The 134,813-nt window shown below is 37.3% G+C and overlaps 2 protein-coding genes across 5 annotated transcripts; both read left to right on the forward strand.

Annotated features, from left to right (window-relative positions):
• Positions 1–362: 362 nt before the first annotated feature.
• TNFRSF17 (TNF receptor superfamily member 17) lies at positions 363–8,899 on the forward strand. Its single transcript, XM_041462836.1, has 6 exons — positions 363–646; positions 762–3,091; positions 5,118–5,184; positions 6,927–7,310; positions 7,453–7,584; positions 8,357–8,899. The coding sequence occupies exons 4-6, from the start codon at positions 7,196–7,198 to the stop codon at positions 8,611–8,613; spliced, it is 504 nt and encodes a 167-aa protein (XP_041318770.1). The 5' UTR covers positions 363–646; positions 762–3,091; positions 5,118–5,184; positions 6,927–7,195; the 3' UTR covers positions 8,614–8,899.
• A 668-nt stretch (positions 8,900–9,567) lies between these two features.
• Positions 9,568–113,928, forward strand: SNX29 (sorting nexin 29). Of its 4 annotated transcripts, none has more exons than XM_041462833.1 (21): positions 9,570–10,098; positions 15,605–15,669; positions 16,474–16,526; positions 16,961–17,085; positions 18,195–18,375; positions 20,129–20,199; positions 21,045–21,293; positions 23,307–23,676; positions 24,425–24,543; positions 27,553–27,634; positions 28,125–28,207; positions 35,256–35,319; positions 36,535–36,663; positions 43,604–43,686; positions 46,586–46,692; positions 51,589–51,705; positions 52,514–52,569; positions 53,535–53,616; positions 66,940–67,080; positions 81,581–81,720; positions 113,376–113,928. In XM_041462833.1, the coding sequence occupies exons 1-21, from the start codon at positions 10,092–10,094 to the stop codon at positions 113,380–113,382; spliced, it is 2,331 nt and encodes a 776-aa protein (XP_041318767.1). In that variant the 5' UTR covers positions 9,570–10,091; the 3' UTR covers positions 113,383–113,928. The 4 variants fall into 4 exon arrangements, 3 of the variants coding, with proteins under 3 accessions (XP_041318767.1, XP_041318766.1, XP_041318768.1); XM_041462832.1 differs by lacking the exon at positions 113,376–113,928 and adding an exon at positions 107,077–108,502; XM_041462834.1 differs by lacking the exons at positions 28,125–28,207; positions 35,256–35,319; positions 113,376–113,928 and adding an exon at positions 107,077–108,502.
• The last annotated feature ends 20,885 nt before the right edge of the window (positions 113,929–134,813 follow it).

Genomic DNA, 134,813 nt, shown 5'->3' on the forward strand with positions numbered 1-134,813 from the left:
ACAGAATTTCTTCTGTGGTTTCCATACCGTGAGACTCCAGACTGAAAAAGAGGAGGGGGAGAATAGTTTAGTTAAGTTGTTTTTCTGTCAAAACTGTTGTATGTGTGGGTTTCTTGCTATCAAAGCTCAAAAGAATCAAAGGTGTGCACATTGTGAAGAACCTGTGTGTAGTTTATAAACCTATGACAGTTAAAATGTTGTAAATAGCAGAGAGATTGCTTAATGTGGAAGGAATGTGCTGAGCAAAGAACGCGCATCCAAGGAAGGGAAGAGTGAGATCACTTAAATGATGTAAACAGTGACTGAGCTAGGACTAGGAAGGTTAGAGACAGGAGGGAATCTATTTTGAAGAAAGGCAGAGATTGTGTGGTTTCAGAGATCTGAAAGCCAGGTGTAGGATTAGTGGGAGGAGGCATCATGTCAATCAAAATACTGAAAAAAAATCTTGTGAAGCACAATCCAGATCTCTGCTTTTCTGTTCTTATGCTTTCTTTTAGATCAGCAATATTTTTATTAGAAAATTAACCATTTACTTCCTTAGAAGCAGCATGGCCAGCAGGACCAGTGCAGTCACCGCCACTGCTGAGGCCACACCTCGAGTGCTGTGTCCAGTTCTGGGCCCCTCATGACAAGAAGGGACATTGAGGTGCTGAACCATGTCCAGAGAAAGGGACAGAGCTGGGGAAGGGGCTGGAGCACAAGTGTGCTGAGGAATGGCTGAGTATTAACACACTGTCTATTCACTGCCTTTCTGGTTGCAGGGACTCCCTGACATGGAGAAGCTGCTGGATACTGTAATAACTCCAGGCCAGATCTCCTGCTTTATAAATATGGTAAGAGTTTTATAACATTTGTTTTATATGGAAAGTTTTACATGCTGTCTGTCTCAAGGGAGGGGGAAATAGAAAACTGGTTCCATGTGGAATTTTCTTGTGCTTTCTTTTCACCTTCTTAATTCTCCGGAATTCCAGTTGAGGGAGCATGTTGTCCATTAGAGATCCCTTAAGATTTTAGTTTCAGTAATGACTAAAGCAGAATGGCATTATTCTTATGAAGGAAGAATAACACCATCATGGGATTTTTAAAGCTGCTCTTCTATGGCTAGTTAACATGTTAACATTGTTGTAGAAAATAATTACTTCATTATGGAATTGTGAGACTGAAAAAGTGAGCTTGCTTCTAAATAGGCTTAATTACTCTAGAAGTATTCTGTGCCAGTATTCTTATTCCAGAGACAACAATTTGCATGGGGAATTATTCTGGAGTAGTGGTGGCTAAATCAATTACAATTTCCCTCCTGTCTTGAGAGAGAGCACATATTGACACTGTGATGCTATACATGAGAATTTGAAAAAAGTGAATGTGCCTTACTCAAACTTCTGATTAGATAGAGAATTTGGCTAAGATTGCCAGAACAAAAATTTACAAAACATGTTTGCATTAAGAAATAAATTATATTTCCATTCTGTAAAAACTATTGTACCAACATAAAAATGTCACTGGCATTCCAACAAGCATCGGCTTAATCCAAACTTGCTTGCACAATTCCTTTTTTACGCGTTGTCCTCAGTAGTTACATAACTATTCTGGCACATGTGGAATGTCAGAAAAATGAAAAGGTATCTTCTTTGCCCCAAGGGTTTGCAGTCTATTAGGACTGCTTTCCTGGGCTGTGCACTTCCTCTGTTCCATAAGCTGGTTCCTAGCTCAGTCAGCTTTGAACACAGTGGGGGATACAGAAACTGTCTGTGATTTAATTGACTGTGTTTATACTATTGTTATTTTAATCACTATTTTAAGGGAACATTTTCTCTTCTGTTGTTTTGCTCTTTAATCCATTTTGGAAATACTCAATGTCGCACCAGCAACATCACTCTTTTCAAAGCTGTGGTCTAATTAAAATGTGCTGAACCAAACAGGCAAAATCCACATTGTTCTTGTTTTTGCTCTGTGTGCAAATGACATTAAACAATATTTTGTCTAAGAGCAGCATTGTTCTGTGCAGCTTGTAAAAGTTAATGAACATGATGAACCCTTTAATAGCTCCATTCTTTTATTTACTAGCAGTGTGTGCCCCATTCCTAGAACAGCTTATCTCCTCCCAGCCATACAGTCAAAGCATGCACTTCACACAACATGGATTTCTGAAAATAATTGTTTCAGAAAGTTTTAATACTGCTTTAGGAGATGACTGTCTGTAAGACTGCTGTTCCTTGAAGTTCAATAACTTTTGAGAAGAAAAAGTGGTGTTTTTGGGTATGTGCATTGTTCTTGCAGATTTTTAGGATTGTTGAGGTGAGGTGATTTATAAGAGACTTTTTTGGGGGGGATTTATTCTGTAAATAGCTTTAGAGAATTGGAGAGGATCAGAGCAAGCCTGTAGTATAAGATTTGACAGTGTAGGTCAGTTGCCTTAGTGAGTGGGAAAAAAAGAGCTGTGCCAGCACAAAACCATCAATGTAGAAGCAACTATACAACCAGAAGAATTCCTTTGTCAGCCTAGCTAGTGTTGTTTGTGAAGGGAATGTTATAGTCCTAGCAGAAAACCCTCTTTCTCTTGGTAAGTGCTATGTAATTATGCCAGCAGAATTTCTGAAGTACAGTCAGGCAAAAAAGTTGGCACAAGCTTCAACAGAGAAACCCTGAAGCAGTGCCAGAAAAAAACTTTGTTGTTTATGTTATGTGTGGTAAACAGATCTCAAGTTATTGTTCTGTGACAGATGAATTTCAATCCTTAATCATTGACATGATGATATTACTTTGATTTTCCATCCAGAATCCTCATTTTATTATTTTGGCTTAGACACTCACAACAGCTTTTTTCAAATTAAATAGTGAAAGATAAAATTTTTCATACCTTTTCCAGGTTACTGATTTCTGTCATGTAATATCAATTTAACATGTCACAAGTAAGAACTGATGAGGATTTCTGGAAGTCTTCAGTTTCTCCAGATGTTTAATGGAACCAACAGTCAAATTTGGGTTCATGGCAGGAAATGCTCTGGCTGGATGTTCGGTGCTTGGTGTGCCCGTTTTCTGCCAGAGCAACGTGGAACTGGAGGTGTTCTGCTCCCGTGGGAGAAGGCTGTAGGTCTGAAACATTTGTGTGTCTGTGTACAACTCGAAAGCACCAGCTCCTGCTCTGTGCTGGGCTCTGTCCCCTTCACCTGTACTCCCTTCACCTGTAAAAATTATTTGATTTCTTGAAATCCTGTTCAGCAATTTGGTACCCTACTAGAACTGTCAGTGCTAAAACTATTCTTCTAAACAACAAACAGAAAATATAGTTCATACTGGTCTTTATAAATTGTCTCCAGGTGTCACTCCTGAGTCAGACAGATACATTTTAGAAACAAATCTGAGAATTGGTTTTCCTTTTCTCTTTTTTCTTCCTGTTGTTTCTGCAGGTGATACTTCTCTTCTTGCATTTTTTCCCATTGCTGTCTCTAAGGATGCCAACTCCAGCAGGCCAGCTTAACTTGTCTGAATTATTCTTAGAGGATATCTTGGGGAGTTTTTGAATTTCAGTTACAGTAATGTAACTGCAGAAATACTTCCCTGGCAATACTTTGTGATTTATGGTTAAATGGTTATTGTAGTTAATAAATCCTTTCTTATTTTGTCCAACTCTGCTAATTTCTGCCATCCTTTTGAAGCAAAATTAAAAGAAGTGAGCATTTATTAGCATCAACATGTAATTGTTTGGAAAGCCAGTGCAAGCTCTGTAAATCCCATAATTGAACAAGAGCTGAAAGGTAACTTTACTGGTAAGTAAGGTATATATTTATTATTCCCTAAAGGTAAATAACACTGTAGGAGAACCATCATTCTGTACCATCATCCCATTTTTTTGTGTGTTTGCATAGTCTACATATAACAAATCGGTGTTCTGCTTAGAGGATTTAATGTGTATTATAGAAGGCAATGGAACAATTATTAACATAACATAACTACAGTTTCTAGGTAACAATAGCCTTAATGTCACTTAATGAATTTATTCTTAATGCTTCTAGTTTTTGTTTCATTAGTTGGCTGAATCCAATATTTTACTTTATAAACAGCTTCTCAATTCAGGTGTAAAGCATCTCATATTAAAGCCAGTTGGTATAGCACACTTCTCCCAAAAAAGTGCTTAAAGGGTTGTTTGTTTGGGCTTTTTTTTTTAATATTAACTCCTTGCTATCAAAATTACTCAAAAGTGAAGGTTGCACAAGAACCTTGTTAAGCTAGAAAATGTCTTTCTTACTCCTGGACATGGATTTTGTAATAATGTGTGCTTTAGATGTGTAGTGAGATCTGTCAGTGGGATCTATTGCTTATCAAGATTGATTCATTACATGCTTGCTTTCATGCCCTTGAGGAGAGGAACTTCTGAATGTTAGGATGTGCAGAAAACAAAGGCAGCAGGCCATGGCAACCATAATTCCTCATCATTTTTTGAACCATTTGTTGCCTGTGTTTTGTCATTGCATACATCACTGGCACTGTGTACAGCCAAGGGAAAAAGGCTGGGACTTGAATGGTGGCTGCTTAAAGGAATGACACAGAAGAGACCCTTTGCTGTCATTGCTCCCCCGTTTCCAATGTGTGAAAAATGTATTGCTTAATTATCAAGGATTTGTGGTTTGGGGCACATCTGTCAAAAAATTAGCTTATCCTTAAAGGCTGTATACTTTGGGAAATAGTAGTCCAACTGTAGAGGGAGAATTATTGCTGTAAGAGACAGCATCATTCTCCAGAGCTCTGATGAATGAGCTGTATTATGTCTTTTACTTGGGGGGAAGTTTCCTAGAGTTTGACTGAAAAGATGAGACTACTTTGTATTTACATTGTGTATTATGAGAAATATGTTTGAACTCTAACCAGCCATATAGGAAAAATTTCTGGCCAACTGAGAAAGCATTTCTGCCACAATATCTTATATACAATCTCAAATAATTAGGCATAAATTAATTTCTACTGTACTTAGAGTTTGACAGGACTTTTCAAATTAAGACATTGGTGCATTAGTTTACCAAATGGATTTCTCTGGTGGACTTAGTTGCATGTCACCAGTAGGTGATCAGCTGTTTATATACATTTTTTTTCCCCTGTGTTGTTTCTGGCCTTTTTTCCAGGGCCTAGGATGTAAAACTCCATGAACTGACTGGATTAATGAATTAAAGCTGTTTGCCATGTGGTCAGGTAAGCCCTCCAGCCCTTCCTCAGCTTTCAGAGTACATAGAATGAAGAGCAGGACTATCCCTTTCACTAACACCAAAACATTTAATCAGCTTATCTGTATATAATCTAACCACATCTTTGGTGGCCTCCAGACATAGACATGTTTTGTTATTTCTTTCCTTGCTTTGAGATCAACATTTCTCTTGCAAAGTCCCTTTACAGTTTTTATGAATAATACCAATATCATACTGAGTAGGTATCAGGGTACATCACAACAACACAGGAGTAGAGCAGGAGTGCATAACCAAGTCCAACAAAGACACGTGTAAGGTTTTGCACCCCTGGAAAAGCAATCCAGGAGTGCAGCAAAGGCTGGGATCTTTCACTGAAGTCAGTGGATAAAAGCTTAAAGAATTGGATCAGCTTATCTGTTCTGAAATTCACTTACTGTACCTATGGATACCATGAAGATACTTTCAGGAGTATCTGCTTTCTTGAGATCACTGTTGAGAATGTGATTGTCCCCTCCATGGCTGAAAAGGCTAAACAGCATCTTAAAAGCAAAACCTGAAATTACTCTGTGCATAAAGTACCAAATGGTTCTTCATCAGAAACAAGGATGATATTGCAGTCATAACTGAGGTTTCTTCCCTCAGAGTGTGATTCTGCAAGGCAGAACCAGTTTTATGACTTCAGCACTAGCACTGACTTCCTAGAGAAAGTTTTGGCATAACCCACAGTCTCTACCCTTATTTTCTTCTGTCACACCTAAATCAGATTTCATCAATTCCTATTTATCCACTAATCTTGAAGAGGGAGGAGAGCCTGTGATAGAAAGCCTTGAGCTGTGCACCTGGCCCATAGAAACAAGTGCAGAAGCCACAATAACCATTTCCATCTGCTAGAGACTAGAATACAGATCTGTTAGACTGCTCCACTAAAAACAGTTTGTGTATTCCCACATGGTGCATTTTGTGGGAAAATAAGGCTCATAGTAATGTGGTTTGAAATTACAACTCCTTATACAATGTTTTCCTTTTATATTTCTGTAGTCAAAAAGACAACTTAAATATGATACAGAGAGAGAGCCTGTAATTCTGATCTGTCTGTGGCAGTGATACTGGATAGAGGCAGTTATTGCTACTTGCTAGAAATTATTAGTTAACTTTGTATTTAAAATAAATTCTATTAGAATAAAACATCAAGATACACATTAGCTGTGTAAACTACTTTGATTGTGACAGTCTGTAGTCAAAGCTTTTTATTTTTCCTGTGAGGAGACCAAATACATTTCCAGAAATGTTACATTCACTGTATATACATCTACCTGGGAAGAAGACATCCTATAAACTTACTTTACCATGCTGGGTACTGCAGTATTAGCCCAATGCTAGTTCTGTATTGTGGAAAAATAAGTGAAAAATGCAGATAATGTTTTGAATCAAAATTGTAAAATAATAATATAGCACTTATTTAATGATTAGAATGTAATCTTATTAAATTTTTCATAGAAATATGGTTGTAAGCAAAAAAAAAGTAGCTATAACTCCCAAACGTAGCAAAAATGTCAACCAAGCCCTAATAGATGATAAGTGAGGCTAATTCGGAATTGAGAAGCAATCACCATGAAATAAAAAACCCCAGTGTTAGAGAAAAGAACAATTATGATGAACTCCTGTTTGGAGATCTTTCTTCTCTACAGTTTGTAGTACTTAGCACCTGCTCTAGAAACGTCTTCTATAAATAACCATTTTCTGTTTCAGACAAAATTTACATGAAAACTATCTTGGTGCAGCTGTTCAGTTTTTCTAAAATTGTGAATTGCCAGAAAAGGAACAGTAATTCCTTGGGGACCTCAGAGTTAAATCCTTTTCTGTAACACGATCCCATGTAGTGGAGCTGTGATGGAAGTCCATTATTACTGCTAGCTGTTCTTAGAGTTGCTCAAACTGAGAACTGAGAAGCCTTCTGTAGATGATCCTTGCTCTTTTACAACTTCTGTGGCTTTGTAGTTCCATAATAACTGCCCCTGATGGCACAGTGCCCCAAAAATGAATACTTTGATAATTTGCTGCTCTCTTGCACTCCTTGTCACCTCCGGTGTTCCAGTGCACCACCGCCCTCCTGTGAAAGCTACTGTGAGAAGAGTAAGTGGATTTCTGCAATACTCTGTGGCTGTGCTGGGCATCTTCATGTTGTCTCTTACATTCAGGTTTGATGTGTTGGACATTTTACTGTACATGAGTTATTGTTTATGATTAATGTAATGCATCTCTTTTATTTCATAAGGTACCGATTCAAGTGGAATTCTTTGGATTTGTTTGGGCATAGGGTTGATTTTAATATTCACTCTGTTTACCTTAATGGTCCTGTTTAAATGGAAGCACCTAAAGCAACTAAAAGAAAAACTGGAAAACACAGGTGAATAAATTCTTCATCAAATAATTTTAGATCATTGTACATTTTAAATACTCTTAACATGTAAAAACATTGTATATATTCCAGATTCTCATGACTGCCTTTGTTGGATTGTTTGGTCTTTGTTGGATTGTTTGGTATTCCTCAAATAGTCTCCATGAAATTATCATAGTTACTAAGGAATAAATATCCAGATGTGGACTTGCAAAAGCAGCATTTTCTCTTTGTTGGTTCTGGATCCCGTGAGGATTGTGTTGTTGTATATTCATACCTGGCTTACTTGCTTCTGTTTGAGAAATCATTTATGAAAACTTAAAAGGAAAAGACTTTATAAGGGTTTCACCCTCACTGAATGCAAAAGGAATTGTTCCCAGGCAGAGGATACACATTCAATACTATCTTTTAGTTTTATAAGACTTTAAATAATTTTATTTAATATTGTAGTCTGTGAGAAGCATATGTGGCATATTTTGTGAAGGTGAGAAAAGGTTTTTTTTTCCATTTTACAAATACTATATTTGTGAGTTTTCAGACAATAAATAATAACTGATTAAAAAACGTGTTGAATTACTTCAATGCTTATTCTGAAGTAGAGGGTTGTATTTCATACAACAAAAGATGATCATATGTAGCTACATTTTAAAACTTTCACTATACCTTAACATTTTCACTGAGGTTAGAACATAGTTGTACCATAATGAGATTTGGATCTTTAATAGCTCTTTGTTTAGTATAGCATGATGTATGTACTAAATTAACTTCTGTATATTTACAGACTCCTCTGTGGAGCCGAATAATATTCTCAAGGCTAATACTGAAAGCAGTGTGAATACAGAAGAAATTAGACACACACTTCCAAGTGAAACATTAATGTATTCAGTGGAAGAATGCACTTGCAGTGACTGTGGCTTGGTAAAACCTCAGACTGGCTGTGAAACTTCATTTCCATTACCAGCTACTGAAGAACGAGCTGCTGTTCTAGTTACCACCAAATCTTTTGATTATTATAACTATGTTCTGGGTGTTGGATGACTGGGAGAGAAGTGTATTTGTACTGAGTAATAATAAATGAGTTATTCCAGTATAGCTGTAAACCTTAATACTTGCAGTCAGTGGAGAAGGTAGTACATCATCCTTAGAAATTTCCTAGTGTGCTTGCATTAATATTGTCATATTATTTCTAATTCTAGTATTTAATTAGTCAAGTACTTCTACAGTATTCTCAAGCACTCAACTAGTTATTGGATTTTTTATTTCAGAAAGTCCTTACATAGGACAGCTTTCTCTGCCTTTACAGATTGTACCTACTTACAGCAGATATATACAAAATAAACAAGTTTGCAAATATGTATGTTCATGTTAGACTCGGATCTTGTGCCAAAAATTACTTAATGGTTCACAAGGACTGTTCCAAGAGGCAGAAATTAAGACCTACAGTACATCCCCAGTCTTGAAAAGAGTAATTTCAACACTTGAAATAGAAATGTTCTAAAGACGGATACCCTGTAGAGTGTGGAGGCCCCTGGGTTCAGAAGGTGTCACTGGGTCACCCTAACGGAGGTTGTGGTGCTGGGGAGCACAGATCACAGAGTGTCCTAGACACAATCACACAATGTCCTGAGTCAGAAGTGACCCACATGGGTCACTGAAGTCCAGCTCATGGTCTTTACTGCAATCCCTGCAATCCCATGTATTTCCTGGCAGTACAGGCTTTCCTTTCAGAGCCAAGTGTTTTCAGACTGAGATTTATTTCTTTTTTACTCATTATTTTACTTACCCTTGTTACATTTACAAGGATGGGTAATTAGTCATGCTAGACTACTCTGTGGCCTAAAATTACGAATATATTTCTGTCACCTTGCCTTCCAAGCATTAATGTTACTTTCCTAATATTAGGCCAGTTTTATTCCCAGAAAACTGCAACAACAGAAGCAACAACCACACCAGCAACCACAACAACAATCATCTTTATTTGTAGCTAACATTCTACTTCAAGTTCCTGCACGGATGACTACGAATTGAAGTATTTCATTGCATGAAATCTACAACTGACCTGCTACAGCATCTTTAGGAGGCTGACACAAAGTTTGGGGCAAGTTGGGAGTCAGGCGTTCTGTGTGGCTTTGGCCACACAGGACCAAAACCTCTCAAATAGGCCTAGAGACTTATGACATTTATTATTACCATTTTTTTATTTAACGAGCCTTTCCGAGCTTCCACCCTGCACAGCACATGCGGCAGCAGAGACACCTTATCTCCACTTTTCTCACCCTTCCTTTCGCGGTGTCGCGCTGCTGCCCCGCAGGGGTCGGGCGGCTCCGGAGCCGGGGCGCGCTGAGGGCGCGGGGCCGCGCTGAGGAGCCCCGAGCCGGGAAGCGCTCCGCGGCGCTCCCGAGGCCGTGTTTACCTTCCGGGGCGCCGGGCGGGTTCCGGGGCGGGCGGTGGCTGCCGGCCCGGCCGTGGCTGTGCGGGAGAGCGGCGGCTCCGGCGGACGGAGCCCCGCGGGCACCATGAGCGGTGAGTGCGGCCTGGCCGGCCCCTCCGCCCCGGGCCCGCCGGGCGCTGTGGGGGCTGGCGCGGGCAGAGTGTGCCGGGGGGCCCGGGCGGGAGCGGTGCTGCCTTCGCTCCCCTCCGCTGCTCCCTCGTGCCTTGCTTAGGAACGGAACACTTGGGTCTCTTATCTCCACACCCCGTTCCTCGTTCCGGCTCCCCGAGCTCCCCCGAAGTGGTGTCTTACCCCGTTTTAAATCCAAAGTCCTTGCCCTTGAGCGTGACACTGGCTCACAGCAAAACTGATGCTGGGCTCGGGCATCTGTGTTGCCTCAGCTGTTGCAAACTCATAGGAAATACTCCTGAGGAAATAAATGACCAAGAGAAAATAGGAGTTTAAGAAAACTAAAAATACGAGCTCAGGAGCATGCCGTCGGTGGGAGAGGTGAGAAGCACGGCTTGTGGAGAAAGGGCCTGTTGCTGTGTCCCTGTCTGAGTCCCGGTGAGGGTGACTCTGGATGTGGTAATTTCTGTGGTAGAGGGGAGTGGTGCGGGGGTGTGATGAATCTTGAGGGTTAATGTGTGCTAAATCCTGAGCTTTCTGAGGTGTTTGTCAAGGAAATACTTGAAGCTTTGCATGAGAATTATGACCCATAAACTACAGGACTGGAGAAAGCAGATCCACTTGAACAGGCCAGCATGGAGAGTTATTTATTAGGATAGAGGTGAAAATTCTAATAGACTTTTCTTGTAGAAGTAAAGGATAAGTGGTATTATTTAATACATATTAAACACATTGGCAAGGATTTGTTTGGGGCTTTTTGAGAAGGGAGGTGCTTTAGTGAAAACTGACGGGTCTCTTTGTACATCTTCAGCAATGGAAATTGCAGACAACACTCTGCACCTGAGGATTGGATCACGCATTGATCTCCACCCTGATCTAACACATGGTGATCTTTGTTGCCAAAGGCAGTAAGAAAAAAACTGAGGAGTTAACTGGAGTCACTAAATGCTACATGTTTTGTGGGGAGCAGATATTTCTGAAAGTGAACTGAAAATTAAAACCGCTTCGCTTGTATTTTTCTCTGTTTTGTTCTCACCTTTATGGTAGGAAGAAAATAGAAGATTTTTGTGGAAGGGATGAGGCAAAAAAAAGATTATAAGGGGGAACCCGCTTGTGAAAAATGCGAGTAGCAGTGAAATCTTTCAAGGCGTGGGAAAAGAAGTTTCTCAAATGTTTCAGATATTGACACAATATAGACTAAATCCTAATGACAAAATTTGTGAGAGTCATCATTTTCATATGGAAAACCTCAGCCCTTCAAATTTAAACTGGGAATAGTCTTGTTTAAATTTATGCAAATTAGAGCCTAAATCTTCCTAGGAGACTAATCTTTGAGAGCTCTACTTGGATTCTGTGACTCAAAAGGCAAGGTAACACCTCATGTGGCCTAAAGCTTCATCGTGTAGTTATTTTTGTTACCTTTAATATATTTTTTAAGACAGTGAAGAGATACATGTTTATGAGAAAAGAAACATTTAACTACTTCAAACAGAGTAATGCCTAGGGTGAAATTAACGGTAGTGGTTCAGTTGCATAGTAACCACTCATGTATAGCCCCTGCCAAGAATTACAGGGTTTTCCCAACAATTTCACTTAGACAGCCAGATAACAAAAAACCCCCTAATGTTGCACTTTGACAAATGTTACTGTTACACAATGCTGTACAGTATTTTTCTAGAATAATATAAGTCAAACTGATCAGAACAGAGAAATATCTGTCATTATCATGCTTGTTTCAGGTAAAGGAGATGGCTGATGTTAACATCTCATCAGTTTTAACCATATCCTTCTTTTAGTGCCTGTAACAGCACTGCCTGTACTATTTCTATGCACAGTTTTAGCCCTTTTAACTAACAGAGGTGTTCCTAAAATATAGATAGAAGAACTTCTTAATGGCTATAATTATGGTTAATGTTTATTTTCTTTAGCTACAGTGTATTTCTAGTGGATGTGAAGGTAAATTACTGTTGATGTAAGCCTCACCTTAATATTACTAATACTGCTTACTAATTACATACTTGTATTTTATTCTACAGTGCTGAGTAGGCTAAACTTTAAAGGCAAATAATACAAGGATACAAGATTTATGTGCTTGTCAAGAGTTGGGGGTGTTGTCATTTGTTTAATGACAGTTTCAAAAAACTTAAAAATACAACTCGTGATGGGGGGAGTAGAGCAGTAGAATCATAATAATGTAGGATAAGGTAGCATTTAAATTAGGTCTGTGTTTGTTTTATTTTAAATTAACAATAAAATAAATTCAATTAATTAATTTATTTTCTTGTGCTATCAGAACCTGCGTTAGCGTGAAAAAAAGGGATTGCAGTCTGAAATGTTGCATTAAGGACATAAATGGAAGTTATATAAGAGCAATATGAGATTTATTTATTTTACTTCTATGCTGCATATGGTGCTGGAGAGGGCTTGACCTAGGAAGAACTGGATGTAAATCTTGCTTTCCTTTACTTATACACCAGTTTGCTGCTGCTGTAGGTGTGGATGTTTGTGTCAGAGCATGGAGAGAAGTTGGTTTTAAAAATCGGAAAGCATGACCTTGAACAACAGAAAATGAAGAGGGTCAGTACCTGAGGGTGCAGAGAGTCAGAAGAGGGTGCAGTACCTGAGCCTATTTTAAACCCTTTTTGACTGAGAAGATGTTGGTGGGAGTAGTCTCCTTAAGTTTCTTAGTTTTTCAACCTTATACTTACGTTTTCACAATTATTTTTAGAGTCCTGTATGAACTTCCTTTTTTATTGCAATTGTCTAAATACAGCCTTTTTCTGAGTAAGGCTGTTTTTATGCATTCTGTGTTTTGTATTTGTGTAGCTGCAGTTTTTACTGCTATTCTGAATCAGGAGACGGGTATTTTAGTCAGTTTGTAATATACTGTTAGTCTTTAAACCAGCTGGAGTTGATCACACTTAATTGGTGCTCTTGTCTGAAAATATGCTTTTTTTTTTCTGAAGACTTAGTTTAGAAAATGAAAATGTGGAAGAATAAATCTTCAATAGAGTTAGCTGAGATGTATTTTTACCTTCCACCTACTGAAAACAAAACCATCACTAAATACTACCATATTTTCTAGGCTTGTTACAAAGAAAAATATACTCTCAGTATGAAAAGAGATACAACTTAATCTTTCAGTTTTTAAAAAAAAAATAGACTTAGTGAGTATTCTTTTTCTTCTACCTGTAAAATTTCTGTTAAGCAAAGGAATTTAGGATGTGCATTGAAGAGAAACCTCAGCTAAGCCCTCAGCAGACACATTACATGGCTTTATAGCCCTGTTGATGGTGAGGGTGATCTGAGCTGCTTCAGGAATTATTGGTTGTCATCTCCTGCAGTCATGATTGCTAGTAGTGCAAATTTACAAGTAAAATAAAGAGAAAATACACATTGCACTCAGTCTGTGTAAAGTTAAGGTTGTTTGGTATCACATGCTTTAGTAGTTTAGAACATTAATTAGCATAGTGAACATCTGTAGGTATTCTGTATGTATGCATTTTTTATATTGATCACAGTTTGTAATCTAGTTGCAAACCATTTCTGTTACCAAATAGATACAAAGAGTCCAAAGCGAGGGGAATTTAAAAACTAACATGCATTTGGAAGAAAAGCTTGGCGCACCTCCTAATAGTTTCATTTGATAGATGTTTTTCTGGTCATGAAATTACTAATTACATGCATTTGTTCTGATGTTGTCTCAAGCTATTAATATAAAGAGAAATATTGTGTTATGCCTTTTCTTGCAGATATGTGGGTAGTGTAAGACTAAGAGTAATGAGTTCTGAAACAACAGAGGAAATCTGCAGACCTGTGTATATTCAGTGTTACTGAACATGAGAGGTTGCTCTGAAAGTTGAGATTGTTTTCCATTTATTTATTATAAAACAAATGGATATATAGGCATGTATATATTTCCATTTTGGCAATGTATGCCAAAAGTAAGAACATTGAATATTGTTTAATAAATTGTAATCTCTGAAGGAGCACAAAGTGGAATGGTAGGGATGATATGAATTTAGCTTTATCTTTACACTGGCATAGCTGTTAGGAAGTTAAAACCCATTTGTTGTGGGGTTTGAACATGGAGTCCTGGACTGGCACTGAACATTGTTTGTGTTCTGGAGTGCTTGACTAACAGCCCCAGACCTCACACATCACATGTCTGCACAGTTTGAGTCAGAGTTCAAAACGGGAAGCACAACTTCTTGAAAATGCCCTGTAATCAGCAAAATCAGCTTTGAGAAGCTTGCTTAGCAGCTATGTTTGCATGTTTGTCCTGTTGTTTTCATTATTCTGGCATACTGTGGGGGGGGGGGGGTTTTCTTCTGTTTAGTGACTATATGAAATATGAATTCTATTAATATACTTATAGATTAAGATGAATATATACAATACATTATATCAGTATAATGTATATTTATATGTTATATGAGTATACATATTTAAAGGCAGAATCATTTCAACAAATTCTGTTGTGTCCTGCTGGTTTAAAAGCTTTTTGAATGGGATTATGAAGTTAGGAAATTCTGGGTTTTGGACCTCACACTGTTGGAGAGCAAGAGGAAGCACACATCTTTGGTGTCATCTCTGTTTGCTAGTGTGTGCTGTTTGATTTTCAGTGTTGGGTGGAATTTGCTCCTGCAGAGTTTGGATAATTGGCTTTCAGTCTATATGTATATTGGTTGTCTGTTCTTTGAGAGAGAAAGGAGAATAGAATGACTTAAACTCCAGAGAGGTCACAGAGGTTTCTGATGGATGTTTTGAACTTAAGCTGAGAATAAAGAAATTACAGAGGAAATGAAAGTTATCTTAAAGAATAAATTTTACCATATTCATGGGAGTTTATAAAGGATTTTCCAACAACCAAAGTATTGTATTATTGTTAAAATAGCTTGAGAAGTTAAAGATTGTCTTGCATAGTTCCTTTTATAGTAACAAAATAGATTTTACAGGTGTTAATCAGAAGAACTATGGTAGTTAAATTTTCAGGGATTTACTGTAGCAGTTGCTCTCTGTTCACCTGACTTAAAGCTCTTTCTGCAGTAAGGTTTGACAGTAAGAAGATACTCCTGATGTCTCATTCTTGTTTTCCACTCTTTTCTACTGCTGTGATGCTGTACTACACTGGTAGTTGTGCTAGGAAGCTCAGGACAAGCTGTGCATCAGCTTGAATAATTATTCTGTATTTGGTACTGGTGAAATATATTTTCAAAATGTTACTAAAATAAGAATCAAGATGATATTTGAAACAGTATTGCTGTCTGATAGAGAAAGGCTGCTTGAAACCTCAGAGCATAGTTTATACTGCATCATTTTACTTAGAGAAAATACATTAGTTAATTTAGTGGAATAATTGGCATGGGAAGAAAGTTTTCAGGGCCCAAAAGAAAGACCTTTCTGTTGGCCCAAATGTATTTTAAAAAACAGTTTCTTTTAAAATGATATGATTTTGTTGGATTTCAGGTTCACAGACCAACGACACTAAAAGACAATTTCTTCTAGAACGGCTATTGGATGCAGTTAAACAGGTGAGAAGTCCAACAGACATTTCTGCAGTGGCTTACTCAGAGTTACTAGCAGGGACTGTCTTTGGTTTCTCTTTAACAAAGAGAAGGAAAAAAGAAGAAAAGGAAATGAAGAAGTTGTGGCTTTCATAGTAAAAGAGTTTTTGTCTGCTAGCAATATATACTATACAGTATATATGAGGAATATATGTTCTTGTAATCCTGATAGGACTGAACTAAACTGCAGTGTACTGCAAAGTCTAACTTAGTTAACATTTTAGAGTAGCAGCTTGTTTTCTTTGCACTGGATTTTTAGTGAATGGTTAAAGTATATGTAAAGATGTGATTTATATATGTATGTCTATATTTGTGTCAACGTGAAGTTCAACAAGTAGGATTTCATAGACTGGAGTCAATTTGGGAGAGCTTGGGAGGCAAAAGAATTCCTCAGAAGTAAGCCAGTGAAATGCTTTTTAAAGAGTGGTTCTGTAATTGTAGCACTGAACTGGGTAGGAGCAGTGTTTGGTTTTGTGGGTGCACATTTAAAACTCAAAAGTAGTAATTTCCACTCAGTTTTCAATTTACTGAAGGACCTGCAGGTGTGTTGCTCTGGCTAGCAAGGATCTATTTGACCTGCAAGAGCAGCTCATTAGTGTAACATGATGCTCTAGAGCACTTTTTGGATGCAGGCTGTATTTTGCAATGCTCTATTTTGTGCTGCTTCATTTTTGATATGACTTTGTTTCATATGTAGAAATAGTTCAGAAAACTGAATTTATTTAGTGTAACAAAAAGTTCTTAAAATTTCTTAAAATCTGTTTATTGCAGTGTCAAATACGATTTGGAGGAAGAAAAGAAATTGCTTCAGACTCAGATAGCAGGTAAAATAGTCTAAGAATAACATGCTTAGATTTTGCATCATAATGACATAAAACATATGGCACAAAATATTTAACATGCTCAAAAAATTACATTGCATGAAAAGTAGGTGATCTGAAGCTGAAATAACATGATTAACACCCCCTCTAGCAGGTGAGGGTGATTTCTCAAATTGATTGCCAGTTCTTCTGCGTGTAACCTGAGCCTCAACTTTCAATTGCTATGATGAGACTGTGCGTATAAGTAGATTATACTGCTTGGCAAATAATGAGATTACTGCATAGGAGGGATCTTCCACTGCTTAAAAGATAATGGTTCACTTTACATTTCCTATTCTGAGATCCTATTCTGAGTTGCTGTATAGAAACACAGTTGATTTTCACTATGATTTTTTAATAGTTCCTTTTACATGAGTTCATTAAAAATTTTGTTGCAGAGTGACCTGTTTGTGTGCTCAGTTTGAAGCTGTGTTCCAGCATGGCCTGAGGAGGAGCCGGGGATTGGCACTGACAGCAGCAGCAATCAAACAGGCAGCAGGTTTCTCCAGCAAAACTGAAACAGGTAGGTTGCTGATTGTGGCTACCCTGTTTTAATTAGTTCTTATGTTCAGTCTAGTGATATAATTTCTAAAAGAAGTTTGAAGCATTGCACCAAACTGCAGATTGTTGGTAGGATACTTTATACTTGATGTGTTGTAGAAGTAGCAGTGAAAATGACTGTTGCTTCTTAGTCTAGTTTAACTTGCATTCCCAGTTTCTCTAGAAATGTTGCTGTTTGGAAATTTGCACTTCCTACTGTTGCATCATGTATAGTGGCAAATTTATTTTGAATTCTGGCAGGGATCAGGGTTGTGTAATTGTGCTGTTAAGTTTTTAAAACATTTTCATTCTTTACATTGTCTACTCAGTTCTTAAATGCCGTATTCTGTATAGGTTAGATATGTTTAACTTCTAATTATTGATGCAATTTTAGAAAGAAAAATTATATTGCTTATATTGGTTGGGTTGGTTTTTATTACTTTCTCTACATTCAAAGAAAAGATTCCTTTATTTTTCTCTTCACCATGATGTTTCTCTTTTCTTTAATCAGAACTATATTAAGATACTGATCAGTTTTTATCAATATTTGGGAAAAGTACACAGAAAGTGGTTTTAATGGAAAGAGATATTTTTGCTGTTTAAATGCAACATTTCTGTTTTCTAAAGTAACATAAATTTGTAATTTACATGTCTACAAATTCTGGAGCTACCTGTTCCTTTGGACCTGCCTTCCAACATTTCACATCAGCACTAACATAGCGTTCTAAAGAAATCTTTTCCCTTCCATAATATGTTTCTAGTTGAACATATGAACTTGTGGATAAAATACTAGCTTAAATCTGCTTTAAAATGTGAATTCTATGTAAAAGTGTCAGATCAAATCCTTTCATTTGTGTGGCTTTTTCAATGAAGTGAAAAGTTCTAAGTGCTTCAATAGCTCGAGTTCTGTAGAAATAAATAACTTATTTAACTGGTGGGTTGCAGGAGGAGAGTAAATGATTCACATTTGTTCAAAGTTCTATTGTTACCTGTTTGTTTATGAATCACATGTAAGTGTATTCAGGTATGAGCTTAGTGGTTTTCTTGGTAGGGTGGTTGTCATTATTGTTATTATTAATCATTAAATTCCAGAGCCGGTGTTCTGGTATTATGTGAAAGAAGTGCTGAACAGACACGAGCTGCAGCGCTTCTACTCTCTGAAGGCCATCACTACAGACATTGGCAGAGGCCGGGCTTGGCTGCGCTGTGCTTTGAATGAGCATTCCCTGGAAAGATATGTTCATATGCTGCTTGCAGATAAGAGCCGCCTCAGGTACTGTATCTGATCCCTTTGTAATGCAGGAAGTGTGCTGGCAATGTCTGAAACCCCAGGCAACCAACCAAAAGCAACAGCTGTAGTAGTACCCCATGTCAATTTGGGGTATATATTGAGGTTATGCCTGTCAAGTCACTTAAAATAAATTTTTAAAATTTTTGTCAGCCATTAAAGTAGTGGCTTGTGCCTATATCAACATGTGACCTCTTCCCTAAATCCCTTCCCTGTTCTTTCAGCAGTTTTCCTCACTGAAACCTGGACACCATGCTTTAAGGTGCCTCTCTCATTCCACTAAAATAGTACAAAATTGCAGCCGTGTCTGATCTCAGTTCATGAGTGGTAATTGCCTGTTGCCTTTTGGAGATCCTGTAATTGCAGAGCTCCAGCAGTGGGGAGCTGCAGCTGCACATCACTGGGAAGTGGTTAGGTAGCAGTTAGTGAACCTTTTGTTACAGTTACGGAGAATAACTCACTGCATGTTGTGAAATCCTGAAGTACTTTGGAAGTGCAAAATGCACTTAAGTTCATAAGCTGAGTCTTGCCTTTTTCTCATGGCTTTTACTTCTTTTCTGTATGAAAACTTGAGGCATTTTCCTTTTTTAATCAATAACTGTTGAGCTTGATCAAGTCCAGTGGATTCAGCAGAAAGGCATTTTATTAATTTGCATAGATTAATGGAACTAGTGGATAAGATTATTGCCCAAGCTGAGTTCATTAGTACCTCCTTTTCATTTCTAGTTTGTTCTGGTCATCTGTAGCTTTCTTGCAAAACAGATTTTGGAGAAATGAAATAAAGACAAATGAAATAAAGAAAAAGGTCTGAAAACCATTAGGAAATTAGTGACTTGGATTTCTGTGTCACTAATTATTCTCATCCTTGTAGCAATACTTGCACAGTATCAGGATTATCAGCACACTGCATTGTAATGCTGCTTCTAAAAGGGTTTATTCCAGAATTTTTAAGACTTAAATGTTAGTTGAATTCCAATGGGATTTACAGAATCAGTTTACATCCCCAATTATATGTTTTGGAAACTTTTAAATGAGTCTGTCAGAGTTGTTTAATATATAGATTGAGGGTTTTCTTGCTATCTGTTTTGTTGTTTAATTAACTGAGTGTTGATAGTAAAAATACAGCATTTTGCTACTAGAAAGAACCAGGCTTAGCACAGCTAAATTTATGTGTTCACAGTGAAAAAATGTGGGTTTTTTACATCCAAACTCATAGTTCACCTTAACTATTTAGGGCAATTGGTATGGGTTTGGATACTGAAACAGGTCACAGAACAACAGACTAGTAGGACTTGGATTAGAAAGGACCCTTAAAGATTGTATAATCCACCTCTCCTGCCATGGGGAGGGACCCCTTCCACCAGAGCAGGTTGCTCAAGATAAAAGGAACATTTTTGTTTTGTTTGTGTTCATCTGTTCTAAGCTTATACAAAACATGTTTAGCAATAGGTATAGAGAGATGCTGTGATTGTTAATGCAGCGTAAACCCCCAGACCGTGAGTGGCTTTTTTTCCCCTAAAAAAGTGCAGAGCTAAAACTAAAGAAAAAATACTCTTTAACATGTCTTTCTAGAACCATCTGAACAGTTATCAATTTCAGAACTACAGGGAGTTACTGTGACATAAAATTTCATCCTTTGGGGTGCTCCTACTTATTCTTCAGATTTTTTTTGTCTTTCAGAAGTGAAGTATATATTACTATAGCACTGCATGTCCTTCTTTTCCCCTTTAAATTACAGTGTCTTCTATGAAGACTGGTCTTTTATGATGGATGAAGAACGTTCTAGCATGATCCCTACGATGGCAGCTGGTAAGGCTTTCTCTTCAGTATAATTGCTCTTGGAAAACTACTGCATTTTGGGATGTTGTATCTGTTTCTGCTTGTGAGGAGTTTCTCTAATACACTCTGTTTATGTGGAGAACCTGTGTCGGAGGCACAGCCAGGGTATTATGTCAGTTTATGCTATGAATTGATGGATTGTTAAAATCCTGGATCTGGCCTTCCTACAATTCAAAAATTTTCCACATAAATTTTTCAACTCTTCAACAGTCAAGGCTAACTTAAAACTAGTGCAATTTAGAGAAGCAAAGTGGGTTATTCCTGACTAGAAAAGAGTAATGATAGAATTTTATAGTAAGATCAAAATTGCAGGTAAATACAGATAAGGAAAGTAAGAGTAAGGAATGATAGCAAATAATTTACTTTTCTGGAGTTCATCTACAGAAGTGATGTATTATTACCTTTTATATCCCTTTTTTCAGATACATGGTCACATGCTTCATTTTCAAGACAAGGTTCCTGGGCATTTTTGCTAATAGAATATAGGAACCAACAAATAGTGAAGTTGCAGTGAAATGGGTTTAAATAAAAGGTTATAAATAAATGAGTTCTCAGCACTTTTTGATTATTTACTGTGCAGCTGAACAGCCATCAAGAAGAATTCAGAACTGGTTGCATCAGCTTGAATATAATCTAGAAAAGAATGAATGGTACATGAAAGAATAAGGATTCATGCATTGGGAACTGTGGGAAATTTTTGGGAAAAATGTTTTCCCTGTCACAGTTTGATTAATCCTTAGCTTCTATGTACATAATTTGCATGTGAAGTATATGGTGCATTTCTGATCTCTTTTTCCCCTTTCTTTTTTCTGAAGGTCTGAACTCCATTCTTTTTGCTATCAACATTGATAACAAGGATTTAAATGGGCAGAGCAAATGCACACCCACTGTGTCAGATTTGTTGAAGGAATCCACACAAAATGTAACTTCCTTATTGAAGGAGTCCACTCAGGGTGTCAGCAGCCTCCTGCGGGAGATCACTGCCTCGTCTGCGGTCTCCATTCTCATAAAACCTGACCAGGACTCTGACCCCCTGCCTGTTCTGCCCAGGAATGTAAATGCTGGTAAGTTTTATGAATGTTAGTGCCATTCAGAAACTTAGGAAATATTTGAGTGTGCTTAAATAACTTTTTAATTTACTTTTAATGTACTTTTATTGTAGAGCAGAAGTCTTAAAAATAAGTGCACTATGCATACAAACCAGTTGAGTGTGTAATTAAAAAGCATGGAATTGGAAATATTGGGTGTGAATACTGGATGGTAACTGTGTATTTTGGCATTCTCATATCTCTGTGACAGGGAGGCTAAACTGTTTTTTTGGTAGTGCTTTGCTTGTGACCTGAATTTCTTGTTGATAAAATTGAAAGTTCATAAAATTGAAAGTTAATGGAAACTTTGAAGTTTGTGATGTAATGATTTTTCATTTTTAATGTTGTCTTTTGCCATCTTGCCAGTCAGACATACAGTGACTTATATAATTTGTTATATATCAGATTCAAATCTTAGCTTGTAATCTGCTTTGAGTAGTGACTGTGTTTACAGTCTGAATTCCTATGCAAAGCAGATAATTGCCAAAATGAACATTTACTCATACACTCTTGACCTTTTGAGTTCTTAGTATTACAACCCGCTTTTATGATGTTAGTTACTAGCAAAGAATCAAAGTCTTAATCTCTTATTATTTGAAATCAGTCAAGGAAAATGTGATTTTCGTTATATATTTTTTGTTCCAAAATTAACAAAGTAATACTTTATTATCTTGGTTTCTGGAAGTTGAGCTAAAAGTTTGTTTTGCTTTGTAAAAGTACAAAACAGCAGGAAGATTTTTGTGCTTTTCAATTAAGAAACAAGGTTTGAGTTTAGGCAATAAATTGTTTTGGTTATGAGAAAAAAGCACAAACTTCACATGAGAATCTGGTAGGAACAGAAGTTGAGATAAAATCTGATTTTTATTGGCATTCAAAATAGACTTTGTCTTAAAACACGGTTTTTAGAACAAACTTGGGGTAAAGCTTTTGTTGTATAGCACTTAAATGAGATTAAAATTGTAGGCGATATTTGACCTGGGGTAACTTTGTTAGTATAGAATAGTCTTGCAAGATGAAAGACAGTAATTGACCATATGGTGCATATGACTCCACAACATGATGTACCTGATGTGTACAGCACATGTGTATACAGAACATGAAATGTCACTTAAAAAAAATTGAGTTTGTTCAAATGCAATTATATGTGGAACATTAGAGCAAGTCAGATGTTTCCATTGAAGTCTGTGTTCTTTGTTGTAATTCTATTTGCAACCAGAATGGGTTTTAACATCCTTTTAAAAGTATGTTAGTGTGCTTTGTGGATATATAACAGCTGGACTTGAATTAAACCAAGCAGTTTGGTCCCAGTGTGAGGTGTCTTGGTGAGTGATTTCTGATATTTCTTGGAGTGCTTCAGCTTTGCATTTGGCTTCACGTGCACATCAGATTCAATGAGAACAGGTAAAAGTGTAAAAATAAGTGCTGTCACTGAATACATCTGGTGTATTCAGAGAGAATTTCAGTGTATTTCTAGGCCAAGAGCTAATTAGCTGAAAGCTGACTATTCAATTTTTAGAGTATAGACAAAACTATTTGATTGCAGGTTGTGGATTTTGTTTGTGTTGTGAGTTTGTTCTTTTCAGTTTTTCGTCTGAAAGTTTTCTTCATGTTTTCTCTGTTGTGTAGGCCTGCTCTGCATTATATGCTAGGTGTAGTCCATAGGAGGAAGTGACAGGAAGGCTAACTTATTATTTTAAATTTAATTTCATGGGTTTGTAGAACTTTTTTTCCCAGTTTCAATTGAATCATGTTATGAATGCATCTCCAGAATATCTCTTAAAATCTGAATTATGTAAGACTTATAAAATTAAGCTGGTAATTAGAGATTTAGAAGCTCATGTGTATGGAAAGATAATGAATGCCATGTAGATCTAAGTGATTTTTTTCTTGATTAGAGTAAGTTAGTACATGAGCTCTTTTAAGAAAAAAACAGGTTTCATATATTATTCCTCTTTTCTAAACTGTGTAAAAACTTTGTATTACTACTAGATTTGAAATACAAAAAAGATCGAAAAAAGAAGAAGAGGGTGACTAATATTATCTCATTTGATGAAGAGGAAGATGAGCAAAACTTGGGGGATTGTACAAAGACTCTGATTACAGGAGAAAGTTCAGAGGAGAGTGTAGACAGATCTTCAGTTCTGGCATTGTCTTCATCTGAAAGCACTCTGGGAAAAAATCTGAATGGGAGTGAAAGTAACCATTCGTGGAAGAACAATTCAGTATTCATGAATGGAGAGTATGAATACCAGAAACTGGATGTGAAGAGCATTGATGATGAAGATGCAGATGAGGATGAGCTGTATGGAAAATCATTGGGAAATAAAGGCACAGAAGGTGGAACTGAAGCTTCTGAAAAGTAAGCTTGCAGTATTGGTGCAGGAGATAGTGGTAAAATTTCCCTGCTTCCCCTCCACGACTCCCCTTCTTTTATGGGTACAGCAAATTCTTTTTTTTTCCCTCTGCCTATTCCTCCTCCCCCACCTTTTTTTTTCCTCTTTTTTTTTTCTTTTTTTTTTTTTTTCTTTTTTTTTTTTTTTTTCATTTTTTTTCCTTTTTACTGTTTAAACAATATGGGCCACTGCAGTGATGATATTTTGCTTCTAAGTTTCACTGAAACCCCAAATTTTGAGATATCAGACTTCTTGTTCTCCTTGAAGTTCTCACTTTTTAAAACTGTGGCATGATATAGCCAGGATATAGTTCTGGCCTACTTGATGTGTCCTTATTCTTAGTATGCTAACAATTCTATTTTGGCTTCACAATAAAAATGTGTATTTTAAACAGAGTAAGCTTGTTACATCAGAGTGTAGACAGTTCAACAAGGCAGGACAAAACTGAGAGAGAAAGAATAATTTTAGAAACTGATATGCTTTCTTTATTTCTGACAGAAATTCGTTTAGAGGAAAAGGCAAGCACTGCTTGTCTCATCTGCTTTGGAATGTCTGGTCTTTAATGAATTAATGTATGGCTGACCAAGAAATTGGCAGGCAGATTGAAATAAAGATTTTTCTTGCAATGGTATCTCTGAAAGAAATATCAGCATTATGAACAGTAATACTGGCTGTATAAATAGATTGGTTTGTTTGTTTGTTTGTTCTAAATAGGCCTCGTGAAATAGTCACATGCAATTCTCAGATATGCAGTTGGAGTCCTCTGCAGGTCCTGAATGATGACTCAGATGTTCTATTTCCTGTCAGTGCTGTTGGCTCTTACTCCCAAACAGGTGGGCATTTGAATTCACAGAATTCCAGCAACCTTTATTCTAACATGGGACAATGGTAAGGAATAATAGGATTGTACAGACACAGCAGGTGCTGCACAATTGGGACAAAAAGTTCAAATTTATTCTAGTTCTGAATCAGAGTTCTCCATTTGAGTAGTTACTTAGTTAAGAGGGAGTTATCAATGTCAAAATAAACCAGAGTTTCATTGGGATTAATCTGTGGTCTTTTATTTTATTGAAGTTCAGGATAGTAAATTGTTAGTAACTAGTAGTAACTGTTAATTGTTGAAATACAGGATGAGGAATGATTGACTAGGAAATACTTGCTCAGAAAAGGATATGGGAATTGCAGAATGGTTTGGGTTGGAAGAGATCTGCAGAGATCGTTTATTCTAAGACTGGCTTTCTGAGCTGTGAGCGCCAGTTGCCAGCTCACATCTAATTTTTCACGTGCCAGTATCCTCAAATCATTTTCTGCAGGTTACAAGCTGATAGTGAATTAACAGAGCTGTGCATAAATGAGAATGTCATTTGTAAAGGTAGGCTCCATTGGCTCTGCTGGGGCCTCAGCTGCAGCATTGTATGCAGTGAGGGACACTTCAAGAATGATGTGGACCATTTGAAGCAAGCAATAAAAATTGTTAAAGGAATGGCAAAGAAGGCCTGGTGCTTTTACAGTATCTGTATTAGTACCAAAAACAAACAAAAAAGTCCACCAGCCCTCCCCTTCATCCTGTTGATATTTTTCTAGCTGTTCATAAAATACTGAATTTTGGATATACTAATTTCAGTGATTATTTAAAAACTTGTCAGTGGTATTCAAATAATGTTTTAATTGCAGTATATTTCATATTTTTTGCATACACATTATCTGTCCAAGAGTTTAAATGGATTGTTGATTGAAGGCCTGTGAAAAAGTGTAATTCAGTTGTGTAAGTTCAGTGACAAAAATGTGAATCATAAAATAATGTTGCACTGCCCTCTGCTGTACTTTAAAATATATACCTCATAAGAAGTGCCGGTGGTTAAAAAAAATAATTTTTTTTCTTGCTGCCACATTTTTCAGTTTACAAAGGAGTGGATTTAGAAAATATTTAGAAGTTTGTGGCGTTGTGATCTCTTAAATACAAAACAGAATTGTTGGGGAGTAGCCACAGGTTGAAATCTGGAATACAAGAATCCATTCCTGTCTGTGGGGGGTGGTGTGTGAAATGGGAACTCACAGTTGCTGTTAGTCAATGTCAGGAGGCACCAGAAGCATGAGCTGGGGGTTTTCATCTGAAATAAAAAATCAGGAGTGCAAGCCAAGACTTAGTTCTGGAGGCAGATGACCAAAGAGGATGTCTGTAACTGTCTTACTCTTAGTAAGACACCAAAGCCCCTTGCTTTGTGTTGCTTCATCTCAGGACTGTTTTGAATGCAATGCTCAGCCTACTGGAGATGATCAACACGCCCATTCAGATCCCTTCTGGGCACAGGACAGATATTTTCAGTCCTCCTTCTGTCCCTCTCTGTGATCTGTCATGCAAGTGAGAGTGATACAGCATTGGGCTGGTGAAGGGATTGAGTTCATCAGTGCTAGGAAAGCCCCCCAGACCCCACTGTCTGCTCTCCTGGCCTCACCTCTCTGGACAGGAGGAGCTGATGGAGTGTGCAGGGAGAGCTGCACTAAGTGCCCAATGCACAGCCCAGGTGCCAGCCAGTCAGGGACAGGGATATGCACAGATCCAGGCACCCTCTCCTCAGCCACGCTGATAATTTGCTGAGATTGAAAGCTGCCTTAGGCACTTGTTTGTTTGACTTTGTGAGTTGCACTTGTGCTGGCTGAATGATGTCAGAAGGAACATGCATTAGATTATTCTGAGGGCAGTCCAAGCCCACGAACTGGCAAGCTCATTATTATCCTGGTATTTTTTGTTAAAATGTTCTTAATGAGCTCTTGTAAAATACATAGTTTAACCCAATATTTTGATTTATAGGTTTTAATACCAATAAATAACACATACACACATATATTTATATATTTGAAATAGCATAATCTATAGTGTTGTATGTTAATCAGTGTTTTCAGTATTAATCTGTTGCAGTGCTCCAGGGATGTGTCAGGGCATATCATATCTCTGTGTAGCTAGAAATGAGAAAGCCTCCGTCAAAATGCAGTTGCTCGGAACAAAAATGGAGTATGTATTTTAGGAACTGAGCTTCAGTAAACTCTATGGCTTCAAAAATAATTTTTCTCCTCCATAGAATTTCTGACATAGCTTTATTTCCCATTAGTTTATTTTCTAGAATTTCTGCTTTTTAAATCTGTTCTATTTAGGATTGTCTTATAGTGTCTTTATAGCCCTTACATAGTGAGATGCAGCACACATCAATAAAATATGATTTTTGTTTGCTTTCACCTGAGCTTCCTCCATGACAGGCTCAGTCATGTGGATGTTTTGCTGCTGACAGCTGTGGATCTGTGGACAGATGCACATTATTCATGCTTTTTAAACAATATCTCATCTGTCTGATTCCTGATGGTTGGTACAGGGATGTAAGGAGCCACAGAAAAGCCATGGTGCTCTGTTGGGGATACAGAAAGCACTGATGTCTTTGCAAGGTTTCACGTGCTGGAGACTAACCACAAATTCTTCTCCTGCAAGTCACAACCAGACTTGTAGTGAACATGAGATGCTTCAACTCTGGGGGCTTGCCCAAGTAACTTCAGGAAGAAGTCTCCTCATAGCTGTGTAACTTTGTACATATCAAGTATAATTTAGGAATGGTGCAATACTAATTTCTTTATGATGACTGTGGTCCTAAAAGTCTTGACAGTCCTGCTGACATTCAGGGTCAACTTGCGGAAGCCAGCTTTGGATACAGAATTAAAAGTGTTTAAAAGCCATAGTAAGTTGAGTGTTTCTGTTTAAAAAGGTAACTATCTAACTTCTGGATTGATGTTTTTATTGTATTTTTTGAGTAGTGTAACCCAAAGGAAGCTAATGCTTGTGCATTCTACTTCAGATAACTTGGAGAATGGAGAGGGGCATGAACATGCTGTTCATCCCCCGGTAGAACTGGTTCCAAGATCTGATCTTCCTTACAGGTATGTGCCAAATATGTTTGTCCTAAAAGAAAAAAACCTTCACCCTGTAGCTGCCAAGTTCTTGTTAACTAATGCACTTAGTACTGGAAAACCAGCTACTCATCAGGATACTTCTGCATGTGTTTGGAAAGACAAACGCAAAAAAACTACAATTGCCTTTTTTGCCTAGTTTCATACACTGAACTTCCCTAATTATCTTGAGGAAGTCACTCATGTCAAATAGCAGACTTGGCTTCCTGGTTTTGAAAATAGGTTTTATTTGGTTTTTATGTTATTGTTTTGCTATATTCTCCATGGCCTTTTAATTCAGATTTTTTGTGTGTCTGCTTAAGTCAGACTCCCAGGAGATACATTAAAGGATTGTTCAACATATTTCGATTAAATATGGGTGAATAGGATAACAATTCTAGTTTCTGGAATACTTTTTTCTTAAGTTTTGAATTCAGGATTTTGGTTTCATGTATTGATTTTACTATGCTTTTATGACTAGAGTGGAAGTCAGTCCTCCAGCTCAAGTGAATACTTTAAGCAGTATGTTGCCTTCAGCCACTGTGCCAGAATCCATGACAATTAGTAAGTACTTCCTTGATGTATCTAGACTGATAGAAATAGCTTTGAAAGTCTTGTAACCCCTATTTTTGTTTCACTAAAATCTGCTTAGAGAGTCATGGAGCACTTGATTTCTGATGGGCTGGTCGTGTTAGTAATAGTTGCTCTAAAATGATGCTTGTATTGGCAGGTTGTGCTTCATTGCAGCTGATATATCCTTATATTAAATGTGGCTTCAGTAGTTAAATGAAAAATAATTATTTGATGAACATCTTTAAATTTCTACAAGTTCTGAACACATTGAGGGTTAGTTCAGATGTAGTCTTGCTTATTTGGCCTGTTTTCATTAATGGCTAGTCAGAATCAAACAAACAAACCCCACTCTTTCTGTGGTTTTGATATGAAAATTTGTTCCAAACATAAATGTGGACTTCCACAAAAACTTGAGTTAAGATTAAGGGGGAAGACAGTCATGTTTCAGTGGTATTAAGAGCAGAGCTAGACAGGATAAAATAGTCTTTGCTGCAGAGGTAGATTAATAGAAGCACAGGCAGTTTATCACATATTTGATCTTTTTTCTTTGCATACACTTGTAGAACAAATACTTAGTTCTTAAACGGAATGTCTAAGCTTATAAGCCAGTATGTGTTTATGTTCCTCAGTGTACAGAATGTTCTGTAACTGAACTGGCTTTGTTCCTGAAGCTCTTGGGTGTGTGTTTGTTTCTTCTTATAAATTCAATATGTACAAGTTTTAAATTATGACATTTGGGAAGTTAGAAGTGATGCAGCCAAGATTCTTTTCTGCAGTTGATTCATGCAGTCATCAAAATGAATGAAATCTTAAGATATTCTAGTCTCATTTTCTAAAGTTATGTTTAAATGCTGTATCAAGCTGTGTTAAAGAAGATAAAACAAGTGTTTTCACTGGGTAGTGTTTCAGGCTCTGGCACTGGTCTGCTGACTGAGCTTTACAGAGCTGAAAAATCCTTTCTTGCAAAGTACGAAGTGGCAAACTAGTTTGGGACTTCTAGGAGCCATAATTGAAGTGTGGAATAGACTTACTGTTATTAGCTGCAGTGATACTTTTGCCACTAGATATTCTCTGCTCATGTTATCCCTACAACATCCTTTTGCTCTTATTTACTTCTCAGGGAATTGCACAGGGCAGTTTTCTGGTGCCCCTGCACTCTGTTGATTCTGCTGTTTGTAGGGGTGTCAGGTACCAGCAGGGGCCGCAGTTGGTCTCCTTCAGTTGCTCAGTTATTTCCCAGTGTAGGTAAGAGCTATAAAATAGAAAAAAAATCTGGAGGTTTTCAATTCTCAATACTTAGCAATTTGTAAATGAAATGAAAACACAGGATCAACAGAAGTGTGCACACTATCATTAGTTTCCTAGTTCAGAGAAAGGTTTGGTGAAAGGAAGGGTGGGTAGCATGTCAAACCCATCTATAAAGCCAGTAGAACACGTAGTAAATAATCATAATTATAATTAAAATTCAGCTGACTATACATTTATAGAATTAGTGATTACCTTTATAATAGGTGATCCTGGGTATGTTGAATCAAAATGCTGTTTTCAAGTTTGCTGTTATTGGTTCTAGATTCTCTACAGGAGGAATTCAGTGTTATGACAAAGTCAGGCACGGAAGCTCTTTCTCTCTATTGCAATTAGCAGAAGAATTATTAAATGCTGAGGCTTATAGCTTGGTTGCATAGCAACTGATTCTAACACATCAGGCAAGAAAAATGCAATGCAGTAGTACAGTGAGAAAAGCTGTGAGGTCTCCAGTGACTGGATTTTTGTGTTTCTTACTTTTGAAGACAAATCCTGAAATGGATTTTTAAAAAATTATATTATTTTCCTGATTTTGTTCCAACCTATTAGTATAGTACAAAACTTTTCTTACTTCTTTTGATATGCAGGCTATTAAGTTAGGAGAAGCTGTAATTTCAAATTTCTGCCATTTTAAATTATTTTCCTGAACTATGTCCCATGCATTTGTAAGGTATAGGTTAATTTAGCCACAGATACATCTCAAAAAATACTAATATCACTCAAGAAAAATCCACAGAACTTTGCTATTTATGTCAGGCATAATTTGAAAACTGGCTCTGCTGTGCAGCTTGTTGTGTCATAACCAAGTTTATAAAGAGTTAAGCTGGTCAGAAGTTTTCTATTTATGCATCTACTCTACTATGTAATTTCAGTTTTTAAAAAAATTGTCTTTATCTTATTGTACTTGAATCACAAACAACACTGTTTCAAGAGTTGGTATTGGAAGATTGTATTTTCAGCATTGTTTTTCAGCAGAACAATCTATTCTACTAGCACAAGTCTCTCCATTTTGTTTTTGCAGTGGAAAAAAGAATAAGTTGCAAAACTTTCATTTTTAGAAGGACACTACTTGTGTTCTTCCTTATAAGGTTCTTCTATTATAGTACTATTTTTAGGAAATAATTGGTAATTTAGTTTTTTTGCTATCATTTTTTTCAGTTTTTAAAATTGGGCTTCACCACAAAGGTGAGGAAAGGTTGTAACATTGTACATCATTCCATACTTTTTCATATATTCTTGAGAAATCCCTGAGCTTTTTGTGATCACAGAAGAACTTTACTGAGTAATCAAACCTCCATGTTATATTTTTATCCTGGTTGTGTAAGTGAATAAAGTGTATGTTTTTGTACTTTCTGTGTCCTCTGAATAGCTGCTGACCTGTTCTGTAGCCAAGTTGCCACAGGTCACTGGCAGGTGCTAAATTCTTGTGTTTTCTTTGAAAGCACAGCTGTGAAGGGAGGGTGTTTATATTTCATCAGGGAGGGGAAAGCTGCAGTTTACTTTACAGATTTGGTTTTCACCAGGACTCTTCTTTGCAGTAGAAGGGCAACACAATTTGTTTCCTACTAAAATTTGCCCTGTGAATAGTGACATGACAGGATAATATTTACAAGGTTTTTGAGCACTAAATTAAGCCTTAAAACGCAGTGTTCATGTAGGCAGCTTAGGGAGCATCAAGCTCTTTAAGTCTTTAAAGGTCACACTTCTGATTTAAGATGTAACTAGTCTGCTGGAAGTCTTATTTGTCTCTGAAAATATCTGTGTAAATTTTCACTCATGAAAATAAAAAAAAAAAAAATCCTGTAAACTGCTCCCAGCCCACCCTGATACTCTATCTGCAGGATTGCAGAGGAGGCTGCATGACCTTATGTACTCTGAGGGATGATTTCACTTACAGCTCATTCTTCACAACAGGTGATTGCAAATCATACTGCTCCAATCTTTGGCTAAACAGCACAAGAGTTGTGAAACTTATGAATTTTCTGGAGGTTGCTGGAAACTGGCAGGTGTTTGTCAAAGCATTATATATTTCATGCTCTATGACCCTATGAAAGCTTTCTAGAAGCTAGATTTTGCATGAAGTGTGGAATAGAATTAAAAAATGTTTTAGAGCAAATACTCACTTCATGAGTAATTAGGCACCACAGATTAATTTCAGCAGTAAAAAATATTGCTAGTGTTCGAAAAAATGAGGTTTAATATGAAAAATTCAGTACATTCCTGGATTTTTATATTATGTTTTCTTTTTTTGCTGATAAAGAATGCTTTGGAATTGTTTGTTTGTACACGGGAATTCTTTTTTTAAGAAAATGTTGCAAAACTACCTCTTAGGTAAAACTTCACTAGTTATCTTCTTATCTCTGTCTTTATGGAACTCAGGTTATCACTTCACTTTTAGATATGTTGGTGTTGAATGCTGATCCTTAATAACAGTAATGTATTGCCTTTCATTAATATTACTTTACAGAACATAAGTGTTGTCAAGCACAAAACAGCTCAGAAGTAGGGCATAAAGTCTAATATCAAACACTTTTCTGAAGTAGGAATATTTGGCCATCCTCCCACTGTTGTATTAAAAAAAGAAAAGAAAAAAAAAAAAGAAAAAAAGAAGGGGGGAGAAAGATTGAGGTTGCACAGTTCAGAAGTCAGAAAATGCCAAATTTATGGTTGCTGCTACAACCCTGACATTTTAAAAAATTTATTCCCTTTTCTAACCCACACAATGTATGAGACATAAGACTGCTGGAAAAATTAGGTTATGATCATACGCTCATCTTGGAGGCAAGACAGACAAAAGCTCATGAACTGGGGATGTTCTGGCAGGTTTGAAGGGAACCTGCTGCAGTGTACGATGCTGGATTTCCTTTGCATTCAGCTGACTGCTCTGACATGCTGCTGAAATTTTTCAGGAAGCGTAAGTGAAAATAAGAAATTAAAATTTTTGAAAGTTTTAAATATTATACCTGAATTAAATAGAATGGTTTCCTCTTAGTTCTACTCAGTTCCTTGCTTCAAAAGATCTTGACATTAGGGTTTCTGATTTTTTTTCTTGGTAAATTTTTACTCATTTTATTACACTAATAATGTTTTACTTTTTTGTGTTTACTATGGATAGGCTAAAGAAGTGTTGATTATAAACTGTATATTTCTTGTGTTTGTTTTGAGTAATTTATAGATAATATGACTCCTTAATACTCATCAATTCGAGAAGAAACAGCAGGGCTATAGCCATGGAGCAATCTTGCTGGGCTGGACCAGCCTTCTTGGAATGCTGGTCTCTTATCCCAGACTGGTGGTTTGTGTTGATGCTTTCATCCACACCTCCACTGGTACCTGTAATTGAGCTAAATTAGCTAGAAATACTGAGTATAAAATGTGTTTGCATTTGTGGTCCTAAATTGAGCATCAATTTTTGTCCTATATGTGATAATGAAATTTGGAATTTCTGCTTTATTCTTTCTCTATAGTATTGTCAATTCCATGACTCTTGGAAAAAAGAGGCAAATGGAAATAAATAAGCAATTTAAAGTCTTCTATTTCAAGAGGCTTTTTTTTCTTCCTCTTCTGTGCAAACCATGGTCTTTAGCAGGATCTTGCTTTTGTGCTCTGCTTGTGTGTGTGTGTGGGAGAGGGGAGTGAGAAAAGATGAGATTTCAGGTCTCAATTCATGCAGAAGATTCTGGATGGAATAAGGAAAAGAAGATTAAGTTGTTATGCAAGTTAATACTACAGTTTGAATAGACTGGTAAAATTGAAATAATGAAGCCAATTTATAATAGCTTAGCTGTATAAATGTTAATAAATCAGTACACATTAAAAGATTGAGTACACACAGAGGCAATTGCTGCAGAGTGGGCACCCTGTGCAAGTGCAGAGCCGTGTCTGAGTGGCAACAGCTTTAATTTATTCTGAGTTAGAGACATAACAGCAACTACTTGTTGATCATGCACTATCATACTTTAATGGCACACTTAAAATATTTAAAATGCCATCGGCTTGATGTGTCCTTGAGGAGGATTCTGAATTCAACATTATGGTTCAAGATTGTTATTTTGTTATGGAGTGTTACTGTGCAGAAAGCTTACTGTGGATCCTTTTGCTTGTGTTGTTTATATGTATGATGCTCTAACACTGGATTATTCCATTTTCCTCATCCATAGAGCAGTTGTTTATATCACAGATAGGCTGATGGATTGTGGTCCCTTGTGCTAGTATTTAATACCCAGAAATTTCACTATTTCACTTTTGGTTTTTCTACAAGATTTAGATTATTTTTTTTTAGGGTTGCATAAAATATGCTAAGTTACTGTAGAAAACTAATTATTCTTTCTAAGCTGAATTAATGAAGTGCAAACTCCCTCTAATGACCTACTGAAACGTTTCTTGCTCATGTCATTTAGCTCTTAAAGTGTAATATGGGTATTATGGAATGGGCAGAAAATCATCTACTGATCATCTGCTTTCTCCCTGGCCAAAGACACAGGAATATTTGGTAAAAATTCTGGCTTGTAGAAATTTGGGTTGGCTGATTTCAAATGATATAAGAACTCTGCTGAACCCTGCAGTCCTGCAAGGGTTGGATTTACCTGCAGATTACCAAGGCCAGACTGGAGTCTTGATGTCTGCAGTGCTGACTGTCAACATTTGGTTGACATAATAAAATCTTTTGCATTTTATCCACTACTAGAGTTTGTCAGACTCCATCTGGTCCATAGGAAAATGTTAAATTTTTGTTAAATGGGCAAAAACTTCTGTAACTATAGAAAATATTAAGAAAGTTACAGGTGAAAGATACTGTGTACTGAATGTAAAGGGGAAAAAAATTGTCCAATGGCTTTGCTTGCTTGAAGAAATCAAGTAATACCAATTCTGGTAGTATGTTTTCAGTAAAAGCACACTGAAATTTACTGGCATCTGCACTGAATACTTGCAGAACAGAGTTGGCTGATTTATTACATATAAACATTTCACTTAAATGTTGGGAGGGATGGTTTAGTATAATTGTGTCCTTGTAGCACTCATAAAATTATTGATTAACGTATGTGAAATTGTTAATGAAATTGTTGGAGCTGACACTTTTCTGTATGGTATTTGACTGTTCTGGTATCATGTTAAACCTAACCCAAAGGAAATCTTTAAAAATTCTAAAATTCTGTTGGTTGGTTTTTAAAAAATTTTTATTCTTTATTTAATGACAGAAAGTATTTCTATGGTATTTGTAAAAAAATAGGAAGGATTTTATAGGAAATGATGAGGTTCAGAAGTCTCATAATCTTTAAGGCTGAGCTCGAGAAACAGTGCCATGAGGAAGCAATGACATTATCTCTGCTCCCATCTCCCTGGAGCTGTTATTTCCTGCGTCAGGATTTACAGCCAGGAGAAGCAATTTGGAGAAGCTGAACAAGTAACAGTGTATCTCATTAATAGGCATGTGGTGAAAAGGTGCTTTCTGCCCTACATCTGTGAAAACAAAACAGCTGCAACCACAGGCACACTTGTAAACATTTGTATTAAAGGCAGATGCAGACTAATTTGATTTGATCAATACTTCTGATGTGGTGTTAAATAACAGCGCTTTTGAAAGATTGCTCAAATTAGTGATGAGATTAAGAGCATTTTTATGTGCTTTCCTGAATAGCAAATGGTGTTGGCATCACCTTAAGTGTGCTGCCTGTGTACATGATGAAATGAGCAAAAATGTACACAGACATTAATCCTTTCTGTTTCTTCTTAGATGAACTTCGTCAAGCTATCGTGGCCATGATGAATAGAAAGGATGAACTGGAAGAACAGAATAGGTAGTTTGTGTTTTTTAGTCAAGAGGGACTGTAATTAAAAAAAAAAATCTGTTCTCTAATACAAGCTGTCCTTTCTAAAGCTATGCATAATATTTATGTAACCTTTTTGATGTATGTATTTTTTCTCTGAAAGGTTAACTTAATAATTCACTTTTTACATGTTGGTACTGAAGCATAGTGTTTTGAAGGCAACTTTTTCTTTTCGTTTGAATCAGGTAATTCATTGTACCTTGGGAGCTTTGCAGTTGTAGTTTTTTCAAAACCAAACCTTATAGCCAGGAGATTCTGAAGCTCTGTTAAGATAGCTTTCCAAATGAGCAAAAGTTTCTCCTAATGCAAATATTCAGAAAATGTCTAGTTTTTCCCTTCTGGTGAAGAAGTGATGTAGGATGGCTGACAATGTAAGGCTGAAAGTGACTTTCATTTCTGACTGTCTTGGGGCACAATGATGATGTAAATGTAGAAATGATCAGTTGCTTATATAAAATGCCATCAAACATACTTTGTATTTATTTAGTTTATTGAAACACATAGTTAGATGAATGAAAATACAAATGTATTCAATGCTTTCTTAGGGCTATTATAGTAATTAATATTTTCCTATAGGTATTTTGGGTTTTTTAATGCTGATCTTACCAACGGATCCTATTTTCCTTCTTCCTATTCTTCCCACTCCCATAATTGCAAGTTATGGCCTCATTCAGCTTTGTGGGCTTTTTTTGGCAGAAGGACCAGGATGCTTTGGGTTTTACCATTATGCATCATGCTGACCTTTGCTATCTCATCAAGGGTTTTTACACAGAGGTCTGTGGCAGTGCACTTGGCAGAAACAAGAGCCCTACCTGTCTTGCTATAAGTATATTGCTTATAGATTATTCCCAAGATGTATGGACTTGCACTGAAGTACTGAAAACAGCTTACCAGCTTTTTAGAAAAACAAATTCTTTCTGCATGCTGATACAGTAGATCCCATAATAAGATGTGCTTTGGACTTGTTGACAGAATAATAATACAAATTAATAATAAACATTTGCAACTGCTTTTTCCTTGTAGCTTTTCATATCTTTGTATAATCAAATCAAGTGAATTTATTAAATTCAATAATGAAATTTTTGGATGACATCAGTGGTATCACTCCTCTGTGATTCTTGGAGTGTACTCTAACTAGCAGGTAGTTGCGCAGTGTCATAAAGAGAGGCTGCTGCCTTCTTGCAGGTCCCTGCGAAATCTGCTGGATGCAGAGATGGAGCATTCTGCAGCACTGAGGCAGGAGATGGAGAACTGCAGGAGGAAGGTGGCAGAGCAGGACGAGCGACATGCCACGAAAGTCCAAGCCTTGGCACGGTAAGAAGTACTGAAAATGTCTCAAAAAGGGACTGCAGGGGAACAAAGGAATAACAGTCTGTATAGAAGGGAAATAATTTTCAAGTAGCTAAGTTTGCAGAAGAACAGAAGTGATTTAGGACTAAAAGTCCTATGGTAAGCAATAGCTGTTGCTAAACGTTATCAACAAGCGAGTACCAAGTTCTGCAGTGATGCAGCTGTTTTTCCCACAGCTCCAGGAAGGTCAGCTGGAACAGGTTTCTCAGGACCATTTGCAGTCAGGTTTTGTATATCTGCACAGATGGAGACTCCCCAGTCCCTTTGGGCAGCACTGTTGGCAGTGACTTGTTGGCAGTGCTGTTCCTAGTGGGGTCCAGGCTGCTCCTGGCTTGCTTTGCCATGGGAGGAGGGGTGTTGAAGGCTCGTGCTCAGCTGCCTGTCCCCCAGGGCTCCCAGATCCTCCTCCACAGAGTTGTTTTCCAGCCCTCCAGCATTGCCTGGGTGTCCCAAGCTATTTCTCCCCAAATGCAGGACTCTGCCCTTACCGTTGTTGAACTTCACAGACATTTTCTGAGTCCAGTTCTCCAGCCTGTCCCTGTCCCCCTGGGTGGCAGCACAGCCATGCAGTGTCTCTGCTCCTCAGTTTTGTGTTGTCTGTGACCTTGCTGAGGGTGTGCTCTGGCCCAGCATCCAGGTGATGTCAAGGTGTTAAACAGCATTGGCCCCAGTATTGAGTTGCTTCCAGCTTGACTTTGTGCTACAGTGACATTGAAATAATTTTAACCCTCTCCTTGTCTAAATGGGATTCAGCTGCAGAAAGACTTTTGAAGGCAAATGCTGCTGTAATAGTGTGATTTGCTTCTTACAATTCAAAATAAGCCCTAGAGTAACCACGATGTGTAAGATCTTGGGGGTGATTCATGTGTATAGTAAACAACAAACAATCCAGGAGTTAAATAATTTGCCTTACCCAGAGAGAGGTGTTTGTTTTCTGCATGCACGAGCAGAGTGTGTTTAGTGTCAATCACAGAGTACCACAGCTGAGATTCCTTTAAGCTTTTTATTGCCTATTTAAAAATGATAAATATAAAGCTTTCTTAAAAATAAAGGTATTTAGGACACTACTAATTCTGCTTTTGATGACACATCAAACCAAACTACTTGCTTTGAGGGTGGAGAGATATGAATAAGTGGGTTTGACATTCATGTGCTGTAAGGCAGTAGAGACAATGCAAATACTTCATCATTTAATATTCATGTTTCAGGTTATGGGAGTTGTATATTCATATTTCTTTGACTCACTTCCCCCACAGTTTTAGAATTTGCAATGACATATGGGTGAATCAGATATTTGTCATGCACATACCTCTTTAAAGAATAGATAAGGAGCTTTTATAACCAGACCTGAAGAGATGCTCACTTAGACTAATGAGGTATTTTTAAATAAGTCTGTGTAATTTCTCTTATTGCTATATGGATGTGTTGTGTTGATTGCTCTTCTGAAAGTCAGTTTGCCTTGTCATGTGATAAAAACAGTGTTGGGAGCTGCTGAGGCATGATAAATTCATGTGTCACCAGTTACTTTGGATTTGGGAGGCATTTCTTTAATGATTCATTGCAACTCATTTTCTAACATTCTAACATAAGAAACTTTGCATGTAGTTTCTTTGGAATATAGGTTTTTCTTCTAAATTTTTTGTTGGTTCACTTTGTATGCTGTAGGTGATGCTGCTGCAATAATAAGAGTAGTAAATTTTTAAAATAAATAGTGTTTTAAACAAGAAGTTGAGCAAGCTGAATAATCTAAAGAATTTGAAGTAACAAAAAGTTTGGATTTGCTTTTTGAGTGTTAACATAATACACTAGGTAAGTAAGAGGAAACTAAGTTTCAGATATTTTGAAGTAGTGAAGTCTCACTGTTTCCCTTGAAAACAATTGATCACATGAGCAGAGTAGAAAATTTTCCTCAGTTGTGATGTTCTGAATATTTTAAGGCAAGGGAAATCATTCAGTAACAATCTGACTGTTGTGATTTGATGAATGAATATTTTTCAGATTATGAGAGCTGATATTTATGTGTGTCCCCAAAGCTCTTTTGAAGAATTTGACATAAATAGCTTCCTGAAGGCTTTGAGAACACAAATTTCAGTGACACATCAGTCAGTGCTGAAATGATGGCTTCTGGAAATCTGCAATTATTCAGCTGTTCTCCTGGACCCTCCCAAGAGTCTCTGGCCTCCCAGACAAAATGCTAGTTTACTGTGAGACATTTTCCCGAGTTTCCCATTTTCTCTTTGAAAAATGGAAGAAGTCTTAGGTGAGCTTAGTTTCAAGTAGTGGTAATCTCATTGTTCCATGTGAAATACTTGAATAATTCTTTCATAACAGTTACTATATTGTTCCAAAAGGAGCAGGCTCAGGTTCAATCTATTTGCTAGTCTTCTGATAGAATACAATCAGTAGTCTCTCAGTATAATGTTGTCAGCTGGGTTGTGTTTTGTTTTAGTTTTTTTTGTTCTTGTCAATGAACCTTGCTCAAATTGCATGGACATATTGTGCCACTGGCTTCTTGGCAATACTAAAGTTTTTTAATTGAGATTCTTCTTTTCTGTGTGGAATTCTATTACATCCCCTTGCAAGGCAAAGGAATTTATTGAACTTGACTGTGAAATTGGATAATCTCAGACTGCATATTCTTAGACTGTATTCAGCAATGTTGGAGGAAAGCATATTATAAAGGACAGGCTTTGTAGCAAGAAAAGCAGATAGAGAAGATGAAAATGCACTGTGTGGGGAAATTAGGGATGAGAATTTGTCTCTACTTTGTCTTACACTTCTACATACCTCCTGTTTGCTGTAGATTCTGTAACCTAATATGCCTCCTCTATCTACTGTCCGTATTACTTAAACTACATTGCTTTGGATTTGGCATCTTCTCCTATTCTGTTTTGCAGCAGTTCTTTCACAGCCATAGTCCTTCAGTGATAGGTGAACTGATGTGTAGTACATCTTGAAATGATTCCATCACTTCCCTTAAGCAGCTTCATAAAGAGAGGAAAAATATCTCTTCTTCCTGCTTGTGAAAACTAATTTGAATATTCCTATATTAAATGACTTTTTCTTCCTGCTTGGTGGTGTGTCACAAGTCATCAGTAGCTCCTAGACACAAAAAACCCCACTGGAAATCAGCCCATTTAGTAGGGGACAAAGGAGCTTCCCAGAGGGAGAAGGAGGAAGAAGTGGATGAGGAAGAATATTTGGCAGCAGGGCATCAGTGAGGAGGAAGAGAAGCAGCTGTAGCATGAGGAGGAGGAAGGAGAAGAGCTAAACACGGTGAAAACCACCCAGCCTTCATCTCTGAGTGAGCCCCCAGCCAGGGGAAGGTTTCAGTCATGGCCCTGCTTCAGCTGCAGCCCCAGCCCATGACAAGCAGTTAAAGTTAGCACATTATTCCTCGTTAAAGCTTTTCCTGGAGATTGGTTTTATTATATAATCTCATTATATTGTATACAGATGAACCACTATTTCCATGAGTAACAGTTCTCATTTTCCTTATTTAATTGTATTTGATGACAACTGACTGTGATCTTGCATCTCCTAATTCAGGTTAGAAGGCAACTCTGGAAGTCCTCTAGCTCAGCCTTTGCTTCAGATTCTACATAGTGTTGCAGGACATTGTTTATTTAAATTCATTCTTAATTCCTGCAGGTTCTTTTGTAGATTGGAAATTCGTTTGGCTATTTGGTACCTTTTTAGTATTTCCTAAAAACTGTAGCTTTTTTGTCAAAACATAGACATCTGTTGGATTCCAGTAGTTTGTTTGGTTTTATTTTATTTCATTTTTCCTAGTGCTGGATTTAGGAATGAGACATCTTTCTGGGGTAAGCTTCACAGAAAGCACTTGCTAGAAGCTGATGTTTGTGCCAAAAATTAATTACATTCAGGCTACTATACTTGAGATACGTGAGAAATTACTCTTTTTCAAATTCTTTTCTTACCATGCTCATTTTACAGAAGCCCTAGAGAATTTCTGTATCCTTTTCAAGAAGCAGATGTGTGCTGGAGTTTTGTTTGGGTTTGTTTCTTTTTTTCTGTTAAGGTATAAGAAAATAAATCCTGTAAGGCCTCTTTGTCTGCAACAAAAACTGTATGCTCTATGTTCATTCACTGGATGCAAAACAGGCAAGTACATGCTTCCTAAACACAAGCTTGTTTTTTGCTGCTAAAAAAATGTACCATTCTGGCTGAAGTTTTGATTTTCTTTCAGAGAGGGTTTTCTTAAATGCTAATTTTAAATTAATAAAATAGAGAGGAATTATTTTTGATTCAAAATTAGGCAGGCTTACATTTATTATATAATTGATCATTCCTATATATGTGCTATGAAGCCTAATCAACAACACTCACTAGACCTTTGCTATTTGAGAAAAAAGAGTAACTTGCAGGAATACTACAATGTCATCCTCTGTCATTGTCATTTTCCCTTATATCAGCACATATTACCATCTGTCTTTCAGCTTATTAAAAGAAAGAAGTGAGCAGGCAGGGAAGTTTGGTATAATTGAGGTTTAGGAGAAGGATGTGCTTTTAGTGGTGCAATTCTGCCTTTGTTTCCTGGCTATTTCAGGAATTTTTCTTTTTTTTCTTCTCTGTCCTCTTCAATTTGTACTTACAGTCTCGTTGCTCATTCTTTAGCACTAAATGTGGAACTATTTGGAGCACTTTAGAGATGCTGAAAATATTGTGTTGACCTCTGGGCTCATAACAGGTGAACAGTTCTGCTTCAGGCTGGGTGTTGTAGTTTGGATACATTGCAGAAGTACAGCAGGGCCTGCATTTAGAAGTATTTAGCATCCTTCAGTCTGCAGATCTGACCTGTAACTCCTGGACAGGAATTTATCTTCCTGTGAAATGCTTGTTAGGAATATATCTGATAAAATACCTCTTGAAGTCATTAAAGACTTTTCAATGAGTGCTTACTGAATGTTTTTTAAATATGCTCTGATTTAAAGAACTATATAAATTCCTACACATCAGGATGGGCCCTCTTTGGAATCCAGCTAAATAGTAGTAATGAGTAAGAGATGTCAAAGAATAAGTAATAACCTGATAGAGGCATATTAGAAAATTGTGACTGGGCCATAGTACCCTGCTTTGAATTTCAGTCTTGTATCAAAAACCTTAAATGAATTAAAGTATTTTTCAACTTCATCTGTAGTGTATCAACTTGAAGTCAATTTTAAGACAAAGTAGTAAAAACTGGGTTGTTTAAAATGCTGTCACAATACTGACAGAAAGCAGAGTCTATTCTCATATGTAGAAATGAGGTGATGTAGGGTTATTTCATGAGAATCCTTAATATATTTAAACTGTACATAGTTATTTTCATGCAGACATTTTTACAAGTTTGGTGAGAAACCTTTTTGTTTAGTTGTCATAGAAATTTTTTTTCATGAATGAATTATTTGAGCGTGTTTTTATATAGTATATCGGATTAAACTGTGGTTTTTATGCTTTTTCCCCTTAACCTGAATATCAGAGTCTATCTCTGGTGGAAAAACTGATTTATTCTTTGTAGTCTCAGAAATGAAAAATATCATCAAATGCATAAAATCATCAAGGACTTTTAAAATTCGATTGCAAAGCAATCAATAGCTTCTCAGTTATTTAGCAACCTCCTACTAAAATGCTGAATAAAATTGAGGTTACAAAGTTCAGCAAGCTGACTTGAAATCCATAGGAATGGGAATATTGTGCCAGTCAAGGCTCCTTATAGGAGCAGTGTAGCATTGCTCACAGCAGCAGTTTGTGTGTGTATATATATATAAAATATGTGTATTTTATCTGTGTGTGTATATCTAGTATGATAAGGACCATCAAACATACTTGCATTTTTTTTTAATATTTCTAATTCTTAAATAAATTTCCATGAATAAAATGCCTTTTTTTTGGGTGTATCATCTATTTGCAGCTTTCTGTGCTGTGTTCCATGTCCAGGTTCCATCGTGCCTGGAGCACGGCCTTGCCAGCCCAAATTCCCTCCTCTCTCTAACACTTGTGGAGTTCTTGTGTGTTGTGCTGCATTTGTGGCACCTACATACTTCTACCTCAGTATTTTCTTAAAGAAAAATAAACATTTTTTGAATTCACGGTCTGGCAACACATTTTAGTTAAGCTTCTTTGGTATAAACTTTTCTGTTGTACTCGCTTAACTGAATGGGCTTAGACAGATAATTGAATTTCCAGACATATGATTTGTCAGCTTTGTTTAAAATCAATCAGTTGGAGCCCTTTTTATTTCTCCCCAAATATAAACTAAGGTGCTTAATGTTGTTAAGTGGAGCCATGGTAGTACCTGGTTTGAATGCTTGTACACTCCAAAGAGAAATGAGACAGGCACAGGCACTGAAGTATGACAGCTGAAGGGATTATCTAAATTTCTTGTCTTATGGTTTTCATTTAGGAATGGTTTGTGGAAATTTTTGCCTTGAATATTGTTACTGAAGTGCTGCCATTTTCTTACAAGGATAAAGCCTGCTTCTAAAGCTGAATTATCATTTGCTTGCAATTAGATGCCAATTAGTAAAACAATGATCTCATTTTACATTGGCCATTCTGAATTTCCTTGTGTAGTATCCCATCCTTATGTTTTAGTTGATTGTTGATTTAGATAGACTGTGTGGTTTGTTTGCCATCAGTATAGCATAGTACAGAAAATCTAAATTAAACAATTAATGGAAAAGTTTTGATTATGAGATAATCTGTTTCACTGATGTGTTTATGTGGTCCTGGAAAACTAATTTTCCTGCTACTCTGATGTTGATGTATTATTTAATTTTTTCCTTGCATCATGGTGACACAACTTAGGTAAAGCTCATTATAACAGAGAGTCTGTTTGCTTCCATTGAAAAGGACTTTTTGGGAAAACAATATTTATTTATAGTTTTTTTTTTATCAATAGAGAAAATGAGGTGCTAAAAGTGCAGCTTAAGAAGTATGTAGGAGCTGTCCAGATGCTCAGAAGAGAAGGTCAAACAGTGGAAGGTAAGGATAAAATGAAAGGGGTAAAAGAATCTGTGCATGGTGTTTGTTTTCTGTGTGCTGCCATTCAGGGACTAATATCTTCCAATAGTGAGAATAACAGATTTGATATATTTTCCTTTTGTGAAAAAAATAGATGTAGATTTTTGTACTCATTTTTACAGAGCATTTTCTGGTAGATGAGGTGGTCTTACTTTTTTTCAATGAGAAATTTTCCAGAAAAAGCTGTCTGATGAAAATTTAGCTTAAATAAAAATCTGTGAATTAATGTGATATTGGAATATAAAAATAAATGTAGTATCTCTAGATTATACTGTTGTTTTGGAAATCAGTATTTGCAGACTGTTTGAAATAGATTCTGTACTGAGTAGTAATGAGCAGATTTTATATCTGAAAGAAAATGAGTGCAGTTATCTGCAGTTTTACCTGTTTGTCTTCTGTGGTCTGTGATGGAAACATCCATGAGGGGCTGAATTGATGTCTTGATTCTGAATTTTCTGGTGGGACCTGGATTTCCCCTGGCTACTGAAGGTGTTCAGAGAGCTGAGAGGGGTTTTCAGCAATTGGCACCATCTAATTTTTTAAAATTGTGAATATTTTGGTCGTATAAGTGGCTGTATGAATGAATACTACTGTTCTTCAGGGTTAGCCACTGTACTTATCTGCAGTTTCAAAGCTTCATTCATCCCTAAAAGGATATTTGTTAGTGAGAACACATGTTTTTACTTCCGACTTTGCTGGAGTGTAGTGATTCATATTAAGAATTATTCACGAAAACCATGGCTTAGGCTTCCTATAATAGCAGAAATTATCCTCCATTAGGTAGTGACAGTTTCCATGATGAGTATAATTATAGGAAAAGAAAAAAAAAATTCCTAGGCTAGCTATATTCCACCGTGTTAAAATTATGCAGATTAGTGAGTGATAAGAATAGAAACTGAGTAGGATGGTCAGATTTTATAGATGAAAAAGGAGGATGGAACAGTACCAACATTTCTAAAAATGAACACACGTGTGCTTTATGCTGGAAAGATACTTAATCAATCCACAGTAATTTTCTATAATATTTATCACTAGTGACCAGAATACATTTCAGCTACATACAATATTTGTAATAAATTTTTCTTGTATTGTAACTTCACATGTTGAATTTTTGTAAAACTAAATTCTTTTTCCTTAGCTGCCATTGAAAATTTAGGTGAAATTTTAGTTGTACTGTGGTCTCTGACTCAAAGTACATAAGCATGTAAATAATCCCTGAGAACTAGCTGCAAAAAAGAAGTGAAACAAAAGGAGTTTTTTCTTTTACCAGATTTATAGAAACTATTTCACCTGTGGTTTGTATATGTAATGAGTAATTTTAATTGTAATTTGTCTTCTTAATGGTATGAAAACAAAACTTTTAAATGTGTTGTAGATATTAGAATACAGATTTTCTGTGACTCGGTTTTGAAAGAGTCAGAATAAACTGGGCTTCTGCTGTTATTTTTATCACTATAAGTAATGAAGACTCTACATGTTTGCTACAATAATCAGATCAAATGCTATTGAGTATGGCTTTTAAATAGTTTCCTAAAATAATAAATGAAACTCAGCTTCATACTTTGCCTTGTGGAGACTTAAAAAGGCCAAAAACCCCACTCAGCAAATGTGATTATAAATAAATTACCCAAAATTCAGAACTACCAGCTTTCAAAATGAGTGATCACTGCTGTAGCCTGGGCAGTTGGATATAGGTATTTAAATATTTAATAAATGAGCATCTTGATTTTTCAGTCATCAGCAGGAGTTGGCTCTGTACCATTTTTTAAACCTGCTTAGACAGAATATTTGTATAAAAATGCTGATCTTAGAAGTCTGGCTTAAGAACTTGAAGCAACATTTACAAGAAAAAGATCTTAAAATAGCTTTCAAATTCACTTAAATAATAAATTTCTAAATTCTTCCTCAAAGCAAAAATCAGTTCCCAGGATCAAAAATATTTAGCCAGGTAAATTATGGTGTCCTCTATCTACATGATAGTGGTTATATATATAGTTCAGGTTTTGAAGAATGGTGAAAGCGTTTGTTCAACTCCTCTTCTATTAGGGCTTTGCTTTTCTGTGTTAACTTGTTTTCTTAGAAATTAATGAACTATGACGAAAAGTGGGTTTTGTGTAACTTGGAGGAGATTTACTTAGAATAGGCCTTAAAGTGGTCTTCAAATACTTAAACAATAGCTGGGAACAGGAATAGAATAATTGTAATTTTCATTCATTACAGATAAAAGAAGCAGCAATGAGCTGACATGGCAGGTGAAGGAAGTTTGATTAGTTATCAGGAAAGCCTTTGTGAGAAGAACACTTAAATAGGTTATGCAGGGAAGCGTGATATCTCCCTTCTTGGAAGGTTTTAGGAAGAAATTAGACAATTAACTATCAGGAATGGAATAACTCCAGCTGATTCTGCTTGATGAAAATAATGAAATACTGGGTGAAGTATGAAATGTTCATTCTCAGCCCTGTTTTCTGTAAATTCTCTGATATGTAAGCAGTCTATACAAGTAATACAAAATTATATTGTGGAAGCCCAGTTAAAAAAAAGGCTTAAAAGAGAATGTAAGGTTAGTTTTAGACTACCTGGGGCAGGAACTGCTGGTACTACATATATTAGACAGCTGTAGTTACAGAACAGCCAAGTGCTTTTGGTTTACATTTTTTTCTGTTAAGATTCCAGTCTAAACATTTTTTACCAAAAAGGGTCCCTGCAGAATCTGTATTTTAGTACTTGTAATAGTGTTTAATATTATGGTCTGTTCCAATCTTTTTAATAACCGTTTCTTATAGACCTGTTATTTCTAAACAGGATGTCCTGGATGTTTATGGAATTTTACTTTTTAATTTGAGGTATCTCTTTGTTATAGTTCCGCCAAACATTTGGAGCACTGATGGTGAATTCACAATTCCAGAGCAAAAGCAAGTAGAAAACAATGAGGAACTTGCCAGCTCTTATGAAAGGAAATTGATTGAGGTAAAGTTTGTACTGCACAGATTTTATGGAATCATAATTGTAAAACAAGGTTTGGAGCTTCAATAGGTTTTTTGCTTAGTTGAGATCTTTTTTTCCTCAGGAATGTAAAAGATAAATCTGATTTTTTCTTCAAAAATAAAAAAACTCAGATAATTAAAAGTACTTTTCCTAACAAGGACACACTTTTATACACTGATATTAAAATGAAGCTTTTAATAAATAAGCAAGTTTATTCAGGTTTTAACTGCTGGTGGTGAAGTTGAAATCACCACAGACATTAGATTTGAGGTTTTGTGTAAGGCATGGCTGTGTTGGCAGTTGAGCTTTATTTAAGATCATAGTGAAATCTGTAGCTTTTTCTGTGCTTTCATGCTGGTTTCTGATTGCAAACCATGTTTCATTTTTGTATCGCTTATTGAATACTGCAGTAAGGAAATGGCTGATAGAAACTACTACTTCTGTTGATATGACCATGTTAGAAAAAGTTCCTAAGGCAAGATTTAAAGATTACTGTAAAATTCATTAACGAAAAAAAAAGATAGATTACGGTTTCATCCTAAATTTGAATACAAATTATTTTTAAGAAAAAAGTAATGAAATTTAGTGTCTAATACCCATATCTGCTATTAAATATTAAAAGAACATTTTTATAAAAAGTAAAATAATTCTCTGTGTCTTTCTCTTTCCCAAAATACCCTGAAATTGGATCCCACATTAACTGATTAGCATGAAGATGACTGAAAATGCAGGTCATGGATCAAAGAGCTTCATGCAGTTCTTCTAAAACACGCATACTTGGTTATCCTTTTCTCATAGGGCCATGTGAAACTAATTCTCTACCCTTGGTTGAGTTCTTTTGACTCCTTTCCTCTGTTCTGTACCTATCAAGAGAATATGTTAACTGAGGACACAGGTAAAACCTCCTTCTGCTGTGGAAGCCTCCTTAGTTGTACCACGTCTGTTCTGTGTGCTCAGGCGTTTGTTGCTGACACTTCTGAGTTTGTGGCAGTGTCAGTGGTGACACAGCTCTGGGTGTAACCACAGGAAAAGCTTTTTTGCCAGTGATACTGGGAAGAGGGCGGCTGCATCTGTTTCACTTATTAGTGTCTAACAATATCCTCACATATTCCAAACAGGACATAACCCTTGTGACAACCCTTCTCTAAGGCTCTGAGCATGGCAAGCAGTGTCACTCTCAGTAAACACTGGTAGGACAAAGACTGGGAATTATTGCAAACATGAATAAGAATTTCATTACATGTGCATAGTTCCCAGTTTATTTTGATATGAAAGCTTCAGCTTATTTTCTACTTGTTGGTTTTGAGGAAGCCCAACTTGTGCTTACCTTGTGTAGTGAGTGAAAAACCAGCCAAGCAAAAATCCACACAACAAAACCAAATCAAGCTGTCCTGGTTTAGGGCAAATTTTTGGAGGAAACTTCTGAAGTGGTCTTTTCTAGAAAGCAAATTCAAGCAGCCCCTTCTCCAACCAGTTTGTGAGGTAAACCTCCTTTGAGAAAAGTGGAAAAAAAAATGTTTGTTTAACAAGCAAACTGTTCACAAGCATAAGGAAAGGAATAATATTAAACAATGGAACCTCTTCTTCTCCCCACTTTGCTCTCAGAACCAGTCCTAAAGGTGCAGAACTCAATATCCAGCAAAAACAGAATGGACAATTGGGAATACAGGCATCATAAAGTCACCCTAGGACACAAGCCCAAAACAAAGCAGCCTAATGCCAGCTCTATTCCTAAGTCTTTCAGTCTGTCGTGGACGAAATAACTTGTTTGCAGATGGAAATACTGAGAAGAGAAAATGGAAGTTTTGAAGCAAAAAGCAAAGTTTGAGCATTTTATGACTGTATCAGTTTTTTTGGAACCGTCTTTGCCATTTTCAGTTTTACTGTTTTTCACTTGTAGAAAAATTGACTTGTTAACAGGATGCTTGCTCTATTTTGCAGCCCTTTGGCCTTGTTTCTTTTGAGAAAAAGATGTATAACAACATTGATTTTTGGAAAGGAAATTTAATGGGAAAAATACACCCATGCTTCCACTAAGAGCAAAAAGAAGCAACTTCCAGTCCTAGAGTTTCTTGGGAAACACTTTGTTTTGCATTTTGTGACTATTGGGGAAAAAATGCCTATGCCTGACAAAAATCATTAATTCAGATGTGACTTGTGCAAAAACATCTATGAAGTCTTTGCTACAAACAATATTAAAAAAAAATCTTGGATTCCATTAAAACCCTCTGTAAGAAAATTACTAATTTTTTTATTGTTGCAAGTTTTGATTTTATTTTTGTGGTTGCGTTGTTGTTAAATGTCTCTTTATCTAGAAGCGTATTCTTCCAAGATAGATTGTGTTGTTAGATGCTTAGTGAAACACTCCTAGCCTGTTTTGGTTAACTGCTTGGTCCTTTGCTGTGAAGCATGAAGTGATGCTTTCTTTGTCCTTTCTCTGGAGACTGCTCTCAGCTGTGGCCATGCTGGCCAGTGGAACTGCAGTGCTCTCAGGCTCTTAGGTTTTCTTTTGACAACTCTAAAGAGTTCTGTTAGTGTGGAGCCTCAAGTGTTTACTTTAGCCTCACTTCATCTTCATGAGAAGGGTTTGGGTTCTTTAAATTGTTTTCTCATATAGGAAGGAGCAAATCTAAATGATCCTCTGTCCAAGGGAAACTTAGCTTATTTATACTTTATTTTTTTGCTTCAAGCATATTGTTGTGAAGAAAAACAACTGTGAAGGTGATTGAAGTCCCAGCAGGGAAATTTATTGCTTAAGCTTCAATGTGGATTGAGTAAAGGAAGATGTGACTCTATGAAAATGGAACTGAAAGGATATAATTATAAGGAGACCTCTTTATTATTTTAGCAGACTTTGATGCAGGAAAAATTAAAGGAGCTTAAATTAATATTGTTATTCATTGCTCCTTTTGATTTGCTGTGATGGTAATGCTTTTTTCTTTGACAAGGAAAAGTATTGAAGTCAGTTAATTGCTAATAAGTGATACCTTCCAGTTGTCCTTTTGATAATATCGAACAAGTGATTTGGGATTTTTTTGCTGTTAAAATTCCTTTTTATTATTTAACTTTGCTAGGGATACTTACAAATTTTTGCATTACTTGCTGTGTTTTGAGAGAGTTGTTGAATTTACATATTAATTGAGTCTGCAAGTAGAAAGTTATTTCAAGGACATCCAAATCAGAGAGACAAAATAGTCATATATCAGTCTGGATTTTGTTGTTCTGATAGACAGGCCCTGAAAAACCAAACTTGTTTTCAAATATGCAAACTGTGGAGATCCACTTGTAAATTTTTATATTGGTTTTGATAACCAGCAGTATTATTGCAGCTTTTCTCTGTGAATTTACAACTAGTTGTGTGCTGTATCTCTATACTTGAAATGCAAAGAAGTTCTGCCTTACAGCCCAGGCTCTGTGGAATTAACAGTGACCTGTTAATATTAACCTGGTATTCTTAAATGTTACACCACCCACATTAAATTGGAATTAGTGGTTAAGCTACTACGGAAAATGATTTATCTAGAATTAATAGTATTATATTATTGTTTTCTCTAGTAAATTGTTGGTGTAGTTTAGATCTTTTTTGCAAATATATTTCAGCGATGAATTTCTGGGTTTGAAGGACTCCCTCTAATATAAAAAGAAATGGGAAAAGAATGCTTGAAGTTCACCTCATGAAAATGATTTTTACTTTTTATTTATATTCAATGATATGAGATTCTGGCTTGTCAAATTGAGGATTTTTTTGTTTGCTTTGATTCTGTGAAGGATGCAGTTTTGTGTGGAACAAAGCACAAAATTAAAAGCAGGCACTAAATTAAACTGCTTTATTTTGGGGAACTTCTCACTAAATTAAACTGCTTTATTTTGGGGAACTTCCCTGGGGAAGAGGGAGAAGGCAGAGTAATTCAAGAAAAGGAAATAGTGAAATTCACAGATAGTAATGAACTGCTTCCAGAAGGCAAACTATGAACTCTTAAGAGATTTAGCAGTAGCTCAAGTCTGTGTGCTGTTGTTGAGGTGCCTGGATTGAAATTCATGTTGTTCAGCTGTGCTCTCATGCTGTTACCCTGCTGCCTCTGCTGTTCTCTAGCTCTGGATGAGGAGGAGGAGGCATTCCAAGAGGCGCTGTAACAGGAACAGGTTTAACCATGCTGCTGGGGCAGCCCACGGGGAGGGGCCCAGCAGTGCCCACTGTGCTCATCTGTCTGCTGGAACTTTCCATCCCCTCACTCCCCCAGCCCCTGGCACTCTCAGAACATCCTGAACCACTTGCTGCTCTCTTGACTTAAAATGCAGAGCACAACCACGCTCGGTGTCCAAAGAGGCCACTCTGTTTACCTGTGAGAGCAACCTGTGCCACAGCCTGACTCTGGTATTTAGACTCCTCTGACCTCTCACAGATTTGCCTGGAGTGATTGACTTCTAGGTCCATTCCTATTAAAACTCCAGCTGAGGGTGAAGAGTACATCACTTATGAATTATTGACAAAGTTTAATGCAGTTTGTGCATTTTGCAGTACTCCCTGTTCAAAATATTGTGATTAGTTGGTACCTGTTGAGTGCTGCATTCATCAAAGAATTAAACTGAGAACAGAAGTCAATGGGAGTTTTATTAGAATCAGTTGTCATATGATTTCGAGTGATAGGAATAAAATTTGGCGTGAAGTTGTATTTTGTCCTATTCAATTTAATATCAAAACTACATCATTTCAAATGAGTCAAAATTATAGCAAAGTCTGTTCTTAATGATCAGTTCAAACCACCGCATCAGCAGTACTTGGAGAGTAAAAAGAAATTGATATACATGTAAGAAATTAGGTAGTGGTAGTTTTTTTTCCAGTTCAGATCACAGTTATCCCCTGGCTTTGCTTTTCAGGTGGCTGAAATGCATGGGGAGCTGATTGAATTCAATGAGAGGCTGCACCGTGCTCTGATGGCCAAGGAAGCTCTGGTGTTCCAGATGAGACAAGAACTCATTGATCTGAGAGGGCCGGTGAGTGTTTGTTTATTGCACTGTAGAATATCCCTCTGGAACAGGCTCAAACATGCTACTCATGATGAAATATCCATTAGCTTGTAAGGAATAACAGATCTGTGAAGAATTGGCTTTGAACAATTCCTTTCCTCTTAACTATTCCAGATTATGCTTTACATTTTACAATTTCTTTTTAAAGGAAAGAAGATACCCTTTTATTTATTGTAGCTGTAAAGTAAGGTAAAAAGCTGTATCTGTTTTGTTCTAAATGCTGTTGCAATCTGGTTTTCTAACAACTGCTACTTCCTTTGATTCTACGGGTATTAGTCCATCATTGCATCATTATGAACTTTTGTACTTGTATAATGTTTTGTAAGAGCAGAGCTGAAATAAAATGCTCTTGTGTCCTTCCCTTAATGGAATATTGGTTGTAAAAAAAGTGATCAGTACGTTTTATGTGCTTCATCTTTTCCCATAAGTTGCCTATACACACAAAGTACCTTGTTATAGCATCCTTTGCTCATAAAGCCCTAATAGTGATGCTCTTCCCTGCATTTTCTATAAATTTCAAAATTACATGCTTTTACAAACCCCAATTTGTTTCTTTACAGAACTGTGACAAATTCTAACATAAAGGACTCACAAGGGTGATATGTTCACAATCTTCTTTCAGGATTTTGTTTTTCTTTTATTGCTTGTCAGTAAGAGTTTTTATTGGCATTTATAAAATTGAATGTTGATTTGTAATTTCCTTATAATATTATGCTTTCTTAATTGAAAACATAATAGCCACTGTGTGGAAATTATTTCTGTTTTGTAAATAAAGGTCCCTGGAGATTTAAGTCAAACATCTGAAGATCAGAGTTTATCAGATTTTGAAATGTAAGTTTCATAATTCACAAATTTTTCTCTTCATACCGTCTCTGGGAAAGGAGAATAAGCAGAGAAATTAAATAATTTACTTTTTCTCTATTATTTCCAGTAACTGCATTCTTAGCTGTGGTGTTCCATTGTTAAAAAGCATGGAGAGCTGCACAGTCCACAGTGTAGTTAATAATGCTGAACTCAAAGAGTTTAGATTAAGGAAGAGTCCCTTGGAGTGCTTTTTAAGTGCCCTAGGTCTTGGTATTCTGCCAAAGCACCAAGAAGTTTCTGGTTTTAGTGCTTTGGGTTTGATGGGTGCTGGTTGCTATTCATCCTGTGATGGACTTCCTCATTTTACAGAATAGCTCCTAATCACCTCCTTAAAAATACCCCCAAATAAATAGCTCCTTAAAAAAAACCCCAAAACCCTCACTAAGAACCCACCCCAGATCATTCTGGAGTGTTGTGATCTGAATTTTACCTTTAGTAGTCAAACTAATGAATCTTGCTTTTGTGGATGAGGGGTTGAAAATGTAGCTGGTGTGTTTGAATAATAGGAATTTAGAGATGGATAACAAAGAGCGGATGGAAATGGCTTCTGCATAATTGTGCACTGCTCTTCTGTTATTTAATGAACTTCACCTGAGGTTTATGGCTGAAAATGTTGAATTTGTTGAAGTGAATAATTTTTGCTTCATGTGTATAATCAAATGTTGTCAAATGCATGCTGTGAAAAAAAACCCCAAACCCCAGAAAACCTGCAGAAGGAATTGTTTCAGTTGGGTTAATTTTAGGGAACATTTTTAGATTCAGAACATAAAAAAAGTTCAGGCAGAACTCCAATTTTTCTGTTACTTCATTTGAAATTTTAAGTTGCTTTATTGATCACTTTGATCATTATCTAAATCACTGCATGTAGTTGCTTTGCAATTCTTGTACATAAATATGATTCCCTATTTGAAGTTTTTCTCTCTCCTCCTCAGATCAAATCGTGCTCTTATTAATGTTTGGATTCCCTCAGTCTTCCTGCGTGGAAAAGCTGCCAATGCATTCCATGTTTACCAGGTAAGTGAACCAGCTGAACAGGGATTTTGTGTAGAAGTTTCTGACTGAAGTAGCACATTTTAATAATTTAAAGCTCTGTGTATAATTTCATTAGAGATCAGCTAATGAGCAGCAGCAGTAGCTTCATATATATTCATCCATAGGATTGTGTTGATTATTCAAATAGCATATTTTGGGAGTTGACTTGTAGTAGTTTAATACTTTAAAAGCATGCTAATAAGATGACTCCATTGGTCAGGGAGTGTAACAATTCAATATTAATCAGTAAAGCCTTCTTCAGTATGCATGTACATGTTTTACTTCAATTTTGGGGATAACAATGACCAGAATTGTTGCTTGACAGACAGATGTGGTTTACTGCAGTAGCTCACTTGACAACATCTTGAATAATGAAACAATTCTTCACTGTGTGTTATTGAACATGTTCACATTGTGTTCTGCCTCAGGCAGGTCTGAATTTAGGGGTTTTTGCTCCAGCCTGACTTGTAGCTGAAGCATTGAAATTTTATACTGTTTCTTGATTCCTGGATTCTTGGTTTCAGAGCAGTGACCCCTCCATGGATAGAATGGCAGGGTGAGCTTCAAACACTCTCTCATGTGCTATCCTAGGCTATTTGCATTTATTTGTGGATTGTTAGCAGCTGCAGAATTTCTCCACTTTTGTTTCAGCCACATGTACTTAGTTCTGAACAAGATTGCTGAAGCTTGTTAACATTCCTCTCACTCTGAATGATGTTTTTTTTGTAGAATTTTGAATAATTTATGAAGTGTTGGCAGGTAGTTATAAAATACAGGAAAACACCCACCTTTTGGCCAGTAAAAGACAATGAAAAATAAGACTTGAGGTAATGGAAAAAAAAGCCACCAGGATGGGAACAGTTAGTAATTTGTTCAAAAGCACTGAATAATCAATCAAATTGAGATGCACAGGTGTGTGAAAACCTAACTTGTTGACAAGTGTAATATTTTTGTCTTTCTGTCTTTCACATATTTCTCCACTCTGCTGTCACTGGCTACAGATTCTCAAACCCAGACACAAGTCTGCCAACACAGAGATTCTTAAAAGCATTGAGATCTCACCCCACCTGTTACTCTAATGATGTTGCAGCTCCATGTCCACCAGAAGAGCTCTGGTTTCTGCTGCTTCTTTCCTAAGTTGCTCTGTGTTGTTTTTCATCCTGCTTGAGCGGGGGGGTGGACCAGATGGTCCACTGTGGTCACTTCCAACCTTATCCATTCTGTGAATTCTGTGAAGAATTTAATGATTTTTTAATTTTACTTGTAACTTGGTTTCAAATTAGGTTACTGAAGAGTTTAGTATTTGTCATGCAGTTTGACTGGACATCACTGTACAAGTGGGATTGTGAAAGCCTGCAAAGTGTGCAGAATTCATATCTGCTGTAGGTGTTCTGCACATTCAGAAGGGAAATGTTGAGATAAATCAAGCTTCCCAATTTGAAGGAGGTTCAGAACTTTACCCAAAAATCTTCTGAAGTGAGTAGAGAGTTAGATGTCGCTTGTCTTTCATGGAAAACAAAGAGCTTGTAATTGAGGGCTAAGCCTCTTGAGAACAGGAAAAAAGGAAAGAAAATATAGAAATATTGAAAAGATGGAAAATTCTGAATCTACAAAAAGGCAATTTTGAGAATTTTATTAGTTTTATGTGTCTACAGTATGAACTCGTAATGTTGGGCATTCATAGTATGCAAAATTCTGTTTATTGGTATGTTTGAAAAATGTACAAGTTCTTCTGAATATGTTCCATTCATTGTCTTTTCACACTATCAGTTTACAGATTTTTTTTTTAAAGTGAAAAATTAAATATTGTTGTCTAGAACATAGATTGTAGTCAGACTAGTTTGTCTTCAGTTACAGAACAGCGCAGGATATGATAGAATTTTTCCAGTAAACCATTGTACTTTGTTTTTTAATAGTTAGGAGAATAAGCAAGCAGGAATTATCTGCAGCAATGACTTAAAACTTCTATAATTCTTGTTAAACTTTGGTCATGGCACCTGTTGAGCTCTTTCCTTGTGTAAGAATACATGAATATCATTCCTGCCAGTTTTTGGTCTCAGTAACAGGAGTGTCACTGCCCCTGTGCATGTGAAAAAGAAGTATTTTCCCAAATAGACTTCTACAACTGTGATGAAACATTTGGAATGAGTGCCACCTCTTTGATCGATTATATAGTTGTGTGCTTGCTGAATATATATTTTACATTATATAGTGACCAGCAAAGCACTAATTTAGAAAAATTCAGAGTAGCTTCAATAACAGCACTGTGCATTTGTCTTCTTAAATCTCTGCTAAAATGTGTGCTCCTGATTACAGAGGCTTTGTTTCAGTGTGGAAGTTGTTGAAAAAGATATTTACCAGGCTACCAGTCTGTCCTAAACAGACCCAGACTGGGAGTCCAGTTAGGATAAATGATTGAGCTAATTTCTGAGAGTCGCTTTTTTTATAATAAACATTATTTTTACTGCCTTAAAATTTATTTCTCCAGTGGCAGAAAATTAAAATGCATGTATAACTCTTTGTATCAGCTACATGAGAAAGGACTCAATATAAAGGAAAGTAGCAATATTGCAGAATGTTGGTGTGAGCGAGATTATTACCAATACCTTTTGGAGTTCACATTTCTCTAGGGAACTTGAGTGAACAGATGTGAAAAATGGCTCTTGATTGTGCTTGTAATGCTGAGGAAAAGACATCTAATGAACTTTGGAGAAAGCTAAAGTGTGCCAGCTGGAACAGGCAAAGTTTGAAAATTTGGTTTAGTTAAGCATGATTTTTAGATTTGCTAAATACATATGACTGTACTTAAAGCTAATTAGGAATTAGCCCTCAGGTGCTTAACCCAATTCAAAATCAGATCATACATGTGATACTATCAAGGTAAGATATTGCTACTAGATGAGGGTGCTACAAAAGGGCATGAGCTTTGGCCATTGCTTTTCTAGAGGCAGTGGGAGTGTATTTCTGAGATAGCTTGATCTCTTCTGCATTTGCTACTATTAGAAAGCTGAAGAGATTGTCCTTCTCTCTGATGAGCCACCTTGTTACCCTTTGCTGATTTGCAATTGTGTGTCTCTGGAGCACTTCACTTGGTGGAGAGAGCAGGACTGTGCCAAGGGGAGACTTGCTATGTCACACTTACTGTTGATGCACTTTAGAATTGTTGTGCCTCTTCTGTCCATTTTGCTTATAAATAGGTGTTTTGTAGCAGAAAATACACTACTGTGTACATACCCACCTGCCTTGGAAATGGCCACAAGAGGGTGGAAACAATTGCAGAGCATCTCAAGTGGTTTGGAAAATTATGAACCTATCAGTTCCACAGTGTCTGTTATCTGTTTTCACGGACTTCAAAAAGCTTCTGAAGAATATAAGAATTAGAGAAATAAATATGGGTTGCTGTTCCTCTTCAAAATCAATGCCAATTTTGCACTTGTGCTTCTTAAACCAGGAGAATTAATGACATGTTAATTTGCATATCAAGAGGGCCTGACCTGGACAGGATAAGAATAGACTCCTTCAGGAGTTTTCTTACTGTGCCTCCTTTTTAAAATTTAATTTTATGTTTTTAAATTTAATGTAGATTTGTAATGCTGTTTTGAAGGGCATTTCAAAGCATTTCTTTTTGTGTCATGTTAACATCTGTTTCAGATGTTCAAAATCAGTGCATTTTTCATCCTTAAAAAACTCCAGATGTTGCTCTTCAGTAAATATAGCAGGAAAAGTTTCCAGCACCAGCATACTTGTCACATAGTTTCAACCATCAAAATAGTTTCTTTAATTTCTGTTAAGGATTAAGGATTCTGGACAAGCTCAGAAATAAAACTGTGGACTCTGAAAGCAAGCAGCATTTTATAATTAATCCTATTAGATGTGGAAATTTCAATCAGACCTCTGTATTTGTAGAGTTACACTGCACTCTTGCAGTAATGTTTAACTGGCAGAACTAACTGGTTATGAATCTTAAGGATTTCAAAACAAGCTCTGGAAATGTAGCCAAATTTTATGCTCAGTTTGAATGGATGAGTTCAAGGGGACAGTTGTGAGCAGCAGATAATTCACTGCCCCAGTTTAGCACTATGTGTTACTGTCTTAAAAATTAACAGAGCTGGGGATCTGTATCATTCAACTGTGGATGTTAGAACAATTAGAGGGTGTATAAATTTTAGGGGAAAAGCTATTTAGAATTGGATGTGCACTTCAGTGCAGTTATTGAGTTCAATTAAAAATATTTTTTCACTTGTTTTCTCAGAACATAAAATAGTAACAGAAAAATGCATATTTTATAATCTTTGTTCACCATGGAGTTGTTATAGGTTATTCTCATTCTGGATTGTTCCTTGTGGAGAATAGCAGATTGTCTGTTTTAAATGAAATGCCAGTAGCAGATCTTATTGAATAAATAAAGCATAAATCTCCACACGCAGTGCACCAGGAATTCAAAGGTGAAATAGCTGAAAAGTGACTGATAAATAGCTTCTGGCTTGCATACCACCGATTTTAAAGTAGCTAATCTGACATAATTTTTAAAAGGTTTTAAGGAGGTCTAAAAACCAAGTTGTTACAAATGATTAGGAAAGGGATAGACAAAGGGAAAACACTATTATGCTGTGTATAATCTCAGGTTTATCTGTGTGCAGTTCTACTCCTCTCCAAAGAAATATATCAACTCCAGATAATATGGGTGGAAGAAAAAGGTTTTTCACTGAAGGACCATATTAGAAATTCTCAGCCTGCATGAAAGGCAACTGTGAGGGGAATACAGTAGCAATCTTTCAAATAATGAAGGAAATAGAAACGTTTTTAACTGTTTCAAAATGCAAATTGGATCATCCATTGCAACTATTGCCTTGCAATTTCCAAACAAGTGCATGACAGTGGTCTTCTCCACAATATATAATGTGGGGTAATGTTGGAAGTTTTTGTGGGTCTAGAAAATAATTGAGCTAATTAAATTGAAGAAAAATCAATCCAAACACAAAGATGTGACTTCTTTCTAAGGAAATCCCTAGATAGTGATATTTTGGAATAATAAATACCACTATACCTTGTGTTTATATTTAAAGTCTTCTGGATAAAATACATTTCATAATTCTCCAAGGAATTTTCTGAACCATTGAGATCACTGTGCCTTGCTGTAAGAGTAGGGTGCAAGAAACTTGGAGGTCATTTTAATTAAACATGAGTTGCCTTTGTAATTTTATGCGAATAATGACTAATTTTGTCCTAAAATGGAAATATTAGGTATGATGACAAAATATCTTTCCTTCCAACTAATGCTTATCTTCTGTGCATGGCAAGCTCGTTTTAAATGTTTTCAGAGCACATCCTCTCTGTTTGTACTTGCTCAAGTTTGTTTTGCTTCAAGTTTAGTTCTTGACTCCTGTCTTGCCATTCATTAGCACTGACAGATTACTAGTACAATTAATTTTGCATCTGAGTAGAAAGGATAATTAGATGACCAATTGATGTCTTTATTACCAATCAACAAATCATAAGGATTGTTTGGACTTCAGTGGATGAAATTATCCAGGCTGTGACAGGAGCTCAGACTAGATGCTCATAACCATGTCTTCAGCAAGAACATTAGGCAGTTATCCAAAAGAAGGTTCAGAGGTTTATTCTCTTACAAAGTTTCTGATGGCTGTTACTGAGTGGCAGACTGATTAGTTATAAACGTTACAGGACACAGCCATATATGGAGAAATTAATTTGTTTTGTACAGATTCACACTTATGGAAGCCCAGTCTGTTGAACAGACAATTTAAATGTTAGGCGACTTTTTAAAGCCAGGGTCATGGTGGCAAAAGTCTTCTCTTCCAAACAACCTGTTTTCTCTAGTTAGAGAGAAACAACCTAGTTTCTCTAGGTTGCTTTCTGATGACTGCTGTATGGGAACTCTGCAGGTTGATGCCCATCTCTTTTGTGTGGCAGACACTGCTCACCATTAGAAAATGATTTCTTGTTTAATATATTCATGGGCATACAGACAGACTCCAGATCAGAATTAAAAAAAAAAAAAAAGCATTTTCATTTTACCTCTAGATGGTGATAGTTAGATGCAGTTTCTTTAGTGTGTAAAACAAGTTGATTATTGCAGTAATATTATTTTGTCATATTTCTCAACTGTAGAGTATCTTGTTTTCTGTATACATGTGGATTCCACTTTCCTGTGAAGTGTACAGCAAATGCCATTAGTCATGCCTTTTGTTGCTATAATTATCAATCCCTGACACTTAAGATAATGAAACTGAGATTTTATGATTCCTAAAATGATATCAATATTTAAATGGCTTCTTGCAAATCTGCCTTGTTTGCAGAGAAGTGAACACTTTACATTATAAACCAAATAAGTTTAAAGATTAATATGCTAATCAGACAAGAGTGTTACTATTTGCATATGAATAGGACACCCTAAGACTATAATCAATGAACATTTCTTACAATTTTTTAATTCCTTTGACTATCTTCAGTCTTGCTGTTTAGTATTGGCTGACATATTTGCTTGTAATATTTCTTTCAATTTTACTTTAAATAATGTTTTAAAATCTGGTGTTTTCCTCTGCACTTCCTCTGTGAAGGAAGAGCAGTATACTTTCCTATGAAAGGGCTTTTATCACAGGATTATTTAGGTTGGAAAACACCTCTAAGATCATTGAGCCCAGCTGTTCCCCAGCACTGCCAAGGCCAGCACTAATCCACATCCCCTGAAGCCACATCCTCATGGCTTTTAAATTCCTGCAGATGTGGTGACTGCACTCCTGGTGTGGCAGCCTGTGCTGGACAGCCCTTTCCGTGAAGTTTTCCCTATGGAAACCTCCCCTGGCACAGCCTGAGGCTGGTTCCCCTTGTCCTGTCCGTGTTCCCTGGGGGCAGAGCCTGACCCTGCCTGGCTCCAGGCTCCTGTCAGGGAGTTGTGCAGAGTGAGGAGGTCCCTCCTTTCCTCCAGCTGATCCCCCCCAGCTGCTCCCCACTGGACTTGTGCTCCAGCCCCTTCCCCAGCTCCGTTCCCTGCTCTGGACACGCTCCAGCCTCTCAGCGCCCTTGCAGTGGAGAGGGAAGGATTTTCACAGAAACACAACATAAAAGAGATGGAGGAGAACACTCTCTGATACCCAAAAGTGTTTGAGGAGGACAGTGCCCAGAAAGTACTTTGAGTGAGAGATGAAACAGGGAAAGCACAGTCCAGGATGTGCCAGCTGGGCCTGTTGACCTTGAATTTAATCACAAGGCAGCATGGCCTGGGTATTTCCCCAAAGGTTGAAAACGGAAGACAACGGACTGGCAATTAAGAGTTGAAAGGTAAGCAACAAACTAAATCCAAAAAATTAAACCCAAAGTTGCATTTTATATTCCTGATACTTGATGAATTGGATTACTTCAGCAGCTGCAGTGCTAAGCAGGCAGAAAGGAGAAATAAATAGTCTTCTAATCATATTCCATTTCAGTGCAGCTCAGGGCAAGTAGAGAAGAAAATGAACTGGAATGATTGGGAGAATTTGAAAGAAAGATGTGGCTCATGGCATCTCAGGGTGATTTGAGAGTGCATGAACCAAAAAGGTTGAATATCCCACTTTTTCTGCAGTGGGACCCAAGGATGCATCAAAGAAGCATAAAAGGAAGCATAAAGCAGAAAAATTTTTAACTGGGATGGAGGGGATATAGAAAGATGAGATCAGTCCTTGGAGACTTCTGTAATTATTTCTTTTTCTAAAGGAAACAGAATTACAGCTTACTACATTGATTTGTTTATTAAAGTGCTGGATGCAAAAAATCCTAGGAAAGTAAAAGCAGAATTTCTATTTTCAGATTATTTTGTAACTACTTCAGAAAGAAGCAAATAATTTATATTCAATAAATATCTAAAATAAGTACTAGTTATGTTATGTATTTTAGAAACTGATGAGATAGCCTCCTTTCCCTTGCCTGAACACCTGCAATATTCTGTTTGGAGAAAAGGGCAGCACTATTGTCAATTTACCTGTTTTCTCTTCTGCAGAAACTTCTTTCCCTGCAGTGGTTGTCATGCATTGCAATGACTGTGTGGTTCAAAGTGCATGTTTGTGAAATGACATTAATTACCTTGGGTAATTATAAGTCATATTTCACTATGAAAAGGTGCCTATTATCTATTGAGTGATTTTTTTTGTGCTGATTTGATTTGTATATAAAAAGACAAAAAATACTGATTCCATGTAGCAAAATGGAGGCAGTGCTGCCTTTGTTCTGTAGTGGCCAGTCACTTCAGTGCTGTTGTGGTGAATAGAAGCAGGACTGTGACTGCAGAAGCAGTGATCTCTGCCTGTCTCTAATTGAGTGGATAAGCCTAAAATGTGTGACACTTTTCTCTGTAGTGAAGCAATATTGGCTGTTTTTAAGGTTCATACTTTGATATGTGTTGTGTAATATATTTGACACTGTATTGTTCATTTTTATGAACTGAATAACAGAAACTTGAAGATTTAACATAAATTATATTGAAGTATTTGTAGTCTTTGTACAAGTGGATAAAATGGTCATACTGAAATAAAAGCTTTTTCACTCTAATTCCTGTTATGTCTCTATGGCACACAAAAAGCTGCTCCTATGACAGCTGAAAAGTTTCATTGTTCCATTTGTTTTTTATTAGGCAGAAAATTCTTAAACTGGATCACTTTCAAAAGGGGAACTTAACCATAAATGCAGGCCTGCAGCTGTCTCAAAATATAACTTGCATTTGTATTCATTTCTCACACTTCAGAGGTAACTTTGGAGAATTGAGCTTGAATTTGTATTCTTAACAGAATCTCATTGTCCAGAAGTGAAGTAAAATGAAGCTGGTTCTTACTTTTTTTCATGAATACTTTTTACTTCTGTATGCTTTGAGTGCAGAAATACATAATTTTGATAAAATCTTAGTAGATTGAAATACATTACTCCCATTTCATAGTGTGCTTTTCTAACAGGAAAAAAGATAATTTCAATCCCCTGAGAACAATTATTTATTAAATGGTAAACTTTGATCAAAATCTCTCTTCATGCTCCTGAATAATTGAGATGTGCATTAAAGTTGAACCAGATTTGTAGGAATTAAAAAAAAAACTTTATTATCCAAAGTGTAAAACTATGGACTAATGGTACTCCAAGATTTGTAGTGTTATTTAAAAGCAAATGTAAGGGAAACATTCACCAGTCAAGCTTAGCTGAGTTATCATAAAAAAATAATGCTGCCAATTAGCTTGTTCTGGTTTTGTGTTCATGCTGATTGGGTTGTCCCTACCAAACCACTTGCTAATTTTCCTTTTTGTTATCACATGCTTGGGCATTGATTTGAAAGTATATAACAAACAAGAGGATCTTGTGAGGGAAGGGAAGTCAGAAATACATTAATACAGTAGAATTACAGTAATACAGAAGTAATAGTTTTTCTATCACCCTTTTTTCCCCCTTGTAATGCACACTTAGCTGGTAAATGTCACAGGAGCTTCCTTAGTGTAGATCAGTCTCTTTTGCATTCCTTCTGCTCTCCATCATTTTTTTCCATGCTCAAAACTATGACCTTGTCCAGCCTAGGACTGATTCTTTACAGGCATTCTCAGTATTCTCTCTGTCCTTTGAAGTGTTCTGCTGCTGAAATGTCCTGAGTTCTCTTGTACCTTGTGCTGTTTTTGTATGTGGTTTAGTAGAGTTTTCACTGCTCTCCTTCCCTTAACATTATTCCCTTCCCTCTGAAATGGGACAAGGACTCACAAGGACTTTGACTTCAGCACTTTTGTATTTGTGGAGCTCCCATCAATAGAGTTCTCTGTCTTAGAATTCATTTTTCATTAGGTATTCAGTCCATGCTTCCAGGAAATGGGAGCCACATTTGCAGGCAAGATTCAGGAGTAACTGTGTTTAGGGAATATCCTTCCTGATGTTTCATCTGGAATTCTACAGCATGGATGTCATTGCAACAGGAGAAGGTTCTGTAATATCTCAGTCAGTATCTCTTGCTGCCAGCTGTACTGGAGGGAGACACAAAAGTGTATCCTCAATATGCCAAACTATATTTTACATCAGAAAAGAGAAGCACCCACACGGGACTTCTGCAGATCAGAAGGATGAGTGTTGATTCAGGCATTTGGGTTGTGTATGCTGGAGCTGGAGCAAGTTAGAATTTTGGCTTTTGTCCTTCATTTTCCTCAGGCTTTTATATGTGAGAGGTGATGAACTGTGCCAGTTGGTACCAGTCTGTTACCAGGACCTGCTAACAGCATTTTTGACTCAAAACTGCTGAAAGATTCTTAACCTGTTAAGAAACTTCTGGCTCAAACCCCAGTACTATGGCAGCAGGATTTTTCATTTCAGTATGCAATCATTAAACTCGTGCTTTCACATTGATTCTCTGAAGATTTTTGGCATTTCAGTAATACTATGTGAGCAGGTAGTAGACTGATAAACACGATTAAATTCTTACTATTATCGCTATTGCTCTCCAAATCTCTGACTTCAGACATGTTTGTGATGAGAAAATAACAGGCTAATTCATTAAACATGCTTATTAACTGAAATTTTTCTTAGAGCTGCCATAGCTCATAGCTACAGAAAGGTTACCAGCCAATCTTTACACAGGAGAGCCAAGTGGAAAGTACTCTTAATTTACAAACAGAATCTACTTAATTTTTTTATATTCAAGACAATATTAAAGTGAAATATTTTGTCTACAAGTAAATATTCTAGCCATGGTTTTGATTTAGTCTGCACATTTTCATTACCCTGAAAATTATTTAAGTAGGCTAGGAATTGGGTGATATCAGGAAAACAGGGGAATCAGAAAAGAAATTAATCGATTTAGAATTAAACTTTTAAATTGATCTGAGAATAAACCTGTGAGTAGTCATTTCAAATTTCTATAACATGGCTCTAAGATAACTATATGCCTTCAGTGACTAGACTAGGATAAGTTTATCCAAATAATTTTATATTTAATATTTACTTAGTTTGATTTCCCAACTGAACTTACATTAAGTGTGTAGCAATCCCTTGGCTTGGGAATAGTATTCCCCTCTGAGATTATAAAAGTTTAAATGTGTGCTGCATCATGAGCTTTTATATACCTTTCAGAGTCTATTAGTTGATTGTCAATAAATTCAATATGGCACAGGGTTCCAAATGTTGCATTTTCATTTCTTGCTGTCTAAATGAAATCAATATCTATGTACATAGAAGAACAGTAAGATATTTTCCAATAGTTTTAGCTAAGAAATCAATCTACGTTTTTGCAGTCCTGAAAAATTTCAATTACAGTGTACAGGATTCTTTAGTTAGTTAACTATGAGTTACAGCTTAGCAGGTAATATTAAACTGCATGATTCACCAAATCACATGTGCAAAGATAAATGCTTAGTTAAATTAGGATTTCCATACTAAATAACTTAGTTAAAAATAATTTAACTTTTTTTTTTTTGGTCATCCCTGCCCCCCACAGGGAAATTGAAACATGAATCTTGGCAATGTATACAGAATTCCAAACAATATACTGGTTGAAGTGAGAATAGGCAGGGGGAAGGCTCAGAGCTGGGTGAATAAAGATTTTAATATAGTTTTTACTGCATTAAATAAATTTGATTAGAATTATGCAAAATAGTTGCATTTCATGTATTCCTTCATTTGTCTTCAAAGATGTACTCAATTGTTAAAACAGATGGTGATGTAGGTGTTTAATTATCCTGGCTTTGTTTTCAAAGTGAAAAAGAAATCTGAATACTTCTTTCAGACTTACTATTGTGGTTCCATCATTACAGTATCTGAATTCTTGTTACCAAAACTAGTTGAATTTTTGTTTACATATGCATTTGTAATTCACAATACTCTGAATCTTTTAAATTTAGATGTGCTAATTTTGGAATTATAGCATTCCTTTTTGGAATGATAGTCTTCCTGTAGAAAATGTATTAGTGTTTTCTATGCTGAAATATTCTAATTTGACAAAATTTGCATGGTATCTGCATAATATATTGTATTTTGTTGCAAAGAAGCCTCCTATAAATTTGAGAAACTAGTTGTCTGAAAAGAGAACTTCAGAAAGACCAAAGGATGGGCAGTGTTTGTGTAAGAGGACATTCGCTTAACGTCTGAAATACCACCAGTATTTTTTCCTTAGAAAAATGGAATTTTTTCTCTGAAGGACTTGGAATATCTCAGAGAGAAGGACCATACTTCAGTCACAAGGAAAAAAATACAGTTCAGTGTTGAAATTGGCCATATCAAAATCCAAATTTAATTTTTATCTAGTTTCTACAAAAATACAGTTGTTACTGCCCCCTCTGTGTGATGGTGGTTGGTGTTGCTTTTTTACATAAGTGTTCTCCTGATACTTGCCTTACAGTTTACTACTGAATTACTGGGGGATTTTGGAGCTGCAAGGCAAGGCAGTGTCATCAGTACTTTCCAGCTTAATTCCTGATGTAAAATATTGAGATTATTAACACACACACATTAATGAATAAACTACAGATGCCATTGAAGGAGCAGAGGGAAAGGTCACTCTGGATCTTAAGTTCTGATGCTTGGTTTAGAGTTTCTGACTTGTGCTGTTTCAGCATTCTTTTAAACTGTGTAATTCCCTAGGAAAGAGTGAAATCTCAGTTTTCTGTAAGTATGTTTCACTTCTGCATGACATTTTCCTACAGAAAGCGAATATTTAGCATCTAATTGGTAATAGGCTCATGAAATAATGAGCAGCAAACAAAAACAGAATCACAAAAACTACAGCTGTGTTAAATTATACTTAATGTCCTATACAAGCAGAAAGAATGAACTGTGTTTATTTTCCAAACAATAAAATTTCTAGTTTAGTTTTCAATGTAATTTTGTTAGGAAGTAAATTAAGTTTCATACTTTGGATAAAATTAGGTTTTGCAATTCTGATGCTACAAAGCTAATTTACAAAGCTGAAAAACTGTGTTGAGGACATAGAAATCAATTTCATAGTGGTATTAAATTATTTTTTCCTTTGGTCACTGGGTAGTAGAATATGCTGGAAACCATGGTAACAAGAAGTGCTTCCATGGTTGCCCCAGAGTCATGTTAAAATGAGCAAGCTGGGTTTGTCTTGATTAAAATAAGAGAAAAAGGAGGAAAAAAGGGAGAAGGGAGAGAATGAGGTTAATGACGCGTACAACAGCAACAGCAAATGCACTCAGACATGGACCTGTGGCCGTGGGGTCCTGGAGCTTGTGGTGCCTCACATAAAGGTGCTGAGCCAGGAGGCTTTGAGGAGTGAAGGACACACAGCAGCCCTGCTTGTCTTTACATTATTCCCTTCCTGTCTGTGTTTTGCAGGTTTATATCAGGATAAAGGATGATGAGTGGAATGTCTATCGAAGGTATGCGGAGTTCAGAAGCTTGCATCAGAAATTACAGAATAAGTACCAGCAAGTGAGGACTTTTAACTTCCCACCAAAAAAGGCCATTGGAAACAAGGTACTTGAACTCACAGTATCAGTAAAAGTTGGGGGAAAACCTCTCTTATCCATACACAAAAAATGAGGTGACTCAAATATTTTCACACCTCCTAGTAGCTGCCGTTTTTATAGATGTTCCCCCTACCAGCTGGAGATTCACTGATGTAGGTAATGCATTGGTTTTTCCACTTACTGAGAAGTTTTATTGAACGAAATATTGGTGACATACACAAATGCAAAAACCCTCAAAAACTCTACTGGACAGCCCTGTACCTAAAATGAAGCCTCTTTTCCGTTTCTCTCCAAAAAAATGCCAGCAATTAACACTGGTGAGTAATTCATTAAGTCTTTCTGTAAATTTCAAGAAGTATCAATCTAAAGTTCTTGAATTCCTGCACTCTTCACCAACGCTCTTTAAGTTCTTTAAACCAGCTTTTTAAAGACATTTAGGTACTTAATTCCTGTTATCTGTGTCTTTGTGCTTAGCTCTGCCATTTCAAAATGGGAATTTGTGTTTTCTTATCTTACAGAGATTTTTAAATGAAACGGTAAATATCGTAGTATGTATGTAGTAAATATGTTGTTCCATGTAATTAAAATATTTAATCATCAAAACTTTAAACTGATCAAGAGCATAAATACACTTTGCAATGTACACTACAAGTCCAGTAAGGATTGAGAAGTAATTGAAGTAATTTTCCTTTGCAACATAGGAATTACCTCAAAATTTTATTTAGCGATCACAAGTAAAATCTCCAGTATATTGGAGATTTAAATTGTGTTTATGACTGAAACATCTTTACTAAACTGCTGGGTTCTTAAATTAGAGTTTTTAAGGTTAATAAAAATTTTTAGCTTTTACATAAAACTTTCTCTTTTTACTATTTTTTTGCCTTTGTATCACTGAGTTCTCATATTAAATATTTTAGAAGCTCCAACTATAGTGATCCATGTAGTCATCAAAAGACAGCTGACATAATGACTGCAAAACTCAGATCTTCATGGCACTGTGTTTGGTTTAAGACCTCAGTAATACATATATTATTCAAATTCCACAATTGTCCTTTGTCTGTGTTAGAAAAACGATCTTTGCTAATTTGTATGAAGTAATATAAATTTTCAAAAAGAAATAGAAGTTAGAAATTTCTTACTGGCATTCAGATGTCAGTGAACGTGGATTTTGCATGTTTAAAGATAGTAACTTTGACTTCCAGTGATTTCCCAGGTATTTTGTGAAAATGAGTAGGTAAGTTTGACACATGTGAAATGGCAGTGATGCACATAATCTGGGATGGGTGGTGGTGATACAGATGTATATGAAATTTTTCAATAAAATCCATATGTCTGTTTGCTTGGCATAAGGTCCAGTTAATGTGGTTCATTGCCTGCTGACTGAGGAAATGGAAGTACTTATGAAAGCTTTCCTGCTTTTTTTTCATCTATTAGAAGATCATGCATTTTTCATTTAATTTTTAGTGGACGGTTTTGTAATGGAAACCAGGCATTTTCTTCTTTGTTACATAACTAATTCTCCTTTTTTTGAAGTGATGGAGTATCAGCCACTTCAGTAAATTACAAAAGACGCCTTTTAAGCTTTTTTGGATACTCTTTCATCTTTAATTACTTTAAATACTAATTGAGTTACAACTTCACTTGCACAATTGATGCATACAAAATTATCAGTTGAGCAACTCATTAAAAAATTTGCATTGCTTATTCCTACAGTGCTTTAGCTTTGAGCCAAAATTCTACCTTAATCTTGCATAAACCCACAACCACTTATCAGATCTCAGAAAAGGGTTTTTTTCTTTACAGTAAGAAGTGGGTGCCATCCTTGCACTCCTGAAAGTCTCTTGTGATGAGACATGGGGCAGTGCTGTGGTTGTGACCTGGCAAGTCACAGAGTGACATTTTCACCTCAGCTGTGCAAAGCTCAGTTTGTCACACTGGAGTTTTCTTGCACAGCGCATTGTGTAGGCAGATTTTTGTCCTTTTAGTGGGGCTATTTTCTGTGTGTCACAGAATATATTCCCTTTGGAATTTGTTCCGTTTGGAAAATAACTGTGCTGTGTGACTGACTGAGATGGGTTGAAGGCTCTGAGATGGCCCTGATTTCCATGGCCAGGTGAAGGTTTAAAAGGAAGGTTTAAAAATTCAGTATAAAATTAATTAATTCGTGTGGGAATGTCTCTCTTGGAATTCTGCAGAACTTTCAGTTTAGGATGAGGATTTGTGCAGGATGTTACACATGGAAGTGTTTGGTAATAAACATTAGGAGAGATATTGCCAGTACTACTTTTTTCAATACTGCTTTTTAAATGTAGTGGCTACCAAAGCACATTTACCTTTAAATATGCAGTTAGATTTCAATAGATTATTTTTCTCTCTGATCTTACTTTTGCTGGTTTTGATAGAATTGGAGCTGTCGTCCCATTTCTAGATTAATTAATACAATCTTAAATCAATGGCTAAAGAAGAGGTTCAGTAGCTGAATTCTGCTAACAAAAGTATCTCTTACATTAATCTATGGTTTTCATATCCTTTGCAACTTCTCAGTGTTATTAGATGCCCAAATAACATATTGGTAAAAACCAGTCCTCCATGTGTAAATGGCAACTAATTATCATTTTACAGCTTTTGGAATGGCATTGATGCTTTTATATCCTTCAGCTCAGTGCCTGGATGAGTTTATTCACTGCATCCCTTCAATGCACTCTGTACTGTGGGGTTAATGAAGGTGATGTGCTTATTGTGAATGTCAGAGGCATCCAAAGTCTTGCTGTAATTGAAACCAGCACTGAACTTTGTGTTCAGTTACATGCCCCAGATTTAGGAACCTCCAGGACCACAAGAGGACACCATATTCTGCAGAATGACCTGGAATCACTCCTGCAGACTGACAAAATACTGTCCAGTGCTTTGCTATGCAAAATATTGGAGCTCAGAGGAGGGAACTTAACTAGAAGAGAGTAATGTAGAATAAAATACAGAGAAGTATTAATTTTCATGCATATTTTCCCTGTTTACTGCAGTAGAAGTCAGGGAGGTCAGATTCAAATGAAAAAATTGCAGTTTGACATTGGGAAGATGCAGAAAGGAAGCAGAATTTCAGCTGAATGAGTATTTTAAAAAGTTGGAAAATCAAGTATTATATATCTTCATCAAGTAGCAGCGGAATTTGAAAATATTTAACAATTATAACACATTATTATTAATAATAATATAAGTCTTGATCATTATATTTGTAATGTATTTTTGCCTTTCATTTGTTCTCCTTCAGTTAGCACAATTTATCTTAAAAGTTCATGTTCATGGTATTTCAACAAATTATGTATGTAATATTAAAAACTAGCTTTAATGCTTGAGAAAACCTAAATTTCATAACAGAAAACCAATTAGTTGAAAAATAGCTGAAAAGAGGAAAGAATACTGCTTTGGACAAGTAACCTTTTTGCAATTACAAAGAAGAGTGTGTATTTGCCTTTCAGCTTGCTAACCTCATTTTCAGCATATTAGTTTAACATTTGAATTTAGTTTGAACTAAAGTTTGAACTAAAATCAAGCAGGGAAGAGAATAATTTGTTTCATAAATGTTGCTTTGAATCAAGTTAGATATTTACTGAAGGAAAATAATAATGCTTGCAAGAGTCTATGTATTAATTTTAATATAATAATTAATTATATACTAATCCCCATGCTGTGTACCTTCTACTAAAGATCTTTCAGTGCTGGTAGCAAATAGTTGTCAAAATCTTTATGAGTATCCTACAAGAATAACAGTTCTTTTTTCAATTCATCAATGCCTTGTTTGAGTAGAACAAGAAATATATTAGTTCCCTTGTGTTGTGTGTATAAAAGAAATGCCATATACTCAGCATATATTTTAATTCTTTTTTAACATGCAGATCAATTTCTTGAAAACTTACAAATTTCTACTGTATTGTTTGCATTTGTACTGTTCAGTTTTGCAATTTTAAAACATGTTCCCCATGTATCAGCCTGGTTTGTGATTTGCTCAGTATTTTCTGTGAAGCTGCGTATACCAAGATTTGTAATTTCAAACGGATTTTTCTTGCATGAAATAGATTTTTTCCTTTTAGCAAGTCTTCAGGTACTTTGGGTCTTTTGAACTCATCTGTCCCTGCTGCCTTCCTATCAGGAATGCCTAGGACAGGCTGGCTTCCATGGGGCAGCACTGCAGTGTGCCCACTTCTGGGAAGCTCATGAGGAGGAGCTCTGTACAGTCAGCACTTGATTGGAAAGTGTTCCTGTATACAGGAATACAGGAAACCCTTTTTGCATACAGATACAATTTAATTTTTTAAATTTAATATAACATTTAGCTTACATTTGGCTTCTGAACCTTTGTTGGTGTTGGTGTCTCTCAAAATAATGATTAAATATTAATACATGCATATTTACTGGACTGACTAGTCTAATTTTTTAAATATTGCAGCAGCCTTAAAATCCCAGTTGCTGCTTCTACATTGGGCAGATTATAGTAATTGAGTAAAGATATAATTGAGAATCCTCTTGCAAGAGTGTTGTCCCAGTAGAGAACATATCAAAATAGAAATGGTTCTTCAGTTCCACCGAAGACCTGAATTCACTGATTGTCTGAGTGAGGAGAAATTGAATCAGGTAGCTTTGCCCTGAGTGCTGACTTGACTGCATGATATCCTCTGCTTTCCTTTAAAATCCTGGATACCTCATATAGGAAGGATACACAGCACTTAGCTGAGATCAGAAGAGTGACTTTGCTGTGACTTCTCAGTTGCATTGGGGGAACAATACAGAACTCTAAAATAAACGTTTCAAATGTTGATTCAATAAAATGAATATGTACTTTTCACCTATCAGTGGCTAACCTAAATTGTAGATTAATTTGTATATGTCCCTATTTTAAAAATATAAATATTCTATTTGTATATACACATACACATGAGCATGCATATGACAACATCAGACCCCATTTGGGATCTATATGAAGTTGCTTCTGGAATGTATGTTGTGATTCTGCGAGTTCTGCTCCCAGGAGCTCTGTCTTTCTCCCATTTATGTCAGTGGAGGCTTGCCTTTGCTCACAGAGTGCAGATGGATTCTTTTTCTTTTGTTTCCAACAGCAAAGCTGCCTTTTATCAGTGTTTGGTCTGTTTGCCTGTTGCTGAAGATAGTGAAGAGTTTAAGATAGGCTGCAGGATAACTATTTTATGATTAAAAAGCAGAGAAGATAAAGATTTTATTGCAATTAAAAGAAAACAACAGAACTTCCTCTTGTGCTTATAATGGTTATTGGTTTTTAAGGAAGTTTGTCAAGTAGAGTTGTCTGGCTCTGTGTGTGTGTGTGTATATATATATATGAAAAAATATGTAAATATGAAGTTGTTATACTTCATGTTTGTATATTAATATAAATATGAAGTTGTTATACTTCATATTTATATATTTCTTCATATATATATACACACACACAGAGCTAGAGTTGTCTGGCTGCGTGTGTGTGTGTATATATATATATATATATATATATATATGAAGAAATATATAAATATGAGGTTCATATATATATGAAGAAATGCGAAGCCATTCAAATTAGTTTGAGTGTTAGCATTTTTGCTGTTAAGGGTTTCGCACGGTGTCATTGCAGTGTAACCCCTGTCATGCATTTCCCTCCTGTAAAAGCTGATTGCCACTTTTGGTGAGCAGGACCTGTCTATTCACAGACAGTACCCCCTTAAAGCTGCTTTTAGACCAGATGATGGAGGAACTAAAGTCCCTTTGGAAAGGGAAGCAGCATGATAGGAACAAGGTTTTTTAAGAAACACACACACCCCTCCCACATAAAATATGTATTTGAAATGGGAAGTATAACAATTCCTGCTTAACTAGAGCATAGACAATAACAGAAGACATACGGAATGTTTGAAAGAGGATGGTGCAGGAAGAGTCTTAGAGGAGAAGTAATTTCATTTTAGATTTGGCTGGTTTTCTGTCCAAATTCAGCAAAACAATTCATCCTAAAATTTAAGTATGTGTTTGGCTTGCATTGGAATCAGAAGTACAGATATATGTGCTTTTATCCTCTGTGTGATTTAGGAGCTCACAGAAAATATCTTTCATCAGATTCGTTTGTCAAAGTCAGACTGGCAGGGGGAGCTGAGAAGAAAGCAAAACTTGTTGTTAATGCACATGGGACAGGGGGCTAAATAATGTTTCTTGGTACTAATCTTTGATATCCAATGTCTTCAAGTAGAATTGGTAAAAAATTATGACTGTGATGTTTCAGAATTGGGATACATTTATTAAAGGAGAAAAGCTTTGAAAATATAAATCCTCAAGTTGTATGTTAAAAATTTGAAGTTAAATATTGCTTTCACTAATGCTACTTTGGTATGATGTAATATAGAAGCTTAAATTCTGTATTATTCTTGACTTTCAAAGTAAGTAGATTTTAATTTTCAACCCTCTTAGTGGGCTTAACTAGTGTATTGACTTCTTTTCATACAGTCTTTTGCCTTGTGGGTTATAGGAAAAACTGTAGCTAATATATATTTGACAGATATGCTTGTGCTATAGTGTGGGTAAAAGGGAAAGAAATTGACCCATTTGTATTGTGTTCAGACCAGGAAGGGAACTCAAATTAATCTCATATATGGTTGTATGTGATAATTCTATACTATAACACAGTTTTTGTACCATTCTAAAGCCACAAAAGAAACTTTGTCCTGTAAGTTCTCTGTGTTATTTTATAGCTGAAAAGTTCAATTCTCAAAGAAGCTTTAAAATAGCAATTGGGACTAAATGAATACAGTCCGGTTTTCAAATATGTAACTTAATTGTGTTACCATAGAAATAGAAATAAAAATAATGTGACTCCTGGCATAGTCATTAAGATTTCTGGTCACAGCCCACCTGTTTCCTAACACTGTCACCTGCACACTAAGGGGGAATACAGAGTATTTCAGATTTTGAATCCAGATCCTCTGGGTTTTCTACTGCATAAGACTGCAGTTGATATTTTATGTATACAGCACTTAGAAAAGAGCATTCAGTTCTTCTTCATTTCCATTTTTTTGTCATATCAGTATCCAAGAAGAAGAGAAATAAGTCAGCAGGAAATGGTTGGCTTTTATATGACAAATACTTTATAGTAAATGCTTCCCATTGTGTGGCATGAAATGTCTGCGTTACCTGAAATTCGGCATGAAGGTTAAATTGAGCAGAGTGCAGAGCAGCACATTTCATTTTCAGGGGTTTAATTTAAAAGGTAAACAGTTCTCCAGCTCGTGCATCTCCATCTCCATCAGAATGTCTCACTGAATTAATCTGTTCATTTGGTGCTCAAGGGCACCATTTCAATGAAATAGTGAATTGAGTCATTTTCTTTTCAAGTTACAAAAATTTCCTGCTAATTGCTGTTGAAGTTTAGGAAGAAGGAATACAGACTATTTAGGGTCTACAAAACAAAACTTTGCTTGTCGAGAGATGTTTTTATTCTTGCTGTCTTGTAATGCTATAATCAAGAGAAGCAATTTATTCTAGCAAATTATTGAATATAGAGCCCATAGAAACAGTTCAGATGGTGTTGCTTTGCATCATGACATTATGGGAAAAAAAGGAAAGTAATTTACATGCTGCTTGGACAACTGCTAGATAAAAATATGGCAGTTTTATAACAACTCATGCGTCATTTAGATATTCTAGTAGCCTCCTGGTATAAAATGAAAATATAAAAATAAATTTTCTATATTTATTTCTTATTGTGGTGGTGATGCTAAATTACCAAGTTACTTGGATTAATAAACTTCCTTTCAGAGAAATCTTAACAGGGACACCTAATTACAAAAATAAAAACAATATTTCTTTTTTTGAATTTGAAATTTTATCCACATTTTTCCCTTTCCTTACATATCAAAGTGCTTGATTTCATCTCCCTTCTCCTTCTCAAAATGTATTGTTTTATAAATATTGGCAAATTTTGATTGTAGTTGCTATACAGCTTTTTGGGTAGTTGCTAGTACTAAAGATATTTAGTGTTAATTTTTTAAAAAAGAAAACAAAATATTGACTATGTCAGATCATGTGAAATCCTGAAGGCACTTCCTGCATGAAAAATTTGGTTTTTTTCGTTGTATCATGAAAAATATCTTTGCATGAGGGCACAATAAATTATGGACATTTAATATCAATATTCCTCATTAATTCAACTTCTGTTTTAGAAAACAGAATCATCCCATCAGAATGTATCTGAATAAAATTTTTGTTAAAGAATTTTACATGAGAGTTAAGTTTTTGTTTCATTATTGATTTTTAAAATTAATTTATTGATTTTTGTTTTTCATCACTGTAAGCTTACTGTATATAGAACCTTGTGCATTGTAAGCAGTGCATGTACCATGTTTCTAAAGGATTTTGAGGTGGGTTATTTTGCTGTTATTTTAAATTCAGAGTCTGTCTTTATTGGTCTTCAGGGCATTTTCAACCAGATTAAAGAATGAAATTAGGAAAGAAAACTGCAGTGTTGGAGAGAAGCACTGAACTGAGACACATTTTAACTAATATTGTTGATAGTTATTACTGTAATATAGGCTAGTGAAAAAATGGATCTCAATTTCATGAACTGTTGTGTTGTAGTTTGCAGAATCTCCTGAATAAAATTATAGGGTAGACTGCTAATAATTTATCTGAGGAGAACACAGAAATAGTGTTTCCCTATTCAATAGCTGAGCAAGAGATGAGCCCTAGGGGTCTTGCTGCAGTTTTTTTATTGATGCCTTTTAATTAACAGTTGATTCCTGACCGGTTGACAAATTAACACATGGTTGGCATATGCCTTTAAGTAACAAAATATTTAGATGACACTGGATTTTATTAGCATAACATTACCAAGTTCTTTTTCTAACAGTGGCATTAACCACAACACTAAAAAGAGATCAGTTTTAGATTTATTCTGAAGCTTTCTTTTTTCTGTTGGCATATTTACTGATTAAAATGCTGCTTTGAATAAATTGGTGCTTGACTGAGGGCATTGCAGGACTGTAGCTCACACTCAGCATGTGCTACTGGCTGGGTTTGCAGCAATGCCTTTTTCTAACTACTTTATCTAAAAGCACTTTTCTGGTACCATTGAAATGAACCCAGAGCTGGAGATGGAAATGCATCAGCTATTTTAGTAGAGAAACACAGAGTAATAATTACAATTATGTACTAAATCTCTGTTTAAAGGAAAATAGATTTCTTTTCAAAACTGACAGTTCCTTGATTTCCTCTTTGTATCTCATCCTCTTAAATTGCTGTTTGTTCCACTGAACAGTAAATGGACAAAAAAATCTCACACTGGGATGGGGAAAATGACAATTTCATGTATTGTATCTCCTTGTTATGTTGTATAATGCTGGCCTGGTTCTGCTATACAGAATCTGGCAATACAAGTAAGATGGAAATTTTAACTTTATGTATTTTCAACAATTTTGAGATGATTTTTTGTGTAATATTGTGGCATCTGGTATATTCAGGATTGGAAACTGTACCTTCCTAGAAGTTTTAGGATGTAATAGTTACTTAAGGACAGATGTACTGAAGTTATATTTTGCTGTGACCTGTGCAAAGGTGTCAGTCTCTAAAGTGAATATTTGCTGTATAACTTTTAATTACAAACTAGAGAGAATGACTCAGCAATTGAATATTTAATTAGCTCCCATCTCAGCTTCTGATTGCCAGCTTCATTTTGAGGTTAGCATTTGGTGCCTCGTAAATAGATAAAAACTGATATGGTAATTTTGCTAAGACTGATTGGCCAAGACAGCAGAAAAGATTTGGCTGCATTAGAATAACCTGAGTTTATTTCTGCATTTGCAGGTTCAACTTTGAATAGCACTACTGTCAGCTTAATTTAGGGTGGGATGCATTGTGTGGTATCAGAGGCTGATTAAAGTCCTAAAGCCATATTTCCTTTTATTTCATATTTCCTTTTATCTTAATTGAGTTGGATCTAGCCCTCAACTGTTTTGTTGATTGGTTTTGTTTGAGTTACCTTTTCCCCCGTGCTACCAGCACGAGGTTGGTTAAATGCTAAGTTAGGGTTAGAACCTCAGGAACAGTGAGTTTGATGTTGATTGCAGCAGCACCAAGCCCAGAATCTAAAAGTGTTTTATCTGTCCCTAAATCATGGCAGGTAACCATGGAAATCATAGCATTTCCAAAAGCTCCTGGAAAATATTTGAAACATCTTAAGTGAGCTGTCCCATTAATAATGAAGAATATCAGTGTTTCACCATCTGTTCCATACTAGCAGTGTGTATAAAAGACCAGCAGTTGTGTGAAACAATTTAAACTGCAAGTGGGAATAAACTTGGCTTGTAATGAAAAACTGCAAAAGAACATGACATAAAATATGGTACATCAAGACTCTGCTTCTTGGTTTTACACCTTAACATCATCTTCTAATATATGTTGAGAGTCTCTAACTTTTCCATTATCTGTTACAATTTTTAGAGATTTGTAATTTGATACTAGCATTTTGCCATGGGCAGAAGAAATGTGGCAAATTATTAGTCAAAAAGAATCTCATATAACATTTTGGGAGACATGAATTTCAGATTAAAAATATTTTACCAGATGTGTTTTGATGCTTCTGTAATCTGAAGGAGTTTTTTGCTTGTTAACTGAAATTTTGTGATCTCTTAATCAAAACTGTGCTCTTGAACTGTGGGGTAGTAAATTACTTTCACTCTAGTTAGTGCAGAAACAGTAGCCGTTTTGTTTTTTAGAAAATATGTCTAAAAAACTTCAATGAAAAAGTGGGTCTTTATTTAAGTACTGTTACTTTATCTTTCTGTGTATGTATTTGTTTCCCTAAAAATGAAACTATGAAATCTAACCTTAAATAATGTGAAAATGCAAAGGTTTCTTGCAAATATATTGGTAATTTTAACAACATTACTTTGTCCTCAAAGTACATTCACATCAAGTGTATGTAAAGGTGTATATTGAACCTTAGGGGAAGATCTTTGCTGTTTTCTGTGTGAGTACATATACAAATGTAGGCTTGTATCAACTCATACAATCACCAAAGACATGTACTAAAAGTAGGATGTGGGTGTCACTGATACAAACCCACAGCAAAAAATTTCCCTGTATTTTTTGCTTGTAAATAAAAGTAGGTTTTTGTTTATGAGTTGGAATGTAAAGTACTGCCTAGATTTCTGCTGTGGATAATTGGGCCCAATGAAAAGAAGGTTATAGGTACCTTTTTATAATTTAAGACTGAAAAAATTGGCCAGGCTTTGAGCCAGTTGTGTTTTTCTGTTACCAGTTGTTCTGTTTACTATATTGTGACAAAAACTCTTTATTACAGCAACAGCTTGGCAGTAACAACTCTGTGCTAAAATCATTGCTCTGAGTAGCCAACCTGCTGTTGCAAAATGCACGTTTCATGATAAAGTGCAGACCTGGAGCTGAATCATTTTGACCTTGGTTTACATTGCTTCTGGTGAGGACAACGAGCCTTAGTACATGGTACAGAATTTCATGGTAGATTGCTTGGTGTTTGTTTTACAGATCAAATTCATGTCAGAGTAAAATAACATTTTTAACTGTTTTCAGGCTGGGTTTTTTATTTCTGGGATGTTCTGCCTTTTTCTTGGACAAATGGCAGAAAAATAGCCATATTATAAGCACTAATTTGTTCAGCTGTAAACAGCAAAAATTGCCTTCCCTAAGTATGTTCTGGCAGTCTTAATTAGAAAAGTCCTTTGTGCCATTATTTCCTGTAGTCAAGGAGACTATTTAGAGTAATATAAGAGAAAGTACCTACATTCAGCGTTTGGCTCCTGTGTCTATAACAGGATATAGAAATCCTTCCTGTGAAAGAAGATGTTTTTAGTTAAATACATTTGCAGTACAGAAGTCATACTAAAGGAATGCAGTTTCTGCTTAAGAGAAAACTTAAACACAATTGAAATTATTTTAGAATTGAAAATACTGTTGTTGAAGATTTGTGGCCAAAAAAACTTCAGAACTGAAAAAGTTGCTGAATGTGGTATTTAACAATGCAGGTTTTCTTGTGAAAACACAACTGACAGAAGCAATGGAAGTGGAGCGAACAAGTGCAGTGAGGGTGAGGCAGCTCTTGGGAGGGCTCTGAGCTGCCCCTGCCCTGGGAGTGGCTGATGGAGCAAAGCAGGATTGTCCTCCCCCGTGGCACAGCTGGCAGCACCTGGGGCAGGAGGACTCCAGCTGAAAGGGGCTCAGGTGCCAAACATCCCCTCTGTTCATGTGGTTAAAGCTTCCAGAAACAAAGCTCTTCCACAAACTTTTTCTTTTCTCCAGACATCTCCCTTGAGTCCCTGTCTTGTCTTCATCCCCACGCAGCAGAGAAATGTCCCTCCAGTGGAGTGATGTGCTGCTTTAAATCCTCAGAGAGGAGAGAGGGGAGCACAAGGCTGCTCCTTGAGCCTCACCAAAGAATCCAGTGGGAACAAAAATCTTAGTGAAAAGAAGAAAAAAGTAACATAAGTGCTATTCAATGCTAATTGTTTAATTAGCATTGAAGAGCACATTTATTTATTATTATAGTTCCATTTTATGGTAATATTGTGTGTCGTCATGAATTAAAATGTTTGCTTTAATGTTCCCAGCAGCTTGTATAGGCTTCAGTTCCACTCATTTGTCCTCCTGCAGCAGGGCAGGGAACAAGCTCTGCTCTGCTGTGTCCCAGCTCTGGGAACTGGGCAGGTGACCCTGCACAGGGGCTTGGGGGGAGTTCCAAAACCACAGCTTTGTGGAGGAGTTTCAAATCACTTGCAACACAACTGGTGTGTATGCTGCTGAAAAAAATATGTGACTGGTAAAAATGAAATAGCGAAGTATATAATATATAGGGGCTTTTTTATTTTCACTTAGCTCTCCATTGAATTAATTTATTTGATTAATGAATACATTAATCAATTTTTCATAACATTACTGGATCGAATGAAATGTATTAATGTAGAACTGGAAAGTTAAAACAGAACTGGACATCTGTGTAGAAAGCAAAAATAAAATGAATCTGTACATATTTTGGAATTTCGCAAATTTAATTAAACAACGTAAGTACTGCTTAAGTTTATGAAGTCTGTAAGTATGGATGTCTTCAGCAATTTCTTACATCTTACTCTATTATGTCCCTACAATTATGTCTGATTTGTTATTCCTAAAAATATGCTTGTTCCTGGTAACTTCTAATGGGAGGGAAGAACAGAACAAAATGTCAGTGAATGTTCTAGGAATGCTACAGCAAATTCCTCCTGAACTCGAAGGAGGATCCCTGCTTTGATGGTGTTGTTCTGTTCTATCTAGGGAAGCAATAACCTTCAGATTTGCATCCCCTGCATGGCAGCATGGGCTGAACCTTTTCCATACAATGAATTTATTCAGTGTTGTCAAATGTATTTATGGTGTTTTGTTGGCGGGTTGTTTTTTTTTCCCCCCCCAAGAAACAAGAATTAATTTCCATGCCTTTTCCTACAGACATAAATAATACAGGTTGGATAGACACATCTCTTAGATATTGGTTGTTTTTGAGAGCTGTATCTGTCTAATAATAGGTTTGGCTTTGTGCCTAAAGAACATACTGTGACATTTAAACCAGGTGAGCTGTGCCAGCCCGCCCGAGACAGAACACTCTGGCTGAGCATAAAGCATCCAGCACCTGATGTCACTGTAAACCTGTCAGAGCTCCCTGTTCCTGGGAAATGTGTCACCTTTAGATTATAGTCCATGTAATTGTCAACCCTTACAGGGAAAAGGTTTAAACGACATGGAAGTTATGGGATGCCTGGCATCTTGCTGGTTGTGATAAACTTTTAACTTCTAGGTCCATCAGCAGAATGTGGAGTTTATAGAACTAGTCTATTTATTTGGGCCAACACAGTATAAAATCCTGGCTCTAAAATGCTACAGAAACAGCAGGAAAACATTTTAATGAGAGTTGTGATGTAATATTGAAAAAAATCTACTATATGAAGACATCATCACAAAAATAATTATTTAATAGCATAAAAGTGCTGGACAAATACTTGTCCATTCTGGAGTTTGTGTACCCATCATCTGAAAAGTATGAACTGGGGAGACATTGTAGAAGTAAGTCAGCATTTCCTCCTGCAAAGACTGGTAATTCTGGATCTCAAAAAAATTGCGTAAATTGTAATGCCATAGCCTCTGTGCTGCTGTTCTGCTCTGCCTCTCTAAGATTGCAGTGGTTTATGGTCCAGAGAAGACAGATTCTGCCAGGGAGAGGATCTGACATCCTGTCAGTGGATGTTTTTGTGGTCTTATTAGGATTCATGATTTTCCTTTATCTCTAAGGACAGAGTCAAGGGGTTTTTGCGTATTGCCAACATATTTCTATAGCCATAATAACAGAGATCATCAAAAGATCGATTTTGATGCTTACCAGGACTGTTTAGTTACATGATGAAGTTGAGAAACATGTTCTTTGTGTAAAAAAAACATTTATATTTTTTCCTCTCTATTTTTAGGATGCAAAGTTTGTGGAAGAGCGACGCAAGCAGCTACAAAATTACCTAAGGAATGTAATGAACAAAATTATTCAAACTGTGCCAGAATTCACAGCCAATCCCAAAAAAGAGACACTTATTCAGCTGATGCCCTTTTTTCTGTAAGTATCTATCAAGTACTTAAGAAAATATTAAGGTTTTTTCATCACAGATTAATTTAAAATATAATGCCAGCATCTCCAAAATCTTTAAAGCAGAGCTTTTTTTAAAATAGAAGCCTCCTGTTCAGATTGCAGGTGCTTTTGTTATATTTAAAGAAATATATGACAAATAGAGTATTTTTTTAAATTTAAATGGGGATTTTGAATGAAAATCACAGTGTAAATATTTCAGAAATATCTAAGTGACTTTAAAATCTGCATACAGATCTGCATACATGCTCTTTAAACATTAGGTATTTTCAATTTATTTTATTTGGTCTTCCTTAGTTTTGTTTTGTTTTTTTGCTACTGTGGGGTTTCTCTTATTTTTTAATCTTGTTTTGGGGGATGGGGTTAGAGCACTATTAGGGTCCTTACTAACCAAATAAAAAAATCAAGCTGTTGAGCTCTTTTTAGCTGAATTTTGCAGTCTGCTGATGCTTGTTTTGATTTCATTAATGTTAAAGTTGAATATGTCCAGAAATAACAGTTGTCTGTTAAGAATCTCAAACCCTTTGATACACCATCACACAAGGGGTATAATCTGACAAAACTGTCCCTTTTCCCTTTAAACTTCTTTCTTCATGTATTTGTAAATATTTAAAACTATTTAGGAAAAAATACTAATGAAAAATTGTTTTTGAAAGTCGTGTTCTTTCACTAGTAATTTTTCAGTGTAATGGTTTTTCAGTCCTACACCTGTACAAATTTTGGATAGGTTGAACACTCATTTACAGTAAGTCCTCATGTGGAATTTGCTGTCCACGAGCCTCTGCACAGGGATTGTGCATCCATGCCTGTGAACCCATGGGTGGATTCATTTGCAGCTTCAAGACCAATTTCAAATGAATGTGTTTCATCACAGCACACATATTTAGTTGTATTATTGCCTGGTCTTTTGCAGTGTGTGTCAGATTTTCAAGTTGAAATTGGATTTCAAGAAAGCTCTATTTATTAGAAAATGTAATAGATGAGTGGAAGAATGCCAAGATACATCTTGTGGCATTCATGAGTTTCCAATTTTTCTGTGGATTTGAAATCAATTTGATGAGACATCTTGCTGATGGTGTTATAAATGGTGAAGTGATGTTTGTGGGGAAAACTTCTTAAGAGACTTGCCTTTTGCTCCCTAAGAACTTATTGTCTGGAATTTGACTAAGAGCTGGAGAGATGGAAATAGTTTAAAGTTCGAGTTGAGGTGCCCATGTGTAGCTTTTTGTTGAGCAGTTTTAAAGAAGTTATCTTTTATGTTGTACTTAGTTTTGTTTTTGAGAGACGAGGGAGGCAAATACCAAATACATTTGCAGTTGTAAAATGTAAATGCCATTATATTCCTTCTGTGTTTTTTAAAAAATCTTAATACACTATTGTTACAGAAGTAATTTATTACACTATTTTTTTGGTTCTGAGAAATGACATTTCAAAAATAGTATAATCTCCTGGCCACTTATGTCTAAAACAGGAAAGGAAAAAGAGTTTCCTCTTACTCCTTAGCCCTGAACAATTGCTTTCTGATATTTAGTCTTATCTATTTTCTAAGTGTGTAAGTAGAATTTCAATCTCGTGTTTCTGTTTATTAAAAGAAGTGCCAGGTATGGGGATCTGCACGGGACAAGATTAAAATCACAATCCATGTAATGGGTTCTGCCACTGCTGCATAAGTCTGAGTGAACACTATTTCCCTGTTATAAAACCCTCCAACTCTATTTCTTCTAATAAATTTAATGTAGGGAGAGATTAAATCAATTTCACAGACAGAGCAAAGTTTTTTATTGAGAGCACATTTAAGTTCCATTATTCTAGGGGTACAATTTAGTTGGTAAAGCATTGTGATACAAAATAATGCAGTTATCTCTAAAGAGAGAGATTTGCTGTAAGAAATTGGCCAACACCATTTATCACCCATTCCTAAACACCTCTGTGATGCACTGCACTCCTGCTAACCCTGGTGTGGGTGTTCCACAGGTGGCAAAATACCTCTTTATTTTTAGAGGTTTTTTTCTAATTTGGCAATTTTATAATTCTTAACACATTGCATGAGACAGTGGACTGGAATGTTCTGTGGTGTCTGGACATTATGGCAGAGATTCTGTTCCTACATGTATCTGTGAATTATTTCCTGAGAACTTTTTCTTATATAACAAGTGTATCAGCATTCTCTCTTGGCTAGAGTAGATAGTTTTCTCTGAGAATACTAGTGGGATTCTGGAAAAACTCAGCTGTTGAGCAAAATAACTACATTCCTCATCTACAGCAGCAGACAAAATGGCTTTTTAATGCATTTTACTACTGAGATATCAGACTCTTCTGCAGCTACAGCAGCAGCATTAAATTAATAAAAAGAACCTTTCTAAAATGCGCTCCTTCTATCAGTGTCTGAAAGTGCCATCATTTCTAGGCTATTTGAACTCTCTGTGGCCTTTATTATCTGAGACTCATGATCTCAGTCTGGGGCACTTCTGGGGGTTTAAAAAACATCTAAAAGAAAATGCATTTCAGTTCCACTTCAGATTGCCAACTTCTCCAGTATTATCCTTCTGTAATGGATTTGGAGCGTCATCAACAGGAGACCTGAAATACCTTGTAGTCTGTGAATTGTTTATGACTTTAATCAGTTGTAACCTTTGTACTGTACTTGCACTTATTCTGTTCTCTTAGGTTTAATAATATTTTACTGTAAAACACTGTAAATACGTACAGAAATTCTGATACATTTAATTTTTCCTCTGTAGCACACATGTATGTACTGTTAGTTGTATCTTTATCAGTGAAGCAGTAATTACAGAACACTGAGGTATTAGTCCCAGGACTGTGCTGTAGACAGTAGTGTTACCTCAGTCTGGGGAAAAAAATACAGCCTTGATATGCATAAAAAAAAATCTCTAGAGCATTAGATCTGTCTGTTAGGAAGCAATGAAATGTAAAATAAAAAAATAATTATTTGGTATTGTAGAGTTTCTTCTCACTGCAGAATTACGTGACCAGGCTTCAGTGTGCAAATGAAAAATCCCATTAAAGTTATGTCTGATTAGGCATCCTATGATAGAAATTAGAGGGTCAGTTTTAGTTAATCACTTTTAAGACCTGATTGTGGTCTTAAAATATGATTATGGTGAGCAGAACATAAGATTAATATCTCTAAGACTGAATCCAGTGTTAATGAATATTGCCTAAAATTTTTGTTGTTTGTTTCTTTGGGAATTCTTCCCTTTCAAGTGCAGTGGTTCCATACAATCAGGCACAGATCTGACAAGGAAGAACATTTACATTGATCTGTGTGAAATAGCCTGGCACTCTTACAGAGGAAGGAATTGCTTTTCTTTTGAAACTCAGCTAACAGTTTGCACTACAATAATGTGATGAGTTTGCTACATTTCTTCCCATCATGGTATCAAATGCTTGTGGTGACTCGTGGAAGTGTCTCTTGTTCTGAATCCTTGTGCTGTGAACTGTCATTGATGTATTTTTCCTTTTGTCAGTGTCTACCACTTGTAATCTCAGTTTGTATCTTTTTCAGTTTTGATACTGTGTTAGCTCAGTCACAGGATTGGTCAGAGTTTCCCATATAGTCCACTTTCTTGTCTTAATATAAAAAATAGATTCTGACTCTGCTAATTTATCTGTTTACATGCTGAATAACAAATTCTTTGCAGTAATAAAATTGAGATCAAAAGATAAATTTTCAGTCCATGTGGAGCAGAACCTAAATCAAGAATTAGCACTGCTGAATTAGATTGCTACATCTGCTAGCTGGTGAAGGCATTTATTTGCACTTATGATTGGTTCATTATGGATAAACAGAGCTGGTTATAACAAGTACAGTTGTGTTTTAATCACATTTTTATCATTATGAAAAATTATCACAAACACAGAGCTCCTTGTAAATATATATAAAACCAGGAGGGATCTTTGGCAACAAGAATCACAATTCTTTGGACCATATAGTTGAATCTTTCAATATAAATCTTTATATAGATTGTATGATTTCAAATATGTAAGAAGCTAAAAGCTTTAAAAAGTTGGGAAAAAGAATTCTAAAGTTCTGTGATGGTCCAATTTTCTATCTCGCTGGTTTCTGTATCAATTGTCCTAATTTTTTAAAAGAGATTTTCTTTCTAATGTCCTCATGATGGGCACAAACTGAAATGCAGGGAAAATAATAAAAACCCCTTTTTTCCCCACTGTGAAGGAGATGAAGCTCTCCAGCAGTTTGCCCAGAGGCTGCTGACACTCCATGCTTGGATTTGGCAGGACACAGCCCTGGGCAGCCCTGTGGGGATTGGCTCAGTGATCTCCACGGGTGCCTTCCAACCTCAAATCTTTGTAAATCTGGAATAGAATCTTAAATAATCTGATAATCTTGAGTTGTGTTTTACATCCACCCTGCAGAAAGAAGTGTTGGCTAAATTCCAGCTGCTCACACAATGTTTGTTACCTGTGAGCAAAGCAAAGTCTGGACATGGGGAGCTCCTAGAACACAGACTCCACTTGGTAGCTGTGCAGAGCTCTTCAATAGGAGTAGTCCCACTTTGCTGGTTCTTTTGCCTTGGCAGTGCAAACGTTTGGATAAAAATATGTGCAAGAATGGTATAAAGGCAATTTGGTGAATGTTTTCAGCAACTGCTGTGCTAAGTACTTTTTAATCTCATATTGTAGGCCACAGGTACATGCTACACTGGTTTCTAAATAACAATTTTATGTTCCGCTGAGCTGCAAAGCTGGACGTTTATTCCCTTGTGGGAGCTGCTCAAACAGATGCTTTAACAAAAGCAGGGAATCTGCTCACTAAATCATCAGCAGGTTCTGTTGTCTGCAGGATGTATTTGAACACCAAAGGAGTCATCAGTTCTTTGTGATGATTAGAGGATTGTAATTTTCAAAAAATTATTGCTTCCATTTCCCCTGGGTGACATTCCTAGGGGCATATTTGATAGCAGAAGTTATGTTCTTAGGTGTTTTGTGTCAGTTGTCTTTGAGTCACCAAGTTAAATTGTAGTGAAAAAAAATACCATTTCTACCTCTTTTTCATTTTGTAAAATGCTTGCACTATCTTAGAAGGTAGAGTTATGAGAAATGTGATAGAGAGAGACTGATAGGCAAATTTCAGTGCCAGCCAATCAGCAGCTCAAAAAAGAATGTCATCCTGGGAATACTCCTCTCAGATTTATTTAGTACTAAACTGTGTTTAAAGCCAAGTACCTGCTTTTGGTCTTGCAGACAGTGAAGTTAAAATATTGTAGAAGAATAGATGTTTGTTCTGAAAGAATTGAAGAATTTTGGTTTGGTTTGGATTTGGCAGTTTTCTCATCTCTATTACAGTTGCACCTGTCATTGTGTCATTGAGAACATTTAAATGTATATATTAGAGGTATTATGAGAGGTAAAAAGAACATTAGCTTCTGCACAATACCATTGCAAGTATTAAAATGTTGCTGCCAAGTAAAAATGAAATAAATCACCTAGGAAAGTTACTGTGAAGCACTTGTAAATGTTGTATTTCTAGGTTCATTTTAAAGAAATTGACAATTGACCCTTTCAAAGTTAGGTTTATGATACTTTAGAGGGATAAAAACATTTGCTCAGACTCAAAGTCAGCTACAGATTAGTGTAACAATTATATTTCATTCAGTAACTTCATCCCCACAAGGGATAGGTAATGTACAGCACATGTAGCACAGTTTTAGTGTAAAGAATGAAACCTAAACCTTTTCACAGAAACATGAATATTCGTTAAAATAATATTTTTGAATACACAGACATGAATATATTTGCATATGAAGATAAAGGTGTGACTGTCGTGCTGTTACTGCATCTTCAGATAAACAATAAGGTGAAAAGCAAACAAGCAATCCCTGAAATGCTGTAAAACAATATTGAAGCAAAATAAGGAAGTTTTAAATACAATTTTGAATTGGTTGACTTCTCAAAAACTGAGTTGCTGGTGGCGTGACACTTCTTAAAGCCATGAGGGTGTGTATCTGTGCATTCTAGTGAATGGAGGCAGCGCTGGGCTGCAGCATCCTGCAGTGCTGGGGCCAGCTTGGTGCTGGGTTGCAGCATGAGGGGGCAGCTGTGCCTCCCGCTGGGCACTGCTTGGCTGCAGTGCCTCCTCAGCACTCCCAGCTGTGCTGTGGAACAGGAGTAAGCTCTCTGATAGAGTATAGTAGGCACCCTGGAATAAAATTTACATGAACAAACTGGAAATAGCAATTGCTTAAATATGGGACTTTTAATTAGTAAAGCACCTTCTGATGCCTGAAACATGCTAATGAAACTAATTTATTGCTATGTTAATTGATTGATCTAATGTAGAGATGTTACACAATATTTATCTTTCAGTTGAACTGTGTTGCCAAGCACTGATGATTGTTGAAGTAAAAATATCTTAGATATCTGAAGTTTGATTATCATGTTCAGATAATGCATGAAGTTTCAGTGCAAAAATGTGGTGTTCTTTTGTGGAATTTTTGTTGATGGTAGAATTAAAATACTTGAATTTGAGTGGATTGTTTTTAGCAAACATAGAGTTGTCTCACTGTTATTCTTGGGTTCTGCATTCCTCACTTTGTAACTGACAGTTTTGGTTTTAGTCTTTCATAACCTATGATGCCTGACATCAGACTTAAAAAAAGCATCATGCATGTTTTGATCTAAGTGAAAGAAGTAGGGCAAAAATTGTTTGGCCAAAATATATGAAAATTCAAACTTTCATCTCTTTCCCTTTCTGCAGGAATTGCCTGTTATGTTGTGTTTTGTGGTTTTGCATACACTGAAGATGTGTATTACATGGCATTCTTCAAATGTCTTAATTTTTTTTTCCTTTCCCTGCTCTGGGTAGTTGAGAGGGTTTATGGATGTTAGAGGGAAAAGAGGAAAGAAAAAATACATTTGGAGGAATAGAAACAGGATAAAATGGGCAAGAAAATGCAGGAAGAAAGAGACCTGGGATGCTTTATGTTAAAAACAAGAGGGGTTGAATATACTAAGGCCCTGTGGATAAACACTGGTACTTTAGGCTTACTAGAAGCATTTGGCTTTATACAGCTGGTTTTATCCAGACATATGAAGATGATATGATTGTAGGTTTTTGTTTTACAATGGATCTATCTGGGCTTTGACAGGTGATTTGTGAAATAATTAAAGCTTTGTATAGGACATGAAAAACTGACACACATTCCCATTGATTATTCAAGTCTGTCAGGAAGCATTTATTTTAACTCTGCTGCTGCTTTGCACAGGGTAAAGAGCTGTCGTGCATCCTCTGATTTTGTGCTTACCAGTGGTTTGTGTTTTTAAATGGTTGGAACAGGTTCTAAAATCTCTGGCCTGAGCTAGGGAAGGGTAGTTATCGTGGCAATACCATTAATAGCAGTCACAGTCTTCAGACAGTTGCTGCAGATGGAAGTATATTCCAAATACCCATCAGCACTTAAGACACTTGCTGACTTCAACTTGGTTCTGCTCTTAGTAATTCCACAAAAGTTAGCAGTCACATAAATGCTCCCTGGAATTTAAATGACATTTTTTTGATCAGGAAGAATATTTTGCATAGTCCTTAATGATTTGCATGAGGCATATAGATTAACCAACAAGATATGCCTTTTGTATCAAAACATTGTAATCCTTTACATGTCAGGTAAAAATTAAACAAAGTCAAAATTTGGAGTCAGAATATATATTTTGATATATTTAAAACTATTTTTGTAGTTGCTGATTTTCTTCTCAATTGTTAAAGTAAAAAGGACTAGAAAATTTGTTTGTTTCTCTCAGCTGCATTTCTATAGGTTGTTTCTTTTCCAGTAGGTGGTCTTATTAAATTTGCCAGCAGTGCCCAATGCAAATAAGTTTTTTTTCAGGTGAAAGAATCTGTTTATGTCTCTTGAAGTTTTCTTCCTTTTGCTCCCAATTTCTTGTTCTCACTTGCGTTTTCTCAGTCTTGCAGTTTTAAGGCACCACTGAGTCAGAAGTGTTTGGGTGTTCAGAAGTACAATTGAAAGGACTTAGTCCTGCAGGGATGGGTAATAGTGAGAGCATTACAGAAACACATCCCTCTAAGCTCACCCTAATGAAACACCTCAGGGTTGCAGTGTTCCAGGACTGAGACACCTCACGGAAAAGGTGTTTGTCATTTCTGTCTTGGTGTGATGCTCAGTAAAGCTGGGGTGTCATTCAGCAACTCCATAATACTGAAAGGATTTATGTATTGTATTTATTGCTCCAGTACTGAGCCTTACCATAAAGAAAAAGAATCACTTCACTTTGAAATAGTGTGACTTGTACCAATTACCATCTCAATAAAGACAGTGAGACTTGCTTTGCTCAGTTAATTGCTATGAATTGTTCAACAGGCCTCACAAATAGGTGTTTATGAGCATATTTCCATCAATTAGATTTTTATCATGCTTCTTTATATTCAGAGTGACCTTTACAGTGCTTATGAGAAGAATAATTTAGTGCATACTGTACAAGGATTGAATACTTTCCAGTCACCACTGGAAACATTTGAGGGCTTGTGATCTTTACAGTCGCCTTGGAATAAACTTCTGTTTAATGCTGCCTGAGAAAATAAGAGTTATGTTTAAAATTACCGATACAAATGACAGAGAGGCTATGCTATGATATTTCTTTTGCATGTGTAGGAATGTACAGAAAATGCTCTCCATTGCATTGCTTGAAAAAATGGACAAAAATAGAAAGCAAGTAGATTGACAGCAAGGTTATAAAGCACTTAGTGTGTTGCTAACTGCTGTATATTGGTTTCCTTTATAATCACACAATTTGTAAAGCTCTGGAACAGATAGAGAGTATGTTGAAAACAGCCGTGGTGAATGTGAGTGCAAACTTCAGTGCTGTACAAAAGGAGCTTTTAACTGTGCTGTGTATTTTGTGATGTTCAATTCCCATCTGTACATTGCAAGGAACTGGCTGGATCAGGATTTGGAATGCTTTTTTTTTTTTTTTCATTGGGCCACATGAATTCTATCATCACTTTCTATCCTTTTTTTTCTTCGAGTTAACAGCAGGCTTTGTAATGAAAGATCATTCCAAGGGATGAGTTGTGATTCTCAGCAGCACATCCTTCTTCCTTGCTCCTTTGCTGCTTGCCAACAAACTTAGCAAGTCCTTAGCAAAAGACAGGGTTTCTAAACTCTGGGGTTTGTGTCTCTAACACACTGAACTTGTAGCAGTGCAGGAAGATATTAAGATTTTTCTGATAAAAGAACACAGAGCCAGTTAAGTTTTGTGTCATTACAGCAGCGATCCTGTTTCCTTGGTTACAAGTCACATGCACTCCCTTGTTGAAAAGTGAATTCTTTATACATTCAGGCATTTCTGTACTGAGCAGGTGTTTCTGAAACTGGTAGCAAAAAATGGTCTCTGGAGCCAGGAAAGAAAGTTTCACTTTGGAGGTTGGCACACCATTCCTGTCAGCATATTTACTGCACACTCATGTCTGGCAGGGAGTTTCCAAGGTGGATTTGGTTAGCTAAATCAGAAACTCTTTCTAATTTTAAACAGACAGAAAAATCCTGCTTCTGTTTTGTCCATACCTAACTCATAAACAATGGATCCGATATTTTTTAAAGCTCCTTATGCCATTTTTGGATCTGAAACAAATTTTTGCATCTGGGCTGTGAAAAGTGGAATGCTGGAAATGCTAATATAGTTAAGTGTGCAGGACTTCAAAGTCCTGTCCTCATTCTTGATAGCATGAAAGCATTTTACTGTGGGATAAGGTATGGAACAATCAGTTTATTTTTTTTTTTTTCTTTCAGCTATGTTGACAGCCATCTTTAGACCTTTTATTTGTAGTGTGGTGTGGTTGTCCTAAGTGAGTAAAAGAATAAAGATGTTCTTGTCAGATGAGCCATATGACAGCTGCACCTGACATTCAAATATAGAATTGCAAATATAGGCTGCACCTTTCTTGTAAGCACTGTGGTTTCTACCAATATTCTCACTTTATTCCCTTCTGATTATCAGCACTGGTTAATATATTGAATTAATGACATACAGGAATAGAATTTAACCCAAGAAGATGTCATTATCATAACATGTTAAAGGGCACAGCACAGTGTCAAGATATTAGTTTAAATTAATTTATCAGGAGTGCATAAAACAGGAAAAGTCAAGATTGCAACAGTGCAGTTGTTCACCAGAGTCATTCTTTTAGCTGGAGTGACTTGAGCAGTAGGAGCTTTCAAATGAGGTTTTCAACCTGGAGGAGTGCACTGAAAATACTGAAATTTTTCACAAAATGTATTTGGGAAGTTAGAGCAATAGAATAAAAATTTGTCAAATACTGAGTAGGATTTGCTGAGGATTTACTGAGCTTGGGCAGTGTCACACTGTGATTGGGGTCTGGGTGGCTGAAAACCAGAGTGAGTCAACAGGGACTTGAGGCCAATATTGTAATAAAGGAAATGTGAAACAAAGGCAAACTGAAACATGAACAGGTGAATTGATTTGGAAGAGATAACTTGATGTTGTGTATGCAGGAGGGAATTAGTTTCCATGGGGAGCTGTGACAGTGATGATTTTTGGACAAGAGGTTTGACTCACCAACATAGACCCAATTTAGCTCAGGAGTTTGTTGAGAGAATAATTGGGCATGAACAGGAGCAAACAATAGCTGGGTTTTAGTGGATGACTGTGTTGTGGCTGGCAGTGTGAATTATTATAGAAAGAAAACTGGAGAAAGTAGGGTATACAAGAATAAATGAGTTGAATAAGAGTAGAAGAGTGCTGTAAAATGTAAATAGCAAGAGATTGAATGAGACAGTTTGGAGGGATTGAAGTGAATGTACGTTAAAATGAGGTGAAAAAGGGAAAATAATGGAAAAGAGTGTAAAAAAAAGAGTGCACATACACAGGATTTATTTTACTGCATTTTATGCACACATAGAAGCCATTTCATTAGAAGGGTATTGGGATTTTCTTTCATATTTTGAAGTAGCAATAGTAACTGAACTAGCAACCAAAGGTGTTCACCATAGGCACAGAATTTTTATTTAAACACTACTGTAGGAAGGTATTTTTTCTTCTGAAAACAAGCCTTGAAAAAATTATACATGAGTGATTCTGGTATTTTAGAATAGTCTTACTGTGTATAAAGATGCAGCTCCAGGTAGGATCTTGGGGTGAGAAGGTCTGGTGCAGTGAGCATTCTGCATTCTGTGCTGCTCCATGTACAGAGCAGTGTAAATGCCTGGCAAGAGGAGATCCCTCTGCTTGGGTTATCTGACCAGCTTGCTGGGCATTCAGTGGAGCTGTTCTCTGTGTGCTGGGACAAAACTGCCTCTCATCCTTTAATCCTCAGCTCTGTAAGCTTCCATTCTCAATTTCATAGCCTGGATATATCTTTGTGAAGTACCTTCAGCATAATTCAGGATGATTTTTTTTTAAGTACTGAAACTTGGAAAATGCACAGACAATCATCTTCTATCTTCAATTTCATTGTCTGCATTCTTTAAAATAAATTTTTGCTCATGTAAACATTTAGTAGATTCTAAGGTGATCCTCTCCATTCCAGCAGTATATGTACTCTACTCATCCTGAAACCCTAGAATCTGGATTTCCTCAGTAGGAAACAATTTCTTTGTGCAGTTCTAAAACTCTGCTACAACTGTTCATTGATAGTGTTAGCAGTTATATGAAATTATGAAATGTGCATGTGTGGGGCGTACACAAATACTCACAAAATCAAATGCAGGTGGCAATTTCAATAATACTTAAAAAGCAGATATTTGTGATACTGTCTGTCTCAGTTTACTGTGCTCATTCTCCAGGCCTAAGGTATGAGCTCTGTGGAAGGACATAGGAAGGAGGTCCATGTGCCTTGGAGAGCCAGCCCCGAGGGGACAGGGGACCCTCTTGGGCAGGGCTGTGCTTGGCTGGCGCGCATTGGCACCTTGGGCTTGATGTGATTTTGCCTTTTAGCTGTGGCTGCTGCTCAGTCTGTGCCAGAGCAGCCCCAGTTCCCAGTGTCTCCCTGAGGGCTGGGATGGGTGCTCTGTTCTGCAGCTCTCTGCTGGGTAAGGGGCTCTTGGTGCTGTGTTTGTCTCCAAAAGCAATGCCATGGTGCTGTACCTAAATGTATGTTTTTGTTCTCATGCAAAATAAAGAACCAAGAGTTGCAAAGCAAAACCATGAAAGCTGTCAAACACAAATCAATGTCTATAAACCTTCTCTCCATTACCCTCCTAGTCTGCACCTGGTCACTGACAACTGTAGAACATTGACATCAAAATTTTCATGTTTGAAAGAGTTTGACATCTCTACAAGATGATAAAAACTTTCCTAGTGAGCACATAGAACATACTTCTACTTGAATAGCTAGGAAATATAACAGGGCATTTTGTTTCTTCTTCCCTTCAAATAATAGTAATTATTAAAGATTCAGATTCTTTTTTGTTCATTAACAAGTATACATAATTTGTAAAGTAAGCTAGCTAGTAAAAGTAAGCTTTTACTACCTTTGCAATTGTCTAATTATTTCCTTTTACTGTGTAAACCAGTTTCTGGCATGATTGTCTGAGTAGAATTCTTTTAACAAAATTGCTTCAATGATACACCTAATTTAATGAAAAATAGTTTTATTTTCTATGTGTTATCCTTCTTTTTCTAGTAAATGGTACTAGACACGTCTGGACAGTTTATTTCGCAGTTATCCTCTCTGTCTGTAACAATTTGCTCCATTATTCTGCTGGAATTGACTTTTTCAGAGGAGGAGAGCACAGAGGAGTTTGCAACTCGGTCAGTCAGTAGCTGAGAATGTGCTAAAATGCTGGAGTGTAAGCAAGTGCAGATGCCTCTGTGTTCTTGCTGTCCTTGCTGTATGACAGTGTCTATCTTCCAGCATGTGGGACCTCTCATACTTTGAACTACAAAGCTGTGTCTTTTTGTCCCTTTTAAATCAAAGCCCCCAAAATTAATACAGTATTTTAAAATAGGCACAGAATTTGCAATGTAAAAAGCTCACAAACGTATAGAATTATGCTGCATTGTAATGCATATTTTTCATGTAGCATCCAGGTCATCAGAGAGCACCAGACTGGCCAAAAAGAAAAAAAAAAATCAAAGTGAATATTCTAATTTGGTGTGAAGATAATTTTCTTCTCAGTATATTTTTTTAAGCTGCTGAGCAGGTGAGAGTACACTAAATTGCCTCTGTAGTGACTGCATAATGGGACATGTGGATGGTAGGAGCCATTTACTGCACAGTTGTTCAGGACTGGCTCAGGTGCCTCACTGTGTCACATGCACACCCCACAGACACCTCTGATGGAGCTGTGTAATGTTCTTTTCACAATATTTTCCCTTCTTGAGCCAATTTCCTGGCCTTACCCAAATCTACGTGAGTTCCCTGTAAGGAATTTGTGATAATTTAAAGCTTAATTTTTAGCCTACTAAATCCTGCAAAACAGTTTGTAATATTTATTCTACAGCTGCATTTAAACTAGCTGATCTATAATTGCTTGTTAAGTTTCTCTTTCTGGAGCTTATTTTAAGAAAATTGCCAGCTTTAGATATTCACAGTCAAATCTCAGCATATGAAGATTGCATAACAGCCAGTTCAGGAGATGTGTTTTGGAGAACCTACAGGTAGGGGAAGAGAACCATCTGCAGGTCCCTGACAGAAAACAAGTTTCCAGCAGAAAGTGTTTTGAACACTGTTGATGTGAACATGTTGTTTTGTAAGAAGCCATCTGGCCAGCCAGAGCAATCTGTGTGCAAGTGCAGATGGATCTGGGAGCTGGGGATCCAGAGCCCTGAGCTCCTTCTCCTGCTCCTTGGGACAAGGCCCTGGGGACCCCCTGTGCTGACCCACTGCACCCAGGGAGCCTGGATGCCACAGCTGAGCTCTTTGTGGGAATGGCACAATGCTGGAAGAAGGCAAAAATTCCTCAAGTTCCATTCTCCATGCAGCTGAAAGCAGGGTGCAGGTAGGTGTGATGGCAGGAGGGCTTGAGCAGATGGGACGCTGAGCTTCCCTTATCAATAAGTTCTCATAGCCCACTACTCTTCTAGTGCTGTTTTTGGAAATTAGAATTCGAAATATACAGCTGAAGAGGGAATTATTTCTTTAAATATATGTTCACAGAATGAATAGAAACTGATTAATGGAACTGAAAGAAACCAACCAAAATAATACCGTATTTATCACATATATTGTATTTATAATGTATTTAGAACTTGCATAGCATGCAACTGTGGCACTTAGATGTTTTTGAAGCCATACTATTCTCACAAAAAGTGAGGTTATTTCTACTCCTGGTTTTCTCTGATGTGTTGAAAGGAGCTTAGGGGCTTCTTATTCACTTCAACCAGTCTGCATGGCAGAATATATTACTTATACTATGCTGGTGTGGCCTGGGGGATGTGACCTGCTCAAAACCCAGTCTGGGGATTCGTGAGTTTAATTCCCTAATTAGTAAAATCTTAGATGGAGTCATGAAAGTGATAGACACAGTTTATAGCAGATGACTCCTGGTACAAACCAGGTGTGGAAATTCAGACTCTATGTTCAAGAGAAAGACTTCAATTTGACATTTTCATTGAATTCTGTTAACAGGGGAAGCTTGATAGAGATGCTTGCCAACAACACAGACTATTGAAAAATCACTTTTCTTTTACAAGTATCTAAAATGTGGGAGAGTAGAAGAGCTCCCAGCCTAGCACGTGAACATTGGATGTACAAAGGCAGCACCTCCAGGGAGAGCAGGATTTAGGGGATTTGTTGTTTGGGAAGCAGGGTCTGAGTTCTGTGACCTACCTGGCTGGCCCTGTCTCCTTCTGGTCAGGCCATAGAGCTCTGTTCTCTCTTCAGTTCCCAGACAGCCTTTGTTGTGTCACCAAACTGCCTTGCTGCTACTCTGTGAAATGGGAAATGGCATTTCCAAGGTTTCTGGTGCAGAAAAACAATGAAGTCCCTTAAGCCTGGTCTGTGCCAGTGGGCACTGCTGCTCTTTGCACCCTGCACTTCAGGCCTTGGTGCACCAGGAGCTGCTCTGCATTCAGCCAGGGGCTTCTTCATGTTGGGTGGTTCTCTGTGACATCTGCAAACACTTTTGGCACAGGATGGCATTTGCAAACAGTTTTGGCGTGGTGGATTTCTGTAATGCATTGTCAGAGATATTGCCAGCTGAGCTCTCAGACATGAGTTTATGATGTTTGCTCCAGATCCCCTGAAATGTCAATACCTCAGAGCAATTGCCCTTGAGAAATCTGTTATGTGGGGAAAAAGAGGGAATAATTATTGAAAATACACTGTTCTTTAAATCAGAATGAGTGTGTGCAAATGTATTCCCATATGTAAATTTTACATAATTGCTTGAATGGCAGAATTAGTAGAATGATTTTTTAAAAAATAATTTGCTAATGAAACAACATGACTTTTTTCCCTCTTCAAGTAACTGTTAGATTTGGAATCCTGCAAGAAAAAAATTATTCTGTAATGCTTATTTCACTGGGAATAAAACCAAAGATTAAGTTTAATTACTTTTCCACAGTGGAAGAGATTTTGAGGAATGAAAGAAGCTATGCTGAGGATGGAAAATAAACTTTATTCCTTTCTCTTAGCATATGAAGCAGTAAGGAATACTCATGAAACTGTGGTTTAGAGCAATCTGTTTATACATCTTATATTGCAGTCTTCCAGTGCTTATTCATGCTCATTTCTCTGCACCACTGCCTGTAATGGATAATGGATGCATCCATTCGAATATGTAAAACAAATAATCTTCATAAGGGAGGTGTCTTTGTACTTGTGCATGTACTTGGCTTTAATCCAGACCATAACAAGCTTGTTTATGCCCAACTGCACACTTTTTCAAAAGGAGGTGGCTTATTTCTTTTCCTTATTTGAACTTGTATTGAAAAATATTGCAGCAGCCATCAGTTTTTCTGTGAAAACAGCAGGAATTAGCTACAGGCCATCACTGAAATTCAAAACATCCTACAGAAGCTTTGTTCCTTGGTTTTGCTTATCTGCCAGCTGTAAACATAATCCATTCAATTCTGTTGTATTACAGATCCTATTTTTGTGGTATATTTTTAATATGTTTGGTACTTGTGTGGTGGTAGCTGAATCCATGAACAGTTAGCTGAAATATCCTAGAATAACTTGATGTAATTAGAGGTACTTGTCTATTAATGACAAAAAATCCATAGTATGCAGCCTTCCTTCCCTGCCATAGCCCTTCACATCATTAACCATTGGGTAAAGAAAGTGATTTTGGTTGGTTTTTTTTTCACTTTAGACTGCTTCAGAGGTCTCCAAATACATCCTCTGTAGATACAAATGAGGCCAAATGTCAGTTCAGAAATGACAAATAACCTGAACTCTTGAGGTCCGTGCAGAAACAGCAGTGGCAGCATCCTGAGCCAGGGCTGGTGCCTGTGCAGCAGCAGGGATGGCTCAGAAATCCATCGTGTCTGTGCTTCCACCCCTGACCCTGCACAGCCCAGGAACAGCACCCAGAGAGAACTTTGTGTATTCACAGCCTCAGTCTGACATCGCAGGATGGAGCCACAACAGCTGCTCATTTCCTAATGCAGATCTGCTTTATCACTAAACAGGCTTCTTCAGTTTCCTCTTGCTCAATAACCTGATTTTAAACAGAAATTGCAGGAAGGATTTGTACTGAGATGGCTGGGGTCACCATCTCCAAGAGCAGATCAAAGTAATTTTTCTTCAAATCTTCACATATTAATTACACGGTGCTCCACAGTTTGATTACCAACAGCAGTATGAAGGTTTATTTTTAGTTTAAGATTTTAGAAATGCAACACAATTACACTTAGGAGTTTAGTAAAACTCATTATAAGTGTTAAATGAGACCTGCTAATCTTTGGGTTTGAAAGTTAGAAAATATGGGCCTTGCAAACAGCTGAGACAGTCAGGTATGACCACAGGGAAAGAAAATGGTGTTGGTTTGCAGACTGAATATTCTATCATATGTTTACTGTTAGTGCTACAGCTGAGTCAAAATGCATCTAAATCCTGAAGACTCCAAGAAAATCCAGTGCCCAGCAAAGGGCAGGGATAAGATGAAAAGTAACACAGGGGCTTCACTGAGCTTCTAAACCAGGGAAAGGGAGTCGCTGTTTAGTTTAAAATGTACATGGAGCCATGAAAGATGTCCTCTGTTGGCTGTTCTTCCTAACAGCAAAATCTTCATGTGGTCAAAAGGCACAAAACTCAAAGAAACAAGAAGGGGATTTCATAGTTGATGAGGAAAGTGCCTGTCTTGTCATCCTGTGATCCTTTGATAGCTTCCTTCTGGGACAATACTCAGCTGGCCTCCCAAAGCAGATTCTTTGGGCAGCAGCAGCCATTTCCAGGCTCCTCCAGGAGCTGGAATTGAGAAGTTTCAGCAGCTCCCAGCTGCTGGGAATGTCACTCCAGCCCTGGAGCTACACTGCAGTGGCTGCCAGCAGTGAGAGCCACGGCTGCTCACTGCTGTCCTAAATTGATTCTTCTCTAATATTCTGGCAAATATTATTGCAAATCTGATTTATTTTTATTTTGAACTCCTTGGCAAAGTTCTGAGTTATAGAGGGTCCAAGATGATACACTTTTTAAAGGCTCTGAATCTAACGATACCTGGAGAACTGACCTGAAATTTCAGGAGCTCCTGGCCAGCAATGCACTGTGCACTGAACTCCCACTGGAGTCAGTAGCAAATTTTGCTGCCTGTTAACCTAATTTGGAGTCGTAATGAAAAAAAAGGATGAGCTGCATTTATCACAGACGCTTTCATTTTACAGAGAAAATAATTAAAATATGATTAAACAGAAAATGTGATTTTGGTTGCTGATTACTGTGGTCGTCTTTTTGCTGGCCAGCCTGATGCTTGTTTAGTTTCTGGCTAATCCATCAGGATTGCTGCATCCCAAGCTGGCTCCTGTAGTCATTTACTAGCCAGCGTCATTCTTCCATGAGCCTCCTCTTCTGTCTTGGATTAAATGTAAACATTAATCCCTGTCTTCATTACCAAGAACAAAGTCAGCATTTCCCTTGTTATTCTGTTGATGGTACTCATTTATTTACATATTTCCCCATCTTGATTACTTTTGTTTATTTAGAGAGTACAGATCTAATTGCACTATACCAAGTCTCAGCCCTGTGATTATGTTGCCAGGTGCAGATGTACTATTTTCTATGGGCTTATCCAAGTCAGTGGGAATTTCTTTTTTATCTTAGGAAAACTAAATAATGGGCTAAAATGAAGAATAATTTAAAAGCTCCCAGGGGTTGAGATTATGGCCTATATTTTTGAGGTTTTTAGGTCGTGCATCACTATTAGTATCAAGCTTATGGCTGGAAGGCAATAACATGCCCTTAGTATTTAAAAAATAAAACCCAGAAAGAGTGATTGCTGTAGAGCAGTGTTCTTCATGTTACTGTTGTCACCATATTTTCCAGAAAAGTTACAGTTATGATTCCTGGAGCAGTTTCTAAGTTTGTTCATTTTTTTATATTCATAGCTGTTATTTTTAATGTGACATTGATTCAAATCTGGATCTGCCTCTGAGAATGGTCACATCAGCTCTCTCCTGCCTTTTGCACATGTTAATATCATGTGTAATCTTCATGAGAAATGAAGATACTTCAGAGAAGCAGCTGATACCTCTTAACTTGATGGAGCAATTAAAACTGAAGCACTTCCTTGGAAGATCAAAACATGTTTTGATCACAACTTTTCTCTATCATTCCGTTTGCTTCCATGGTAATTTTAAAAGAAGGGGCTTGTCCTTAAAAATAAAAGAATGATGGTAATTGTTTATGCTGATTTTTATGATGGGCAGTTTACTGGCAAAACCCGAGCAAAGAGCACATTATTCCTTTTAAACTCACTGAGAACTGCACCTGCCAGTGCTTTGGGGCAGATATTCCTGCCTGGCTGAATTTGAATCAAAGAAGAGTCAGGGAGAGTGGAGGGACAGAGCCCTCAGCAGGGACACAGCAGCCAGCTGGCCCAGCAGGGCCATGGCCCAGCCAGAGCCGAAGTACCAGGAGCTGTTTGCTCCCGAGCCCGTGGAAAAACAGGACACAGCTAGCTGCTGCTCTTCCCAGGTGCTGGGTGTTGAAGGCTGAAAGTCTGATCTGCTAAAGTAAGGCAGGATTATGCACCAAGTTTTTTACTGCCATTAGTCTCAGTACATTAGTGAGCTCAGGATCAGGTAAATGATAGGGATGAACAGATAAGAAGTATTTTAAGTTCCAGATTTTTCCTCTCTGTGATACTGGCAAAATTAAGCAAATTGGAGGAGATGTTATAAACCTTTTTATTTTTTTTTCTTTTTTTTTTTTTTTTCCCCAGTGCTTGTCATGGAACATGATGAATTATTTGCATTTTGTGTGCTGTGTAAAGTAGGTGTGGGTAGGGGTATTAATACTTAACTCTTTTTGCTGGCTTCACTGGCTTTCCTGGTGTCCTGGTGCCTGAGAAGGCATGTGCTGCAAGCTTTGTTGTTATGCCCAATGCCAATTGTATTGATTATATGCTGTTTAAAAGCCAATTTGGTAATTAAATTTGTCTGTCCTCCATGTCAAAACCATTGTGAGCAAACAGTTTGTGAATCTGGGGGAGGAAGTGCCTGGCTGGTCACTGTAATGCACTGCTGCCTCAGCACGTGGAAACTGCTACTTGCCAAACAAAAGTTTTAGTTTATTTTTGTGTATATGATGCATTGTGAATCCTAATGCATGTCTTCTGTCTTCAGTTTTCTCCATATTTTCAATAGCAATGTAATCTAGCTGTCTGTGCTTTCCTTAAAGATAATTGCTTACTAGCAGGAATACCCAAATCCAGGAACTGAACACTGTTCTTCTGAAAGCAAATCTGACCTTTTGTTATTAATAAACAGCCCTGGATCATGTTCTGCTTCTGAACCACTTGTTCATGACATCTCCTTTTGCTGAGCGTGGGGGATGTGCTGCTCACACAGAGCCACCCCTGACAGGAGGAGAATGAGTAGAGCTGAATGTTGGTGATTTCCAGATGGAAATGGATGGAACAGCCAAACTTCCTGCCTTTCAGCTAAGCACAGGAATACAAAAACCAAATATATAAGTTATAAATAAATGTAAATCTGTGTGTAGTGGTCTCTGTCTTCCTGGTTAGCTGGGCAGGGGTCGTTTGCCAGAGCACGGTGTTCATGCATTCCCTTATTCTGTCTGGAGAGAACCATTCCCAAATGCAGAGGCCATTGTGCAGTGGAAAGCCAAGGAATGAGGGGATTAAGTAGAAGTATTGCTAAGATGGAAACTGATGAAAGGTGACCTTTGCAGGGTTCTGAGCCTTTCCTGAGTGAAAGAGTGTATAACACAGATATTATCCAGTTATAGAATATTAGATACAGTAACCATCTCCGTATGCCAACTTCAACATGAACTTAGTGGGGAAAAATGTTGTGTTGTCAGAGTTATGTACAGTGTCATGGTTTACAGAAAAATTCAAATAACAGTGCAGATGTTGATGAAGAAAGTCTCATGCTGTTATGGAAACTGAATTGTAGCATGTGAATGTTCAAGTCAGGGTAATTTGAATTGTAACACGTGGAAACACGATTATGTGTCATTGGAAGAGATCAAATACGTCATGAGTGTGGAAGTGTGTATGTGGAAGTAGAAGGAGCTGTACATTAACCAAATGGTTGGACAGAGAATTAATGCTTTTCATTTCTTGAAATTTTATTTCAGATCTGATCTTGATGGGAAATGATTATTCAGTTTGTAACCTGATAACTTTGCTCTAGTAGTGTCTTCAGGATTTTCAGTGTTGAAGAGTGCTATAGAGGGATTGTCTTTCAATCTCTTCTGTTAATAACTGACTCTTTAAACATCCAAATCAGACATTTATATTAATAAATGGAGATCACAGTTTCTCATTAATAATTGTATTTAATTTCTACAAAATTGGGAGCAGGGGCAGGAAATGTGCATCCAGTTATTTTTACACTTCACCAACTGGAAACAACTAGGATTTTACCCAGTTGACTGCAAAGTAGGAGTTAATACAGTATATGAAATGGTTTGGTGAATTCAGAATCTTAGTTACTAATGCCACTAAGCAGGTGTCTTATCTGATTTTAATTGGCAGAAGGTGCTGAGATATGTTGCATTGTCAAGTCAGAATTAGTTCTCAATTGTCTAATAAGGATCTCCTGACATGGGCATTGCTTACCAGGACCTCATTGAGGAGCTGCCTGCCTGAGCACCACTTTAAGTGTTGAGGTTATTACCAGAATTAGATTATTATAATGACTAACAAAGAATTAATAACATAAGAAGCTGGCAAAAGTCACCAAATTTACCTGGCAGTGAATGCCTTTTTTCATGAGGTGTTTAACATAACTCAAGTGAAACTAGAATTACGAATGTCTCCAGAGAGGCATTTACGTGTGAGATAGATCTATAGATAGATACATGAAATGCCTGATCCTGAGCTTTGCTGCACTCCCAAGATGTGCTTATTCTGTTCTCTGATCTCTGGCTGATACAAAAGTATTTCCAGTTGCAGATATGTTAAACTATTTTTATCAGAAAATTCTCTCTCTAATTTTATCCTGAAGAATAGGCATTGAGATGGGAAATAAATTTCTTCATGTAAATGCTCACATCAGCCAAGAGAATACTGCAGTTCCATGTACTGAGTATGTAAAGAAAACCCCACAAAATGCAGTTTGCGTATGGATACAGGGAAAGCAATAAATCAAAGGTATGAATAAACCAGCAGCTGATGAAAAGGACTGGTTATTTTAAGCTGTTTTCTATAGATGCACCTCAGGCAGAACTTGACACCAAGACAAAATCAATGAAACTGAATCGTTTGCCAAACAAACGCTGGGCAGATCAATCAGGAATGCTTAAAAGCTAAACAATGACCGGGTAGGAAGGAGGAATTGATTGCCTCAGCAGGTTGCTTTTTTCTTCAGAAGGGGCCAAGGTGAGAATGTAGAAAAGAACTTGAGCCTTTAATAGGTGGACATTTCACTGCTGAACAGGGCAGTGCCTGGTAAGCCTCTCTGCCTGGACCCTGCTGAGGCTTCTGTGGCTCAGAAGGAACAGAAGGAAAAGCAGAATGTTTTATTAAAGCCAAACAGGTGTAGTTGGGACACGTGTAGGCTTAGATGAATTGTGAACTTACCTCAGGGACCTGGGGAAGCAGGGCTGGGAGAGTTACTGCAGCACAGCTACTCCCTGGTTGAGATTTAGGTATTTTAAATTTGTATTTTAATCTGAGTAAAACAATCAACTGGAGGAGGACCCTAACTCAGCACCCCCAAACTAACCTAGGGACTATTTTTACTGAGTGTGACAAACAAGAGGATCTGCAAACCTTGTAGGTAATAACTTATTCTTCCTTCTTCATCCCAAACACTGGGTGGCAAAAAGATTTGTCTCAATTTCATCTTCATGTGCATTTGCCAGAAATACAGACAGAATAATTTTAATGTCTTTATGCTTCTGACCAAGAGCTGGTGGAATATTTGACCAGTTGACCTGTCAATACATTTAGAATGTGTTTTGGTTAGTACCAGAGACTGTATAGGTATTGTTCTACCTCTAGGCCAGAACTAAAGCATTAAGTCTAATAACAGGAGACAGAACAGAGGGGAGATGACTGTTTCCCTCCTACTTGCTTATCATGTGTTTTGGGTTGGTCATTTTGGCAAGAAAGCCAGAGCTGAAGCAGGCAAGTGAGATGGGTGGTTCTCCCATGAAAAGGGGGCTGAAAGACTCTTAAATTTATGACACTTTTAATACTTGAAACTTTTTCCCCGTAGAACATCTGTTTCCATGGAAGTTGATCAATTCAATTTCAGCTCCAGTTTTCTTTTCATGCTGGATGCATGAAGCTGTAATTCCTCAGATATACATTGATTTCTGTAAACCTACATTAGATAATGATGTGTCTTAGATTGTCATTATAAAAATTAGCTAAGACATTTAAGATAAATTAATCTCTAATTTAGTTATTAGATATATCATGTTGTGGAGTGGCATCATTTAAATTAGCAGAATTACTTGCAATTTCTGTCCTTTGCTCACAGACATTGGTGTTCATGTAATTACCCTAAATGACCTGATTACCTCAGCCATGCCAGACTGAAATTAATTCATCTCTCTTCATTTTAGGGGAACTCCTTCTGCCCTTTTTGCCCTTTTCCCTCTGAATAGCTTTGCTCCATTGGGCTGGCACTGTTGTCGTTTTGGGGACATGCCAGCAGGAGGAGCTTGTGCATTAAAATGTGCTTTCCATAAAGCAATCACCAAATTGCCGTAATTGCGCTCCACTCGTGCTCTGTGCTGCAAGGTAAAGCCCCTTGTACCTGCCAAGGATCCCCGTGTGCCTCAGACAGCCAAAGCTCTGTCAGCAGTGGCCATCGTGCTGCTGAATTGACCTATTTTAGACTGAGCAAAGCCCAGTGAGCTGAACATTTAATTTCATTCCATTATATGTTTGATGTTTAGATTACTTTACGTTTACATGTTCTGAAAAATACATATCTGAAAAATATCTTAAAACAAAATCACAACCCTCTGAAGTCAATGTCACATGCTCTCTTTTACAAGCATTACAGTATCAACACTGCATTGCTCAATTTTATAAATAGTATAAAAATTATGAGTAATAATATTCATGTTACTAAAAGAAATCCATGGTAATGAGCACAGCTGAAATTGGATTCACATGATCAGAATTCTCTACAGCAACTTAGATAGCATTGCTGAGTTTTCAGAGTAAGACATCATAGGGCCACTGTTGGAAGTCCAATTATCCTCGGCTACCAAGAATTAATAACATAGGGTAAATTAATTTTTAGTGTTTTTATTTTAGTGACAAGAAAAATAAGGAATTAAAGATCTAACTTATTAATCTGGTTATTGAAGGAGTATGTATGCCACAGGTATTTAATGCATTTTTTCACATAAAGAACTTCTTAGTTACCTTGGAAGACTGAATACTATAATAGGAATGTGGTGAATCTTGATTTAGGAAAATCCTTTATTATTTAAACTAAAGCTATTTCAGAGTTTTCTGCTTAGAAATTTAGACCAGTTAAATACTCTGCCATTAAAAAACCCCACAAAACTTTATTTTCTGTTGCTTAGCATTAGAACAGAACATAACTTTTCCATACTGTTTTTTTTTCTCTTCCCTTTGTGGAGGCAGCTGTGTGTGCGCTGTAGTTCTGAACCAGTGGCAGGGCAGGACAGCTGCCCTTCTTTGCAGAAGTGCTGTGCTGCCTGCAAGAGAATTTTCCAGTCCATCCCAGGACTTGTTAAAGGCTTTTGCTTTGCTGACATCTCTCCCATGCGGGTGCTCCGGACGCCTCAGTGGGGCCTGAGTTCGCCTGTGGCTCTGGCAGGAGGGACTGACCTGTGTGTGGGAAAGGTCACTCTGCAGGAAAAGAACGCACAGAGAACTTTGGGGATTTTCTTAAAATATATCTGTGTTTGTTTAATATGGCTGGAAGTGCAGATGAGCAATTTCTCCTTTCTGGACTTGTTACCACAGTCTGAAGATAGGTATTATAAAGTTGGGGTTTTTCACTTAGGAAAATAAGCTTGGCTTTGTATGCTGTGTAATTTTATTGCTTAGCTGAGTTGCTAAATGCAAAACTTAGTTTTATTTATTGATTTGTGTGTAAGTAGTTTAATTAAAAACCATGTGGAGTCCTGTAAAAGAATGGCAAAAGTACAATGCTATCCCTTTATACTGTAGTTTTCCGAGGAGTCTATAGCCTGAATATCACCTAGGTAAGCTGGAATTTTCTGTTACTGCTTGTTTTGAACTTAATGTACTTCTTCTCAGAGTCTTTTGCAAAAGGCTCATTCATGTAAGACTGTAGTCTGTTGTGGGTCAGGAGAGACTGAAGAATTCAGGGATGTATTACCAATGTACTTCATCATGTAATGATACATCCATCCATGATTAGAGGATTGTTAATTGAGCATCATCCAAGCTCGTCTATTTTGCTTGTACTTATCACTTCAAAATGCTTTTCCCACCATTTCTGATCTGCAACTCATAGAGATCCGCTTTTATCCTGTAACTTGCAACCTTCCATAAAGTATTGAAAGTTCTACTAGTTGTCATTTCTGAAAGAGCCCATTTTGTAATTCACACTTGAGACACCAGTAGAAAGAATGCAATTCCGTGGTGTTGAAGATGTGTGCTGTACTTCGCAGTCATGTGCCAGGCTCTCATAACATCTGCTTTTTTCATGTTGGAAGTAACCACACACCAATTTACATACAACATAAATGAGCTGTTCTGTGTTTATTTTTTGTCTCCCTAGTGATATCCCACCCTCTGGAGAGACAGTGAGCAAAAGCAATCGCTCCAGAGTGAGCACCCGCTTCCCCAAACTGTCCCGCAGCCAGCCAAGGGAGCCGCGGAGCCTGGAGCCGCAGAGCGGTGACCTCTGACCCTTCCCGGAGTTGTCACCACGGGCAGCACGTACTTTAAGTTGTTCTGTGATTCCTTCCTAGCCTATATTTATAATTTAAGCTCCTGAAGAGACTACAGCTGCATCAACTTAAATCCTGAAAAGAGACATTCATTACCAAGGGTCATATCCTGATTAACTACTTTGGAAGGCAGTAATCACTTTCTCAAAGAATACGAGGGCTCTTCACGAGAGCTCAGCAAACGGATCGGCATTTCCTTTGTTTTGTAAAGCTGCACTGCACAAATTCTCCTTTGTTCCTCTGAAGTCCTTCTGTCACAATGAATTCCTTGTTTGTATTATGTTGTCCCTTTTCTATGTACAGTTTTCTGTTCCAGAGAGACATGGGCTTCATGTCAAGACACTTTTTTTTTCTCCTTAGAAGAACCTTTATGATTATCACTAAATATGTCAGAAGGATGTGCTTAAAAGAACCTCACTAATTTATTACCTTTTGTAAATAGAAAGACTGGGTTGTTTTGGTTTTTTTTTTATTGTCAACCTCTGACACACAAAGGTTTTTAAAAAACTTCACAATGTAGATGATGAGAAAAACATTACAGGTGGAAAAACAGCTTTTGTACATTTCTAGATAGATACTCTCAATAGCATTCGTCTGTGGGAAGTAATTCTTTAAAATCAGAGAATGTAATTATTTTTAGTGAAATTTCAGTCTTGCTGTAAGGCAGGTGCAATATTATTCATTTCTACAAACCACCACAATGATACACAAAATTAGTGTGGTATAAAACAGTGCTTTTAAGTCTTGGATTATATTTTGTTACTAATTTGTTGCTTATGTTACAGAACAGTCCATCATTAGCAGGGCAGGGTGGAATTCTTAATCTGATTAATGTGATACCCTTCATATGGTGATACTTAAAAATTGCCTGTAATGAAAGTGCCTGTTACCCATCACCTCTTATTAAAAAGTGATTTGTAATGCTACTACTGTAAGAGTAACTAAAAAATTGACAAGAATTGTTACAAGTGATGGAAGTTCTGACGTGGATTAACTGGAATCCAGTTCAGTGTCTGTTAGCTGCACTGCCATAGGCAGTTAATTATGTTTAGCTATCTTCTCTTCATTAAGTTTAAGCAGTGTATGTTCAAATTTTCTATCAATTGTGTTCTAGTTTTCCTTTATGTAAGAACATCTTCGCTCTCAGAAGGTTTTTTGGATAATGTTACTTAAATTGATGTATCTTGTAATTTTATTATCCATTCATTATATTAAATTTTCACATCTTATATTATTCTCCAGGAAAAAAACAAACTGATGATTAATAACAGATTTTGTACTTCAGTGCTTTACTAAAGTTCCAGCAAACTGGAACTTGTGTTCTGCAGCGCTGTGATCAGTGAGTGCTGTTCAGGCAGGTCAGTGGTCACTCGTTTCCAGTGGCATCTCTCAGGTGAGAAAGGCTTTGTTACCCACAGGGAGAGGCACCAGCGCTGCCTGGGCGGGAGCCCCACGTGCTGCATTCCCACCTCTGAAATATGGAACTTCCAGACTGCACTCAACAGCAAAATTGGGCAGAGAGGAGTGGCGTTCACTCTCCAGGTCAGAAATTTCCGTAGGTGAAATACCACTAAGTAAAATCACATCGCAGAAATGAAAGAGTATTTCCCAGTCAGTAAGAGATGTCAGTTACCACACAAAGAGACAAAGAGAAAAACCCGAAGGCCAGCCTGGTAGCTCACTGCTGTGTGCTCATTAACAAATTAATTACTGTTGGTGTTTTGTGTTAGTTACAGTGGGACACTCGCTTAAGAAGAAAGGAAAGTGAGTAGACTGGCAGTTAAGTAGCTTCTCCAAACTCTTCAGTCTGATGCAGTGCTGATGATTTAACTTGTCTTTGTTGGAAGAAGTAGCTGTAATGATGGTCCCACTTTGAAACAATTTTAACTCATTTTTCAGAAAGTGGAGACTTGGTTAGTAGAAATAGAGCACATATACTAACACTGAATTGCAAGTAAATTTGAAAGAAAACACTGTGTGGAAACCTTTGTGATGTATCTGTTACATGAAGCTGTATTCATTTTCAAGAAATAATTCACAGATTCAAGTACTTATTCAGTAAACTGCAAATGGTAAGAAATTTCATTTACTGCAGACTGAATTTCTTTTTAGTTGTTTAAAAGGACTTTTTTATATCTGCATTTGGCTCTTAAAATGATTTCATTCCTGATTATCTTGCTTCTTGTAATTTTTAAAGTATGTATGTAGATTACATAAAGATACTAAACTTGTTTACCATGTACAAATTGCTCTTTGTTAACTTTAGCTGAATTGTGTATCAGCTGCTAAGATGATAGTCTGCAAACAATGTTCACTTGGTGATACAAGATACCATCATGGGTGCATTACTAATCCTTTTAAAAGCTCCGCTAAAATCCCAGGAAATAATCAAAGAAAGCCTTTCTTCACAAGGTGGCATTCCCACTTTATACCCCTGCTTATGTTGAAGACTACCGAGGTACCTGCAGGAGTGCCAGTAGGTGCCTACTGACAGGACTGCCCAAATTTTTGCCACCTCTAGACATTTTGAAAGGCCCTGTCTTAGAATCCTGTGCATCTGTTACAAATCCCACTTCTGTTCATTCACCAGAACCAGCAAAGCCTCTTGAAGAAAGTTGACCAGTTGGTATTAAGAATCCCAAGTAGGTGCATTATAAATCTGAAATACCTGTAGCAATGATTCTGCCAGTGGAATGATTTTATCAGCTTATCCTGTTCACCCAGTTCCATGCAGTTACAATTTTTGTACAGCTCTAAACTTCCTTTGGCTGACTCACAGCTCTTCAACCCCTGTCTGTGCTCAGTGGGTGGCTCACAATGAGCTGCTGGGTTCATTACTAATGAATTATTAATTAATTCATTACTGACCCTTCCTGCTGGCACCAGCGGCCAGTGCTGTAATCCCAGGATGAGGACTTGGGACAGGCTGGGCCCTGGAGCTGTTCCTGGCTGGTAGAGCCAGCCTAGAGCAATTTGTGGTCTTGTTAGCATTTCATTCCTGCTTTGTCTTTAGATCCAGGGCTTCTCCTCTGCATCCTTTAGTGAGTGTTCAAAATAAACTGTAAAAAAGTGGCACAACTTCTACTGCAATGCTGCTGTCCAGTCACCTCCACCATGAACCCTTCCCTAAGAAACACAGAGCAGGCAGAGCTCTTCCAGCTTTTGCAGATGTCTCCATCAGTATTCACAGACTGACTGTGGTTTTTCAGAATCTCATTTATTTAGAGATTCTCTCATTCATTATAGAGAATGCAATGTGTCGACTTGGCTTTTGCAAATTAAATCAAAGTTCTCAATAATAATAATAGTAATAAATCTCCAAGGTTTATATGAGGCAGGATATTGACATAGTTATAAAGGCTTAAATTGATATGTCCATTAAGTCACATATTCTTAGGTAGATAATAATTTCAAAGCCAGTCTTTTTAATGGAATATATTGTTGATGTGATAGTTGTAATCAAATTATGTTACCTTACAGAATCTACTGCAAGTCATAAACCATCGTGATTGAATTAATACAAGCATTTAGAGAAAGAACAGAATGGTATTAAAGACTACTGGCTCAAAATTGTGACCTATTGCTAAGGTGGGGTGTTTCTTTGTAACAGTCATGTTTTATTGTACAGAATAATATCTACATGGTAGCTGTCAAATTAATTAATACAAACCCGCTAACAATGGGGTTGACTGACTCAGAGCAGGAAGCTAATAATAAATGAGACTTGGTGAATCCCCAGTGAACTAATGATGCTTCTGCCAGGACATATTAATAATTAAGAACCTGGTATTTTGTTACCAGAATCAGTAATTGGTGCTTTCTGATACTGATGTCATTATTTTTCCTTCAAAGAATGCAGGGATCTCACTTCTGCAAGAAGTTTTGTGCCATTTCAAAGGTTCAAACCCCCCCAACCCAATACATCTTCCATCTAATGTCTTGGAATTCTGGGAACAGATAATATATACCTGTGGATAGAAATACAGTTACCTGCTTGAAATGACAGTGAGAAACCTGTGGAACAGCTGTTTAAAAGAAAAAAACCCGAATTTTTTTACCAAATCCTGCTGCTATACACCCTTGCAACTCTTGGAACCAGCCTTGGGCTCTTCCAGCTGGAACTCTAGGATATATGGAAAGAAACCTGTTGCACACACAAACACATTTTTCTCCTTGGAAACAACAGTAATGCTTCTGAATTGGATCTTGAGTAACTTTCTGGAAAAATGTTTAAACAATTCAAGAAAGTAAAGGGTTTCCCTCCTTCATTTTCTATAGGTTAGGGTATTTCAGTCAGCACCCTGCATCACATGGAATATTAACTTGATTATTATTTTGGAAGTTTGGTAGTTTCACAGCATTCTGTATTCGAATAAACACTTTACTATAGGAAAATATCTATATAAAATACAAAATGTATTTTAAAATATCGACTAACCTGCTTTGTGTTTCACATTTTGAATGGAAGATAAACCACTTGTTCTACAGTGGTGTGACACTGTACGTTTCAATTTATTTCTCACTCTACACTAACTGTACTTTTATGATACAGTTATAGAGAACTTAGATTATTTATAAATTCCTTCCACAAAAAATATGAGAGCATACTTCTAATCAATATTGATGACTTAGTTTTTCGTTCATAATGGCGTGAATTTATTCTAGACAACAGCACTGAAAAGTTTAGGAAGGAATGACTTTTCCAAAATTACAAATTGCTGCAAATAACCGGACTTAAAAAAAACCAACTGTTTTTTATCACATCAAAACAGAATTTATTGCACTTCCCTGTAGGGGAATAAGTTCCTTTAACAAGATTTCAGAAACCATCTCCATGCCATGACAGTAGTTAAACTGTGAGAAGTGGTTTTTTTTTTGAGTATTAATCATTTAAGACACTAAACATTATAAAAATCTAAGTGTGGTTGAAAATAAAGCTCTGAAAGGCTGTGCTTTACCTTCTTGGTTAACTCTGAGATGAAGAACTCTGTGTCTTGGATGTGGGACCAAACACAACTGAAGAAGTTGAATTTCCTTCTTGACTTAGGGGAGGGATTTTTTTTGGCTGTTACTATTAAACTGTAGAAAAGATATTGTTAATTAAGCATATATATGTACAATATTCACATGAGTATTAATAAACTGTAATATTATTTTAACTTGCTATGCTAATGTTTACATAATAGAATTTTTAAGCAAATGTATATATATATAAAATTTTCTAAATACTTTCTTGTTGTTTTTTTTTTTTTTAATATCCTGTGGTAACCAGGTTAAAATATGCTACTTTACCAACAAGAAAATAAAAAAATAACATCTTTTATTTGAATAGAGTGTTTCTACGTCCTATTTGTTCTATTCAGCTTTTTTGTAATTGCTTCTTTGATTTATGTTCATTTTTACAATGTGTTTCTAGAATGAGGTATATACATAACAGACTTTGTTAAAATCTTATTTCTTCACATGAGAAGTAGTATTTATTGAAAGTCATCTCAAACATTTCAGTTTATAATCACGTTAGATAAATCACTCAAACAGGAAGGCAAACAATGCCAGGAAATGCCAACACTTTTGTGGGGTTTGGCTTTTTTACATTCAGAGTCCGCATCTGAATGTTTTATTTCCTTTTATTACAGTTGGCAATTCATATCCAGTTCATAACTGGATGCTTCCATATCATGAGAAAAAGGAAGTTTTAGAAAGGAAGTATTATGTGCATTTAATCAATTTCCACCAGACAAAGCTGTAGTTTAACAAAAATAAAGTGTTGGTAGATTCCTCATACTCGTAAAATAACCTGCTGGTTAATTCAATTACAATTCTTCAAGCCACTGCCATTCTAGAGCAATCTAATTATTTGAACTTGTCATGTTAAAAAAAGACAGACACTTATTATAAAATTCAGTGATGTTTATCTCCGTCTTTTAAAACCTGTAGCAAGTTAGGTGTCATTATGGAAGTTAGATGACAGAAATTTTAATTAGTCTTGCCAGTCCTAGGATTTTGTTTTTGCTTTTCGTATCTCAGTTACTTAAGATCATAAAGCAAAATTATGCTATAAGCTTTAAATTAATAGTTTCAGGCAAAGGTTTTTTTTTTTTTTCTTCTCCTTTTCTGTCTGCTTGAGGTATTAGAGCACAAATAGCCCCAGGCTGTTGATGGGGAGTGTATGGACTCGAGATCTCCCTGCACCAGGGGTGGAGTTTCAGCCCTGCAGAAGTGTCTGTTCCCAGCGGGACTTTCTTGGCCACTTGAGCTTTATTTCCTGGCCACCAGCACGTCTGAGCCTTGGAACTGCATGGGAAGGGTAAAATCTGATCATTAGGGGAGAGACAAGAGATTCCCAGCCCTGGGCTGGAGAAGGCTGGAAAGCACAGGGTTCTGCTGTAACCCTTTATGTGCTGGATTCCACTGCCTTGTCCGGCTGCTGGGATGGTGCTGCTTAGCTGCCACCTCTAAAATCCTGGGAAGAACAAGATCGTTTGAAGGGACTACTGATCTTTCTGTGCATCCAGGCAAAGCTTCAGGCTGTATTTGGAAAATTCTAATAGCTTGGCATTTCTACGTAGGCTTACAGATTTTAAAGTTTTTTCTTTTCAGGAAAGGACCTCTGGAGGATTTACCAGTTTTTTGGTTTTTTTTGGTTTTTTTTAATTTCCCTAAAAGTTTTAAGGAAATAAGGAAAATGCTTTGTAGAAACAATCTGTCAGAAGAAAGAGCAAAGATATTTTAAAGATAATGTTTAGAGTAAGATTTTTGCTACTGCACTTCAGTCTTTCTGAATGACCTTTTAAGTATTGTAAGTGAACTTACTGTATTCCCAAAATTAAAATAGATAGCTGACATTTTGATATATTGCAAGTCGTGCTTAATTTTGTTCTAGAAAATCATCATGCAGATTTTGTGTGTGTGTGTCATACCTATTTTCTGAATTATTCTTGCCATCTTTTGACCTGCACTGGGACAGCAGGCTTTTATTATGTGAGAACCATGGTGATAACTTACTTTTCTCTATTTCCAATTCAACAATATCCATGCCATCTCCAACACTTCTTAATTTCCCAGTATTTTAAAGATGCTCAGCAAGTGCATATACCTTATGCCATACACTGTCATTGCTAAATGTCTTTATTTTTAATGTCATCTTCTAACCTTACTCATATGCAGCTTGTAATTGGTTCAGTCCCGTGGGCCCCTCATTAACAGATGTCCTGCCTTCAGAGCTTTGTGCTGAGCAAACTGTTGTGCTCTGGGTGAGCCTCTGCACTTGCACTTTGTTAAAAATACTAAGCCTGTGGCACCTCAGGCTTCGTCTTTCTGCGGGAAGCTCTTTGTATGCTTGGAGATTTTTTGGATTCTCCATTGCATCACTAAGATCTGCCCTTCCCCAGTTTTCTAGAGTTCATGTCTGACAAATTCACCCTTGCATAGGGCTTCAGCTCTGATTTTAACTACTCCATTTTTCTATTAAGAATATTTTCATGATTACTTTTATTCCTGGTGCTGCATGTTGTTCAGAATCAGCTGAGGTGGATCAAGGGTTTGTTTCACTCAGAGTTCTATGTCATTGACTTTTCATGGGCTTGGTCCCTGTATGGGCCATTCACTTCAGAGCTGGACTCCACGATCCCTGTGGGTTCCTTCCCACTCAGAATATTCTGTTATTCTGTGGAACTTTGCATGACAAAAGCCTGTTTTTAATAATTCCAACTAACATCTGCCAGAGCTGTCAAAAACAATGCCTTTCTTTGGGAATTATTGCTATTATGAAATAGATTTCATATTGCTATTACACAGCTTCAGTCTCTGAAAAATATTTATAGGTTAAGTGAATATAGCAAAAAAGATTTAATCAGGTTAATACTAATTTTAAATGCCTAATTTTTGTAAGTATTTTGCTTTTTCTTAATTTTATTCCCTATTTTTTCAAGTGCTAAATCATCCATGAAGGAAGACGCTTCAACATGTGCCAATTACACTGACTGCTTCTATACTTCAGTTTCTAGTTGGAAATTAAATTATGTTTATTGACATTCCCAATTTTATATAGAATCATTGAATCATTCAGGTTGAAAAACACCTCTAAGATCATCAAATCCAACTGTTCTCCCAGCACTGCCGTGTCCCTAAGTGCCATATGTGATGCCTTAAGTTTTAGCTTTTATATTTTTCAGATTCTGTGCTGCTTTGGTGTGTAGTTCTGAGCTTCATGTTAAGTGTTGGTAATCTCTCTTCACAGAGTAGGCAGACAAAACAATTCCTTTTCTAGCTTGGCACCAAGGACAACCAATCCAAATTTCAGGCCCAAGAGCATAAAAAATAGTAGACTGAAGAGAGAAAAACAAGAAGGATGGGACTTCATGGGCTAAAGCTATAATTAGACAATTAACTCCAATATTCAAATTCACCAGAACTTATAAAAGTTGGATGGCCATCCATCCTCATGACTGGCCATCCATTTTGTGACCATTTTGAGTTTACCTTGGGTGTAGCCTTGGCTGGGCTCTTGTGCTGCCCAGGTGGATCCATTGAGGCCTTCTAATAAATCCCTACTTTATTCTTTAGCTCTGTCTAGTCTCTGTTCTAGGGCAGCCCTGTCAAGGCATTGTATGCACACAACTTTAAATCCCTCCAGGGATGGTGAGTCGGCCCCTTCCCTGGGCAGCTGTCTCAGGCCTTGACAACCCTTTCTAAATCTTCCTTGGGACAACTTGAGGCCATTTCCCCTCCTTCTGTTGCTGGGGAGGCCAACCCCCACCTGGCTGCACCCTCCTTCCAGGGGACAGTAAGAAGGTTCCTCCTGAGCCTCCTTTTCTGCAGGCTGAGCTCCCTCAGCTCCCTCAGCTGCTGCTGGTGCTCCAGCTCCTCCCCAGCTCTGTTTCTTTCTCTGGAAATGACCCAGCACCTCCATGTCCAGTTCTTGCCCAGAACTGGACTCGAGGTGTGGCCTCAGCAGTGCCTGGGACAGGGGGGGACAGTCACTGTCCTGGTCCTGCTGGCCGTGCTGTTCCTAAGAAAATTTTCAGGTGCCTTCCAAAAAGGGAAGATAGGTTTATAGAGAAGTAGAAAATCAAATATAATTTAATATAGGTAAGTAACATTCTAGCTACAAATCAAAGTAGGTAACACCTCAGATGTCTGTCATTGGAAATATACCTTGTTTCCACTGGAGTACACAAGCAAGTGTATTTCTTAACTGTAAGACTAAATAAAAAAATAATGTCCTTTATATTTGAGCTGCTGAGCAGTTTGAAGGATCTGCTTTTCAGATCTGAGCTTTAGATACACACTAATACTTTGTAGCATACAATTTAGCTACTCACTCAGATTTATCTTGAAGCAGCTCAGATTCTCAGTGGGCTTTTGTCTAATACAGTGATGGAACACACAGTTTTTGTGCACCCAAAGTGATATGTATGGCTTCAAGCAGTTAAAATTATGAAAGGCATTTTTGCAGTGGTACTTTAATTTCAAACAATGCATTAGATATAACTGTCATCTTTGGAAACCATCTGGTTGATATTTTTCAAAGGTGAAAAAAAAAGTGAATTGGCAGATGAGATACATCAGTACCTCTGAGCAGTTGAAAATACAAGGTAATTGTATACTAGAAAAAAGGAAAATAAAAGAAAGCACATGTTCTGACCCATCAAGAAGCAACAGAAAAAGTGAGTGAGGAATTCAACGTAAGAATACATTAAAAAATGTTTAAAATTGTACTACATCAAACTGCCACCTTATGTTCCATAATGAGATAAAACAAAGTGGGTAATGGATCTGTTGCTGAGTCTGTCAAGCCATAGGACCCTTTGGATATGTCAGCAATTAACAAATAACATCTGCTGTCAACTGCTGTACTTAATCAGCATGGGCAGGGTTCTCCTCCCTGTGTGACAGAGGCTACACTATGATAGTCTGCTTCTCCTTAGGGATTGAATATGTCTTTGACCACACTGCTGTGTGCAGAACTCCTGCTGAGGTGTAATTAATGGGAAATCTGGACATGCAGAAACAGCAGAACACAGCTAGATTGGCACTATCAGTGCAGACTAAGAGCTCTGACTACCTTTGATAATTTTTCTGTCAGATAATTCCTGATGGCTTTAATGCCCTACTGTGTTTACAGATTGCACCTTCAGAGTGGCTGAGCAGCCTTTTCAGATATGCAGAGAGACTAATAACCCACTACCTCATTTAAAGATGCAGAATAGGTATGATCTTGTTTTTGCTGATAACAGGGACATGAAAATGTGTTAAGTCTTGTTAATTGACTCCTTGCTTACAGAGAAACTGTCAAATGCAATGCACCAATGAACCTTGAGAGCCACCATCAATATATGGGAAATTAAAAGATGCTGAAGGTCTCAAAAGAAGTGAGTTTCAAAACTTCTCTGAGTTGCAGCAGTAGTGGAAGTCTGCAGGAGTTGATCTATTTATCCTACCCATTTCTGAATTCATCCTGTCCTGAGAATTCACACGGTTCCTCCAGACCTCCAGACCAGAGGAATATCGGATGCACCGAAGTAGCTCTGTGCCCTTTAAGCAGAGCTGGTGCAGAGAAATGGGGATTTGCAAAGCAAAGAGCTGACCTTTCATTCATATCCACATGTTCAAGAATGGATTTAAATACAAATCTTAGAATTCTTGTGCCAGAACAACAATTTGAAATAATGAGATTTTCCTTTAATCTTCATCAAAGTTAATTACACAGAAGATATAAATTTATATATAAATTTATTACATAGATAATGAATATCTAATTAGATAAGATAACACTCAAAACTATCTAAAAGAAAGTACTTAAGTTGGAAAATTTAAGTAAATTAGTTCAATCACAATTGGTTGCTGATGCAGGAGTTACTATGCTGATGTAATGTGAATTTTTAGCATCCCCTCTGCTCAGATCAGACTGGTCTGGGTTGCACAGAATAATTCAGTTTCTGTGATTATCCCTTTGCTCTCCCATGAATTGTGATAACAAAACACCAACTTTAAATAACAATTGTTTTAACTAAGACAATGCAGTATCAGGACAATCACGGGGCTGGACAGTGTGCACAGTCCCATTGTGAGGAGCAGTGTTCCTTTGTCCCTGATTGCTCTGCTTTGCTGGTACAGGCAGCCATCTCCCTTCTGTCCCATAGCAAACACGTAGTCAAACACCTCCTTCTTAACCCACCACTGAGAGTAGGTTAAGGCTGAGAATCCTCACTCCAGTTTGTCTTTGCACATGGACTGTTCTGATAGCATTTAAAGACCAGAGACCCCTTACGAGTTGCACTTTGGTTGCTCAGAAAGAAGGCATCCAAAATACGAAAAATATTGTTTGACCTGACAATGTAGTTCTATTTAAGAAACAGAAAGTGTGCTGGATAATATATGCAGACACCTCTGTCATGAAGCCTCATGGGGTTTCACACCCAATTATCTGTGACCACCTCTGGTTACCATAGCAATTCTCTCTTAATTAGAAATTCACTCTGCTCATGGCCTATCTGTGCTAAAGCAGGAAATTCAGTTACACGCTTGGGCATTTTATTTATTTGTTTATACATTGACTGTAATTTACTGTGTCAAATGACATCTATATTCAGTAGTGCCCTGGATTTTTGACTCAAATATTGATTAGAATTGTAATTCTTCAATGTGTCCTTGACCCACTTTCAGTCTGTGTATAAGGGGCAGGCCACCAGGAGAGAGGGCAGTGATGCTGGACATGTTAATGTTGAAATAATATGGTCAGTAACATGGAAGCAGCTCTCTAACTGCTGCTCAAGAGGAAGGACTCTGTGAAACCTTCCACCTCCATTCAGGCTCAAGTTTCACAAGGAAAGGGTTTCTGCCCATATAAGAAGTATTTGATAATGTGTGAAGCTGTCCATAAGGTGGACAAAAGCCACCACAGAGTGTTTTAGTGACAGATGTAAGACATTTATTCCTTCTCTTAGAAAAAATAAGAGGAATGAGAATAACTTGCATGCACTTTAAGAAGGCAAGTCTAAAAGTTGGGCATCATACCAATGCTCAGGGCACAAGCTCAGAAGCAAAGAGTATGATCCTAAACACTCCTTCCTGTAATCCTGGGGAGAGCAGAGACTGATAATTCTTGGAGTTCAGACCAAAACTGTAGTGTCAAAAATCTCTGTGGTTTCTGATGTAAGTATAGAACCTCAAAGTACAAACAACTCAAAGCCCCAAACAAAAAGCTACAGCATGGATCAGTTATTTTGAGGGAACAGGACAAAAATAGAACATGATTCAGAAATGTACTCAGATAGTGCATTTATAAGACCAATTTAAGAACTTCCTAAGCAGAATAGAATAGAAAAGTAGAAGACAAATGAGAATGAACAAACACATTGCAAAGTCCAGAGATTGGTTTTGAATGTTTGATCCACTTGTTGCAACGTCCAAGGGCTACAGGCTTTTAGTCTTTAATCTGGAGTTCCTGGGCTGCAAGGTGTTTAGGACTGTACTTTGATATGAGAGAACTGAGAGAAAGAACATGAAACATCCAGCTTAAAACAGAAGGTTATCCTGTCTGCTATGTTTCACAAAGATCTCTACTGCAGGCCCTGACACACAATGAGAGAGGCTTTAGCATTTATGTAAACTCATCAGCCAGGTGGGAGTGCAATGCCACGTGGAGAAATTGTCACTTACTGTGTGCTATGAAGCTCATATAAATTCTGCTATGTCTTAATAATATGTAACATGCTGAAGAGCACAAGCAAAAGCAATCTTACCTTCTGCCATATATTGCACCATGTCTCCGGATTCTCATGTAATACAGTTTTTTTGTTATTTCTCAGAAATAACCAAATAACTGTTACATCTGAGCAGGACCAGACAAAAAACAGCAGGAGAAATCCAAAAGAATTTCAGCTTTGTGGTCATGATGTGGACAGGAGATGTCAGCCAGGTGACAGCTGAGCCCTGTCAACTTTTATTTTTTAATGTAGAGCTTGTCCCAGCTTATTCAAATGCTGGATTCAGAACGAAAATGCAGTTATTTTTTCTGAACATGCCTGGCATAGAAAGAAATGGTGTTTTTAATTTAATCTGTCTGAAAACATTCTTTAAATGAGCAATAAATGGTTCTTAAGAAGCATAAGTAAATTGGGCAATCGGCATGTATCTTTAATTACAATTTTAGCTTTAATAATTATTCTTGAGTCAGCTGTACAGCATTATTACCATAAGCAAACCTGCCTATTTTAAAATCTAATGTCACAGTGCAATTGATTAATGTAGAATGAGGTTATCCAGCAGTAAAAGCTTCAGTGACTGTTCAGGGGAGCAGTCAGCATATACATATAGGTTTGCCAACATTCTCAGTATAAACTAAATGACTTGTTATATGGTATCTTTGTTGTGCCTGGATTCTGATTTTCTGTGAGTCATCCCTTGATTTACTGAAATAGAATAAGATGAGTAAGAGAGTCAATTTATAGGGAAAAAAGTTCGCAAGCTGCGTAAGGTCCAACACAGCTACAGAGGGATTATTCAACTTCTCTGTGCTCTTTATTGGCTCTGAATTTCAGAGCCCTCCTGCCATTGGATATCTTCTGCAGGGAGGAGTTCTATAAAAAACCTCATGAAGAATCAGGGTCAGTCTTTATTACTGCATAGACCATAACAGCTTGCTTTCTGATTAACATTTTCTATTGAATTTAGATTCATCTGTAGCTGCAAAATTGCATCACATGTAACACTGTGAAGGCACATAGCATGTTTATGTGATGAAGGGAATAAAAGCAGTTTTCTATTACCACCACATTAAGTTGGGAATGGATTTTGCATTATGAGTTATCATCTTATTTTACATATTACTAAACAGAACGTAATGTTCCATTTAGATGTAACTGAGCTGGAATGTGAGGGAATTTTAAGCATTTATATAAGGACAAGAGGAGGGAGTACATCTGACATGTTTAGATTTTTAGATTGCCTTCAATGTATAGCATCCTACAATTATACTGATGTTTTTCACTCAGAGAGGTAAAAAACCCTGTGCAGTAAATTTGACTGTGCCATCAGGAATAGTTTGAAAAATCCTTAATTGCAGCATTAAGAAAATGAAATAGCAACAGTGTCCTGCAGAGAAGTGTCAAACCTGAGAATTCTCTGGCTGTGCAAAGCTGATAGTTTTGCAAAGTAGAAAGCCATACTGCAGGGATATATTCTTAAGGATGAAGCTTTTCCTCAAGATTCATTATTTTAAAATTATTTAGAGTAAAAGAATACTAAAGAAGTTATCTACTCAATATCAGAAGTAGTGGATAAATGGTAATGCTAAAGTTGTAGTTTTATAGTATTTAGTTCAAGATAAGCTACTGAGAAAAGTAATTTTTAAAAAATAATAGTTAACAATTTACCTTTGCTTTGATTTGTAAAATCTTTGTCTATTTGTGTTTCCACTGTTGTTATGTAACTGTTCCCATGGCCCTTGGAAATCAGGTTCAGTCTGAGGTTAAATGGTATCTTGTTGAAGCAGGGATGTGACCCAGGATGAAGGATTTATATGACTCCCTTTGTTTTCCTGCCTTGTAAATCTTCTGCCTCTGCATACATGGGTGTGTAGGAAGAGGAGATCAGATGTGAGGGAAAGGTCAGGGATGCTGTAAAGTCTGCGAGGCTTTCCTTTTACTTTGTATGAGATTTAGATGAATCTTTTGTGCAGATACATGAAAACATTCCTCCATTGTTGTTTATTTTTAGTGAAGAATAAACCAGGAAAGAAAGGAAAGCACAGACCAGGTAGCATGCACATACCAAATGCCATCCAAATCCAGTGTTGACCCACAGTCAGTATAATACTCAACTAATAAGAAGATTCCCTCACTTATAAATGTATTTTCTATATCCATATCAAAGAACTGAATATCTGAAATTGCTAAACTGAAACAATTTGTGCATCTGTGTGGGTATGCAGTTTTAGTAAATCCAAAGTACAAAGTTTGCCAGTGCACTGGAGAACAGAGAATTGCTTCTTTGTGGCTGCACATCTTTTTTTAGATTTCAGTGTAGTAAATGGTTCTGAGTTTGACATTATAACAAATGATAATCCTATGAACAGTTCAAGTTATTATGTTCTATTAGCTATAAGGGATAAACTGTGATCATTTTCCCATTGGAGGCGGGTTAGTTGAGGCTGTAATGGAGTACACGGTATTTTAAAATCAATGCCACCATAGATTAACTGTACCTTTCATTGAGAGACATTGAGAAGGATTCCCAGTACTTGGTTTCTCTAGATATGCCACATTCTGATGACAAACATGCAGGAAACTCAATCCATGGGCTGAGCCTACAGCTCCTCCTCACAGGTAAAGGAAACCAGCCAGAGATGCTTTAGAATCTAGAGTAGTCTAAAGGTGACTATTTGGCTGCTGTGACTCTTGATCTCCAAGTTCTCTTTGCTTCCTATTTGTTATCTTCCTTTTGCCTGTAGGTTAGAGTTTTACAAGGACATCCAATTAAAGGAAAAAAGAAAAGCAGCTGTGCAATTGGTTTATTCTGATGTTTCCCAGTGTCAAAGTTTATTTTCCTATTTCCATGTGTATTTCTCTATGTCTGGCAACCACAGGTGCCAACTGACCATTCTGGAACTGGCTGTTGTCTAATGCTTTTCTTGCTCTGCTGTCAGTTTTGCATGTACTGTACTCACATTTTCCTCTGTTTCAGCCTGGTGTTACACAGCTTGGAAAGCAATTTGTCTGGGCTGCTGGCTGGCTGAGCAGGGCACACAGTGCACACAGTGCTTGCTGGCTGGCAGCTGGCAAGTTATCTTAAGGATACCTGTTCTGCAAGGAACCAGAAAAAGTAGTTGTTACTGTATTCTTGGAAAGGAAGGCTGGTAGCAGACAGATGTTTATTTACATGGTGTTCTCTCTTTGTGGTAGTGCAAGAACTCAAAAATGGACTTACACCTGTTCAGTGAGTAGGGACAGCTGAACACAGGCAGTTGGGCAGACACTGTTTTGGAAGGAGAGAAAGGATATTGGGTGGAAAAGATGACACAGAGCTCAAAGTTTGTGAAATAAGGTAATTCCAGCTCCATCCCTTCAAGAGTATGTTCATTATGGACTTATATGCCAATTTTCATTCTTAGTCTCACAGAAACAGCAAATTTTTAAGGATGGTAAGGAGTCTAGTTTGGTCTAATATATTCTGAAACACAAGTGAGAGTAAGCTTGAACAGTGCAGGAACATTTCACTGGAAATTGTTAAGGGGGGAAGAGCCACAATTGTTGCTTAGGTGATGTTCCCCTGTTTGCAGATCAGAGGTCTCATTACAGTCAATTTAGTAGAAGGATGGAAAAGAAAACAAACAACTTGCACTATTTTTTTTTTGTAACAAAGTTGTGCCTGAGAAAAAAGGCATTGACTTCCACTAGTGAAATCTGTGCAAACATATTTCTCCTTCATTAGGTCATTGGTGTAAAGGAATTCCAAGCTATTTCCAAGGAGTTTTTAAGAATCAGCTCATGCCCTGAGGATAAGCATACCTCACTTTGAGTGGTTACATACTCTCTGTACTGTCTGGCAGCAGACATGAATGGCATGAAAAAAAGTAATTCAGGGAGAAAAGTTGTTTATTCAGCAGTCATACAATTCCAGCATGGAAGCCACTGGCATAAACAAATTAAAGCAATTTATGTATGTACATAAAGAACATAGTGTGAAATTCCCATTTGTAAAGTGGTATAATGTACTACAGAGGCTTTTTAGTGTGAAAGAAAGGCATCAGGAGCAATTCTGAAACATATAAAGCTGACTGATTGTCTATAATGCTCCTCAAAAAGAGCCATGTGAGAAAACAAGGCATCAGTAAAGGGTATTGTAAAATATATTAAAGCAGCATACCAACAGAAAACCTGTTGTGTATTTAGTCCAGTATTTACAAAAGGACTTACACTCCAGAATTAGTCAAGCAGTAAAACTTTGGGACTTCATTGTTTTCCACTATTCTTAGAGAAGTGATTTTTTTAATTTAAGACACAATAAACCCCTTAAAAAAAACCTTATTGAGGCAGTGAATTCAGATATTATTCAGATAGTGAGTAATACTCAAAAGCATTCATAAGTAATTGCTCACTGTGTGAAGCAAATAGACTTTCATTCAGCATGAGAAGTGGATGCTTTCCCTCAAGAACTACATAGAGATAAAATCAGGAAGTGCCACCTTCCTTTCTTCTATTTTTTGTATTCCCCAGGTCACCTTATTAACATAAATAACAGTGGACCAAATCTTGTGGAGATTTATAAAAGTAAGCCTCATTATTTATCTTTTCAGGATTTGGTGGAAAGCACATATAATGTTTCTGCTTGAGATTCTTGCATTTTCATCTTCATATTAAACAAAAGAGCCTATTTAGAGAGAAGTTTTCAGCAGGTAAAATAAGTGCATTCAACCATTGTGCAAATTCTGTAAGATTTAAAATTCTCACAAAAATAGAAGTCCATATTGTAAAAATACAAAATAGATATATACTAGAAGTAACATGGCTTAAAGTGTTTTGAATGTATTATGAAATACAAATCAGATATACATTGCCCAGTATGTAAGATTTTGTAGCTGTATTAAGAACTCTAGCTTCATGCCAATAAAGCCTCCACCTATAATTAATCTTTAGTAAAGCAACATAATCTGTATATTAATATTTTAATATAGTAAATGCTTGGAGAAACAAAGGAATGAAATTTTGGTAGGCAAAGATATGGAGACACTACATTTGCTGGCCAGATCTTAGTTCCCCTTGGAGTTCTGATTTTGTGGCCCATTAAGCACATTCTTGGTTTTCACTTTTCCTAAAGAGCACGGCACATAAACTCAGCCTGAACTTTGAGATAACACTTTTGTGGTTTGTTCCTCTTGAAAATTGTTGAGTCATTTTAGTATGGGCTTCTCTGGCTGGTGGAGGAATGGATCTGTTTTCAGGAAGGAAGAGAGGAGCTCATGAATCAAGTTCAGTCAGACCCATGTTAGTGCAGTGCTGCTCTTCCTTCCCTCACCCCAAACTGATTTCACTCCGCTTTGTGTGGAGTGAAAGTTGGTCACAGCTGAAATCTAATCACCTACCAGACACTAAGCCAAGACAAGATGCCAGATTTGATGGCTTTTGTACTGTCAAAAAAACTCCTGCAAGGGTCTGGAAGTAGCAGGAGTAGCCAAAGTAGAAAAGCCACATCCCTGCCATTTATATTTGAGTTACAACTCGAGTGACAAACTCAGAAAATGCCACGGTTGAGAGTCTGAAAAGCAAGGAATGCACAGGACAAGAGAAGCATGTAGTAATTATGGCTGGTCTGCATAAAAACTGAAAAAAACTACACTGTAGAATTCAATCAGTCTGTTGTGTAAATCACAAATTGCCTTGAGAAAAAAAAAAAGAAAGAAAAGAAAAAAAGGAGTAACTTCCACATTAGGGAGCTTAAGCTATAATTTAGCAAAGTTAAAATTCATGTAATCCTATCATCCTTTATAAAACACTGGAATTAATATTGTTTGAGAAAATGAAAAGTTAATCAATATCGCACCTACGAAAATTAATACTGTTCACACAAATAAGATCAGCCAAAGGCAGCATGTACATCTTAATCAGGGAACACAAAAGCAAGAGCTCTGGGGGAACCTGGAGTGGTTGTCTAGGAAACAGCAACAAAAACCCCAGTATATGAATTCTGCTGCTAACAAGCAGTCAAGGTTCATGAAGACCATACAACTTTTCAAGGGGCAAATTCTGAGAATTAGAATCTCTTCTGAGAATTTCCAGATAACATAAAGTTTCAGAAATGCCACATCATTTAGACAAATAGGTGTGATGCAATAGACAAAAAAGCCCTGCAGTATTGTAGATAGCCTGAGCCAGTGGCCACACCTGGCACCCAAATTCTGCATTTTTATGAGTGGTTGGTTTTCCTGAAACCATCTTCACATCCACATGTAAATAAGCACTGATAAGAGTTTGACAGTGACATATTTACTGTAGGTGTTAAATCTGTGCATAGTGCATGTAAGACAATGTTGAGAGCCAGCACAGAGTATTGTACTTTCCCAGTTGTAACAGGCTGGTGGGATGAGGTACTGGCAAAACATTATTAAAATGTATATATTTGCTTGTTTTTTAATGTCGTGCACATCTTCGCTTTCTGCAGATCAATCTGGAATGTCAAACAACTGCAACGCATCATATCCTTTCATATCAGATGCCCTTGGGTTTTGTTCCAATCAATTATCGGTTTCACTTGTGAAAAGCAAATTGAGAGTTCATAAACAAAAAATGAATCTTCAAATTATGTTACTATCCTGGATATCTGCAGTGTTCAGGGGTCAGCATTAAAGGATGAACTTTGTAAATTGCCTGGTCTAACAATAAAAAAAACAAAGTGTCTGGGTTTGTTTTTTTTTTTTTTTCTTCCCCTCCAATTTGCAGCCAGGCAGTATTACAGCAAATTGAGAAATTTCAAGTGTTATTGATTGCAACATTTTTTTTTCCTGTCATCTTCCTTGACAGATATTTTGGAGCAAGGATATTGGTACCTGAAAAGTCTTTTAACTGTAGTTAAGGAATAGTTACCTGGGTAATATTACAGCCCCTGAGTGGCCTCCTCTCTAAGCAGCAGGCGTGTGTATCTCCGTGGCACAGCAAGAAAGCCTGATATGATAAAGAGTAATGCAAGTTTCCCTGACACATTTTGTGTCGTCCTCCTAAATTTCACCTCCTCTTGGCTACCTGTCAGCCACCTCACCTCACGGAGACAGGGCTGAAACCGGAACAGAACAAAAGGGACACGAATCAGTCCTGTGGCCGGGGAGGGCACACGGTGTGTTCAGTCCCCGCTGTCAGGCTCTCGATGAGCTCGGAGGCGGTGGCACAGGTGGCATTTGGCTGCAGTGAAGTGACAGAAAGCACGGGCGGGTGAGCGCCTTCCAGCGCCGCTCCGCAGGGAGCCGGGCCCTCCCTCAGGTGCCTGCAGCAGCCTCATGTGCCCTTCAGCCGCTCTCTTTGCCAGCTGAAATCGAAGTTTCAGGCTTTGCCACAAGCTTTCCTCCCCGCACAAAGCATCTGCCGCCGTTTTGGCTGCGGAGGAGTTTTCTCCTCTGAAAGGTCACCTCAGCTCCCAGCAGCCGCTCCTGGCTGCCGATCAGGGCTGCTGCGGAAACTTTTCCCTATTCATCAATCTAAAGTTTTCCCATACTCTCTTCCCGCGGGGTGCCCTCCTCCAGCAACCTCCTGTAAATTAAAACCGGGATGATTTTCCCGGCTCACCCTGCCGCAGTTAACAGTGAAGGACAGCGGCTGTCTCCGGCCACCCCCGCCTCAGCCACCACAGCGCGAGCTGGGGGAGCCGGCGGTTTCCAGAGGGGATGAGAACTGCGGCGTCTGCTGTGCCAGCACCTCCAGAAAACACGGCTTAGAGCAGATCCCGAGGCTCCCTCTTCGCAGAGTCTCACAGGCGTCGTGGGAGTGTGCTCGCGTTTCCCTCAAGCCGGCTGGGTGCCGTGCCCGGGTTTCTCTCACGGGCTTTGTCGCGGGATGCCTGGGTTTGTCTGTCCTGGGGTGCCCGGTTTTGTCCCGGTGTGCCCGGTTTTCTCTCAGGAAGGTGTTCCCAGCCCCGGTGGCGGCCAGTTGGGTGCGGACCCCCGGGGGGAATCGGCCGGGCAGTTTCTAGAGCCCTCTGAGGGCTCAGCCCTGCCCTGCCCTGCCCTGAGGGCCCTCCTTTGCCTTGCCCTGCCCTCAGGGCCCTCCTTTGCCCTGCCCTGCCCTGAGGGCCCTCCTTTGCCTTGCCGTGCCCTGCCCTGAGGGCCCTCCTTTGCCTTGCCCTGCCTTCAGGGCCCTCCTTTGCCTTGCCCTGCCCTGCCCTCAGGGCCCTCCTTTGCCTTGCCCTGCCCTGAGGGCCCTCCTTTGCCTTGCCCTGCCCTGCCCTCAGGGCCCTCCTTTGCCCTGCCCTGCCCTCAGGGCCCTCCTTTGCCTTGCCCTGCCCTCAGGGCCCTCCTTTGCCTTGCCCTGCCCTGCCCTGCCCTGAGGCGCCCTGCTCGCCTCCCCTGACCTCGGCTGGCATGGAGGACCTTAATAGGAATAATATTTTAAACCACAGCTTTTAGCCCTAACGTTTGTGTTGCCCGCGGGTGACCCCCCCAAGGTCACAGAGCTCTGTGGGAAGCAGTGAGCTGCCTTGTCCCCGGCGTGCCGCGGCTGGCCGGGGTGGCTGCCGGCTGAGCAGAAAGGCAGCAGATGTTTAATGTCTGTCTGTGAAATGCGAAATGCCACCAGGCTCTTCGCTGCTCAGCCCTTTACGCTATTTCCCTTATGGCTGCCTCGCTTCTTTTGTTCTTCCTTGGCAAGCTAAACGAGGAAGGAACTCGTGAATTAATAGAGGAGGAGGTGTCAAAATTTAAATGATTTTTTTCTTGCTACTATTTACTCAATTTGCAACACTTGTCACTGAGGGAAGTAATATAGTTACTCATAAAAGAGAAATCCGGAGGCTTTTAATGTGAGAGTTGGTAAGGCAGGAGCTTCTGGAGGAAACCTGCCTTTTCTCCCTCCTCAGGAAAGTCAATAGTTGCCCTTTGTCCCAAGGGGTGTGAGTGCTCTGCTCTCACCGTTAAGGTCATTAGCTCATTTGGCAAACGGTTCACTTCTTTTTACAAAATATATAGCAAAAAAACTTTCATTAACTTCATAATTGTTTTTGAAACTTAAAATCACAATTCATTCCTAAACAGGTATTTGTGCTATAGATGAAAAACCTCAAAAAGCCTAGAGACTAGAAAACTTTTATCTCTTCAAAATTAAGCTCGAAACCTTTGTCCTTTCTCTGTTCAGTCCGTGTTATAGACTCGATGATCTTTTGTCTTTGAGTATATTCGTTTTTCCCTTGGTATTTTACTTGAGCAGCACTCACCAGGCAAATTAATCTAAAATGAAGTTTACAACAATGTATCTGAAGTTTCCAGGCCCCAGAAGGACTTGATTTGTGTAATGGGACAGGATTTAATTCAGTTGTAATTTTTAATACAAGTTTAAGTAGCAGCCCTTCATAATTCTTTAGCCAATTATATCTAACAGCTCACAGATTATGTATTGTATGTGGTTTCAGTTAATTGTATAGCACCCCATCAAATTGGTAAATACAATTGTCCTCAGCTTTTGATAGACTGTAGAAGGAGACACAGATATGAGTAACTTTCCTGGAATGACAGATGGGACTGCAGCAAGAGTCTGGCCATTATGTTTCAGTTGCACTAATATGTTATGGATCAGCATTACAAAATAAGCCCATTAACACTGTTGAAAAAGGGAAAGTCATTGGCAGAGCAAGGAAAAGAATTTATGAATACCATTTCCTAATCCTTCAGTCTAAACACTAAACCCTGTTGTCATTAAGAATTCAAAAATAGAGAATATTGTTATTCCTAAACTGCGATTGTGCATTTTTATTCAAGGTTTACCTCACGTATTGTAATGTGTTATGGAAGATGTTGACAAAGTGGAATTTCTTAAAGGAATGACAACCTGTCATGCAAAGGCTGCTTTATTTGCAGTGTCTGTGACTCAGTGGACTGATGATACTGTCACTTCTTGGAAATTCTAAGCGGAAGAGGCTACAAATAAATCAAGTCCCTGGCTTGCCAGTCATAGCAAGGAATAGCTATATGATGAAGTGAAATTATATAACTATGTAAGCACAGCATTTTTTATGCAACCCTGGAAGCAGCTCCTGTTGTTCTCTTTATGGGGCAAGTGAAATGTGCATCAGATACAGGTAAGTGTGTGTTTAGTCTGTACATTTCTATAGGAGAAACCTGACCCTGTCCATCTTTCATCGTGAAGAGTTTCGGACATCTTCTGCATTTGAAAAAAAGGACAGGTGTGAAGTAAATGAAAAATAATGTCTGGACCATGAGGAGTTACTTCATTAGTTCTCAAAACATGGAACAGAAATTAGTTCTCAAAACATGGAGCAGAACTCTCCAGCATCTGCAGCAAAGTGGTCTAGAAAGTCTTTCACAGCTTGATCTGTAGCACAATGGCTGTGGAACAAGAAAATCCCATGTGGTTCATGTTCATGGTATCTGTTATTACTGGTGATTAAAAAACCTACAAAGAAACAAGAAATAATCCTTGATTCTTGTGCTAATTAGCATATGGCACACTGCAAACCATCAAGATAATAATGGCTGATTTAGTTAAGAAAAATTGTGGTAAACATATAGAAAAATTAGATAAAAAGATAACTCTAACAAAACCCTAAATATTGCATTTAAAAAAATTAACTTCATACTGGACTCAATAAAGTGAGTCCAATGTTGTTCTCTGCTGCTTTTAGAGGTGGGAGGATAATTCATTACGATTCAAGGAGCAGAGGCAGTCACAGGCCATGTTTTCTCCTTGAGTATTGATGTATTTGTACACATTGGTTGGGAGTGTTTTGGATCATTATAGCTGTGCCTCTTGTGAAGTGTAGGTGTTTGCATTCCTGACTTGCACAGAGCTGTGAGGGCTTGGAAAAAACAGTCTCTGAGCTGGTGTTGAGTGTGTGTGTGTGGGGCTGTCTTTAGCAGAACCAAAAATCTTTGCCAAGCTCTAGGGTAATGAATGAATTTACTGAAAGCAGAGGATGTAAAGGTTAAATGGGAGAAGGAAGGTAGATCAGGGCGCGTTTCTTGAAGGGGAACTGTAGGGGGAGTTCACGGATTCAAGCATTAATCATTGGGTTCTGTGCATGTTTATCATAGGCAATTATTGGGTACATCACTGCTGCCTTTGAAGTGCTGTGTCTTTTCTCCTCCTTCGCAATAACCCAGGACTGGATGCCAGTTTTCTTCCTTGCTCTCCTGTGTGAAAAGAAAGTTTGTGCCTTTCCTATGAAGATCATGAAAAGGGTAATTTTCCCCTCTGGCTTTCCTTCTGTACCACTAAAGTAGAGATAGTGGGATGGCTGCTCTAGAAGACACAGCTCCACCTCTTATTTCCATACTTTCTATACATAGCAAATCTACTTTCCTGTTTCTCTGGGAGATTGGGGAGATTTCTTTAGTGTTTGAAAATGAAGCATAATTTTCTTTTCCACGTGAGAGCACCCAACCTGATCTTCTGGCTACATTAGGAAAGAAGAAGTGCTATAAAACACTCAGGCATTGCATAATAGCCTCTTGATGGATGTTTCCCATGTCAACATCGCTATTTGAGACCATTGCCTGAACCCCAGGTTTGCACGATTTCCTACTTAAGAGTGACTTGTGAGATTAGTTCTAAAGTCACTTAGTATGAATTCTAAAATGATAGGGCATGAACAGAAACAGACCTGCTGTCCCTTGTCTTTTAATATCAGAAAAAACTGTGAAAACTGTGTAAGTAGACCATGGAGAACAGGAATTGTAATGAAATTTGATGAGTTTTCCAGTTTCTTTAACTTTTACATTTATTGAGGTGATTCTTTTTGAATAAATCTCTATGTTATCATCCTTTTGTAGGGTTTATCTTCCATATATTTGGAGTCAGTGTGGGTGGTTTTCACAAATAGTCTGGTGTTACCTTTGGACACCACATTTCTTAGACTTTTCATTCTTGCTGTGGTTACTTGGTGATCTCTCCTTACACTGACAATATTTCCAAGCAATTCTGGAATAACTAATGCTAGTGATTTAAATATGTCACTGTTGGTAATGGACACTTTGTTTAGATATATGATTTAATAATAAAGCTGCAGAACAGAAATATTCACATATTATTTCTTTTAAAAGAAGCTCTGGTCTTTGTAGGGTTTTTGCAAAACGTGTGTACACACTTCCAAATATTAGGTTTTCTAAACTATGAATTGCACACGGTAGCAGGCTTACCATTAGCTCTGTTTTCTTGTTTTTCAACAGTAAATAGCAAACTAACTAACTATTAAAATAGCAAACTAACTATTAACTGGAAATGGCAAACAAAAATTGTAAAGGGAGAATATGTGATGCAAACTCTGGCTTCTGAAGAGGTAGAAGGCAAAAGGGAAAGGAAATAAAAGATCCAGATTTCCCAGATTTTCATTCAATCCCCTTCTTATCCATATGAATGTATTGTAGAATGTAAATCTATTACCTCATATACCTTTCCCTTTCCAGCTGCCTTGTTCTTAATAACATATGCTTTATTCAAATTTAGACTAAGCTTAGTGACTTCTCCAATCTTTTATTTCAGGTTTGCATATAAACAGTAAATATAAAGCCCCAAAAGGAATGCAAATATTACATCTATGTCATAATTAGCATTAAGACATTTAAGAAAAATGGAAAAAGGATGTATGGTTTTGCTATATGAAAAAGCTATTTATCATTATAGACCTTCATTGAAAGTTGTCATCTGAGTGATGGTTTTGGAAACTGCATACTAGAGCTGAAAAGAAATACACCTGCTTTTGTCATAAGCTTTCCTTATGACAACAGGAACATCCTGTTCTCAGGATGCTGTAGGGTCTGGGAGACTCTTGAAGAGTTATTAACATTATTTCCGTATTCTTTAAATGCTTTAAAAGGTTATATGAGGCTTACTTGGGTATTACTATTTGTTTTTTGTTTTTTTTTTTAAGAATCTTATCCTCAAGAAACTTAATGTTTTCTTGCAGATTTATTTTAAGATGAAGTAATAAAAATTAGGTGTCTACCTCAAGGAATTTCCTTTCAGTTAAAAAACAATCTTACAAGAATTGCCTTTTGATAGGCTTTTCCCCTGTGCTTGCTGGCTTACAGAAATCTGAGTAGGTCTGGGTATCCTGTGAGGATTGTCTTAGACTTTCTGAGCTGCTTCCTGCCAGTGATGGACCTTTCAGACTTTGCATCTTGTAGCATTTTTGTGGTGAAAGGGTACTGGGAGAATATTCCTGCAAGATACATTTTTTTAATGCAACTTCAGTACATGCTCAGTGGTGAGTATGCTAAATTAATTTGGTTGCTTAGATCCACCACCTGGGAATAATGAAACCCTGCAGTGCAGAAGAGAGGCAATAACACTCCACTGTTTGTCACTCCTCTGTCCATTCCTTGGGAGCTCTGGTGTTGATCATAACACCAATAACAGTAAAAATGCACAGAGAATCTTGTTGGGTGACTGCACAGCAGCATCCCCGTGGTCTTTGTTTTCTGTTTGTGCCTCTGAAATCTCTTTTCTCATGGCATCGTGTTGGGTTTTGAATGTGAGACTCTTATGCTGTGCTGTCCCTGTGTTTATCTTAAGCATCTGCATGCAGTCCCCTGCTGCTAAGTGAATTCTTATGGGGGAAATGGCTCCACTGTTTATTGAATTCCAACTGTTGAATTTTTCTGGAAAGCATCATTGATATGTAGCAGGGTTTGCCTATAGCAGCTACACAAGCTCTGCCTTGGTGCGAGGGTAGGGAGAGAAGCATTCCTTTGGGATCTTTGTGTTACCTGCAGGTTTCTTGTTGACCTTTTTCTCCTTTGAGGTGGAAAAGGACCACCTGCATCTGTTATGTTGATGGCACATCTTGGCTGCTGCAGATGGGGTGAACAGGAGCTGACCTAGCAGCACATGTGTGGAAGGTGATAGTCTTGTGCCCAATCTTTGTGCAGACTGCTTTGCCATTTGATGAACATCCAGCCAGTCACTCTTGATAAGTATTGCTATAAGTGACCTAGAACTTTGGGTTTTTTCATTTCTTTTCCTTTCATAATCAGTCAGGCAGAAACATATGCTTTGATCAGTCATCTTTCTATTTTCTTATTCCTTTACCCGCAGGTACCAGCTTTTATCATTTCCCACAGCTCTGTGCATACAAACACTATAAACAAGTAGTAAAGTGACTGAGTCATCAGATATAGTTCCTCAGGGAGTCTTACAGGAGAGAAGTAGATCCTGATTTTTGCTGCTGTTGCTGTGCTTATGTTAAGAGTCCCATGACACTGGCCTGGTACTCATTTATAAGGAGAAAAATTCATAATCAGATGAAGAAATCAGGAAAATCGGAATATTTGTAATCTTCTGGTGGGTCTTATGTGCCTGCTAAACAGCAGATACATATATAGCAGTAACTCTTTTCCATTGGGTTTTAAAGCAAAAGTGGGAAATAATTGATGTCATTAACAATGACTAAATTTGCATATTTGTTATATTATGCCAATGAAGAGCAGGACTGTGAATAAACTAATGTTATAACTGGCAAGGGATGTTTTTTGGCTGGTGCGTTATGTGGAATCTTATTACTTTGACAATTGCCGATTTGATGCCTTCCCAAATGCTGCTTTTTCAAATAGCTTCTTCCAGGGAAGCCTCCTCAAAAAATTCCCTCCAGATTTGATAGCTCCTGCCATAACATAAATTACGTTTTTGCCTCCATTTCTACACAGTGTTCTTTGTATTTGAGAAAGTATCTGAAGTCATACATGGATGAAATATGGTTTTAATGAAGGTTCATAAAATTCATATAGATCATCCTTCTTTCAATCTACTTCCTAAGATAGCCTTGCAAACTTGTAATGCATATGTATTCCGATACTGTTTATTACTTGTATTGTTGAAAGAGAATTATTGAGGAGAGAAAAATAAAGCCAGCA

The sequence above is a fragment of the Pyrgilauda ruficollis genome, unplaced genomic scaffold (assembly GCF_017590135.1).
Source record: "Pyrgilauda ruficollis isolate IOZ18807 unplaced genomic scaffold, ASM1759013v1 scaffold16, whole genome shotgun sequence".
NCBI lineage: Eukaryota > Metazoa > Chordata > Aves > Passeriformes > Passeridae > Pyrgilauda > Pyrgilauda ruficollis.

Coding starts and splice junctions, on each gene's coding strand:
- TNFRSF17 (XM_041462836.1), top strand. CDS start 7,196: ATGGCACAGTGCCCCAAAAATGAATACTTTGATAATTTGCTGCTCTCT. Junction 7,311..7,452: donor TGAAAGCTACTGTGAGAAGA/GTAAGTGGATTT, acceptor TTATTTCATAAG/GTACCGATTCAAGTGGAATT. Junction 7,585..8,356: donor AGAAAAACTGGAAAACACAG/GTGAATAAATTC, acceptor GTATATTTACAG/ACTCCTCTGTGGAGCCGAAT.
- SNX29 (XM_041462832.1), top strand. Junction 15,670..16,473: donor TATTGGATGCAGTTAAACAG/GTGAGAAGTCCA, acceptor TGTTTATTGCAG/TGTCAAATACGATTTGGAGG. Junction 67,081..81,580: donor AAAAGGCCATTGGAAACAAG/GTACTTGAACTC, acceptor CTCTATTTTTAG/GATGCAAAGTTTGTGGAAGA.